The sequence below is a fragment of the Oncorhynchus clarkii genome, chromosome 18 (assembly GCF_045791955.1).
Source record: "Oncorhynchus clarkii lewisi isolate Uvic-CL-2024 chromosome 18, UVic_Ocla_1.0, whole genome shotgun sequence".
Classification (NCBI taxonomy): Eukaryota; Metazoa; Chordata; class Actinopteri; order Salmoniformes; family Salmonidae; genus Oncorhynchus; species Oncorhynchus clarkii.
In genome coordinates this window covers 23,641,815-23,785,993 of record NC_092164.1, presented here as the reverse complement: position 1 = coordinate 23,785,993, position 144,179 = coordinate 23,641,815, and the positions used below count along the sequence as shown (strand labels likewise).

At 42.3% G+C, this 144,179-nt stretch overlaps 1 protein-coding gene and 1 pseudogene across 1 annotated transcript; both read left to right on the top strand.

Moving 5' to 3' along the window:
* Positions 1–10,689, top strand: part of LOC139372537 (pseudouridine-5'-phosphatase-like) — a 15,578-nt pseudogene extending 4,889 nt beyond the window's left edge.
* A 48,317-nt stretch (positions 10,690–59,006) lies between these two features.
* Positions 59,007–125,855, top strand: LOC139373233 (neuroligin-4, X-linked-like). The gene is made up of 5 exons (XM_071113510.1): positions 59,007–59,506; positions 79,542–79,694; positions 113,196–113,381; positions 119,597–120,386; positions 123,477–125,855. Exons 1-5 carry the CDS (start codon positions 59,062–59,064, stop codon positions 124,369–124,371), a joined length of 2,469 nt encoding a protein of 822 aa, XP_070969611.1. The 5' UTR covers positions 59,007–59,061; the 3' UTR covers positions 124,372–125,855.
* Positions 125,856–144,179: the final 18,324 nt, after the last annotated feature.

The following is a 144,179-nucleotide window of genomic DNA, read 5'->3' as shown; positions in this document are numbered from 1 at the left end:
AGTGGAATAACGAATGATGATGCATCACACCCTGGCTCCTCTCTCCGTGACAGTTTTGCCTAAGCACAGAGGGAGAGAGAGAAATAGGGAGGGAGGGGACAAATTGCGGTTCAGGATCGCAAGGAGGAGACAGAAGAAAGACAGAATGCAAGGAAAAGAAAAAGGGGAAGGTGTATTAACATTGTGTTCGCAGCGTCTCTCCTACCCCCAGATTAGTAGAAGCAGTGATGAATTTACAATGAGTTGAATTCATTGTAGTGAGGCATTTCACAGAAACTGCAGCGAAGACGGGCTTAGGTGATACATTTGAGTTGTATTTTTGTCCTTTTTACCTCTAAAATGTAAGCATTATTTTAAGCTTTCCCTACAACTGTACATGTTCAATAACAGTCATGCAGTGAAATTTCAATCCATTTCTCAGGATGCATTTTTCTTCTTGTGCTTTAAAGGTTGCTGTTTATATTAACGTTATTGGGAGGAAGGTTTCCTTGGAATACAGGCATGAAGTGACGTGAGGCATTTTGAGGGCTCTGATGATGCTATGCAACACTGCAGGTAATACGCCTGGCAGACTGCTTAAAACCCTCTCACAAGTGAGTAATGTGCCCAGCCCAGTACTCTGTCTCTATGGTGACCAAAGGCAAGGAAATAGTCCTCCACCTCCTCCATTTTTCACTTTCTCCCCAGCACTAAAAAATACTATGACATAGAGAGAGTGAGGGAGAAAGGGAGGGAGGCCGAGGGAGATAGAGAAAAGGTTTTCACTAAAGGTGTGTGTGCTCAGCCTACCAACTAAGATTAATGAAGTAGGGTTCAATTTGGGACATACATTGAAAGGCAGGGAGAAAAGTAATTCCGCTACCATTAATCATAAATGACCTTACACCAAGGAAAGGTTTATAGCACCAAAAGCGGTACAATTAGGACATGAAATGAACTTGTGTAAAATGAAATAGGCCCATTATAGCATGGATCATCTTAAAGATATTGAAAGAGAGACTTGTTTAACTGTTGTAGGTAGTTGAGTTAGATACTGAATTATGTGCATGGGAAAGAGTCGTGCCTTAAAGGCCAATGTCTTCACACTCCTACTGCGTCTAATAACCCTGTGTAGACTATAGTTAAAGAAACCCAACCAACCTTATTTAAAAACAGTGAGGCGACAATAGGTTTCAGAAAAGACCCACTTACATCCCAAATGACAATATATTCCCTCTTCATGCAGTACTTTTGACCAGGGGCCATAGGGCTCTGGTCAGAAATAGTGCACTGTGTAGGGAATAGGGTGCCATTTGGGTCTAAGTCACAGAGAGGCTCACACAGAGGGTGTAAAGAGTCAGTACAGAGACCGTATTGACTCCAGAGCTTGGATCTGTAGCTAGCCTATATAATGATATTACAACAACAACAACAACACAACGCTGATTTAGGGACAACCAGTCGCCTCGGCTACACCCCCGTATTTTATGGGCGTTTCAACTATCGGGACCCAGTGGGCCTCTCTGCAGTGCAGATGCACCAACCACATCATAAATTGTAACTGCTGCTATAATCCCAAAATAGACACATTGTTCAATATTTCTCAACCACATAGTCCATTTTTAAAAATTGTATTCTTCAATTTAGCTATCACAGTGCGAACTGTGATGCGTTTGTGGTGCCCAGTGTGTTTGGTGCTGGTGGATTGAAATGGTCAGGGACTAAAACAGGCTTGATCTATCTATCTGAATAGTGAAGGCTGTGCTATTCTACAGCCCTAATGATGTTCCTTATGAACAGACAGTCAGCCATGTGCTTTGACGGAGAAGGTAGGGCCTCGCTGTGAGTAAAAATGTTTTTAAAAACAGGAGTGTTTTTTTTTAATATCAGCTCTATGAAATATTCAATACTTGAGCTTTGAAGTTCTCTGCAAAAAATATTATGGACACAGTGGTGCTTTAAGTGGTCAGAAGGTCTGTTCTTAATAGCAGTAGATGTAATTCCGCTTGCCCTATACTCAGCAGTAATGTGCTTGTTTAGGTTTTTATGTCTAGCGCCACATTTTAGTGGCCTAAAACCCTGCGAACTCCCATTCATTTCAGATGCACAATATTATTTGATTTGTTAAAGTCCTTTCTGAACACAGACTTCCGTGTTCGTTTTTCACTGAGCCTGTTGGGTCCTTTTCTGTCCACGCCAAATCAGGAACGGGGAGAATACATTGTCAGCGGGTCTGTCTGAGTTTATGAGGAGATTTAACAGTATTGATTACTCCTTTTATTCTGTTGGAAAGAAATCCCAACACTGGCATGGAGATGTAAGATTTACGGACAGACACTCGGTCAATGGGGATTTTTATGAGCTCCCGGGGAGTGTCACTGTCACAGCCGTTATACAAGTTAAAGGCTATTTCCTGGGGGTCTAGTTCGCTGAAATATCATGGTTTGCTAATGATTTTCTTATCTGGAAGGTAGTTGTGGAAGGATGGTGCGGGAGAGAATTGACTTCACTCAATCATCAATAGGTATGTCTTTACCTTGACCTTCTATTTCCGCCATTTCTAGATAACGTGACCCTTACCTAGGGTTATTTATGAAGTCTACCTATTCCATAGCCTGCATGTAGCCTAAGTCTTTCAAAACCTAATCTCTCTCAACCGATTCCGGGCGCTCAGCAAACACAGTGGCTGTTAGAAAAATACTAGATTTAGAATAGTCTCCTCTGAGTAAAAGATGAAAACGGGTCCTCACTCCTCAGACACCAAATGAAAGCTATTCCGCACCTGTCTGCCATCCGTCCTAAAATGACGAACATCTGACTGACCTCTCCATGTGATTTTTCTCATGGTTGACCAAACCACTCATTAGCCTTGTGAACACAGCACTCTGGAGGCCAATGGATTGCCCTGTTATGCGTTTATACTGTGCCCTCCAGGGTTGCATCCCAAATGACACCCTATTCCCTTTATAGTGCACAACTTTTGAGTGCACCACAGAGCCCTATGGACCCTGGTCAAAAGCTGGGCACCGTAAAGGGAATAGGGTGCCATTTAGGACGCAAACCTCCATGACCTCCAGATTTTTTAAACGATGGCCTGCATTTCCTGTTTCCTGTGTATAACAAAGTACCCCATAACACAGATGATGAAACGTTACACATCCCTGTAGTCAGCCTGCCCTGGGCTTAGATGGTTTAGAAGAGGTAGCAGTCAATCTATCACTGTCTCTTCCCTCACTCAACAACCCACGTTGCCGGCTCGAATATACACACTCGCACAACTCCTCACTGTGTGATGTGTTAGTTTCAGGTATTTTCTTGCTACGGTACCGTTCATCAAGTTTGAGAATGCATCAGTCTGAGACCGACTGTTTGATGTATGAACGCACGCACTACCTCTCTTAATTGCATTAAGCTCAGACCAGATTGGTGTCGGAGCATGACGAGAGGCAGAAGGACTGTTTTATTTACCCGACATAAACAAAACATCAACTGCTCTGGTTAAATATTGAAGGGAAAGAGACTGTACAGGCGCTGTTATTTCAGTGAATGGCTGTGTGACTGTGACAAGCCCCGTCTTAAAGCCGTGCGAAAGTTAACAGACACACAGGCACTCTGGTGTTGACATAGTTGGTTTGCCTTGTCGTGTCAGACGTTGACAAAAGCGACAAGGGAAGTAATATGTTGGAGCAGAGGATCAGCCTCTTTAGGATATGACACCTGAGGAAAAAAGAAAATGATTTGTTGAATGGATCACTGTCAAACAACTGTGTCAAAATTCCATTCAAAATACGTTGTTTTTTTTATCTCCCTTGATGTGTCCTTCCAGGAACATAAAAATGACACAAAATGACATACAAAAAGACACAATAAAATAGAAAATGACACAGTAAAGGTAGTATTTAGTAGTAGTATTTATTGGGAAAAAAAACAACTGAAATACATAATATACATAATCTGCCTCTGTCTCATGCTTCAGGAACAGGAGATGTCTCCTGCCCTATGAGCCATTCTGACTCAGACAAGCCGTGGCTTGTGCAAAGCCACCCACCTACATCATTCAATACACAACAGTGCAAATTACAATACAAAATATATCAAAATGGCTCTCTTCACAGTCCCCGTTGTGCCGTAAGGTGTTCTTTTATCTGTTTTTTTAATGTTTTTTAAATCTGTTTTTATTGCTTTCTTGAGTTACCGGAGGTGGCAGAGAGCTCCATGTTGTCATGGCTCAATTAATACTGTGCGTTATCCCAGCCTCTGTTTTGGACCTGGTGACTGTGAAGAGACCTCCTGGTTGCGTGTCTCGTGTTGTACCGATGAGTGTCCGAACTGTGTGCCGACTGCTTGAACAGACAGTTCAGTAACCTTCAACACATCGATATCTCGCAGAAAGACCGATAGTGATGCAGTCAGTCTCTCCTCTACTCGGAGCTCGGAGAGATTGACATGCATGTCACTGACAATCGCCATCTGTGTACATCTACATGCAATTACGTGCTGCTCTGTTCTGGACCGACTGTCATTGACCTATGTCCCTCTTTGCCGCACACGACCCCACGACTGGGCCATAGTCCCGGTGCGACAAAGGCCTGTAGGACCTGTCTGGTCGACTGAGGTGTCAAGAAAGCAGAGCAACACCTCATCATGTTTTAGTAACCATTGAGTCCATATGATTTTACCATGATATTGTAGCTTGCTATCTAGGGTTACAGCCAGAAGTTTAGTCTCTAAGTTGCTCAATCGCCACATTATTCAATAATAGATCTGGAGGCGCTTTAGGGTTGATTTGTCCCAAAAACAATACTTTTAGTTTTTAAAAGCTCTATGTTAAGCTCTATGTTTTAGAGCTCTATGTTAAGGGTGTCAATTACTTATTTTACTGTCGTAGCCGACCTCCACTGAGTGCACAAAACATTAGGAACACCTGCTCTTTCCATGACAGACTGACCAAGTGAAACCAGGTGATCCCTTATTGATGTCACTTGTTAAATCAACCTTAATCAGTGTAGATGAAGGGGAGGAGACAGGTTAAAGAAGGATTCTTAAGCCTTGAGACAGTTGAGACATGGATTGTGTGTGGGGGGAGAAGTCACCTTAGGAGTGTTTAGGCAAGAGGCCTGTAGTATTTACTCTGTCTATGCACACTAGGTAAGACCTGGGCGAACCACCCCCTGTATTTTGGTTAGTGTGCCAGGTGGTAGGAGAGGGGGAACATTAACTTTCTTTGCTTTGGTTCCTTCCAGCCCCGTTTCCCCACCTTGCCGTGTGAAGGAAGAATAAATTCCCTGTAAACGGTAATATTCTCTCCCTCTGTCATCCTTACCCGCACCTACAATCACATACCTTTTTCACTCCACGGGCAATTGAGTTGTAGCAGGGTGTTGCGTTCCCTCCTCCGAGAGGCGTACGTGACAGTACACTCAGTGTATATTCTGTGAAAGGTCGTTTAATAGAAACGGAAAACAATGGCCCAAGCCGGCTGCCCTGCAGTACACCGCACGCCACTGAATTTGCATTAGAGAGGTTTCGATAAAATAAAACAACTCTGTGTTCTATTAGATGGGTAACTATCTATTCATGATTGAGAGGATGCAAATCCATAAAACTTAAGTGTTTTTTTTTCTTTCAGCAATAGGTTTTGATCAACGATGGTCTAACAAAACCGCTTCTTACTACCAATTGCTTTCATCCAATCATAAGTCATTTGTGTCAGTGCCGAGCATGTTGAGTGCTCTTCTCTACATGAATGCTGAAAGTCTTAATGTGTTTTCTGTGAAATAACTTTTGAGCTCCACTATACCTTCCCTATCCTCATTCATCTGTGTGTAGATTTAGTAAACCCAGCTTTATTTCCTAGTTTCCCTGGTCCATGTCTAGGTTGAGTGCGTATGGCGACTGTGACCTACGGTTCTCTGCTTCTCCATCTGGGCCGAATGGCTCATCTAAGGAGGATTCCCCAGGGACTGACCATGCTGCCAGGTCAAGTCTGACAGATCCAGACCCTGCTCTCTGTTTACAGTAGCATGTGCCTACTGTCTAGCAGCATGCCTACACACTCATCTGCCATAACACACAGTACATATGATTCCATCATATAACATACATACACTACATGACCAAAAGTATGTGGACATACTTGTCGAACATCTCATTCCAAAATCATGGGTGTTAATATGGAGTCGGTGCCCCCCCCCCCTTCCCCAAACTGTTGCCACAAAGTTGGAAGCACATAATCGTCTAAAATGTCATTGAATGCTGTAGCGTTAGGATTTCCCTTCACTGGAACTAAAGGGAAAACAGCCCCAGAGCATTATTCTTCCTCCACCAAATTTTACAGTTGGTACTATGCATTTAAGCAGGTATCGTTCTCCTAACATCCGCCAAACCCAGATTAATCCACCGGACTGCCAGATGGTGAAACATGATTCATCACTCCAGAGAATGCGTTTCCACTGCTCCAGAGTTCAATGGTGCCGAGCTTTACACTATTCCAGCCAACGCTTGGCATTGCGCATGGTGATCTTAGGTTTATGTGTGGCTGCTCGGCCATGGAAACCCATTTCATGGAGCTCTTGACGAACAGTTCTTGTGCTGACGTTGCTTCCACAGGCAGCTTGGAACTCGGTAGTGAGTGTTGCAACCGAGGACAGACAATTTTTTTTTGTACTCAGTGGTCCTGGTTCTGTGAGCTTGTGTGGCCTATCACTTCGCGGCTGAGCCGTTGTTGCTCCTAGACATTACCACTTCGCAATAACAGCACTTGCAGTTGACCGGGACAGCTTTAGCAGGGCAGCACTTTGTCGAACTGACTTGGAAAGGTGGCATCCTATAATAATGCCAAAAAAAGTCACTGAGCTCTTCAGTAAGGCCATTCTACTGCTAATGTTTGTCTGTAGAGATTGCATGGCTGTGTGCTCGATTTTATACACCTGTCAGCAATGGGTGTGGCTGAAATAGCAGAATCCACTCACTTGAAGGGTTGTCCACATACTTTTGTGTGTATATATAGTGTATCTGATTAAATCACCTAACATACACTACCGTTCAAAAGTTTGGGGTCACTTAGAAATGTCCTTGTTTTCCATGAAAACACATGAAATGAGTTGCAAATATAGTCAAGACTTTGACAAGGTTAAAAATAATTCTTAATGGAAATAAAAATTGTGTCCGAAAAGATTTCACCCCATGCTTCCTGAAGCACCTCCCACAAGTTGGATTGGCTTGATGGGCACTTACATACCATACGGTCAAGCTGCTCCCACAACAGCTCAATAGGGTTAAGAACCGGTGACTATCCTGGCCCCTCCATTATAGACATACCAGCTGACTGCTTCTTCCCCAAATAGTTCTTGCATAGTTTGGAGCTGTGCTTTAGGTCATTGTCCTGTTGTAGGAGGAAATTGGCTCCAATTAAGCGGCGTCCACATGGCGTTGCAAAATGGAGTGATAGACCTTCATCAAGATCCCTTTTACCCTGTACAAATCTCCCACTTTACCACCACCACAGCACCCCCAGACCATCACATTGCCTCCACAATGCTTGACAAATGGCATCAAGCCCTCTTCCAGCATCTTTTCATTTTTTCTGCATCTCAAGAATGTTCTTCTTTGTGATCCGAACACCTCAAACTTAGATTTCTGTCCATAACACTTCTTTCCAATCTTCCTCTGTCCAGTGTCTGTGTTCTTTTGCACATCTTAATCTTTACTTTTAATTGGCCAGTCTGAGATATGTCTTTTTATTTGTAAGAAAATATATGGCTTTTTCCAGCATCCCGGAGTGGCATCTTCACTGTTAACGTTGAGACTGGTGTTTTGCGGGTACTATTTAAGTAAGCTGCCAGTTGGACTTGTGAGGCATCTGTTTCTCAAGCTAGACACTAATGTACTTGTCCTCTTGCTCAGTTGTGCACAAGGGCCTCCCACTCCTCTTTCTATTCTGTTTAGAGCCAGTTTGCGCTGTTCTGTGAAGGGAGTAGTACACAGCGTTTTACGAGATCTTCAGTTTCTTGGCAATTTCTCGCATGGAATAACCTTCATTTCTCAGAACAAGAAGTTTCAGAAGAAAGTTCTTTGTTTCTGATCATTTTGAGCCTGTAATCGAACCCAGAAATGCTGATGCTTCTTTAATCAGCACAACAGTTTTCAGCTGTGCTAACATAATTGCAAAGGGGTTTTCTAATGAGCAATTAGCCTTTTAAAATGTCTAACTTTGATTAGCTAACACAATGTGCCATTGGAACACAGGAGTGATAGTTGCTGATAATGGGCCTCTGTACACATATGTAGATATTCCATAAAAGATCTGCTGTTTCCATCTACAATTGTCATTTACAACATTAACAAATGTCTAAACTGCATTTCAGATCAATTTGATGCTATTTTGATGGACGAAAATTGAGCTTTTCTTTCAAAAACGAGGACATTTTTAAGTGGCCCGAAACTTTTAAACAGTAGTGTACATACTTATGACTCAGTCAAATAACATTCTCCAGTCCCAGTCTCTCTGAGGGAAACTTTTCTCTCCTTGTTCTAAGTGTCCCGTGATAGTCCTGTAAACTATTAAACGTCCTGGTCCGTTCTGCTGAAGTAGCTGCTGCTGGCTGCCAAGCAGGCCCTGGATCTGCTCCATAACAACACTACGCTGTGTCCTGTCATCTCCCCGTAATACACCGTTGTAAAGGGAGTGTGTGTGACGTGCTGCTGAGCTGGCTATTCACAGTAGTCTTGGCACCAGCCACTGTAGTCTGATGTGCGTCCCTAATGGCATCCCATTCCCTATGTAGTGCACTACTTTTGAGAAGAGCCTGGTCAAAAGCAGTGCACTATGTAGGGAATAGGGTGTCATTTGGAAAGTATCCACACACACACACACTGAGTCTCCCCCTCTCTTCGTGTTGTGGCATTGACTGCCTTGGGTACACTGTGAATACAGATTAAATTGGTTCTGATGAATGTTGCATGTGTTTGGGTGTATGCCTCGGGACTGGTTGTTAATCTTCCATGGGGCTGGCTGTTGGAGGCCTGCATGGTGAACGACTTTGGGTTCTCTGTCTGTTCTCCGTTCACTGTTCCCAATGCATGGAATAGCAGGCCTGTAGTTCAACAATAAAATATAGATTTTTGAAGCAAACTTCTTAACAATGAGAGGGAGAAAAGACCCTTGACCCTTTATAAGGCAAATCACCACCCCAATCTCTCTTTGCTGCTGTGACTTGTAGCCTGGTCACAGATCTGCTTGTGTCCTTGCAAACTCCATTGCTCATTGTCAAGCCAAACATGTTTGGCATGACAATGAGTGACAAGGAGTTAGTCTGAGTGCCAGTCTGTTTGTGCTATCATGCCATGTGCCTTCCTCCTGAGCCTAATGCAGTGCATTTGAGTCCTGTTTCCCTCTCGTCCATTACAATGCAGCCATTGAACACTGATTTAAGGTTAATTTGCCTGGCTCGTTGCCTAATTCAGAGTCTTAGTTGCTCCCAATTAAGGGGCATTACCTAGCGAGGGCCCCTCGGTTGCCTTGCTGCTCTGTGTTTCCATACTTATTGTCCCTCTCCTAGGCTACTTCTAGGCAAGAGTCAGTTAGTCAAATCTTCTAGAGTCCTCGAGTCGGCTTCTATTGTTCCACCTGGGAACCTTTTAAAGTTATTTTAGTTCCATTTAAGAATTAGAGAAGAGACTGACTGGTAGTCAGGGCATTTAGGGCATTTCCGAAGCTGCTAGGTCAATCTGGTACAATTAAATTACATTGTCTGTCACTATTAGTGTGTGTGGTAAGTCAAAGGCAAATTGGAGGGAAATCATGTAGAAGAAAGAACATTGCAGAAAATAGTGCAACTGTGTGATTCTTTTTGTGCACTCATTCAAATTATAGGGATTGATTGAACCTTGAATTAGGTAGTGGCGGGAGACGTCTTTGGAGGGGGTGTTTTGTTTGAAAAGCCAGGAAGCATAGCTATTGAGGTTCAAAAAGCGCAGGATGTCGGAAGTTCCCAATGAATAAAAAGGAAGCTCTGGTCACTCAGTTCTTTGTCCATTCTTCTCAACACGGCTTCCATATTGGCTTTTAATTCGTATGCTGCCTCTATTCATGCATCTGTGACGCAAAAGTAACAGCCAGAATCATACTGTGGGTCACCTCACCTCAACACGAGTTCTTCAGTATGACAGCCTTCCTCTGCTCTGTTTTCTCCACCAGACACTGAGTTGCAGGTCATAGACATAGGCTTCTCAGTCCAAAACATTGTGCTTTGTGCTGTGTCAATAGACTGTACTGTTGTATGTTGTGGTTGCATAATAAGGCACCATAAATCTTGTCTTACTTCCTCTTTTTTTTTAAATGGATAACTTCTGGTATTTTGCCTTCAACCTCCTGTAGTGGACACACAAGGTTATAATACATAATTGACTGTATAGCAGAATTACATGAACCATTGTTCACTCCATTATGCCCCCATGTGAATTTAAAAATCCTTTTGTCTCCTTTCACTTTTTATTTAACACTGTTTGACATCCAGCACCTGCTTGTCTTGTTTCCTGGTGTTTGAGGATGCTCCTATGGGTGTTAAGGCCGGCCTAGCGGCTGTGATGCAGGTGGTAATGATCCCTGATGACAAACTGGACCGAGGCCTTACCCAGGAGGCCACACTGGTCCTGAGGACCATGGAGGACTTCAAACCAGAGATGTTCAGCCTGCCGGCCTATGACTGAGCTCCATCTGCTTCCTGCTCAGGACTGAGAACCTCCAATTCACCCCTTCTTTTTACCCCCTATTTCCACCATTTAGCCAAATCAGAGCAATGTAATGATGCTAATCACAATGATCACAATGCTGATCCAAATTATGCAATGATGCTGAATTTGATTGTTACTTGGAACTTGTGATCAAGTTGTTGTTAGTCAAATATTTACATTTTTGCTTTGGCCAAGTAATGAGAACGGCTGAGAATAATGGTTGAATTGAACATATTGAGATGTCATTTTTTTTTTTCTCAACCTTTTACATAGGTTGGTATTGTAAGCAACTCGTTGCCGATCAGTTTGAAGGCTTCTATTGTGATACGGTGTGCATCCCAAATGGCACCCTATTATCTACATAGTGCACTACTTTTGACCCGAGTCCAACACAGTCATTCTAGGTAAAGATGTATCAGTCTCTGAGTCTTAATGTCCTTGAACAGCTTTCTTAACCAACTGGAGATGAAGCTGTTGGATTCTCCCTCTTTTCCCCGCGTTCATACCTTTTGCCACTCGTCTTCGAGCGGGGCCTATTGAAATGCCAAAGACACTTTTCCCAGCTTGGATGTGTAATCCAATAAAGATGGCGAGAGAAATCTTCAGCTCTTTCATCTTCACTCATGTTTGCCTCAGCAGTGCTGCTGGAATTCACATGTTTTCTTCTTCCCTGAGAGGACCCCTGAAACGACTGAACACAGGAGTAGAGTTACTGAGCGCTAATGCAGAGCCCTGTTCCCTCACCTCCCTCAGGCTGTTGAAATAGGATTTCACTGCTGTTGTATCCTTCCGTCCGCTAACCTTCTTCCTCCTCCTGGCCTCCATGCATCCCTGGCCTTTCATCCTCAACTTGGGCTAATCTCTGAGGCTTTTCCTCTTCTGCTCCTCATCACTCAGCCATTTTACAAGTAATTTACCCCCTCATGCCCTGAAGTGTGTGTGTGTGTGTGTGTGTGAATATACACTGAGTGTACAATGCATGAGGACCATGACTTAGACAGACCAGGTGAATCCAGGTGAAAGCTATAATCCTTTATTGATGTCACTTGTGAAATCCACTTAAATCAGTGTAGATAAAGGGGAGGAGGCAAATTGAGGCTGTTCTGAGGGCAAAAGGGGGTGCAACTCAATATTAGGAAGGTGTTTTGTACACTGTGTATATGCATGTGTGTGTCTGTACATTATGTGTGTGTACTTAGCAAAAAGTGTGATGGTGTTAGAACATCATGTCTGAAAAAATGTAGGGAGTTCAGGGTATGATTGGTACATAATGGCCATTGCCATTTGCCACAGTCTAAAGGAATTATATATTTTGCGGTTGGAAATGCATTTTCTTTGAATCTAATAATTTACTACAGAGAAATGTTTTATTGTGGTAAATGGTAGTAGCTCAATGCATATACAGTTTTCACCAGTATTGTTGTAAAATGCACATGGAGTTACCAAGTGGGCATTCAACATTCAACATGCATTTTCAATTGTGTTTCTGTGAAATGCACTGAAAAGTCCATCAGTGTACCGTTGCTATTCACAAAGCATATTGTCCTTTTGTTGTGACATAATAGCGCTTTCTCTTCTCTTCTGCTAGCATTCATCCTCCCCCTCAAGGTCTATGACTACGCTGGTGAGCAGACACAGAGAGAGGTGCTTGGTCCGCCCAGGAGCAGCCTATTGGCTATGTCTCATCTGGGCAACCAATCACCACCGGTTTAGCTTCATGATCCAGCCACTGCCTGCCTAGGAAAAGCACTATAGCCAATAACGGTGATATCAGAGCTTACTCTTCCACCTGTAATGCCAGTCCACCTGAGTGCTTGTGACTAGAAGGGCTCCAATGGCTCCTAACTCTCCTAGGAAATTAGCAGTCTCTACATCTACTGCCAATAACTATTATTTTATCCCTCCCTATTGACCTTTCAACTCTCATTCTGCCAGAGACAAAGTGAGGGGGAGAGAAACCGAGAGGGAAGCGAGAGCAAGTGAGGGAGGGGGGGAGAGAGGGTAGCTAACATGTTTCTCAGGTTCGTCTTCACATTGTGCTGGGGAGGGCAGAAGAGGGACCGTGAACCCCCATTCATCTTCAACGTCAGTTGGTTTTCTATACAGGATTTTATCAGACGAGTGTCCCTCAACAGGGGGAGTTTTAAAAACAGACATTGTATGGAATGACCTCATTTTAGAATGTTATAATAAAGCTTTTCTTTTTTTTTCATCCGCTTACTGGCTGACAAGCCCACTGGTTGAAGCTCAATGAGAAAGCTCCTCTGATAATGGCAGACAGTCCTTGTACATTTTCACTGTCATGCATTATCAAGAGATACACAGTATGTGGTGGCTGTCATTAAAAAAAGCATAAATCAGTTATGTCTTTCCTTTTAGGGATTGAGACAGTCATCGTTAATGTGATAAAACACCTGAGAAAATGAAAGCAATGGATTAAATAGACACAGAGACTTGTGCATTATTGCTTTGGGATATACTCCTAAAAGTAATTGATTTTAGTTATTAATAGCAGCAAGGGCCAACAAACTGTTTAGGGTAAACATTTGGGTGCCCATATTCACATCAGAGTAGGAGTGCTGATCTAGGATCAGCTTCCCCCTCATATTTGTTATGATCTTTAAGGCAGAACTGATTCCTTCTCAGTCTCTGAGACTTTGTGATTATGGGCCTTGGTCCTCAAGATATTTCTTATCCGAAAGTTCCAAGTTCGTATTGAACAACATAGAAAACCATTACTATGCAAAGAGCAGTTCAGCGGTTGAGGAAGCCATGTGCCAAGTCACGAGGCTGACTTTGTGAACGGAATTAGTTCATTGGAGTAGCATTCCATGATAGTGACAATAAAGAAAAACCTCTTTGTTTGTTCTTACTGACAAGAATATTCTAAACAAATAACTGCACTGTGTGCAAGGTGGGTCACCCCCAAGACGACTTCAAAACAGATTTGGTGTGCAGCAGTTAAGCAAAAACAGCATCCAAAGTATGCCTATCTTTGGATTGCAGCCTGCATTTGAATCGGGCAAAAGAAGGGAGCACAAAATAATGCTTGATCTGATTGAAAAGCTCTTTATGGATGCAGTTGATCCATTGTCATATTCCCACTCACTAAGTCCACTGCCTTAAAGGACAAATCCACACAAAAAAATGGTATTTATTTCATTAGTCCACTGTTGATGCAGTGCCAAAATGTTTAGCATTTTAGCAGTCAAGTCTTCAACATATTGGACTTTCGGGAAGCAAAGTATCACTTGCGCCGTCACCATGATGATCAGTTTTGCGTTTTACACTTTTCCTTTAAAACGGTAGACTTGGGAATATGAAAATGGAGAAATGTCATTCATCGGGGGTTCTTCAATCAGATCTTGGCATCCAAAGGATCTCGTGGAGCTCAGATTGAGATATGAAAGACTCTGCTGGCCAAGAGGAGCCGGTCTTCTGTAGCAGAGGATATGGAGATGAGTGCTTTGCGATCTCTACAAGACCAAACAATCCTTCAAAGATGCAAATATATGGGGCTACACCTCATGGTTTATGCATTATTGTATGATGTTATTACACGAGCAGGTAGCTTGTTACAAATGACAACGTCGGATACACGTCTGTGCATGCAAGGAAACAAGAAATGCATGTTTTAAATAGAACAATGAAATACTGATTAATCTATTTGATATGATGTGAGCGCAAACCTGGAACATTTGGTTTTTCTTTTGAAATTCATTGCAACATTCAATTGAATCATATCAAATGTTAATACCGTCGTATGCTTGTAATTTCATCCATTCTGCACATACTAATTCATCTTGTGAAGTGATTCATTATTTAGACTTTAATCACACTCGTTTGATCGTTCTTCAGTGTGCCACCAGATCATAACAATAAGATAGGATTTGTCTCAAATGGCACCCTCTGTGTCCTGTATAAGGCTCCGGCCGCAAAACCTGAACCTATAGGGGAGGGTCCGGGTGGGCATCTCTCCGCGGTGGCGGCGCTAGTGCAGGATGTAGACACCGCTCACCCCACTTTGGTGGCGCCCCTGGTGCGGGGATCCTCGTCGTCGACCCCGGACTGAGGACCCTCACTGCCGGCCCCGGACTGGGGACCGTCGCTGAAGGCCGTCGTTGGAGGCTGCGTGCCATGGGTCATCACTGGAGGCCAGTGGTGCTGAGCCGGGCCCATCCGTCCTGGCTGGATGCCCACTCTAGCCCGGCCGATGCGGGGAGCTGGGATATAGCGCACTGGGCTGTGAACGCGCACTGGAGACACCATGCGCTCCACCGCATAACACGGTGCCTGACCAGTACCACACTCCCCACCGTAAGCACGGAGAGTTGGCTCAGGTCTATAACCTGATTCCGCCAATCTCCCCGTGCCCCCCCCCAAAAAATAAAATAAATTGGGGGGCTGCCTCTCGTGCCTTCTTCGTTGCTGTGACTCCTGGTATCGTTGTAGTTCCTCCCTCGCTACTTCTGCCTGTTTCCATGGCAGGGTCTTGTCCCCTGCCATAACCTGCTCCCATGTCCAAGATGTCCTCCAGTCGCTCTTCTCCCGGGCCCAGGATCCCTGCTCCTCCTGGCCACACTGCTTGGTCCTTTGGTGGTGGGAAGTTCTGTCACGACCGTCTGAAGGAGAAGTGGACCAAAGCGCGGCGTGGTGAGCGTACATTTCTCTTTATATGAATGAATGTCGCCAGCAAAACAAGAAACAAAGAAAACGACGTGAAGCTTACGAGGGCTATAGTGCCACTAACAAAGACAACTTCCCACCACCTAAGGTGGCAAAACATGCTGCCTAAGTATGATTCCCAATCAGAGACAACGATAGACAGCTGTCCCTGATTGAGAACCATACCCCGGCCAAAACAAAGAAACACAAAACATAGAAATAAAGAACATAGAATGCTCACCCAAATCACACCCTGACCAAACCAAATAGAGACATAAAAAGGCTCTCTAAGGTCAGGGCGTGACAAGTGCACTATAAAGGAAATAGGGTGTCATTATGGACGCAGGCATAGAAATAGGCTGCACGTGTCAGTAGTCATTTTCACGTGTGGGTTGAAAACAAAGACTAAGGAAGATGAGACAACACGTATAGTCTGCCTTGACAAACAGAACTTCAGATATTATAGTTGGGTAGTCATCACAGCTCACATTTTGCTAAATCTTTGCGTAGGAGGATAGAGTTGAAGGAGGTGCCACATGTTGCACATGGCATTGGAGCCACCTTATATGAATGTATACGATCATATAATACATGGCAACAACACATCTCTTTTTCACAGTTCACCAAATACCAAACGCCCACCCTAAAGCTAAGAGTAAGGATCAGATTTTTGTTTCAGTTACAAATGCAAATAAATCCTTGTCCAGTAGATGCAGTGGTGTAAAGTATTTAAGTAAAAATACTTTATAGTACTACTTAAGTATTTTTTTTTAGGGTATCTGTACTTTTAGTATTTATATATTTAACAACTTTTACTTCACTAGATTCCTAAATACAATAATACACTTTTTACTCCATACATTTTCCCATAATACCCCAAAGTTCTAATTCCATTTCGAATGCTTAGCAGGACAGGAAAATGGTTCAATTCAGGAGAGCATCCCTGGTCATCCCTACTGCCTCTGATCTGGCAGACTCACTGAACACATGCTTTGTTTGTAAATTATGTCTAGTGTTGGAGTATGCCCCTGGCTATCCATAAATGTAAAAACAAGAAAATGGTGCAGTTTGGTTTGCTTAACATAAGGAATTTGAAATGACTTATACTTTTACTTTTGATACTTAAGTATATTTGAGCAATTACATGTACTTTTGATGCTTAAGTATATTTAAAACCAAATACTTTTATACTTTTACTCAAGTAGAATTTTACTGGGTGACTTTCAATTTTACTTGAGTCGTTTTCTATTAAGGTATCTTTACTTTTACTCAAGTATGACAATTGGGTACCTTTTCCACCAGTAGATGTGACTACCGAATAATGCTCTCTCCGATGCCACATGTAGTGTAAGCTATTGAAAAACATGTGCATATCATATTTTGTGTAGTGGAACACTTATACTTATGAGAAGGTGTTAACAGATGTTAACAGATGATTTCTTCTTCAGATGATCGATGCACCTCTCCTCTCTATCCTTAGTTCAGGAACACTAACAGAGAAACACTGACAAGTGGGCTTCATCCGTCACAGTACGAAAGTTCCAAACCAGCACTAGTCTCACCGAGGAGCCCCACAAACAGTCTGCGCGCTGTCTGGTGGTAAGACTAGATCCCCTATCTTTGCATGTAATCAAATACTCACAAACCTTTTTATACCTAACCGCCCCCCGTCTCCATCTCCTCATCCACAGATCTCTCTAAGAAGAAGCCACATTAAAAGATATGTAAGCAACTGAAATGTAAATGCATTTAGGGCTCAAATCCATTTAAGGAGTTTAAGCAGTGCAGTAAAGAGTCAGTAACACCGGGCTGCCGCTTACCCCTGATATACTGCATTATGGATGTGCATCAGTTTGCCTACTGTGTAATGTGTAATGTGTAAATTCCCAATCTGGCCATCAAACCATCACGGTCTCTAATAATCCCCAGCTTCCAATTGGCTCATTCATCCCCCTCCTCTCCCTGTAACTATTCCCCAGGTCGCTGCTGCAAGTGAGAATGTGTTCTCAGTCAACTTACCTGGTAAAATAACGAATAAATAAATGCACATGTTGGTGGGGTGTGTGTGTATGGACACGCGTGCATGTAGACTACACATGAGTATTTATACACATGCGCACGCAAACACAACGACGTAGGTTTCACACACACTCACTATACAGTGGTTCCGAATCGTTTGTGAGTGTTCTACCACAGATCATATGTGCTGTACAGTGTGGAAATATAGCAGGTCGCTAACAGTCTTGTATTCACTCCCTTCCCCTGGTGCCTGGGGTAGACTGTAAGTAATGCCCCCATAGCCTGTCTGTCTGATGGGCATGCTCTGCTGGCTGGACAGAATGAACGGAGACACACACACACACCAGAGATGTGGGAGATAGTCGCTGTCCCTGGTGCTGAAATCCCAGAGGATCTTAGGTGTTTTTGGTCTAATATTGCTATGTTTGTTTCAATAAATCTTCAAAAAGATGTATAATAAAAACACATCTATGAAAGAACAAAATGAGTCTGCTAAACCTTTGAACAAATGTTTTTTTATTAAAAAGAAGAAACTAAACACCAAAAAAATGTAATTGATGTCCAAATAAAGACATAATAGAATACTTGAGTTTCTGAAATAAGGGTTCACATTCTGAACAGATTGAAATACTTTATTAAACCGGGGCCGTGACAGCAAGGAGGCTACAGAATTCAACCGAAATTCATTCAGCTGAAAAAAATCATATTTTCAATATTGCCTTTAATGTTGTGTTGTATTTGTTGGTTCAATACATCAGCGCTTCAAGGATGCATTTCAGCAGCAAACAGCAAACTACCATTTGTACAGGCAAAGGCAAACAAATCCATCTGTGACCGTTTGAAAAACACAAATCATGAATGTGTGTCACGTTCTGACCTTAGTTCCTTTGTTTTGTCTTTGTTTTAGTATGGTCAGGGCGTGAGTTGGGTGGGCAGTCTATGTTCTTTTTTTCTATGATTTGGGATTTCTGTGTTTGGCCTGGTATGGCTCTCAATCAGAGGCAGCTGTCAATCGTTGTCCCTGATTGAGAACCATACATACGTAGCCTGTTTTCATCCTTGAGTGGTGGGTGATTCTTTTCTGTTGTGTGTCTTCACCAGACAGGACTGTTTCATGGTCGTGTCATTCTTTCACTTTGTTGTTTTGTATTTCAGTGTTCAGTTTGATTCATTAAATAATAACATCTTGAACACATACCACGCTGCGCATTGGTCCTCACCTTCTTCCACCACCAACGGCCGTTACAATGTGTGCCTTCCAACTGTCACCGTTTCCCTATATAGTGTTCTAGGTCAAAAGTAGTGCACTATATAGGGAATAGGGTGCCATTTGGGACACGCACAACATGTTTGGTCTGAATACGAAGTGTCTCTCTCGCTTCCCTGGGAGTAAACAAAGCCTCGTCAGTGTCACTGACACAGAATGGAGTGTGAATGGAGTGTCTGTCACTCTGAAAGGGGATTTGACATTGAAACCAGAGAGCTGTATAGGAGCTTTCTGTAGGAGCACTGGATGGTCCTGGCTGCATGTCTGTTGGTTTATTATCTACGTTTATTTGCATTGCGGTCGGTCTGAAAGGAAGGCAAAGGATAGAAAGGACACAGTCCTTTTGTATTGAGATGTCGATGGAGTTTTTGTGATGTAACTCAAGAGTCTCGAGACTGAATGAATGTTCCAAGGTGACAGCTTTTGAATGAAATATGTCACATAACAGGGTTGACAAGCAACCATTCAAGATGTTTTGATATACAGTGTTTGAGTGCACCACTTTCAACATTTATTCATCCTGAAGTTCTGGATAAATATGCTAAATCAGTTCAATTGTATAGATTAGTTATTTAATTTAAAGCAGTAAAATGTCCCCTTGATGTTTTAATATAGCCAGAAATCATTTAAAAAAAGAATAATGAAATCGACGAGAATGAACATGAAACTATGAATCTTTGCCTTCCAACATGGAATGAACAGCCAGCATTATTTTATTTAACTTGGCAAGTCAGTTAAGAACAAATTCTTATTTACAATGACAGCCCAGGAACAGTGGGTTAACTGCCTTGTTCAGGGGCAGAAGAACAGATTTTTACCTTGTCAGCTCAGGGATTCGATCCAGCAACCTTTCCGTTACTGTCCCAATGCTCTAACCACTAGGCTACCTGCCATCCCAAACAGATGTCAGAAGCGGGATTAAATGGGGATGAACTGGTAAATCAGTAGGCCTTAACCCAAAGGTCCTGAAATCATTTTTAAGGGTATATACATCTAAGAGCAATATACATCTAAGAGCATTCAATCAAATAAACAATCTGTCAAGGCCAAATCCGAGTTAATAGGTCCATATAAATACCTGATATGAATATTTTTGCTTTCATGAAACTACCAGGGATTGGTTTGTGCTCTCTGTTTTTACAGTATGCTACATGATGACTGTGTGCACCACAGGCCCTCTGAAGGCCAGGGTCTAAGGAGAGGAAATCATTTTTAGTTGGTTTTAGTACGATTCTATTGCTTTCCAAATAGAAAGCTGCCCTTTGCACAGTGTGAAGCTGTAGAAAAATAGAACTTAAGAAACAGAAGCAATGTCCCAGGTAGTTGCAATTATGTACAATTGATACATTGTGATTTTGTTTCTAGAGAAATAGTCACTGAGGCACAACGTATGGCTGTATAAGGCTACGGGACTGCCTGACTGTGATCCCCCTGTGTCTGTCTGGCCCAGAGCTCGTTCCTCGGTGGTACACCCTGACAAAACGGAATTATCACTGGGATAAATTAGCGGCCGTCCCTGATGGTGTGGCTCACCAGGATTACATTTTTCCTTGGCCTTTTGTTCTCGCCGCAGGGGACTCAACCTCCCGGAGCCTCTACCACCCTGCCAGAAACTAAACACTGTGGGAGTTGGATGTGTGTGTGTGTGTGCGAGCTTATGGGTCTTTCTATGAATAATGGGGCCAATGTGTGACATTGGGATCAACTTTTCAAAAATGGTTTGAAACAAATGTATTTTTACCCTTTAAGCAGCGTTCATACAACCACTGGCAAGTCAAATTCATGGATTTTCAGGGACTTTTTCAAGCACTTAATTGTAATTTACAAGATTCTCAGTGTTAAACAATAGTATAATTTATATAATTATACATAGAGCCTAATTCAGAACCCTCCTCCTACCCCCAAAAGCATGCAAAAAGTGTAAAAAAAAAAAAAAGTAGTGAGAATAATGTGGACTTCCTGACTAAATAGATTGGATGCATGCATGGCGATTTTTCTGTAGCCTAAAGCCATGAATAACGGTAGCATTCATCTCACCATTTTAATCTCACTATCGCTGTTTTTATAATGAGAACGTTACCAAAAACCAGGTTCCTTTTTTTAATGAAAGGATTTGTATGTAAAGCCAAGTTGAAGCCAACAGTAGATGTTGAAATGGCCGGAAACAAACGAAAGTGGCCACGTCTATCACAAAAACAGATCAAACATGTTATCACAGGTAATTATAAGGGTGCAGGAGAACTTCAAAAATTCTCTGCAATAATTATAAGGATTTTTAAAGCAGGAAAGGTATTCCAGTAAGCTTCTTGGATTTCTGAGCTCCAAATTAAAGTACTTCAAGCCCCTTGTATTGCAAGTGTAACATGGAAAACTTGACAAGTACAGTGCGTTATTTCATGACATTTACATTACCAGATCATGTTGTGAATGAGCCCACTAGGCTATGTAATGTGTTGTCATTATATAACACAATTAAAAGGAATAGTGTTGGGTGTTACGCAACAGTCTATCCTACACAATTGCGCACAGTAAACCTCGACTCGGTGTCCAATCCAAGGCACCGAAAACATGAAATCCTTATCTTGATGCTTTCACTGTTAAATCTAACAAGACCCTGCTGTAAATCAAGCAGACAACAGATGATCAACATCAATTCGCTAGGGATATTAGATCCAACATGGATCCAGGCACAACTGCAAAAAGACATTGCTTGCGAACAGCTTTTTTCCAGCACTTGGGCTGTGGTCAAATATGGTGTAATTGCAGACTGCAATTTGGGGAGTTTCTTGATGTGGGTGTTTCCTGCTATTAGGAAACTCCTATTGATACCTGCCATTGGTCAATTCCGGTCTTACGAGATTGATGGTTTCTCAACACATATGATTTGTTTACAAAGCAGGTTAGGATAACAAATGTGGCAGGTTAGGATAATTCACATAGCAGGTTAGGTGAATTAGTGTGGCAGGTTAGGAGACTGAGGTTAAGAAAATGGTTTCGGTTAGGCTTAGTTACAATGCTACAGTTGTCAACAACTGTTGTCTCCGACGTGACGAAAACAGCCATGGACCAATAGCGAACATCAATGGGTTTAACTTGATATCAAGAAAAGCTTACATCAGAAAACACCCCTAATTTCAATGTGCAATTATACCCTTCTCCTGTTGTTGCATTACATGTGCTATCACAACAGCTGTTCGGCACTTGACTGGCATTCAGAAATGGTTATTTGTGTGCCCCGTGAAAACTCTTTTCACCCCATAATGTAAGGAGACACGAAGTGTTACGTAGTTACACTGCACTTCTGATATCTCTATACAAAAAAAACTGTCCAACAGCGTCTGTAGATCCAGGATTCTTATAGGGTTTCAAGTTCAATATCTAATTTAACTGATTCATGCATAATATATGATATAGCGACAAATTCTACTGCCATAAACGCAAGGACAGAAAAGGAATGTCTTATGTCACACGATTTTGGACAAATCCGTCAAAACAACAACCATGATCAAGGGTTAAATCAACTCGTGAATTTTATTGAATATAGTTATCATCCTCTTTATATCTTAATGTAATGACGTGATTTTTTTGTTGTTGCAGATTATTATCGATGACTTACCAACAGTTGTAACAAGTTGTCCAGGAAATCCTCACTGGTACCCTAGTTTATAGAAAGACCCTCATGGCTTCCCCGTTTCCCACATCTCTCTCTGCACACAGAAGGTGCAGGCTATCACATCACAGGGCGCTTACAGAATGGTTTTTAATGAGCCATCAGAAGAATTAAGGCTGATATAAAAAAGCCCCATATCCCCTAATTTCCCCTCATTAATTAGACGGAAATTGCACTCATCAAAGGGATCCTGGGAGCTTCCCTCTCTGTGGGAAACATGGAAGGGGGGAGTTTAGTTCCAGGGCGCTTCGTGTTCCTGCATGGAGCTAGCTAGGGTGCTTAGTGTGCGTCCCAAATGGCACCCTATCCCCTATATATTGCACTACTAGGGCCCATGGGGCTCTGGTCAGAAATATTACACTATAAGGGGATAGGGTGCCATTTGGGATGAAGGCTATGCCTAGTGTTCCAGCTTGAAGCTAGCTAGCCTCCAGACATGGGCCTAGCTCTAGCTGCCAGCCAAAGCAGGCTTTGTTAGCACACAACGCTATGGCCTGTGAACAACAGTACATTATGCACATACACCAAGTTGTTTCACTGGTTGGGTTTAGAAGGGAATTATTTTAATTGATGAATCGACAATGAGACCTCATTGTACACTATGTTAATTACAATGACTTGACTTAGCTACTTGACTTGTTCCTTTTAGCTCCTTGTGGAGCAAAATCCTTCAACAGTGCAACTACAGTGTGTTAATGGTAGTCACACCAGATACCGACTAGTTTTCTGATCCACACCCCTACCTTAACATTTGCATTCCCAGTCATGTGAAATTCATAGATTAGGGCCCAATTAATGAATTTCAATTGACTGATTTCCTTGTATGAACTGTAACTCAGTAAAATCTTTGAAATTACATGTTGCGTTTATATTTTTGTTCAGTATATAGACTGTACGTCTTATCACAATGAGAACATTGAAGTCGTAGTACTGTTCCAGAGTTTCCAGAAATGAAAACTGCCAACCTTACATGTTCAAATGCATCCTACTCAGTTGGGAGAGGCTAGACGGACAAGTCTGGTGACATCTCCTCTGAGTGTACAAAACATGACATACACTGACCAGGTGAATCCCTTATTGATGTCACCTGTGAAATCCACTTCAATCAGTGTAGATGAAGGGGAGGAGACAGGTTAAATAGGGATTTTAAAGTCTTGTACAATTGAGACATGGATTGTGTATGTGTGCCATTCAGAGGGTGAACAGGCAAGACAAGATATTTAAGTTCCTTTGAACAGGATATGGTAGAAAGTGCCAGGCGCACCGGTTTGAGTGTGAAGAACTGCAAAGCTGTTGGATGTTGTTGTGTTGCCGGCTTGTAGCGCAAACTCTCCCCAATGAGCAGTCGACTGTATCACGTGACATCGTGACACGTGATATCATCTAGATTGTTACTATACTACCAAATGCCAATATTACAAGTTGTTTTTCTTGTAGGCAGCTATCCTACTCAAAATATAATTGAGTGGGATGGAAAAAATTGCCCACGTTGCTACCACCAGTGACACATGATACAGCTGCCCGGTGAACAACTGCTGCCCAGTGGAAAGCAACACTAGTGGGAACTGGGAAGCACCTCGATACAACATTGTTGCACTGGTCATTCACACCAGCTTGTCATTACGTTAGCTAATTGGCATGTCACAGTGATACTACAAGTTATTTCTCTCTCACCCATCGAAATAAACATAACTTTATTTTGCAAGCGCCATTATGCTGTTGTTGCCAGCTAGCCAGCATAAACTAGCTAGCTGGGAAGGGCTCATCAGGATGATTGATTGAACTGACTGAACCGAATCATTCGTCTCGACTCAACTCTCAGCTGCGCGACACACGTCATCAATTTGGGCACCAGGCGTGTCTGTATAGCCTCTCCCTACTCAGTTCAGTAATTTCCCACAGTCTATTGGTCAACAACAATTTATCCTTCGCTACTGTCATTTTCCGTGGAAGACCAATTCCCCATTCCTTTACCTTTAAACAGGTCAACATTCACAAGGCCGCAGGGCCAGACGGATTACCAGGACGTATACTCCAAGCATGCTCTGACCAACTGCCAAGTGTCTTCACTGACATTTTCAACCTGTCCCTGCCAGAGTCTGTAATACCAACATATTTCAAGCAGACCACCAAAGTCTCTGTGCCAAAGAACACCAAGGTAACCTCCCTAAATGACTACCGACCCATAGCACTCACATCTGTAGCCATGAAGTGCTTTGAAAGGCTGGTCATGACTCACACAACACCATTATCCCAGAAACCCTAGACCCACTCCAATTTGCATACCGCCCACAGAAAGATGCAATCTCTATTGCACTCCACACTGCCCTTTCCCACCTGGACCAAAGGAACACCTACGTAAGAATGCTATTCATTGACTACAGCTCAGCGTTAAACACCATAGTGTCCTCAAAGATCATCACTAAGCTAAGGACCCTGGGACTAAACACCTCCCTCTGCAACTGGATCCTGGACTTCCTGATGGGCCACCCTCAGGTGGTAAGGGTAGGTAAAAACACATCTGCCACGCTGACCCTCAACACGGGGGCCCCGCAGGGGTCTGTGTTCAGTCCCCTCCTGTACTCCCTGTTCACCCTTGACTGCATGGCCAAGCACGACTCCAACACCATCATTAAGTTTGCAGACGACACAACAGTGTTAGGCCTGATCACCGCCAACGATGGGACAGCATATAGGGAGGAGGTCAGAGACCTGGCAGTGTGGTGCCAGGATAACAACCTCTCCCTCAATGTGATCAAGACAAAGGAGATGATTGTAGACTACAAGAAAAGGAGGACCGAGGACGCCCCCATTCTCATCAACGGGGCTGTAGTGGAGCAGTATGAGCGCTATCACCATTAAACTATCATGGTCCAAACGCACCAAGACAGTCTTGAAGAGGGCACGACAGCGCCTATTCCCCCTCAGGAAACTGAAAAGACTTGGCATGGGTCCTCAGATCTTCAAAAAGTTATACAGCTACACCATCAAGAGCATCCTGATTGGTTGCATCACCGCCTGGTATGGCAACTGCTCGGCCTCTGACCGCAAGGCACTACAGAGGGTAGTGCATACGGCCCAGTACATCACTTGGGCCAATCTTCCTGCTATCTAGGACCTCTATACCAGTCGGTGTCAGAGCAAGGCCCAAAAAAATCACCAAAGACTCCAGCCACCCTAGTCATAGACTATTCTCTCTGTGGTACCGGAGCGCCAAATCTAGGTCCAAAAGGCTTCTTAACGGCTTCTACCCCCAAGCCATAAGACTTCTGAACAGCTAATCAAATGGCTACCCGGACTATTTGTATTGTCTCTGTTTATTATCCATACATAATCACTTTACCTCTACCTACAGTACATGTACATATTACTTCAATTACCTCGACTAACCTGTGCCCCCGCACATTGACTCATTGTACTGGTACCCCCTGTATATAGCCTCGCTACTGTTATGTTATTGTTGCTCCGTAATTATTTGTTATTATTCGATTTTTTTTATTTAAAATGTTTTATTTAATTGATTTTTTTTTTACTTCAGTTTATTTTAGTAAATACTTTTTTTAACCCTTTTTTTTTGTCTTGAAATTTCACTGTAAGGTCGTATTCGGCGCATGTGACAAATTATTTTTTTATTTGATTTAATATACAATGAAATCAAACACAGACTAGCCCTTGCTAATCAGGAAACAACTGTGTTTGTAGTGTGGCTCTGAATTCACTGTCAGCATGCAGTCAATGCTATAACCACTTTTGGAGCCAACTAGTCCTCTCAAATGGTATCCTGATGTCGACAGCAGATGGGAGTTATACTCATAACATTGCCAACTTAGCTAGCTAACATATATGTTGAGAAAACAAGTTATATTAATTAAGTATTGGAACCGGTTCAAGGAACAGAAACAAAAACCAGAAAAAAACAAAATGATTTGAGGAACAGAACCTGAACCTGAAACGAAAGTGATCTATTTCATTTTTATTTTAAAAGCATGGGAACTAGTTAATAAGATTATTTTACGTTCCAGGCATTGTTTTCCAGTCACACAAAAATCACAACAAAGCACCTGTGCAAAGCCCACACTTTCACTAACAAACTTGTTCCAGCATCTGCCAGCTGGAAATCTTTGTGTGTGTGTGTATATGTGTGTGTGTGTGTGTAAGCTATCTGCTCCCCCCTTCTTCACATTGGATTTATTAACTACTAAAAGGTAAGGTGTTTTTAAATGATAGTGCTACCACCAGTGACAAGCTCCCTTGTGTGTAACAGTGATAACGCCAAGTAAAACTGAAATGATAACTTAAAAACACAAAATATAAATATTCATTAACAAACTTATAGCTTATTAGACACAAGCTTGTTAGCTAGCTAGTATTTGCTCAAAAATTCAGGCTCTGCATTTCAGGAATCGCAGTAACAAGTACTCCTGGTACACTATTAAATTATTTAACCATTAAAATGTCATTTTTGAACCAGTTCAGAACTTTATTTTGCTGCTCGAAACAGTGGAACAGAGGGGAAAAAAAACATTCTGTTCAAAACGAAACGATTGGAAAATAATTTTGGTTCCAACCCCTGATATTAAGTGGCTAGGTAGCTAGCTTTAGCAACGTTTGATGGCCAATGAGACTGAGAGCTTGCTAACCAGCTGAGCTAGCAAACAATGTAACAAAATGATAATTTCGGATTCTAAAAAAAATACTCCATTAACAGGCTTTGCATTTCAGGAATCACAGTAGCAAGTACTCCTGCTACACTATTCAATTATTTAACCATTAGAATGTAGCCATGAAAACTCTCTGGTTTTGCCATTGCCCTGACACTGGTTTCCATGCGAAATTTAAACGTGACCTTGTCCGAGGTGTCGGACTCGACGACAGTTACTATCCATTGGAGCGCTGCAATTGGTTGCCCAAAATTCTGTCCGGTGGTTGTGTATTCATGTTTATACATCATTGGTTACAATGGCTCACGTACACTGTGAAATGCATCTACAGTAAATCAAAATGATGACACAATGATTAATACAAATGTGTGCACTCTAATGTATTAATATTTCTAGGTATTTACTATCGCCTATTAGACTGACATCAACATACAGCACCAGTGTGCAGGACAAAGTAATACTAAAATCACTGATAGAACAATAAGCCAGATGTTTTAACCGGATGTATAAATCTAAAGCATCCGGTTGGCATTTCCACTCACCACCAAATATGGTAATGAGAGGAAACCCAGCGGCTGGCAGGGGGAGAATATGGAGTGAGATGGGTTTTGGCCGTCATTTTGCTAATTTTGTAGTCGATTATACATTTGCCAATACAGTTTTCTGTTCGCAAGACTAGAATATGTTAAGAACAGACTGGACTAAATTTAGTAGACTTGACCCTTTCTAAAAATGGTGTTGTTTAGAAGGAGTGCATGGGCAAAATGAGTTATTGCACTTCACAGAATAGGTGTTCCCTAATGGAAATATCCAAATACATGCTAGGATGCCAATAGGCTCGCTAGTTCGTGCTTGGCTCTGCCCACCTCCTTGCTTGTTCTGTCCACTATAAAAAAGCTCTGGTGTAATCTTGGGTTAATTATAAAAAATCTTTGCAACAATACTGCAACTTCAGGTCTATATGTAAATTATATGTTGTATAGGTTTTTGCAGTTGTTGCTCTCTTAAGTTTTTTAATATATTTATGGTTTACCAGACTGCGAATAATGTTATGGTATGTACTATGTGACAGGTGTGAAAAAAGTATTGAAAATGTATCCTTTACTCAAAGCTTTCTTTTCTTATACGAGCTGCTTGTTCAGATCAAAGTCTCCACTATTCAACCTTGTTGCTTAAACCCGGGGCTGTAGCTCTCTCTTTGTCTGTGTGCTTTAATGTTTTAATGGCTCCTACTGCTTTCTTTGATTATTGCAAACAAAATTGATGTTGATAGAACATAATCCTCCACTGGATTCGTCTCACTCTGCCTTACCCAATTGTTTTTGCGCTTCTGCACCTCTTTTCAGTCAGCCATCTCCCAGTGGTGGAATTGTACCTATTTTCTGTTGTTCTCCTTCCTTTCTTTTCAATATCTGTTTCCCTAAGATAGCATAATAGCCACGAGAGAGGCTTGCGACGACAGCCTCTCAACAATTCCTTTTACGGGGAATTGATAGCTAGTCGAGAATAACATTAATGTAAAATTAATATACAGTGGAAGTCGGAATTTTACATAAACCTTAGCCAACAACCTTTAACCTCAAGTTTTTCACGATGACTGACTTTTAATCCTCGTAAAAAGTCCCTGTCTTAGGTTAGTTAGGATCAGCACTTTATTTTAAGAACGTTAAATGTCAAAATAATAGTAGAGAATGATTTATTTCAGCTTTTATTTATTTCATCACATTCCCAGTGGGTCAAATTAGTATTTGGTAGCATTGCTTTTACATTGTTTAACTTGGGTCAAACATTTCGAGTAGCCTTCCACAAGCTTCCCACAATAAGTTGAATTATGGCGCATTCCTCCTGACAGAGCTGGTGTAACTAAGTCAGGTTTGTAGGCCTCCTTGCTCAACACGCTTTTTCAGATCTGCCCACAAATGTTCTATGGGATTGAGGTCAGGGCTTTGTGATGGCCACTCCAATATTTTGACTTTGTTGTCCTTAAGCCATTTTGCCCCAACTTTGTAAGTATACTTGGGGTCATTGTCCATTAGGAAGACCCATTTGCAACCCAGCTTTAACTTCCTGACTGATGTCTTGAGATGTTGCTTCAATATATCCACGTAATTTTCCTCCATCTTAGCAAGGTCTGTTGCTGTTGTTCTGGGATTGATTTTCACTTTTCGCACCAAAGTACGTTTATCTCTAGGAGACAGAACACGTCTCCTTCCTTAGCGGTATGACGGCTGAGTGGTCCCATGGTGTTTATACTTGTGTACTATTGTTTGTACAGATTAAAAATTTACCTTTGGGAGTTTGGAAATTGCTCCCAAGGATGAACCAGACTTGTGGAGGTCTACAATTTTGTTTCTGTGGTCTTGGCTCATTTCTTTTGATTTTTCCATGATGTCAAGCAAAGAGGCACTGAGTTTGAAGGTAGGCCTTGAAATACATCCACAGGTACACCTCCAATTGACTCATTTGTTGTCAATTAGCCTATCAGAAGCTTCTAAAGCCATTGCATCATTTTCTGGAATTTTCCAAGCTGTTTAAAGGCACAGTCAACTTAGTGTATGTAAACTTCCCAACCGACTAGAATTGTGATGCAGTGAATTATAAGTGAAATAATCTGTCTGTAAACAATTGTTGGAAAAATGACTTGTGTCATGCACAAAGTAGATGTCCTAACCGACTTGCCAAAACTATAGTTTCTTAACAAGACATTTGTGGAGTGGTTGAAAAATGAGTTTTAATGACTCCAACCTAAGTGTATGTAAACTTCCGACTTCAACTGTACAATGCCACCATATAGATAGTTATGTATGTCTAGTTACGTCTCAAAAACTAGACTACAGCCTATATGTACCATAAAACTGCTCTGTATAACCTAGAGGTCATTTCATGCTGTGAAAATAGTCACTTTTATATGTATTATGCTATGCTGGGGTACATGCGTCAACCAACATTGTATCTAGTATTCAACTACATTTAACATGTTAGTTCAGAGGTTGTACTAAGTGGCAATATATCAGCTGAATCATCCATGAATCTTTGCTGACACTAGTCAGTACGCCATGACATCAATTTCAGAACATTTTTCACTTCAGAAAAGCCACCGGAGTTTTGCCAGATGTAATATTTAATTTGTCATCAGTATCTTAACGTCGTACCATTTGTTTCCATCTCTAGCTCCATCTATTGTCACGTCCTGAACTGACAAACAGTTGCCCAACAGTCCGGCTCCTTGATGAACGAACAACTTCAAGGAACAACCTGCTAAATGTGGATCCAGGATCCTCTGTCTTGCAGCAGAGAATGTCTATTTGTGGTGCGGTTTAGACATGAATTAATTCACTGATTTAGAATTCATGAGGAATGGCTGCTAACATCTTTCACCAGGCAACACGGTTCGTCTTCTCATCCCTCTCCATCCTCCTGTTGTACCTGGCTGACAAATGAAAGGACTAATTCATATATATATATATATATAAATGAGAGAGAGAGAGACTTAAATGCCCCAAAAAACTTAAGGGTCTCTAAATAATGCTCATTTAACCATTCTCCTATGAAACAACCCCACCACCCCTTTACCCTCCTCATGTCGCTGCACTTGTCACCCCGGGACAGTCCTGTATTGCAGACCCTTTTCACGTGTCCCAACTTTTGTTTTATATAAAAAGGTAATTTTGTCAGCAAGACGCATCAATGAATTCAGCCTTCAAGAGTGTAGACCTGGGGCTCTCCAATCCTGTTCCTGGAGAGTTACCCTCCTGAGGATGTTTGCTCTAACTCCATTTGTAACTAACCTGATTCAGCTTCTCATCCAGCTAATTATTAGAATCAGGTGTGCTAGATTAGGGTTGGAGTGAACTTACGGACGGTGGCTTTCCAAGAACAGGTTAGGAGAGCCCTGGTGTAGATCCATTGACAATCATTCATCAAATGGCCCGAGTGCACAGTGCACTGTTTAGATGCTGGAATTATTTAGGAATGGATGAACATGCGCAGGTAGCCTACTTTTTGAAGTGATTTGTTTGACAATATGATGAAAACATCATGGCTGGTTGTGTTCATGCCAAATGAAAATGTAAAATTGCATCTTTATTATTAGACGCTACAGAGAAAATAAAAAGGTTTGTTTTAAGATGTAGTATTCTGTTCATGTACAGTATCTGAGGAGTGCTATACTGTCTGTTCTGGTGCTGGTTTCCCCTCTTTTTAAATTCAAACTCGCCCTTCTTTACTCTCTTTTCTATTTCAACTCCCTCTAATTGCAACCCATTCCTCTGGCTAGTTTAACTTAATTCCAGTAGACAGTGGCTCTTCTCAAAATTCAGCTGGCAGAGACCTTTGTAAATAAAGGGTTGGCAGAGAGGGGGTGTACACGACCTTGGTTCTGGTGAGTCAGGACATGATGAATTTAAAAAGCTGCTAGAATCCATGGCTGAATGTTTGCCATTGTACATGAAGATGCGCGCAACAATAGCAGAATATGCCGTCTTCACTTGAACTGAACAGTTGCTATGGATGCGTGACTGGAACAGTACTATGACCGTCACCAAACATACTGTTGGCCTGTGTCTGCTTCATTTCAAGTGATCCAATCACAGGAGGTTGGTGGCACCTTAATTGGGGAGGACGGGATCGTGGTAATGGCTGGAGCAGAATAAGTGGAACGGTATCAAACATGGTTTCATGTGTTTGCCGCCATTCCATTAGCGCCGTCCCAGACATTATTATGAGCCGTCCTCCCATCAGCAGCCTCCACTGGATCCAAGCAATGAAGAAATAGGTTGATTTTCTTAACCTCATGCAGTGCGAGGTAAATGCAGCACGAGGCATATATTTCGCATAGAGTTGATCAGGCTGTTGATTGTGGCCTGTGGAATTTTGTTTCACTCCTTTCAATGGCTGTGCAAAGTTGCTGGATATTGGCGGGAACTGGAACAGGCTGTCGTACATGTCGATTTCAGAGCATCCCAAACATGCTCAATGGGTGACATGTCTGGTGAGTATGCAGGCCAGGGAAGAACTGGGAAATTTTCAACTTCCAGGAATTGTGTACAGATCCTTGCGACATGGTCATGTGCACTCTGAAACAGGTATGAATGGCACGACAACGGGCCTCAAGATGTCGTCATGGTATTTCTGTGCATTCAGTTTGCCATGGACAAATGCAAATGTGTTTTTATTTGTCACATACACATGGTTAGCAGATGTTAATGCGAGTGTAGCGAAATGCTTGTGCTTCAGGAGCAATAGTCTGTTTGAGGGCTTCTTGAAGCATCCACAATGCAGTAATAACAAGTAATCTAACTAACAATTCCAAAACTACTGTCTTGTACACAGTGTAAGGGGATAAAGAATATGTACATAAGGATATATGAATGAGTGATGGTACAGAGCAGCATAGGCAAGATACAGTAGATGGTATCGGGTACAGTATGTACAAATGAGATGAGTATGTAAACAAAGTGGCATAGTATTCACATAGTATAAAGTGGCTAGTGATACATGTATTACATAAGTGCATACCGTCGATGATATGTAGAGTACAGTATATACGTATGCGTATTTGAGACCTGAATAATGTAGGGTAAGTAACATTTATATAAGGTAGCATTGTTTAAAGTGGCTAGTGATATATTTACATCATTTCCCTCAATCATGTCTAGTCTCCCAGTCTCTGCCTCTGAAAAACATCCCCACATTATGTTTCTGCCACCGCCATGCTTCACCGTAGGGATGGTGCCAGGTTTCCTCCAGATGTGAAACTTGGCATTCAGGTCAAATAGTTAAATCTTGGCTTCATCAAATCAACTAATCTTGTTTCTCATGGTCTGAGAGCCCTTTAGGTGCCTTTTGGCAAACTGCAAGCAAACTGAACATATTATTTAGTATAAATTAAGAATACTCTGATGGGTGACAATAGTAGCCTATCACTTATGAATTATATATTATCACTTGTGAATAACGCCCAGGTTAAGGCAAGAAACAATGCATACCTTTTTTTTGTGACTTTTTCAAATCATATTTCCGCACCTCATGTAGCCTAGCCCAACTAAAGTGGCCAAATAACTTCTTAAAATTAAGCACGTTAATCTGCTTTACAATGGGTGTAGAGCCTAACTGGCATACATAAGCAGCACGTGAGTTTGTGGAAGATAATTGTCACCATAAAAACGCACCTTTTATAATAAAAGCATTACATGCATATCGCATTTGCTGTCACTTTTGATGGTGTTTTCCACGAATGGAACATTTGCATTTATAGCATACTACCATGTGCGCATTGTTGCTCATTGAGTAAAAAAGTTATGTTAAGTTAAAAGCATTATGCCAGACAAAGGGATGCAGCTGGGAAATTTGAGGCATTATTAAGTGCCTGTCAAATTGTGAATGAGAGACTGATGAAGAGTGTATAGCCTGCGTAAAAAAACAAAGCAGAGCTCATGTCTTTCATGCAACTTTTTTGAAATCATCAATATAAAGAATGCATTAAAAATCTAAACATATAGCCCAACGTTTGCATCACAACTAAAGTTACATAAATACCTCTAAATAAAGCATATAGGAGTACCTGTTTCTTTGTTAACTGCTCAACACAGAATAGTGCACACTACCTCAAATTGTTTGGTGAAAATATCCTTTCTATTTTATTCAGCTTTGTTCAATTGTACTCTTCGTACTATAAAATACTACAAAATAATGCCACGTTATTCTAAGCAAATCTTGTCTGCTAAATTAACTAGGGTAGCCCACAGCCATATGGCATAGCCATTTTCTATTATTTATTTAACCTTAATTTAACCAGGAAAACCCATTGAGAACCAGAGTCTCTTTTTCAAGGGAGACCTGGCCAAGACAGCAACAATCAATACATTACATAATTACATACAAAAATACAATGCAACAACATGATCCAGTCTAAAAAAAAAGCATTTACACTCCTCTGTGAGAGGGAGAGTCTCCTATCAATATTTGAAATTCATTCAGTGGCACGAACATATCTAGATGACGCATGGAATGTAGATTATTCCATGCATCTGGTGCACAAGCAGAGAAGGCAGTCTTGCCTAATACTGTGAATATAGTGGGGACTTTAAGTAGCAACCACCTAGCAGACTGTGTATGGTAACTGCTGGTGGAGAAGGAGAACAGACTACAGAGGTAAAAAGGGAGTTTACCCAAAAGGGTTTTGTAGATGAACACATACAAGTGTATCTTTCTGCACATATAAAGTGAGGTCCAACCTACCATTTGGTACAATGTGCAATGGTGGGTGAGTGACTTGGCATTTGTAATAAAGTGCAAGGATGCATGATAAACAGAGTCCAGTCTCTGTAAGACGGAGGAGGTTTTATGCATATACAACAAGTCACCATAATCAATTACAGCGAGAAAAGTGGCCTGAACAAGTTTCTTTCTAGCCATAAGCGAGCCTTATTACGAAGCTTTATTATGAAAATAAAAACCCAATTTTAATTTAAACTTTGTCACAAGATTATCCACATGAACTTTAAAGGACATCTTGTCATCCAACCAAATACCTAGGTATTTGTAGGATGACACTTTTTCAATGGATACCTGATGTGACAATGCTAACGTTCTCTGGCAGAGTTCTAGCTCTGGTAAAGGTCATGAATTTAGTTTTTTGTACATTCAAGACCAGTTTGAGACCATAAAGGGAGGCCTGCAGTGACTGAAAAACAGTCTGGAGCTCTTCAACAGAATGAACCAGACAAGGAGCACATGAATATATGACTGTATCATCTGCATACAGATGTCTTTGCTGTTTGCATCCCATTTCCCAAATCATTAATAAAAATTGAGAACAAGACAGGAGCTCAAATGGAACCCTGAGGCACACCTCTATTCATCTCAAGAAAGCTAGACTTGTGATTGTCTGTATATACACATTGTGTTCTGTCAGAAAGATAGTTCCTAAACCAATTTACTGCCCCTTCACTGAGTCTAGCTAGCAACAATTCACGGTCAACTGAATCAAAGGCCTTTGACAAATCCACATACAGAGCAGCACAATGCTGCTTTTCATCAAGTGCATTAATGATGTCGTTTGCCACGGCCGTAGCTGCAGTTGTGGTGCTGTTCCCCGATCTAAAGCCAGACTGAACCCGCTCAGTATGTTCTTTCCAATTAAGACGTTTAGAAAAGAAGAAAAAAAACGTAAGGACAACTCAGAGTATGCTACTCTGTTCTTCTGAAATAGACTACTTTCTCTTCATATCATGTTTTTTTTTTATTTATTTTTTTAGACATGGCTAAAATAAATAATGGATTTATTGTGAAGGTCTACATGGATTTATTAGACCGTAGATGTTCCAAAGGTCTGCATCCGCGGCTTGCAGGCTATGTGTGGAAGCCAAGGAGATGCTAAATGTGTTTAAGTTATTTAGCGGGCAATTATCGTGAGACTGGAAGTTATTTGCTTGACAACCGCCGTTTGGCGAAATGACATGACAGCCACAAGCCTACCTGCATATCTGTCAACCATCTAGAGTTTCTACTACTTTGTACAGAATGTGTTGAGAACTGTGCCTTACAGTTAACTTGGCTTTTGGGAACATCTGTATTTCTCTCTCTGCTGCCCACCCAAATGACTATGCTTGAGTCATGTTAAACTGTAAATTGCAGGATATTAGCTCAGAAACAGGCCAAAAAAAAAAAAGTGTATCTCTGCCCTGTGCCCGCCCAGAAATATCATCCTAGAATCAGCCCGGCCTATGACCATTCTGTATGGTCAGTAACAATGCAGAAGAAAAAGTAAGAATGAAATTAAGAGAAGATACTTGAGGGAAATTGTCCCATTTTTAAAACAGAATCACTGAGAGCAATAACACAAAATAGATCTCTGAATAAATAACCCTGCTGTGATGATGTGGAGTAAGGAGGTTAAATCTGGCTGTATATGACACTTTTATAAAGTGGACCATGATGTTCTGAAGTGGATTCTATTGTCCCTTAGTAACGACCACTGATCTCCACCCATGTTCAAGGTAGTTACAGGAATCAATAATAAAAGGACAACCACTATTCTGTTTTGACACCAACAGAGAGCCACTGATATAGAGACTAGATACAATATTGGTTGACGTACCACAGCAGTCTTTTTACAGCACAGAATAATCTGTGCTATAAAATGTGTGGCCTGGATGGATAGCCTTTGAGAACACTAACGCTGAAAGAGCCAAGGACTGTTGATCAAAACTTTAGTCTCTCTTCTCTCCTTCAAACTCCCGACTTCACGTCACTGCTAGGGTTTATTTATTCCATTATTGGTGTATTTTTTTTTTCAATACACAGAAGGAACCGTTGAGTGCGTTTCTGAGGAGACCTATTTTGTGTTTATCACAACCCAATGATGTCTGCCTGAGCCAATGACTCACTTTCTTATTTCCATTGTTCAACACAAAAAGGACCGTGTCTAACAACTGCTGCTCAGGGCACGTCCATGACAACAGTGACTGTATGGGGCTGTAGCTATGGCTTAGTTTACTCTGCAGACAGTGAAAACCCAGTGAAAGAGAAAGGACCGCCACTCTTCAGGTTGTTCCAGCTAGCACAAATGCATAATGTGAAGAACATTATTATTTATTTTTTAAACAGACTTTACATTTATACACTTGAACGGAAACTTGCCATGAGTGAGCCACTATATGTTCAAGCATATCTTTCCATATATTGAGTGACAAACTGCTGTGGATTGAAAAGCATAGTCCTAACAGAGCTGTAACTAACCTCAGCCAACATCACTAAATAATGTTCCCACGGATGCACAGTATGTTATGTTCTCTCTCTGTTGATATAATTGGTGCCAAAAAGAACAAAGTCTCCAACTGCACTGTGGTAGCTCTCTGTCTCTGTCCCTGTCCCTCTGGTTCTCTCTGTCTCTCTCTGTCTCTCTCTTTTCTCTCAGCCTCTCTCTGTCTCTGTTTTCTCTGTCTCTGTCCCTGTCCCTCTGGTTCTCTCTGCCTCTCTCTGTCTCTCTGTTTTCCCTCTGCCTCTCTCTGTCTCTCTGTTTTCCCTCTGCCTCTCTCTGTCTCTCTGTTTTCCCTCTGCCTCTCTCTGTCTCTCTGTTTTCCCTCTGCCTCTCTCTGTCTCTCTGTTTTCCCTCTGCCTCTCTCTGTCTCTCTGTTTTCCCTCTGCCTCTCTCTGCCTCTCTCTGTCCCTCTGTTTTCTCTCTGCCTCTCTCTGTTCTCTGCCTCTCTCTGTCTGTTTTCCCTCTGCCTCTCTCTGTCTCTCTGTTTTCCCTCTGCCTCTCTCTGTTTTCCCTCTGCCTCTCTCTGTCTCTCTGTTTTCCCTCTCCCTCTCTGTCTCTCTGTTTTCCCTCTGCCTCTCTGTCTCTCTGTTTTCTCTCTGCCTCTCTCTGTCTCTGTTCTCTCTGCCTCTCTCTGTCTCTGTTTTCTCTCTGCCTCTCTCTGTCTCTCTGTTTTCTCTCTGCCTCTTTCTGTCTCTCTGTTTTCTCTCTGCCTCGCTCTGTTTTCTCTCTGCCTCTCTCTGTCTCTGTTTTCTCTCTGCCTCGCTCTGTTTTCTCTCAGCCTCTCTCTGTCTCCTCTCGGCCTCTCTCTGTCTCTGTTTTCTCTCGGCCTCTCTCTGTCTCTCTCTCACTCTCCAATTCAATTACATTTGCTTTATTGGCATGACGCAACAATGTACATATTGCCAAAGCTTACTTTGGAGATTTACAATATGAACAAAATTTAAATTTAAATAATCAATATTGTCATCGGGACAACAGTAACAACAATAATCAAGGGTCAAAATAACCATACATTGAACAATAACAATGGCATAGAGGACATATGCAGGTTGGTTGGTCTGCCAACCCACAGCTCTCTGAGTCCTCCCCCAACAGGATGGGTAGTCTAAGGGTTTCAAATTTGTGGAAATGACACTCTAATTGTTTTATATTTTTTTACATTTTGTCAGGAAATGCATCTCCGTCTCGGGTTCTGCTGTGGTGCAATGGGTGAGCAGCCTTTCCTCTACAGGGGACCAGGTTTTCCTGTGTCTACCCTTCCCAATGGCAAGGCTGTGCACACTGAGCCTGTACTTTGTCCAGGATTTTGTTGTTATTTACCCCCTTTTCGTGGTATTCGTGGTATTCAATTGGTAGTTACAGTCTTGTCTCATTGCTACAGGCGAAGCTCGAGAGCCGTGCATCCTCTGAAAAACAACCCAACCAAGCCACACTGCTTTTTGACACAATGCCCACTTAACCCGGGAGCCAGGCGCACCAATGTGTCGGAGGAAACACAATACCCCTGGTGACCATGTCAGCGTGTGGGACAAGTACTTCCCTGCCGGCCTAACCCTCCCCTAACCGGGACAACGCTTGGCCAATTGTGCACCGCCCCATGGGTCTCCCGGTCGCGGCCGGCTGCGACAGATCCTGGAACCCAGAATCTCTAGTGGCACAGCTAGCACTGTGATGCAGTGCCTGAGACCACTGCGCCACTCGGGAGGCCCGTCAAGATCTTTCTAAGGTTTCGATCAGTAACCATGGTCAAATAGTTTGCCAAGGCGTACTGTTGATTTAAGGCCAGATAGCACTGCATTTTGCTTTGTGCTTCCCAGTAAGTGATGTAGTTTTGTTTTGACTGTGTTGTAATTTGGTTTATTCTCTCTCTCTCATTGTTCAGGCAGCAGCAAGAGAGTAGGCAGTTGTTCTGTGCTAATGCTTAAACCATGTATTGTTAATTGAAGTCTTGAAAGGAGTTATTTCCAATGGGCTGTGTTCCTTCACGTCACCCACTGCAAAAGTAGCACACTACATAGGGAATAGGTTGCCATTTGGGATGCAGAGGAAAGAAGCCAACCCAGGAACTTGGGTAGCAGAGAGAGTGCATTCATAAATAATGCAGAAATGATCTTTAATTAAAAGTTCTCCCCGTGTGATCCCAGCTCAAGTAGAGCTTCCTTCCTTCCTTCCTTCCTTCCTCCCTTCCTTCCTTCCTTCCTTCCAATGGCGTGGGTGGGTAATCCAAGGAGAGAGGTTTCATGTTTTAGAAGTGGGGACCAACAAATACTTTTTGCCTTTATCAATGAACAGTTAAGACTGTTTCCCTGGACACAGATTAAGGCGAAAAAAACACTTTCAGTGGAGATTCTCCATTGAGTTCGCTTTCAGTGGAGATTCTCCATTGAGTTCGCTTTCAGTGGAGATTCTCCATTGAGTTTGCTTTCAGTGGAGATTCTCCATTGAGTTTGCTTTCAGTGGAGATTCTCCATTGAGTTCGCTTTCAGTGGAGATTCTCCATTGAGTTCGCTTTCAGTGGAGATTCTCCATTGAGTTCCCTTTCAGTGGAGATTCTCCATTGAGTTCCCTTTCAGTGGAGATTCTCCATTGAGTTCCCTTTCAGTGGAGATTCTCCATTGAGTTTGCAGGACTAGGCCTAATCTGTAACCAGGAAACTGCACCTTTGCTTTTCTTTCTATTAATACGTCTTTTCAAAAAGTGCTTGATATTATGGTGCTTGTTTTTTTATTGTTTGACATGGAGTTATCACTTGTTTCAATGAATCATGGCTACATCTACTTTTCCAAACTCAACCTGCGCGTCAGATCGCATATTTTTCCATTGGCACTTTTGGGTAGCAAATGTTTTCTTCCGTTTTGATAGAGACCTTGAGACTTTGTTGGTGTCTGCAGAAGCCATTGGCTTTTAATGTGCAAAACAGACAATGCATGTTGTATTCATGACCAAGACCGGATATATTTGAAATGGATGGATGTACAAATTGTAAACAAATTGTAAGCAAACTTGATCACTGCAGCCAACAAACACACACAGCCCATCCCCACCTCCTCAAGTTTTAGTCACGTCAATTGCCTTTTACTGTACAGACCGTTCATCAAACATTCAATTGAATCCAGCCTGTCTAAACCTCCTCACCAATGTCACATATGGCATACTCTCCGCCAAATCTTGATCTGCTATGAAAAAGCCAATGTTCCATCATGGCTTACAAATGAGTTTTGTGCCATCGGCCAGAGAGCGAGGCTACTGTTCAGATATCGGCTGTGTACCAAATGGCATCCGTAGTGTTTATAGACACTGTTTGCAGTCGCTGCTTCAGCCTCATGCTCTAACTCGGACTGAATTAGACCGGCTTAATGCCAGAGAGCACTGGATTTGGGGAGGCTTTTCACACTGTTGCAGATCTAGAACAATGCAAAGCGAATGAACAAAATAATGAATCATCTTCTTTCTGAGAGTTTGGAATGGATATTTCAATGAGAATAAAATGGGCCGGCTTAATGAATTATTATTCAGAATAAGAAATACTTCCGTTGGGCTATTCTGTAACTTAATAGTATAATGAAGCAAACGAATATCCTTGTTTTTTTCTCTCATTACAAGCAAAATAAAGTATTGTTGGCTTGTGAGTCATTTGTTGGTCTGAGACTAGGCTAGTTTAGAGACCAGCTGGTGGAACATGGTACCCAAGCCAAATTGAATTATTCTAAAATGTAGACAGCCATAAGATCAATAGCAATTAAATGCCTATTACAATTCACTTTATTCAGGTTGATTAATAATTAGAATACTGCAGGAACGTTTACAAGGTTGAGTCGAGTTTAATGTGATGATGGATGAACTTGATAGTTACTTCAAAATAAAGAATAGAACGCAAAGCACATTAGTCCACACATACTTTTTGCATTGGTGGAAAGAATTGAACCCATGATCCTGGCATTGCAAGTGCTATGCTCTACCAACGTAGCCACACAGGTGTAGGATCTGAAGTTGACTTACACTGAGTACAGTATGCCAACATTAGGAACACCATCCCAATATTGAGTTGCATGCCCGCCATACCCTGTTTCAAGGCACTTCAATATTTTGTCTTGCCCATTTCACACTCTGAATGGCACAAACACAATCTATGTCTCAATGCTTAAAAATCCTTCTTTATCCTGTCTCCTCCCCTCCATCTACACTGATTGAAGTGGATTTAACATGTGACATCAATAAGGGATAGCATAGCTTTCACCAGAGAGAGAGAGAGAGAGAGAGAGAGAGAGAGAGAGAGAGAGAAGCATTCAGACTGTGACAGACTGAGACTTAGACTGAGAGAGAGGCAGCTCAGCTCAACAGAGAGAGAGGGAGAGACCAGCTGCAACACTACTGTCAGCCAACAGTCCAGCTCAGAGATATTATTGTCAACCATTCACTACGACTTAATCATGAGGAAAAGCATGGGATCATTTTCAGCACAATTAAAATAAATATTTGATGATTATAACCTGAAGCATCATAATTTAAATGGACGGTCTCTTGAATTGTGATGACTAATGTGTCTATTCACTGTAACATAACACAAAAAGCATTGAATCATTTTGAGAATAATTCAAAATAAATGATGTGTTGATTATTTAATTGTGTTGTCTGATGTGTCCTTGGCTGTGGAAGACATTTCAGGAAGACGGGGGGAGGCAGCATCTGCCTGTCTGTCTTTTGTAATAACCCTACTTCATGGCTGTCAAATCCAGGACATGTTCTGTAATTGTTGACAAATCCGCCTAGCAACTACTATAGTCCAAGTGAGGATTAGTTTTCCACCTGTGATCCAATTACTTATTTGCCCATAGGGTTCTGAGTGAGTCTCACTGGAACTCCTGAGCATGGGCAGTTCCAGGCACGGTTGAACCGAGTTCATGTAATATCAGACTTTTCACATATTAAACTTACAATTGACACGTTTTAGACACCGAACTATAAAGCTGATGGAACTTACTCAGTGGCACTCAGGCACGCACATGCGCACACACACACACCACACAGAGGTGACTGTTCTAATCTCCACACACAATTTCCACCTTCAAATGAAGACATCATTGGCAGCATCCCCATGGGTTGCACTGCAACCACAGTATTTCTAGATAGATCCAATGACTGACCATTACTGGATTGGAGAGTGTATCTGGGGACACTATGGTCAGCCTCTCCTTACGATCCTGTGGCTAGAGTTGGATAGAGTAATCAGTAATGCCTGTGAAGGATTGGGACACACACACACACACACACACAGAGATTGTGATTTATGCAATCGCCAAATGTCTGAAAAGTCTGTTTAGGCCCAGTTAAATGGTTGCTATTAGCCGGAGGCTAGTTCAATACTTAACTGAACCTCCCAGCCCATGGAGTCTACTATGATTAATCAATCAGAACCCTGTTAAGATGTTTCTGATTGATATTGCATGACTTCCACACTCTCCTGTTAAAGTGATGCCTGTTTCCTGATAAAACATGTCAATGAGTGAAGATTTGTTAGTCTGAAGAGATAACAAGTGGCGGATAATTCAGAAGCTTCATTTGGCATGAATGGTTCAATGAAATGTGTCCTTTCGAGTCTAGAAGTCACCAGAACACCTCCGTCTGAATGGAAGTAATGTGCTGTACTACTGCTTCCCTCAACATAGGCTCCTGTAGCCTATAAAGATAGTTTGGTAGAGTTGATGGACGGTCCAAGCTAAGGCTCCCTTCCTAGCTCAGCAGAATGGAGACGTTGTATTGGCCAGGTTAGCTCAGAGGGCAAGGCCTCCCTCCCATCACATGGTTCACATATCTGACACCCATTCAAAAGTAGTTAAGTATCTTTGTCTATATGTCACATTTTAAAGAAGCTCATTTCAGTAATGGGAGATAAATTATGAAGCATTTTTCTTACTTTATTTCTCCAAGATTGATTATGAACGCACATTTCCAGAACAACAACAACTACAAAACAGGAACCAGCGTCACGAAGACGCAGGGAGTTAGGAAGCAAGTGCAGTTGGTGAGTTTAATAACAAGAACATGAAGATATAGAAAACAAGAGACACGTACTGGACATAAAAACAAAACCAATACCGCCTGTAGACTGAGGCCACTGAGGGCCTGTGGTTAGTGGACCGGCGACGTTGAGAGCCGGAGCAGGCGTGACAACCACGTCCAGAGCCATGACTATATATTAAGGCTATATATGGCTCTGACCCCGCCATTGCCCTCTTAGCAGAGGAAGTTGTAACTGCTTGGACAGTGAGCTTTCTCCAGGAGAAGCTGCAGGGTTAGACAGGCGGCACACAGGTGTTAACGTGAGGGATGGAGCCAGCAACACATTACAGATGGGCAGCAGGTGGTGACTGCATCGACCCGAACCAAAACCCATCAAGTCATTCCAAGAAAATGTCCCATGGATCCAACACCCTGTTCATGGCTCGTTCTGGATGTATCCCAATTGGCAATACAATAATACACTACTTTTGACCAGGGACCATAAGGGGATGAAGGGGCTCTGTTGAAAAGTAGTGCCCTAAGTAGGGAGTAGGGTGTCATTTGGGAAGCAGCCTCTGATCTGTTGTCCCTTACTGATGTGCACTCTGCTGTACATCATAAAAGGACATAAGCCAAGCTATTCTATCCTTCTTTGATGCGTTTGGTTGAATGATTTTTCTCCTACTTTGATCAGCTTCTGTGATCCTAGAGTAATATCCACAAACATACAGAAAACGACTCGTGTACAATATCTAACATCAAGATGTCATATTACTGCAGACGCTACATACAATACACTACATTGAATGTACCCAACAGCAGAAATATTCAATACTCTCATTAAATATAGAAACAAATACAAGCCAAGTCGTAAAAAAACAGTTTTTTTTACACTACAACTCCCAACATGTCCAGCAGCATATCCTTTCCTCTCTTGTTTTATAAGAGGTTTTCTGTGTCAGTGAATTTTCTGCGTCTGTGCCCTCGTCCACACACTAACCTCTGGGGCTCAGATCAGTCTTGTTTTATGCATGTCCTCTCTCGGCGCGGGCGGGCGCCGAGAGAGGACATGCATAATGCTTTCACAACGGGAGGGAGAAGTGGGGCAGTGCTGCGAGCCAGTTACATGGGGTGTGGAGAGCCATTGGTTGTGGAGGGATGCTGCATGTCAGAGTGAGTGTTGCCCAAAGCAGAGCCTCTGAGTCTGAAGTGAGGGGTGGGCATTCTCTGCCTCTCTCTTTCACGGCCTGGATGGCTCGGAGTCAGTCATGGGCCAATCATGGGCCAGTCATGTCCTCACATCATGTCATGCACAGTATGAGAGCACAAGGTTAGAGACAACAACAACCAAAATAACAAGAGAAACGCAATGAATTCCCAGAGCTAGACAACTACAGTTACATTGTCCCAGACACATGGAAGACCTAAGAGGTTTCAGAGAGTTGATGAATAAAAAAAACAGAGAGAGAACCTCAGGGAAAGGTGTATAGGTTGGACCCTGTGCACCTTGGCTGGCCAAGTTCACATTACCAAGCCATGTGGAAGAGCAGTGTACATTGTGTGTGTGTCACGTGAGTTGAATCTGTACTCCATGTTAGCTGGTTGTTATGTTTAATTAAACTGACCGTCATCAATTCACTGGTACACTAGGCTACTATTATGCTTTAGCTTTGCTTTAAAGACCAGAACCCATGAGCCCACTAGGTTCTCTACCTTAAAGATCTTCACAGTTGAAGTCTTAAAGATGAATTGTGGGTGATATAACTGGTTTGGTGATGTCATACATGACCAACTATCTGCTCTTTTATAAAAAAATGCATTTTATAAATAAAAAGTTGGTTCCCTGTGTGTTCGACTGCAGCAAAGAGAGCAGGAAGGGTTGAGGCTGTGCTACAGAGTATTTGACCAGGTCAGAATGTTCTGCGAGATATGAGAAAGCACAGGTTGCGTCACAAAATGGCACCCTATCTCATATGTTGTGCACTACTTTTGAACAGAGCTCTATGGGTTTCCCTAAAGGCTCTGGCCAAAAGTAGTGCACTAAATAGGGAAAATGGTTCCATTTGGGACACAGACACAGTCTATTACACAGGTCTCTGTGACATGTATAAAACATGGGAGTGAGATGGACTCCTACAGGAATAGTATACAGTATGGGAATGCCTCAAACCTTACCATTAACACATTCACTGTAACGACTGTTGGTGGAAGACGGTGAGGACCCAGATGCAGCGTGGTAAGTGTTCGTCATTATTTTAATAAGCTGAACACTAAATACAACAAGGAACAAAAGAAACAACCGAAACAGCTCCGTCAGATGCAAAACACAGTAAACAGAAAATAACTACCCACAAATCATAGTGGGAAAACAGGCTATCTAAGTATGGTTCTCAATCAGAGACAACGATTGACAGCTGCCTCTGATTAGGAACCATACCAGGACAAACATAGAAATACAAAACCTAGAACAAAAACATAGAATGCCCACCCCAACTCACGCCCTGACCAAACTAAAACAGAGACATAAAAAAGGAACTAAGGTCAGGACGTGCCATTGACAATGTGAAATACATGACAAGAAGGGGTTGAGGGGTGATGGTTCTTTTTCAGATAGACTCTTAGTCCCAATGCAAAAAAACACATGCTGGTGAAGGATTTCATGCTTGGTGCCCATATCTAAATATACTGTAGCTTCAGTGCCATATTTCATGGTATTTCACTGTAAATTGATACAGTCATTGATATAGCAGTAATTGTTTTATGTAATATCTGTCTTTCATAATAGGCAATGGATTTCTTCTCAATGAGTGGAATAGTGTTGCCAAAACAGACAATTACGGCAGATGACAAATTGGAACCATGTATTTAACGGTGTTTGGTGATCATACTGTATTTTGGTTTTGCTTGGAAAAAATACAAGGCCTGCAGCTATGTGTTTAGGAACCCCTTTCCCTGATTCACTTTCAGTGGGAATCTCTTTTTATTCCATATATAAACAGTGGGGAGAACAATATTTGATACACTGCCGATTTTGCAGGTTTTCCTACTTACAAAGCATGTAGAGGTCTGTAATTTGTATCATAGGTACACTTCAACAGTGAGAGACAAAATCTAAAACAAAAATCCAGAAAATCACATTGTATGATTTTTAAGTAATTAATTGGCATTTTATTGCATGACATAAGTATTTGATACATCAGTAAAGCAGAACTTAATATTTGGTACAGAAACCTTTGTTTGCAATTACAGAGATCATACGTTTCCTGTAGTTCTTGACCAGGTTTGCACACACTGCAGCAGGGATTTTGGCCCACTCCTCCATACAGACCTTCTCCAGATCCTTCAGGTTTCAGGGCTGTCGCTGGGCAATACGGACTTTCAGCTCCCTCCAAAGATTTTCTATTGGGTTCAGGTCTGGAGACTGGCTAGGCCACTCCGGGACCTTGAGATGCTTCTTATGGAGCCACTCCTTAGTTGCCCTGGATGTGTGTTTCGGGTTGTTGTCATGCTGGAAGACCCAGCCACGACCCATCTTCAATGCTCTTACTGAGGGAAGGAGGTTGTTGGCCAAGATCTCGCGATACATGGCCCCATCCATCCTCCCCTCAATACGGTGCAGTCATCCTGTCCCCTTTGCAGAAAAGCATGCCCAAAGAATGATGTTTCCACCTCCATGCTTCATGGTTGGGATGGTGTTCTTGGGGTTGTACTCATCCTTCTTCTTCCTCCAAACATGGTGAGTGTAGTTTAGACCAAAAAGCTCTATTTTTGTCTCATCAGACCACATGACCTTCTCCCATTCCTCCTCTGGATCATCCAGATGGTCATTGGCAAACTTCAGACGGGCCTGGACATGCGCTGGGTTGAGCAGGGGGACCTTGCGTGCGCTGCAGGATTTTAATCCATGACGGCGTAGTGTGTTACTAATGGTTTTCTTTGAGACTGTGGTCCCAGCTCTCTTCAGGTCATTGACCAGGTCCTGCCATGTAGTTCTGGGCTGATCCCTCACCTTCCTCATGATCATTGATGCCCCACGAGGTGAGATCTTACATGGAGCCCCAGACCGAGGATGATTGGGGTCATCTTGAACATTTTCCATTTTCTAATAATTGCGCCAACAGTTGTTGCCTTATCACCAAGCTGCTTGCCTATTGTCCAGTAGCCCATCCCATCCTTGTGCAGGTCTACAATTTTATCCCTGATGTCCTTACACAGCACTCTGGTCTTGGCCATTGTGGAGAGGTTGGAGTCTGTTTGATTGAGTGTGTGGACAGGTGTCTTTTATACAGGTAACGAGTTCAAACAGGTGCAGTTAATACAGGTAATGAGTGGAGAACAGGAGGGCTTCTTAAAGAAAAACTAGCAGGTCTGTGAGAGCCGGAATTCTTACTGGTTGGTAGGTGATCAAATACTTATGTCATGCAATAAAATGCAAATTAATTACTTAAAAGTCATACAATGTGATTTTCTGGATTTTTGTCTCTCACGGTTGAAGTGTACCTATGATAAAAATTACAGACCTCTACATGCTTTGTATGTTGGAAAACCTGCAAAATCGGCAGTGCATCAAATACTTGTTCTCCTCACTGTGTATATATATGTCTCGCTAGATCTTCTTCCCTGGTGTCCTCTCCCTCGTCTCTCTTTCTGTGACACTTCACGCTGTTTTGAGGAAGAGACATCAACGTGAAGACCATTATAGTCATTAATAACGAACAAACCAGAAAATCACAGCAACAGTAAAAAACATGTACAAAAGGCAAATTTAACTGTTAAGTGCAATTAAAAGCTTTAAAAGCTATATCACATTTCTCTGACGTTTATCTGTCACACCCCAATCTGTTTCACCTGTCTTTCTGATTGTCTCCACCCCCTCCAGGTGTCACCCATCTTCCCCATAATCCCCTGTGTATTTATCCCTGTGTTCTCCGTTTGTCTTTGCCAGTTCGTCTTGTTTGTGAAGTCAACCAGCGTTTTTGTACTCAGCTCTTGCTTTTTCCCAGTCTCTCTTTTCTCATCCTCCTGGTTTTTGACCCTTGCCTATCCTGACACTGTACCTGCCTGCCTGACCACTCTGTCTGCCACTGACCCTGAGCCTGCCTGCCATCCTGTACCTTTGCCCCACCTCTGGATTATCGACCTCTGCCTGACCTGACCCTGAGCCTGCCTGCTGTCCTGTACCTTTGCCCCTGTTAATGTAATAAACATTGTTTCTTCGACACGGTCTGCATCTGGGTCTTACCTTGATCCCTTATATTATCGGTGTTCACAAATGTGAAATGAATGAATAAATGAATAGGTATAGCTGTTTTGCTATTTAATTCAGCACCTGCAGCATTTTGACATCCCTAGATAGACACCACCAATAGGCTTCAACAAATTAGCTATCAGATTGCTTAAGGCAAATAAATACATAAAATATAATTGTTTTTCATGGCAGTGGCAATCATAACATGTTTTGCATAGAGCCGAGGGTAAGTACATGAGCATTTCCATGAACAGTCTGTTTTCCATGGCTACAGTTCGTCAGGAACCACTCCAAGTTGCCATGTTTGTCCCGCTGCCCCTCAATGATCTTGACATCGATGCTACTGATCCAAAATAAACACCCTTAAACAAAAACTCTAGGGCCGGTTTGCCAGATACAGATTAAGCCTAATCGTAGACTAAAAAGCACTTTAAATGGCAGAAATCCATTAAATATGCTTCTTGCTAGGCTTACTCTGGGTCTGAGAAACCGTTTCCTAAAACAGTGAAAGACAGGAACTCTGAGGATAAATGTTGAACGAAGCTGTCATCCACTGAGGCCCACTATGTAAGACCTTCTCAGTTTAGCCTTTTAGATCTTAATGAATAAGACTATATTGACAGAGAAGACCTGATCCTAGTTTTATGTATACAGGCTCAGGTGTTCTGCAGACTCCTCATGCAGGCAACAGAACCTGAGGCCTCCTGTGCATTACACACTCCATAGTCACCTAGGACAAGAGGTGACTTAAGGGCTTAGATAAGAGCATTGCATGTTATATTAGGTAATCACCGACTGAAGTGGAAGGTACAAGGGTATAGCGCGAACATTACTTTTAGAGGTTGGTTTACACTTTACACTACAGTAATGTTCGAAAAACAAAGTATGAAACCATACAATTAAACAAATCATCACAAAAATATGGATATGGGGAAAGATTGACGGCTACCCCTGTGACAACAGAAGTCATTGCTACTAATGATTTTTCAATGTGTTCCCGAGTCTAGTCAATCATCATAAACCCCATTTAGGAGGGGATTTTGAATCCACATGGTCAACATTCCTCGTCATCTCATTCCCTTGATTAACAGAGTCCTTTATTGAGCATCCCAGGCCTTATTCACAGTCCAACCATTGAAGGGGCCTCTCGTTGACAAATTAGCTAGGCTAAAGACTTCCTAATCACCCTCAGAATGGAGGAATTTCACACTCCTCCCCACTGTGTTATAGATCAGGGATCAACATAATCTGGCTGAAAGCCATTTTACCAGACATACAGAGAACTTCATTAATTCACCACACCGTGATCCAGTATGTTACTGTAGGATCCAGATTCAGTCATAGAAGAGGGTGTGACTGGAGATGATTTGTGGTGATCATAGCCAAGTTGATTGGGAAATGGTGAGTCAGTAGAAGTCATATTTGACCAGGATCCAACATGTACACTATAGTCAAGACATCGTAGATGCGGCTGAAGGGGATCAGTGGCGCAATAAATGACGAGAGAGAATCCAGTAAGAAATACCTAACAGCGATAGTCAGAGGACTTTGACCTTTCTTCCTTATTGTGATCGTGGTCCTTTGTTATGTTGGATATCTACCAAACCTATTTCTATCTGAGTGTATAATAAACCATTTGCCTTTCGTGCTCACTTGCTGTGGCAGCTGCCATTTGTGATTTTGATCAAAAGGTCTGGACTTTCCATGGTCAGAGGTGGGGCTGGGGAAACCCTGATGGGCATAAAATCACTCCAAGTTCATGAGGCTCAGAGTCGTCTAGGCAACTCACTCTCCTCATTCAAATACAACGATCACAGTAAGATCAAGGAGGAGCCAAGGCCAGAGTCAGGAGAAAAAGAACACAATTGAAAATCCAGAAATAGCTTTGTATTTTAGAGTAAACAGACCACTGACATGCAGGGGCAGATACCAAGCAGTTTACAAAGCCACTTAGCTCCTTACTGTATGTCTACCGGTGTGACCATGGACCTGTTGTGTTCCTGTTCATTTTAAAAAGGAAAATGACATGAATATTACATCATTACAGTAGCTTTAGCAACTCTTACCTCCAGTAACTGTTTTATTTAATCATTTGCATAACATTAGAATCCGAAAGAAACCTATAACTGTTGAATAATTTCTTGCATTAAAGAATCCCCTTTAATTTATCTAGGCAGAGCAAGTAATTATGAATTCATTCATATTTAACAGACACATTAACATTCATATAGCAGCTCTGCATTTCTATATTTACTAAGCCAAGTAGATACCCAAACTCAAGGCTGTAAGTAATTCCTGTTTCAATATAACTTAGACTGATGTGCGGCCTGGTGTTCAATGCTCAACCCAAATGATACATCTGTTGCAAGTTTTTTCAAACATTATTGTGGAGATAGACTCCAATTCTATGTTTTATGTAAATCACTCCTCCGAAATAGGAAAAAAAGGAAAAAGGAAAAAGTTGTTATAATTTACGCACAATGCCGTTGGCAATGCTGCATTTCTTGGAGAAACTCAAACATCCCAAATATTGTATGAGTGAATCTATGTATGGTGGTAGATGCAGTATACACCAGAGGCTGGTGGGAGAAGCTACAGGACGGGCTCATTGTAATGGCTGGAATGAACTCTAGGGAGTCAAACACACTGTTTCTATTTGTTTGATGTGTTTGGTACCATTCCATTCCAGCCATTACAATGAGCCCGTCCTCCTATAGCTCCTCCCATAGATTCTGCAAGAAGGGGAACATTTTTGTTGAGATAAGAACTGTGCATTCAAAGAGTAAAGAGAGAGAATGGTTGTCATCTACAGACTAGGCAAACTTTCAGTTTGCAGCAGGTAATTGGCTAAAAATGATTATCAGAACACATCGGATTTTGTATTAACAACATTTTTTAAAATTATGTAATTGTTAACAAAATTATGTAATTGTTAACATGTGATGAGAATGATCATGTTTATATTTCTGACTAGAATGTTGGATGGTTCTGCATGACACTTACCTTACGTAGATTGTGCAGGTGTGTGTGTGTGTGTGTGTGTGTGTGTGTGTGTGTGTAAAGGGATAGTTAGGGATTTTGGCAATGAAGCCCTTTATCAACTTCTCCAGAGTCAGATGAACTTTGTGTCCAGTATGAAGGAAATTAGAGCGGTAGAACTATCCCTTTAAGGCTAGCTGTTTCCATAGACTTGGAGTAATTGCGCTAATGCTAGTTGGCAACTTCCTTCAAACTGCACGCAGTGACATTAAAATGATATCCACATATCTGACTCTGAGGAAGTAGATAAAGGACTTCATTGCCAAAATCCCTAACAAAAATAGTGCACTATGTAGAGAATAGTGTGCCATTTGGGACACAAAGTACGTGATTCTGTCCACACTGACCTCTGACTGGGACACCCATGTTGTGTTGAGGTGTTGTAGTGATTATGAGGAATTTGGCAACACAACCCTAGGGGGAAATGGTAAACATGACTTGAAGGCAATTCATTAGCCTACTATAGTGACGTTTCCTTGTTTAGAAAGTTCAGATGTGTAGGCCTGAACATACAAGCAAACAGTGGTGAGAGGTTATTTCAGCACCACGGACAGCGGCAAAATTTGGATCCCGCGATCTAATGTTCAGCTCCAAAGGACGTTGGGCAGCGACCGTAAAGTGCAGTCAGAGGATCCCCGAAGAGAAGTACAGGAAGTATTTACCTTTCATAAACTCATTCAGCACAGGCTACATGCCTTGGTGAATTAGAGACTGACTTACACAAAATTCATTGACATATTGACTACTTTGTAGGCTAATCTCTGCCTTAAATAGACAGAAATGTCAAATGATTAGACATAGGTTCGGTGCGCTAGCTCGCTCAGTGGGACTGAGGGAATTGAGGGTTTCCTTATTTCCTTATTGCCGTCTCAATAAAGCTGGGCGATGGGCACGGAATGGGCACGGAAGAGAGAACCGCGTGGGACCAAAGTTGGGGAAAGCTGAACTTTATACAAATACTCCGTGACATCGCGTTGCTATTGACCAATCGAAGCTCACTATAGTTTCCTGCCCCTACTGGATTGGCTATTGATACCTAGCACTACTTAGCTTGCTTGCTAGCACCAACATGTTGGCAAAGCAAGCTTGGCTGTCCGTATTTACGTTAGTCTGCCCGAGGCGACCGCATTCATCTATGCTGGAAACAAAACTCAGAGGGAGATCTCCTGGTCCCTTTGATCATGTCTTATGTAGTCTGTCTTTCTGTATGTGTGTGATAATCCATACTGTACTTAACTGTGACATGTTTTCTCTGCAATGCAGGATAAAATATGTATAGCGTTGGGCCAGTAACTGAAAGGTTGCTGGTTCGAATCCCCGAGACAACTAGATAAAACATCTGCCGATGCGCCCTTGAACAGGGCACTTAACCCCAATTGCTCTTCTAAATCGTTCTGTGTTTAGAGCGTCTGCTAAATAACTAAAATGTAAATGTGGGTTTCCGTATAATTGTTTCTTGCGTTTTGGCTCTGTTGGCTTCTCTCTGCTTGTTGAAAATCCCAAATTACTTTTCACTTTGTGTTATTATTCAGTTATTGATAGCTATAGGGCACGGTGTCTCAGCCAGTTTAAGGGCAGATTACCTCCATTTAACCTTAATGAAATATATAAGAAAACACTAACAGTTCAAATAAGATATGTTAATGCTTGGCTACTGGATCGAAACTTTGCTTAAGCTGAATTCATGTTGCATATCAGGTGTAATGAATTGGCTCATTGTAAAGCTGAATGGTTGGTTAATAGATTTTTGATACACGTTTCATGACAGGTACCTACATGGGTATAACAGCCAGCCTGGGTGAATATGATCAGCAAAACAAAACTACAGTATGCCCTACTACACCTGCTACCCTCCTGTCCTTTTCCTCACGGATGCCAAAACTGGTCCATACTGGCAGCTGGTTAACAGTGATGGAGAGAATGCGGCAATCCATTGGCTGCAGGCTTTGTACATTTCATTTAGTGTAGTCCAATAGCAACTGGAGCTAGAGAGAGGGAGAAAGTGAGAGAGAGAGAGAGAGAGAGGGGCGCGCGACTGAACAACCCTGGTCTATCTATCCTTAATCTCTCGTCATTGCTGTCCGATCTCTCCGCGCTTTCTCTCTATTACGGCAATTAGATTCTGCACAATTGACCGTGCTACTACAATGACTCACTGAAATTACCGTATAGGCTATGTGTGTCATTAACAAACGGAAAACTACATTTTTCTTTTCTGCATAGAACCTGAAGCGGAGTTTGACTGTTTTTATCTGGACCGCACTATTGCGTTGGGATTTTCAGAGGAACGCACACTGTTGAGATTTATTTTTTTCCTGTGTGGTGGTGTATATTTAATTATGACATCCCTTGAAGTCAGGACTACGAGCTAAATTCATACAGTGGGAATAACGCAAAGGTAAGTATTGTTATTAGCCTACAAATAGTCAGTAAACCCATTTTCTCTTTTACACAGTTTAGTTTAATTTAGACCACCTATAATGTGTTTGTTTTCTGGATGTTTTCTGGCGGCTTTCCAGTTATATGGCTTGTCCGGACTCGCGCTGCAGACATTTTGAGAAGAGCTTGCTACCACTGGGAATTCATTCTGTCATTTGCTTAAAGTGCGTGGCGCGCAACCAGTTTTTCAGAAATGTGTATGATCATCATTCAATGTAATTATGAAAACAAGCCATGTGTTGAACAAAATCGCTTGGCATTGCAAAGACGATTGATCCATGTTCTACGCACTTTATAGACGTGTTGAGGGGTTTCTTTGCTCAAAGCCAGAATGATCAAATTGGGGTTTATTCGCTTGTTATGTAGAGCCACAGCAACATGCGTTGGATTCGATAATGACAAATTGGTTATGGAGACAAACGCGCAAAAACGCATTATAGCCTAAGGGACATGACATTCATAACCCTAATCGCCTGTGGCCACATTATTTCACACAAGCCCTAGGAAAGGGCTATCTGTGTTTGAACAGAGAGCAGCACCCATGATGTCCAGTGCTATTTAATCCCTGCAGATGACAAAGCGGCTCTTGGCAGCACTGCTATGGAGATGCCATAATTAATGCCATTTAAGAAAATAGGCTGCTATGAGTGCAACTGTAACCATACACTCACCATCAGTGTTGAGGGGCCAGGTCCACTGTCTGTCTGTCTGTCTGTCTGTCTGTCTGTCTGTCTGTCTGTCTGTCTGTCTGTCTGTCTGTCTGTCTGTCTGTCTGTCTGTCTGTCTGTCTGTCTGTCTGTCTGTCTGTCTGTCTGTCTGTCTGTCTGTCTGTCTGTCTAGATTCCATACAATAGCAGACTTTTAGAATGGAAGAGGAGCGTCTTGCAGTGAATGTGTGTTTGACCCACCATTCAGCATAATTGGAACTCCTCCGTATACCTATCAAAAGGTGCGAGGTGCATTGTAGACTGCAGATTCCCATCCAGTGAGTTCAGCGGAGAACCACAAGATGGTACTGTGGATATCTGGTGGATATTTGGGGATGAGACAAATTGGGTAAAATGCGCTTTTGCTACTGTTTTGAACATTCACCTTAAAGAATCCTGCTATGTTCTGCTACCTTGCACACTGGAAACCTTTTTATAACATTTGTATCTCAGTTGCATTCTAATGAGCCATTTAAAGATGTTTAATCTTTGGGAAAGCAAGATATCATATTCTCATGTCTACGTAGGCAGCAACCTACAGTATGTAGGTGGGAAAGCATGAGAGAAGGCTGTCACTCTCCTATCAATGATTCGTCAAGCTGTCTTCAAGTCTATTCCACCAACCCCTTGCCTTCCGCCAGACTACAAATCGGCGTGCGCTATTCGAATTGACACTGAGAATAACATTATAGACATGGTTATAAATGTAACAGGGTTGAACAGTATTATTTGTAATGAATGAAATGTCGAAATTCTAATATTACGTCAATATAAAGGCAATCACAACCAATACATTCAATAGGTTACACCTGTTCCCTAGTACTACAGTATTGCATGCATGCATTTTGATTAGATGTGATGGTTGACTGAAAGCTTTGGAGAGGCATCCGGGTCTCAACCCAAATACTTATTGTAAATAATTGGTCTAAATTGTCATAACACATTATAAGTGTATTGATGCACAAAATACGTTACAAAGCATCATGGGTATGTTCTTTATGGAAAGTTTGACCAAATACTCCTACTTTTGACATTATTTGAACATTAGGCCTATTTCAAATACACTTGACATATTTGGAGTGACACACTGTTATCATAGCTCTCCCAGTTGGTGACATCATTATAGGCCTATTTGAGTCAGTCAGTCAGGCCTCCCCATCGGAAAATAAGACATTTCATTCACAATTGGGAGACGTTTTACCTCACTAGTGCAATTCTCATCAGGAATAGGCCTATGGGTGACAGGCCTATGGGTGACAGGCCTATGGGTGACAGGCCTATGGGTGACATCCTGGTTATAATATGGCATAAGTGTCAAAATAGAGCGTAGGCCTGCCTATCCAAATATTCTGTGCAGCATTTCAATTTGGAATCCAATGTTAGGCATAGTCATTCACTGCAAGACTGCATAAAACAACTGTATTATTATAATATACAATTATACATCCTTTAGCTAACATTTTTCTCCAAAGTGACTATTGTGCCTGCATACATTGTTGTATGGGTGGCCACAGTGGGAATCAAACCGACAACTCTGGCAAGTGCCATGCTCTACCAACTGAGCCACACAGGACCTACACAGTGTTACCCTACCGAAGTAAAGTTCAATAGTTCAACAACTTTGTTCCATGTAGCCATGTATATTTGGACGTTACTGGAACACACATTTGACCCGTGTCTGCTGGCATGGTTACACAGAGCAAGGTTATTACAGTATCACAACGTCATGATCTATCCTTATCGAATCGTTCCTGTTTAAAAAAAACAAGTGTCTGCTCTGACCAAGTTCAACATGAATTGTCAACAAAACTATCATTACAAATGGCACACGCACGCACACGCACGCACATACACACACACACACACTTTTTTTGAGTGTGGGCTCAGCGGTTGACAATACCTTTGTGCTCAGTACTGTCACCTTTGATAAATATCATTCCTTTATTGGTTGTCAAGGGGTCTCTGTTGGCCCTCTATCTCGTTTTAGTCAGGGAGGAAGTCTGGCTTCCTTTCTATTGTGCAGTGCTTATCACCATCTTTAAGAGGCCAGTGAAAGATGTCCTGTATGTGCGTCATGAGAAGGTCAAGTAAAGTTCATGTTGAGTTTTGTTTTGGGGCTCATGCCCCAAATGGCACCCTATTCCCAATGTGCCCTGGTCAAAAGTAGTGCACTATATACGGAATAGGGTGCCATTTTGGACGTCGCTTATTGATGTTTTATTTTTTGGTCCGTTCAAGGACATTGGCAACTGAAGAGTGTTACAAGATTTTCTACCGGCTACCTACTTCAGTGAGGAGATACATCTCCCTGAACCACATGTTTTGGAATAATTAAAATGCAAATGATAGATTCAGCCTTTATTGAAATTCAAAAGACTTATCTCTTGTAATCTTACCGAGAGTGCGAATAGTATGCCCCATCTCTCCATCTCTTCATATTCCATCTCTCTCCTCTTCTCCTCACTCTCTCTTTCTTGTGTGTTACTGGCAAGGAGGCAGACTGGAATGTATTGCATTTATACAGGAACTGCTGAAATATATGAACATAGTCCATCCCATCTTATTATTTCCTCAATCAACATTAAACTGGACCATATTCTTGGATCACATTCTTTATCCTGTCTTTGTTAAGATTCTGGTTCTGTTTCTCACGTTAAACTTTTACTTATTTATTGAATTATTCCATTTTTGATGTCAAACAGAATATATGAAGTCATCAATGGCAGTTAGGCAACGGATGTAATCCCCCCTGGCAGTGTGAGTACCATTGTCATGCTGTGTTACGAGAGTGGGAAAGTAATTCATCGACGTCCCTGATTTGACTAGCAGACCACCATCGTCTCAGTCTCAACCCCATCCGAGGGCATGCAGGGGAATGAGGCGAGAGAGGAGAGTCTCTTCTTCCTCCTCCGAAATGAAATTACCTGCTGCATGCATAAGCCATCTGCTTCTGACACAAATGTCTGTGAGAGGCTTCTTAACCGGCCAGCTCTCCTATTCATGAGGCTTCACACATAAGCTCCTTGGTGGACTAAAGTACCCTAAGAGAAATAATCTACTCAGTAGACTGGAGTATATTCCCCCCTTGCTTGGCTATGATACTACTAACATAATACTGATAGGTTGTATTGAAGTGAAGGAGGACCTAGGTTGGCTAGTTTTGTGAATGGGGTGCTCTAGATTTATATGGATAACCACGAGGAAATGTTTCCTACACTATGTAGTGATTAGGCACCTTCTCATATGAAACAAAATAATACTATAGTGTAAGTACTATGGTAGGAATACAATAGTATTCACTGTAGTGTTTTTGCGACTGAAGTCCTCAGTATATGGTATAAATACTGTAGTAAAAAAAGAGTAGTATGTACTATAGTAATTACTATAGTGTTTTTTCGGACTATAGTGCGGTATACTGTAATATTTACTCGAGTGTGTTTGGGGACATTACTGTAGTATTTAGTATAGTGTTTTTGTTTTATTATATTTTACATAGTAGCGGGGGGCTTTTTCCTAGAGGAAACCTACCGGAGAAATGCTAAACACTGTATGCAAATGTTCCATAACCTGCAGGTAGGTAGAATTGGGTTCTGAACAGAGATTTCAGAGCTTATTCTCCTTTCTATAATCATAGGTTACACAATATATGGTTTATACTTGGCATGCAGGTTTGTCACTTACAGATGGCACAATTTGGGATATGGGAGAGGGGAATGGGTAGGGTATATGCCAATTAAATACTGTCATATTTACTATAGTTTTTTTTATAGTGCTTTTGTGGACTGTAGTGTTTTTGTAGACATTTCTGTACTATTTACTACAGTTTTTTTTGTGTGGATAATACTATTACTAGTATTACTAGTAAGTATTAGTATTATAATACTAAGTACTATAGTACACATGATCAAGGGATACTACAGTGTGTAGTAATGTATTCTACAGTATCCTACAGTTAACTACAGAATTCTATAGTAAGTACTGTAGTATTCTATAGTAAACTGTGTCCTTTTTCTGCCCCCTTTTCCAGAAGTGTGTACTTGCAGACTTCCTGTCATGAATTTGCAAGCATTGGATTGCTGTAATCATTGGCTAGAGAGTTTCCACCATTGTTAACTCCATAATGGCAAGTGTGCAAGTGCACACTTTGGGAAATGGGTTGAGAATCATCGGGATGCAGCCTTGGAGTTTTCTTTTATTGAAACTGCTGCTATGTGCAACATTATCCTGACCATAACGATGACGTCACACAACAAAATAAAGCAGTTTGACAATATAGTATCTCTGTTGTTGATTCCACTCGAAACCACACTTTTATGTTGTTGTCTTTTCCAGGCTATTGATTTGTTAGAAAGATACAATTTCATGCCTTGCATCCCTTGCACATTTTGATCATACACAGAGGGGACTTGCAGTGATATATTTGCTATATGCTCAACAAGTGGACATCTATTGGAAGGGATTTGGAAATCATACTGTATGTAGCCTTTGATGTGTCGAGGATTAATTTACATGTCCCATTCTGTCTTCCCTGCAGGGTAACCAACCAAGCTGGAATTGGGTCGACGAGCAAAGGCATCTGGAGACAAATACAGGCACTGCTCCCGACCAACAATCTATAAGTAGACCCACTCTCTTAGGATGGGAGGCACCGAGTTGCACAAAGCTGCTCTGATTGGCTGGAGCTCTGTCTGTCAGTTATTAATCACAGCCTGAGGAGCAGGTTATTGGTCTGGGAGCTGTGGAGGGGTGGGAGAGGAGTTCCAGAATTTCCAGGACCACAATCTGCTTGGCTGACCGCAGCAGGAGCATGTTGAGAGGAAGCAGGCCAGTGGGAAGCAGTACCTCTCCATGGAGCTCTGGAGGAGCCAATATGGCCCATGGAATGGGGATGGTCTACCTATCCAAGGTCTATCTTCTCTTATGGATTGGCTTCCTGTTAGAGTCTGTGTGTATGCCGGTCGTGACTCAGACCCCAGTCCACCCTGTTGTCACCACGAATTACGGGAAGCTGCGGGGGTTAAAGACGACGCTGCCCAATGAGATCCTAGGGCCCGTGGAGCAGTACTTGGGGATCCCGTACGCTTTGGCCCCTACAGGGGAGAGACGCTTCCAGCCCCCCGAGCCTCCCATGTCCTGGCCTGGGATCAGGAATGCTACCCAGTTCGCCCCTGTGTGTCCACAGTACCTGGAGGAAAAGTTACTCAACGACATGCTGCCGGTGTGGTTCACAGCCAACTTGGATACAGTGGTAACCTATATGCAGGATCAGAACGAGGACTGCCTGTATTTAAACATATACGTGCCAACTGAGGATGGTATGTCACACCTTGATTAACACAAATATCTTGTTATCATCTGTTTGCCTCTGTGTTTGCTTTGGCATTTCACTTTGCAGGTCCATTTGTTCTGAAGCAGCTCAAAGTGGCTGGAATAACTACTTGAACCAGAAACGTTGGTGCACTTTTGATCATAGTGCGATACTTTGACCAAAGGGCAAAATGCTTTTTTTGACTGAAGGCTTGAAATGAATGTGGTCTAATAGAGAGAGAGAAAATAGATATTTAGACCTCCCTACTGTCTGAGGGCGTAGGATGTCCCACTCCTGTCTATTCTATTCTGTAGCAGTTAGCCTTCTCTCCTGTTGATAAGGTGCAGTGCAGAGTGAGCACTCCTGACTCGGAGTAGTCCTGACACTTACACCACTGATGTAATGCACTTACCCCCTTCAGGCCCCACTATCAGACACCTACAGCAAGATAAAATGAAACGAAGAGTTGGTTAACTTAGCGCAACTGGAACACAGATGTTGAAGGTCGAACATGAACTGTTGCTGGGCTGTCGCTGTCTCTTCTGAAGAGACAGACTCTTTCTGGTCTATGAAGATCAATGTGAAGAGAATTCTTTAATGTATTCATACAGAACTCTAGACCTCTCTATGCTACATTTAGTCTGAGCTCTTGCTAGACCACAGGAGGGGATAGATAATCTGACAATCCCAGTCCGGATGCACAGCCTGGGTTGTTACTCTGACATACTATTCCACAATCTCCAGAGACTTTTGAAGAAAAGTTACTATAAATCACTGACATGAACTGAAATCCCTGTGTACTTTTTTTTTCATTTACATGTAGGCAATTGGACTCAAATACGTAGGATGTCCAAGTTTATCCATTATATCCAGTCAATTCTGTTGTAGTGTGGCATTAGCAATAATGTGATAGGAAAGCGACGTAGAAGTGGAGTGGATGGACCAAGGGTTAGAATTCTTGTGGACAGACAGTGCTGCTGTCTATCCATTGGTTTAGCAGAGGCATCTGAACTCCTTGGTCTGTGTATTGGTAGTATTAGACCTTCAGGTGATATAACTAGCCTCAGGTATCTTTCATTTGGATACATTATGCCTTTTAACCTGAATTCATAGATGTCAATTACAGAATGAAGGCAGTTTCAGTATCAGTATATTACGATACGTTTGCTGGCATTAAAATGTATGAATGCAGAACATGAATGTTGATGTATTGAAAATGAACAGACCTAAAGCTACAGTTCTTAGCTTAATGTAATTGGCCTGAAGGAAAAACTCAACAGCTCTTCTTCAGGAGTCAAGACGACATCTCTCTCCATATTCTTTTTTTGTTCTGCATCCCAAATGGCACCCTATTCCCTACACAGTGCACTACTTTTGGCCAGGGCCCTATTCCCTACTACATGGCAAACGTAGTGCACCATTTGGGACACATGCTCTGTCTCCTCTTGAGGAGTCAGTCAGTGCTTCATGGAAGACATCTCTCTCTCCCTGTTCTGTTCATCTTCTCCTCCTCCATACTGCCCGGCTGCCCGTCATCCTTACAGACAGTGTTGGCCTTTTCAAATCCCGTGTAACGTGGAGACATCCTGCCAGCCCAGGATCAGAAAAGAGGATTTATAGTTTTATAGTTGTCCTCTTGAAATGGACTGACGGATTAAGAAAAGGCATTCCATTGTGTCGTCTGATTTAAGTACAAAAGACTATGCCATATATGGTTAAGTCTTGTATCACGACACAAGGCGAGACCCAGATGCAGACACAGGAGGCACATGGTTTGAGCTCTGGTATTTATTATAATCCAAGGGATAGACAAAAGGCAGGTCGGGGACAGGCAAGCGCTCATAGCCAGGGCAGAGTCCAAAACGGTACAGGGCGGCAGGCATGCTTGAGGTCAGGGGCAGGCAGAGTGGTCAGGAAGGCGGGATCAGAGTCAGGACAGGCAAGGGTCAAAACCAGGAGGATGAGAAAAAGAGAGACTGGGAAAACCAGGAGCTGAGAGAAAAATGCTGGTTGACTTGGCAAACAAGACAAACTGGCACAGACAGACAGAAAACACAGGTATAAATAGCCAGGGGATAAGTGGGGAAGATGGGTGACACCTGGAGGGGGGTGGAGACAAGGACAGGTGAAACAGATCAGGGTGTGACATATTGATAACCTGCACAAGTTCTGTTCTTTTGTATCCTTTTTGATTGTGCAGTGTGGGTGGTGAATGACATTTTGTCTAGCAGGGGTTGGCTTGTGAAAAGTGGCACATTTGGGATTGTATTTTAATGCCAGAGCTACTTAATTTTGGATGCTATGTTTGTCTGTGCAGACAAAAAGCTGCAGTGTCTCTGTGTGTGTTTGTGTGTGTGTGCGTGCGTGCTAGCTCCTGGAGCTGTTGCTGGAGCTGGCTCTATCTGCATCTGCAGTGGCTGCAGACTGGGTACTACTGCGGAGACCCGCGAGGTGATCCTGTTTTATTGTGAATTAATCAGAGTGAATATGGAGCCTCTTGAGGGCTCTTCTGGGTGAGAAGACAATACCACAGCAGGGCCGCGTCCCAAATGGTACCCTTTTCCCCTATGTAGTGCACTACTTTTGGCCAGGGCCCATAGGGCTCTGGTCAAAAGTAGTGTACTATGCAGAATGCATGCCAGGCCTCATCTCTTTCTCCGTCCATCTTTAATTATGAACACCGTCCTACATTAGTTCTGTTTTAGTATTCAACACTGGAACAGAAATAGAAAGCAGAAATTACAATAAATCTACTGCTTGTTACCTTCATGTGTGCTCCCAGAGATAATGGCCTCTCTACAATTCAATGGCGAGCTGTGATTTATCAGATCTTTGTTGGTTATAGGGGTGTATGGCTGTGGCCCACACCTTTGCTACAGTACATCCAAAATGCCCCCCTGTTCCCTATATACGGTACCGGGCTCTGTTCATGAGGCTCTGGTCAAAGGTAATGCGTTCTATAGGGAATAGGGTGCCGTTTCAGACTCACATCCATCAATAGGATAGTGCAGCAAATAACTTGAATTATTGTATTTCATTATGAATCTAATTCTCCTTTGCATAGAAACAGAGGAGGGAGAAAAGCTACAGTGCATTGAAGAAAGAGAACAAATACATTGACAGGGCTTGAATGACAGCTCAATACAGTATTATAGTAGGTTTACCTTGCTCTAATGCTTTTTCTTGTGTGAGTGGCTTGTGTAAGAGAGAGTCGTGCTCTTTGGGTCCTTCCCAAATGGCACCCTATTCCCTATATAGTGCACTACTTTTACCAGGACCCATAGGGAATGTCCACTAAAAGGGAATGGGGAGCCATTTGGGACGCAGGCCCTTCACTGAGCATAAGTAGCATGCCAATGCCAGTTGGGTTCACAGCACTGGAGCCTGAGCTATTAGCTTCCAGTCTGTCTGTTGTGAGTGTGTGATTCAGACAGCCAGTCATGTGCATGGAGAGGCAGGCAAGACCAGGCAGACAGAGAGGGGACAATATCTCCAGGCTAGGTCATGAGGCAGCACAATTGTGCCACAGAGGGCTCTGGTCAAAAGTTAGTACACTATAAGGACTAGAGGTCGACCGATTAATCGGAATGGCCGATTAATTAGGGCTGATTTCAAGTTTTCATAACAATCGGTAATCGCATTTTTGGACACCGATCATGGCCGATTACATTGCACTCCACGAGGAGACTGCGTGGCAGGCTGACTACCTGTTATGCGAGTGCAGCAAGGAGCCAAGGTAAGGTGCTAGCTAGCATTAAACGTATCTTATAAAAAACGATTAATCTTGACATAATCCCTAGTTAACTACACATGGTTGATGATATTACTAGTTTATCTAGCTTGTCCTGCGTTGCACTTAATCGATGCGGTGCCTGTTAATTTATCATTGAATCATAGCCTACTTCGCCAAATGGGTGATTTAACAAGCACATTCTTGAAAAAAGCACTGTCGTTGCACCAATGTGTACCTAACCACAAATATCTTAAAATTAATACACAAGTATAGATTTTTAAACCTGCATAATTAGTTAATATTGCCTGCTAACATAAATTTATTTTAACTAGGGAAACTGTGTCACTTCTCTTGTGTTCTGTGCAACAGAGGCAGGGTATATGCAGCAGTTTGGGCCGGCTGGCTCGTTGCGAACTGTGTGAAGACTATTTCTGCCTAACAAAGACAGCCAACTTCGCCAAACGGGGGATGATTTAACAAAAACGCATTTGCGAAAAAAGCACAATCGTTGCACGACTGTACCTAACCATAAGCATCAGTGTCTTTCTTAAAATCAATACTCACAATACACAGAAGTATATTTTTTCAAACCTGCATATTTAGTTAAAAGAAATCCAGGTTAGCAGGCAATATTAAACTAGGGAAATTGTGTCGCTTCTCTTGCGTTCATTGCACACAGAGTCAGGGTATATGCAACAGTTTGGGCCGCCTGACTCGTTGCGAACTATTTTGCTAGAATTTTTACGTAATTATGACATTGAAGGTTGTGCAATGTAACAGGAATATTTAGACTTATGGAAGCCACCAGTTAGATAAAATACGGAACGGTTCCGTATTTCACTGAAAGAATAAACGTTTTGTTTTTAAAATGATAGTTTCCGGATTTGACTAAGACTCGTATTTCTGTGTGTTATTATGTTAAAATTAAGTCTAGGATTTGATATTTGATAGAGCAGTCTGACTGAGCGGTGGTAGGCAGCAGCATGCTCGTAAGCATTCATTCAAACAGCACTTTTGTGCGTTTGCCAGAAGCTCTTCGCTGTGCTTCAAGCATTGAGCTGTTTATGACTTCAAGCCTATCATCTCCCAAGATTAGGCTGGTGTAACTGATGTGAAATGGCTAGCTAGTTAGCGAGGTGCGCGATAATATAATTTCAATCGGGGACGTCACTCGCTCTGAGACCTTGAAGTAGTTGTTCACCTTGCAGAGCGATGTCTAACAATGCTTCGAGGGTGGCTGTTGTCGATGTGTTCCTGGTTCGAGCCCAGGTAGGGGTGAGGAGAGGGACGGAAGCTATACTGTTACACTGGCAATACTAAAGTGCCTATAAGAACATCCAATAGTCAAAGGTATATGAAATACAAATGGTATAGAGAGAAATAGTCCTATAATTCATATAATAACTACAACCTAAAACTTCTTACCTGGGAATATTGAAGACTCATGTTAAAAGAGACCACCAGCTTTCATATGCTCTCATGTTCTGAGCAAGGAACTTAAACGTTAGCTTTTTTTACATAGCACATATTGCACTTTTACTTTTTTCTCCAACACTTTGTTTTTGCGTTATTTAAACCAAATTGAACATGTTTCATTATTTATTTGAGGCTAAATTGATTTTATTTATGTATTATATTAAGTTAAAAAAGAAGTGTTCATTCAATATTGTTGTAATTGTCATTATTACAAATATATAAAAAATATATAAAAAAATTGGACGATTAATCGGTAACGGCTTCTTTTGGTCCTCCAATAATCGATATCAGTATCGGGGTTGAAAAATCATAATCGGTCGAGCTCTAATAGGGATTAGGTGCCTATTTAGGAAAGAGGAAGAGGACTCTGGTCAAAAGTAGTGCACTATATGGAATGGGGTGCCATTTGCGATTCAGCCTTCAAAGACGTGCATCACTACAAACCTTGGACAACTCTGCATGCTCTCAGTTTTCCCTTTGACTTTTACAAGGGAAACCAACAAACTAAGACTCAGTCAAACACAGAGACTCAATTCTTCTTTCATCTGTTCTGACAGATGTGCTGGGTGTCTGTCTGATGGTCGTAAAGTGAGTGTGTGCACGAGTGCATGCATGTGTATGTGCACGTGTGTGGGTGTGTGTATGGACATTCTGTACAGGACAGATGTGGGAGTTTATGCTTTGCTGCGTTAAACTGACATGCCACTTGCCTTTGTTTGTACAGCTTGAGATACCGTTAACTGTGAGATTACAGGCCTGTTCAGTTGTGTGTGTGTGTGTGTGTGTGTTGTGTTAAGCCTTAGGCCTCATTATGTACCAACCAGCTAGCGATCTAGCGCCTCAGAGACACCAGACCAACATAGTGTCAAAACAAACAGTTATCATAGCAATATTTGCTGCTTTTTTAAAATGAGATAATATTTTAATTGGTACTAGGATACAATCCAAATGGCATCCGATACCCTGTATAGTTAACTACTTGTCACCAGGGCCTATAGGGCTTTGGTCAAATGTAGTGCACTATATAGAGGATAGACCCTTCTGGAAAGACCACATGAATTTCACATGAACACGTGAAGTGTTCCAAAAACACATGTTTTCATGTGATCACGTGATCTTATGTGAAGTTATTGTGATAACGTGACAACATGTAAAGCAACACTGTGAAACGACATGTGACACTACATGTAAAAACTACACGTGAAAACATGTGATCACATCCCAGATGTCAACTCAACGTCTATTCCACACGGGTTGAAATGACACTGATTCAACCAGTGTGTGCCCAGTGAGATACAAAGTGTTCCAAAAAAGACGTTTTCACATGTCAAATCATGTGGTTTTTTTCTTGAAGGCGGGTGGGATGCAACCGCAGTCTGAGACCAGCAAAGTGGCTACTCAATGTTACAGGATGCTACTCCTGTCTCAGCTGTCTTAATCTTAACGATCATTGTTATTACTCTGATGGGTCTGTCAGTGAGTCAATCTGTAGTGCTTATCTGAGAATTAAGTCTATTATCAACCAGGTACACCACAGCAGGCTAACGGTCCAGTTGAAGATCTAGCAATGGCTAATCACGTCATCTAAATTTAAAAACACGCCCACCTCAACACGCCCACCTGTAGATAAGGGGTCTAACACTACCTGCACATGACAGTACAGAAAATATTACAACCCATTCAATCCCTGTATTCATAAATCGCACAGTGTCTCTAAGGCCATGAGGTCATAACACTACTAAATCAAATCAAATATCATGTGTCACATGTGCAGAATACAACAGGTGTACAACAGGATGTACCAGTGACTAGAACCATTCAACGCTGGTCTGACCAATCAGAATCCATGCTTCAAGATTGTTTTGATCACACTGACTGGGATATGTTAAGGTCAGCAACAGAGTACAACATCAATATATACGCTGACTCAGTGAGTGAATTTATAAGGAAGCGCATTGGAGATGTTGTACCCACTGTGACTATTAAAACCTACCCTAACCAAAAACTGTGGATGGATGGCATCATTCGCACAAAACTGAAAGTGTGAACCACCTCATTTAACCATGGAAAGAGGTCTTGGAAAATGGCTGAATATAAACAGTGTAGTTATTCCCTCCGCAAGGCATTCAAACAAGCGAAATGCCGGTAAAGGGACAAAGTGGAGACGCAATTCAACGGCTCAGACATGAGACGCATATGCCAAGGTCTACAGGAAATCACGGACTACAAAAAGAAAACCAGCCACGTCACGGACACCGACTTGACGCTTCCAGACAAACTAAACACCTTCTTTGCCCGCTTTAAGGATAATACAGTGCCACCGTCACGGCCCGCTAATTAAGGATCGGTGTCCCGCTAGCAGGACAACTTCCAGTGAAACTGGAGGGCGCGTAATTCAAATATATTCTAATAGTTAGTATGGATTTTAAACATTTAGGTACATTTAGGTGTCTTATATAGGCTGAAAGCTAAACTTTTTGTTAATCTAACTGCACTGTCTGATTTACAGTAGCTATTACAGCGAAAACATGCCATTTGATTGTTTGAGGACGGCGCCCAACATAAAAATATTTTTCCACCTCCACAGGTTTCATACATTCACATATAAAGATGAGATATTCACTTACTTTTTGAAAATCTTCCTCTGATTTGTCATCCAAAGCATCCCAGCTATAACATGTAGCGTTGTTTTGTTAGATAAAATCCTTCTTTATATCCCAAAAAGTATGTTTAGTTGGCGCAATCGATTGATTCAAAGGAATCCAAAAATCTACCCCTAAACTGTGTTTCAACAAGTCAAAATATGTTTCTATTTATTCCTCAGATACCCTAAAATGTAATCAAACTATAATATTTTTTTCGGAAAGAAGTATGTTCAATAGGAGCTCATCATCAAGTTGGAGGCCATGGGTCTCAACCACGCCCTGTGCAATTGGGCCCTGGACTTTCTGACGGGCCACCCCCAGGTGGCCTCCACAAGGTTGCGTGCTTTGCCCCCTCCTGTACTCCCTGTTCACCCACGACTGCGTGACCATGCACACCTTCAACTCAATCATCAAGTTTGCAGACGACACAACAGTAGTGGGCTTGATTACCAACAATGACGAGACAGCCTGCAGGGAGGAGGTGAGGGCACTCTGAGTGTGGTGTCCGGAAAACAACCTCTCACTCAACGTCAACAAAACAAAGGAGATGGTTGTGGACTTCAGGAAACAGCAGAGGGAGCACCCCTCTATCCACATCGAAGGGACAGCAGTGGGAAGGTGGAACATTTTAAGTTCCTTGGTGTACACATCACAGACAAACTGAAATGGTCCACCTACACAGACAGTGTGGTGAAGAAGACGCAACAATGCCTCTTCAACCTCAGGAGGCTGAAGAAATGTGTATTGTCACCCAAAACCCTGTCAAATCTTTACAGATGCACAATCGAGAGCATCCTGTCGGGCTGGTAAGGCAACTGCACCGCCCTCAACTGCAAGGCTCTCCAGAGGGTGGTGTGGTCTGCACAACACATCACAGGGGGAAAACTACCTGCCCTCTATGACATCTACAGCATCCTAAGTCACAGCAAGGCCAAAAAGATAATCAAGAACAACAACCACCCGAGCCACTAGCTGTTCACACAACTACCATTCAGAAGGCGAGGTCAGTACAGGTGCATCAAAGCTGGGACCAAGAGACTAGAAAACAGCTTTTATCTATCTCAAGGCCATCAGACTGCTAAACAGCAACTCAGAGAGGCTGCTGCCCACATTGAGACCCAATCACTGGCCACTTGAATAAATTGATCACTAGTCACTTTAAACAATGCCACTTTAAATAATGCAATTTTAATAATGTTTACATATTTTACATTACTCATATATTATGTATACAGTCGTGGCCAAAAGTTTTGAGAATGACACAAACATTAATTTCCACAAAGTTTGCTGCTTCAGTGTCTTTAGATATTTTTGTCAGATGTTACTATGGAATACTGAAGTATAATTACAAGCATTTCATAAGTGTCAAAGGCATTTATTGACAATTACATGAAGTTGATGCAAAGAGTTAATATTTGCAGTGTTGACCCTTCTTTTTCAAGACCTCTGCAATACGCCCTGGCATGCTATCAATTAACTTCTGGGCCACATCCTGACTGATGGCAGCCCATTCTTGCATAATCAATGAATGGTCTCAGGATGCTTTACTGTTGGCATGACACAGGACTGATGGTAGTCCTCACCTTGTCTTCTCCAGACAAGCTTTTTTCCGGATGCCCCAGACAATCGGGAAGGGGATTCATCAGAGAAAAGTCCAATCCCTGTACCTTTTGCAGAATATCAGTCTGTCCCTGATGTTTTTCCTGGAGAGAAGTGGCTTCTTTGCTGCCCTTCTTGACACCTGGCCATCCTCCAAAAATCTTTGCCTCACTGTGCGTGCAGATGCACTCACACCTGCCTGTTGCCATTCCTGATCAAGCTCTGTACTGGTGGTTCCCCGGTCCCGCAGCTGAATCAACTTTAGGAGATGGTCCTGGTGCTTGCTGTACTTTCTTGGGCGCCCTGAAGCCTTTTTCACAACAATTGAACAGCTTTCCTTGAAGTTCTTGATGATCCGACAAATGGTTGATTTAGGTGAAATCTTACTGGCAGCAATATCCTTGCCTGTGAAGCCCTTTTTGTGCAAAGCAATGATGACGGCACGCATTTCCTTGCAGGTAACCATGGTTGACAGAGGAAGAATAATGATTCCAAGCACCACCCTCTTTTTGAAGCTTCCAGTCTGTTATTCGAACTCAATCAGCATGACAGAGTGATCTCCAGCCTTGTCCTCGTCAACATTCACACCTGTGTTAACGAGAGAATCATGATGTCAGCTGGTTCTTTTGTGGCAGGGCTGAAATGCAGTGGAAATGTTTTTGGGGGATTCAGTTCATTTGCATGGCAAAGAGGAACTTTGCAATTAATTGAAATTCATCTGATCACTCTTCATAACATTCTGGAGTATATGGAAATTGCCATCATTCAAACTGAGGCAGTAGACTTTGTGAAAATTAATATTTGTGTCATTCTCAAAGGTTTTGGCCACAACTGTATCCTGTGTTTTATACCATCTATTGCACCTTGTCTATGCTGCTCGGCCATCGCTCACCCATATATTTATATGTACATATTCTCAGTCACCCCGTTAGATTTGTGTGTATTAGGTAGTTGTTCTGGAATTGTTAGATTACTTGTTATACTTGTTGATATTACTGGACTGTCGGTACTAGAAGCACAAGCATTTCGCTACAATCACATTAACATCTGCTTAACCATGTGTATGTGACCAATAAAATATGATTTGATTTGGTGTGGACCTTACCAGTCTACCACGTCTTATATGAAGACAAGGGACAATACTCGCATAGCATATGGTGATTTACATTTTTTAAACATGGAATTTGACCTCGGGATATTTGATGAGTTAGTGATAGAATCTGATTATATTTAATCATTGATCCAATTTAGGAGGAAGATTGGAGTGGACTTGATTAGCCTTGATGCTGTTCTCTACTTATCAGTGTCCTTCGCATGAGTTCTTAGCATGTTGTTGTGATTTCTTCCCTAGTGTGAGGTGTGTAGTCTATACAGTATCGTGTCTCTGACTATGATTAGGCGATACGACATGCTATTTTATCAAATTGATTACCTAACGTTTAATTGATTACATGATTGAATTAAACCATGCAACAATTAAACCATTAATAACCTGGGGCACCACAGAAGCATTCATTTATATAGAGCAGTTATCTTCCGAATCCACTCTCTTAAAGATCTGGAGATCTTTAATATCAATAGCAGTCAATTATTAATCGTCACCTTATTATTCAGTCTCATTCTGATGGTCGTAAAGTACTTGGTACTGCACAAACCCTGACTAACAAGTTGAATCAGCAATACACAAATTGACTTAATTATTTATTTACTAAATACCGAAATAATCACACAGAATTACATATATATACACAGGATAGATCATACATCGATTGCTAATCATGTCATGAAAAGCCCCTAGTGTCATAACCCGATATGAAGGCTGGTTACACAAAGGAAGGGGGCTGGGTTTGAATGAAAGAGCGGGAAGACTGACGGACAAAGGGATTGGGTCTCTATTGGACCTTTAGAAGCTATACTACCGTAAATACAGTATCTTATGCATTCAAATAACCGGCCATTCGGAAAAGAAAAATGCAAGATATATATTTACTCTGAGCTGCGCTTCGATAGATGGGTCGAAGATGAAAGACTGGTTTACCCAGCAGAGATCACCATTGTCTTTTGAAGAATCTTTTTGGTCGTAGTGTTGTAGAGTGGATATGTTGAAGTGCCCTGTCATTCTTAGGAGATTGTCTGTCCTTTCTTAGGCCACATACGTTTACAGCTGAAGCTGATAACTTGACTTCTAGGATGTATCACTTCTTCTTTAGTGAATAATAGTTTAAAGTTCATACCAAGTTGCCATAATCTGCTCGTGCTGTATTCTGGCTGGTCTAGTCAAAGTTCACCATTCCAGCGTGGTGATCGTCACCTCCACGTGATCTGGTCTCATGTACATTTTGTTAGACAGAGTAGTCGTTCGACCATTTGCATCCACAGCTCACACCGGGGTTTGCTTAGTCCAATGTGAATTTAGGTCACGGGGGCTTTTGTACTGGAGAAGAGAAGGGTATGATTCATCCCTCTCCAACCAATTTCTGTTCACTTGGGCGTGACCACTGAAGTTAACTTATGAAAACAATTCTCTCATTTAGGAGCTAAAATCACATTTAATCTTCTCTCAAATAGTGTCATCTTTAAACATTTAAATTACACAAAAATGTCATGTGAATCTGATAACTAGAATGTGTAGACTTTCCAAGATTCAATTTGTCTTCCTATCATCAGATATAATGTCTCAGACAACAACTGATCTGACATCATATTCTTTAAGTACCAACGGACACTTTCAACTGGTTGAGAAAGGGAAATATTGTTCCATTCCCCAACCTTTTGATGTTACCATACTTTCTCTGTGGTAACACAGGGCTTTCCAAGAGTCCATTCTGTAGAGTGGAGAGAAAAGAGGGAAAGGTATTTATGGGGGGGTCATAAATCTCACCCAACAAGGAAACGTCATGACAACAGTGTCCCTAAGGGGCAATTCATTTTAAAAGCTCCTATGCCCTTTAGGGCCACCATATCTATTGTCTAATAGGAAGGAGAGTTGTTCATTAGATATACTTACCTGTACTAAACAGCTGTGTTTTGTGAACAGTTGTTATTAGAATACTGTGTTGGTGCTCCTAATTTTGTGTGTCATGCTATCCAATTGGTTGAACCACTTACTGTTAGAATGAATATGTTTCCACAAAAAAAAAATGTTTGGGTTTTTATAAGCCTGTCTCCCCTCATCCCCTCTACTTTTCTCCCTCCTGTTGTTGACAGTAGGAGCCAACTCAAACAGTCAAGGCGGTGATTTCACCAATAATGATGGTGACGAAGACAAAGGTATTTTTCTGTCTTTTTCTATTTTTGACCCCAAAAAAAGAAAAGCCTGATATTCGTGCATGCACAAAACTATTTATAGATACATTTTTTGTGACTTTTTTTGTTGATTTTTCTTCTTCTTTTTAACCCTTGAAGTGCGTATCAATGGGCACCTCTGGGATCTTCCTTTTTTTTTTAACAACCTCTTTCCTCTTTGGAGATGCAGATCATAATTTACAGCGAATCAGAAGATCGTGTACCAAGGGTAAAAGGTCACCTCTAAACGGGGAATGAGGTGTATGCTCCAATAGTCACCACTTACAAGAATCTCCCGCCTCACTCCCCCTTTGCTGCAAAGTGAAAGATGTTAAATTGAAACTCTGCATGTATTTTCTCTGGCCTCCTCGGAGGTGAAGTTATTAAACAGTCTTGTTTTCCCTTTAGTTTATTTTCTTCTTTCTTTGTCTTCATTGCTCGGTGAAGCATGAGCACGACACTAACCCACGTTTGTTCCGTTTTGACATTTGGAAACCTTGTTCATTTGTAACTCTGTCAAAATCTCTGTCACATGTTTTCTGCTCGCTTTCTTGTGCATGGTACTATTAACCCAAAATGGTGGTTCGATTGTGTTTCTCTAAAGATCTGGGGATGGCTAGGAGATGAGTGAAAGCACTGGGGAAATGTTTCAGGGATGTTAAGGCACAGGTTGTCTTCATGGTTTTAAAATCAAAGGGCAGAGCGCTGACATTTTTCGATCACTGTGCTACGACGGTTGGCATTCTCTTTCTCAAAAGCTGCAACACTAGAAAGTGTCCTTTTTATCTCCTCAGTACATACCAGGCTTTATCTAGGCATTTTCTACCTCTCAATGATGTACTGTAAAACAAATTAATCCAGATTGCCTTCTTATAGCCGCCTTGATGATGTGAAATGGTAATAGGCTTAGATAGGTAGGAGTGAAAGCTGTGAATACGGTTCACCTTAAATCCTTATTAGGGGAGATTACTAAAAGGGCATGTTGTGTGCATTACCTTTTCTTCATAACCTTTTTCTCTTGGCATTATCAGCTACGTTTCTTTCTTCTTTTTGTTCCCCTCAGAAATAGTCAAAGGATTTTTCAGAAAGATCTATTGTAACCTTTAGAATCTACTGATCATTACCACGAATGCATTTATAACTGTTTTCTCAATGTGTATTGTCTGATCAGCTGGGTGAGAATCTATCTTTCGGTGTGTACTTGTGTGTACAGCTACATCATTTTGACTAAACGTTCAGACTAACTAAACGTGCCTGGATTTTAAGAACTACTCCCGTGTCGTGTCAAACCCACGCCTGTGCTTTCAGGAGTGCTACGACCAGTGCAGGCGGAGGATCGATGCTCACTGACTGTTTGAACGTCTGCCCTGGTGATGAATTACACCCCCCCCACCCTCCAGTTCCCCTGAGGTTATAACTCTGCTGCCATAGAGTACAGTGAGACACCTCATGTGAATGCACGCGCGCAAACACACTGGCGCATGGAAAGGACGCACGCGGACAGGCACACTGGCGCACGGAAGGGACACACACATGCACGCATGCACACCTCGCTCACAGCACAGCAATGCAGCTCACTGAGTTCCTCCTTCCTCTACTCTCTACTCCCATCTCCTCTGCTGCAGTTCCCTCACTAAAAAACCTCACCGCAGGCTTAAATGAGGTAGAAGCGTATTCCTATTCTCTTGGAAGTTTTAAATGGCTGCATTTGAAAAACATTGTTTTGCTCTGCCCTCAAGGAAACTTTGAAATGAGCGATCAAATATATCCTTATTATTTCATGACTTAGTTTGGAGTAAGAAAGAAAGGGTATTATTCCAAATGTCTCTGTAATTGAGACCATGTCTAAGTACATTAGAGGTGTGGAGTGTGTACGTACATACTTCAATACTCTATAGTGTGGTAGCTAATATAACGCCTTAAAGACATCTGACACTAAGCTTTCTTTTTGGAATTCCTCTTCTGTTTTCCTTGACAGGTCTCGGTATGGCACATGGAGACGTGTGTAGAGATTGTGTGCAAGATCGTATCCATTAGGCACCAAACTGGAAAAAAACACTAGTTAACGGTTGCGAAACATTTTGCTCCAATGTCCTCTCATGATTACGAACCAGATCTATCAAACAGGAACAGGAAGAGTGACCAGCTACTTCCTGTCTGACTGTGGGGTTGGAGGAGTTCACTGTTCCCCCTGCATGGTCATTAACTGCCATCTTCCAACCCTCCATCCCTTCCTTCCATCTCTCCCTTTCATCCCTCCCTTTCATCCCTCTATCCCATTACTAACACATGGAAAATGCTGAAACCAATGGAAAATTCTGATGACTCCCCCCCCCCCACTCGATCCCTCCCTTCTCCCCCTTTCTCCCACCTCTCCCTCTCTCCCTCCTCTCCCTCTCCCTCCTCTCCCCCACCTCTCCCTTCTTCCCACACCATGTAGAGATGAGTAATGTGTGCGGCGCCGCTGTGCCCGTGGAGGAATATATTATCCCCCTGGCCCGGTGTGGCAGTGATGAATATCTAGGGCATGCTCACTGCAGTCACCCAGCCAGGCAGCTCTCAGCTAGGCAGCTCCATGCAACTCCTCTACAGAGAGAGCACAGAGAGAAGAGAGAGAGAGAGAGAGAGAGGTGTTCTCTTCTCTCTTCTCTCTTTCATGGCGCTCTCTCTCTCTCCCTCATCTGTCTCCACTCTCTTTTTCCTCTCTCTCTCTCTCTATTTATCTGTTTTAAGTGCTCTGCAGTGACCGGATGGGGACACGCTGGGACAAGGAGACCCTAAGACGACCCGAAAAGATCAAAAATAAAAACCATGTTCCTAAAATCTGTCATGGTGTTTTGGAATGGATCAAAGTTGCTTATCTGTCTTAATCTGTTCCAGTTCAACCTCCCCAGAGCAAATCAACATTCGAGATGTAGAGTGACAGCCAATTTGCCTTCTATGTTCGATCGAAGGCCCGCCAAATTCCATCTCAGAACATAGAACTCAGAGCCTAGCTTTAAAGAAGAGCCTGCATCAGATCAGTATCTGTTTTAGACTGGGGCCACTGACCACTTTATGTACTGCCCCTCTTGTTTAATGTGCATCTGGAATTTTCCACTTGGTTTCAGCAGCTCCTATCCTACCAATGAATAGTAGTAAGAACCTCAGCGTGGAATGGAGAAAGTGACCCATTAAATAAGTTAGAAGATATGAGTTAGTTACCCTTCCTCCAACTTGTCTCGTCGACCCAGTCTATCTGTAAAGTGCACTGTATTTGGCCGCCTGCCCAAGAGGAGCGTGGCGGAGGTGAAGAGGGGGGGTCCTTCTCAAGACGGCCTCGGCCACGACAGCAGACTGCAGGCTACACACTGCACAGGCTAGGCTGGTGCTAACATGTGAGGAGTTGTGAAATAGATACATTCACATTGTCGTAGCATTAGGCGCCCACTCAGAACACAGCAGAGATTAATTACCACCGTGGGTTGTTTTTCACCCCTCCTTTCTATATATTGGTGTTTTTTTTTTTGCCGAGGAGGGGAAGCGATATAAACACACGCACGTACACAAGCGTACACATACACACCCACACACACTCAGCTGAGCTCCAATGCAAGGCAGTCGTCTGTCTGCCCATAGGCCCTGCTACTCACTGCCAAGCCTGCGGAGGCAGAAGCAATGTGACCTAGAGGCCAGCCAGGCAGCTGGCCCCCCCCTTGCCGCAGCAGCCAATGGCGGATGCAACAGAAACCAATAATCGGAGTGTACTGAGAGAGCCTTGGTTGAATACCAATTACATAGTTCGGGTCATGGCTGGGTAAACCCTGACTCGTTTAGCCCGCTGCCTGCTTCCATGACCAATAGTTTGGCCCCTGCAACACTAGACCAAGTGGAATCTTATTTATTTGGAATTCTATGATTTGAAATAGCATTGCAGTACACAGACATTTACATTGCTGTACACGCTGACTAACATTATGTCACACATACTCACATTGAGGATCATCACACATCCTCAAAAATACATTGGTGAGTCACACATACGCACACTCACATTGAATGTTATCCAATCCTGTGGAGGGGCCGTGCTATGATTTTCCATCGTTGATGTTCTCATCCTTGGTGACATTTTGAAGAATGACATAGAGCCCTGATGATATGGTCACGGATGATGCATAACCCCACTTGTTCAGCCAGTGTAGTAGATATTTACGAGATACACTACAAGGTCAAAAGTTTGTGGACACCTGCTCGTCGAACATCTCATTCCAAAATCATGGGCATTAATATGGAGTTGGTCTCCCCTTTTCTGCTATAACAGCCTCTACTATTCTGAAAAGGCTTTCCACTAGATGTGGGAACATTGCTGTGGGGACTTGCTTTCATTCAGCCACAAGAGCATTAGTGAGGCCGGTCACTGATGTTAGGTAATTAGGTCTGGTTGGCAGTCGGCGTTCCAATTCATCCCAAATGTGTTCGACGTTCTTGAGGTCAGGGCTCTTTACACCTTCACTGGAACTAAGGGGCCTAGCTCAAACCACAAAAATAGCCCCAGACCATTATTCCTCCTCCACCAAACTTTACAGTTGGCACTATGCATTCGGGCAGGTAGTGTTCTCCTGGCATCCGCCAAACCCAGATTCGTCCGTTGGACTGCCAGATGATGAAGCATGATTAATTATGACAGAGAACACGTTTCCACTGCTCAAGAGTCCAATGGCGGCGAGCTTTACACCCCTCTAGCTGAAGCTTGGCATTGCACGTGGTGATCTTAGGCTTGTGTGAGGCTGCTCGGCCATGGAAACCCATTTCATGAAGCTCCAGACAAACAGATATTGTGCTGAAGTTGCTTCCAGAGCCAGTTTGGAACTCGGTAGGAAGTGTTGCAACCGAGGACACATGATTTTTACTCACTAGGCGATTCAGCACTCGGCGGTCACGTTCTGTGAGCTTGTGTGGCCTACCAATACAAGGTCATTGTTGCTCCTTGACGTTTCCACTTCACAATGGCAGCACTTACAGTTGACCAGCTCTAGCACGGCATAAATGTTTCGAACTGACTTATTGATAGGTGGCCCGGTTGAAAGCCACTGAGCTCTTCAGTAATGCCATTCTACTGGCAATGTTTGTCTATGGAGATTGCATAGCTGTGTGCTCGATTTTATACACCTGTCAGCAATGGGTGTGGCTGATATAGCCGAATCCACTAATTTGAAGGGGTATCCACATACTTTCGCATATACAGTGCATTTGGAAAGCATTCAGACCCCTTTCCCTTTTCCACATTTTGTTACGTTACAACTTTATTCTAAGATGTATTAAATCAAATAAAAAATAATCATCAATCTACACACAATGCCCCATAATGACAAAGTGGAAACAGGTTTTTAGAAATGTTTGAAAATGTATTTAAAATAAACAGAAATACCTTATTTACATAAGCATTCAGACCTTTTGCTATGAGTCTCGAAATTGAGCTCAGGTGCATCCTGTTTCCATTTATCATCCTTGAGATGTTTCTACAAATTGATTGGAGTCCACCTGTGGTAAATTCAATTGATTGGACATGATTTGGAAAGGCACATATAAGCAACTTTTATCCGAGACAGGATTGTGTCAAGGCACAGATCTGGGGAAGGGTTCCAAAACATTTCTGCAGCAATGAAGTTTCCCAAGAACACAGTGGCCATCATTCTTAAATGGAAGAAGTCTGGAACCACCAAGACTCTTCCTAGAGCTGGCTGCCGGGCCAAACTGAGCAATCTGGGGAGATTGGTCTTGGTCAGGGAGGTCACCAAGAACCTGATCGTCACTCTGACAGAGCTCCAGAGTTCCTCTGTGGAGATGAGAGAGCCTTCCAGAAGGACAACCATCTGCAACACTCCACCAATCAGGCCTTTATGGTAGATTGGCCGACGGTCAATGAAAGGCACATGACAGCCCGCTTGGAGTTTGCCAAAAGGCACCTAAAGCACCTATGGTGGTGGCAGCATCATGCTGTGGGGATGTTTTTCAGCGGCAGGGACTGGGAGACTAGTCAGGATCGAGGGAAAGAAGAACAGAGTAAAGTACAGAGAGATCCTTGATGAAAGCGCTCAGGACCTCAAACTAGGGTGAAGGTTCAACTTCCAACAGAACAACGACGCTAAGCACACAGCCAAGACAAAGTAGAAGTGGCTTCGGGGCGTCTTTGAATGTCCTTGAGTGGCCCCCAAAAATTCAAAAAAACTATTTCATCCATTTTAGAATAAGGCTGTAATGTAACAAAATGTGTAAAAAGTCAGGGGGTCTGAGTACTTTCCGAATGCACTGTAAATCGAGGTTTAGATAGTTGGTTTGCACTGTATAGTATTTTTACCCAGAGGCTAGAAGAACACCTTTTATTTTTTGTGTTGAAGTAAGGAAATCCTTGAAAATCCCTCCTTCCCCAAATCATTGATTCTAAACTCATTGCTTCTCCACCATGTCCTAAGGAGGTAGAATGTGAAAAGCAGTGGTAGAATGCTGAGCGATGACTTCTGCGATGCTGGACCCCATAGGAATCAACTATAAGTCATTGAACAACACCTTATTGAGGCCCGTGACTGCTGGCTGAACTGAATTGTGATTTATCCTGCTAGCAGGCTGGTTGTTTGTGGAACATGATATCCCTCTCCAATCTTCTCTCATGCTAAGGCTCTACCCTTTTCATTTATAATCAACTCCTACACATGTACTAATCACCAGCTTTAATCAGAACCAGAGTAGGGACGTTCCGTTAAGTACTCACCCTGCCTAATTGTACTGTAGCAGTCATGTTTGTACGCATCTCAAATTACACCCTATTCCCAATATACAGACTCTGTTCAAAAGTGGTGCACTATATAGGAAACATGGTGCCATTTGGGAAACCGTCCTTGTGTGTTGGTGTAACTCCAAGAACATAGACCCTGATATCTGCAGAATGATGCCGCTATCACATACCAAATATGGCAAGTTTCGCCTCTTACAGTATCTCCAATACCACAGTACTTACAGTGGACCTATCACGTCAAATAGCGTTTACATATGACACCCACTTTGAACTACCGATATTCCATTGGCCTGCTGATTTTTAAAATGTCAAATAAACGTATGCATCCAAAGTAAAGGGTGTGGCTGGCAACCTTCCTAAGCACCCAAATGACACCATATTCCCTGCGTAGGAGCCTACACTACGATGGACAAAGGTCCATAGGGCAATGGTCAAAAGTAGTGCACTATATACGGAACCGGGTGCCATTTGGGACGTACCACCAGACTCAGTGTTATCTACAGGCGCTCATGCTCGTTGCTCTTCTTTCCAGACATCCATGATGAGAACGGGCTGAAGCCGGTCATGGTGTACATTCATGGTGGATCCTACATGGAGGGAACGGGGAACATGATCGATGGGAGTATCCTGGCGAGCTACGGAAACGTCATCGTAATCACCATAAACTACAGGCTTGGGGTGTTAGGTAAGTCACAGCATAACATTTGGGTATTCTTGGCGCTTTGTGTTGTGATTTCTATGGATTGATGGATTCATCCATGTTGTGCGTTTGATGTGTGTTTTGGTTGGCTGTAGTTCTGTAAATGCTGGCGTTTTAAAATTGTGAGGTTTATGTGGTACAATTAGTATTTTTCAAAATGTGTGTTCTTTGTAAAATGATGTTGGATTTCAGTATTTTCTCAACTGATGGCACAGCAGGAAATAAACCCATACAAATTGAATGGGGAGTAAATATGTTTTGTTTTTACTTCTACCTGATTTGGTAGAAGTTGACATCTCATATAAGATTGCTCTAATAGTACAAGAGAGGAGAATGTGATGGCAGGAGATAATATTTATCATAGGAGAGGTTTCTGGTAAAACAACGTTAAATGTTCCGACATGGAATTAAACTATTTTACTCCAGCATATCAAGTCCTGTAACTCCAGTATGAACTCTGGGGATGATGGTGTCGGAGAGGTTATCAAGCTGATAGGCTTTGTCATCCCAGTCCATAGTGATACTGTGCATGTTTTACCAAATTATACCAGACCTACGAATTGGAAGATAACCAAACACTCAAGCTATATTAGTCAGAAGCATCTGCAAAATGTATCCATGTTTATTTTTTAAATCCACTGTACAGTACATTTCGCAGTTCTTTCTGCAGTGTTCGGATAAACTCCTAATCTCGTCCACCAGCCGGCTCTGTCTCTGTCACACCTCTCTGTCTATGACTACTACACCTCACTGTCTATATACGGTAATAATTGAGCCTGGGGACGAGCCGAGACTAAACCTGGTAGTTTCATGGAGGCCAAGATGCTGAAGTGTTGTTAAGCCCATAAGAAAACCAAAGCTACATCCAGGGTGTTCAATTCATATTCACACCCCGGGATCCACTGCTGCTCTGCTTTCCATTTGCTATAAAGCTGAGCTGTCTGCACTGCTCGCTATATTTAGTTTCGCGATTGAGAGCCAGGGGGAAAAGGTGTTCTGGAAAAGTATGCACTGCGGAAGAAAGAAGAAAAAAAATGTGGAGAGAGGAGAAAGAAGGCCCTTGTTAAGTCTGTCTCTCTGCTTCTTTGATAGACTGGGTGAGGAGAGAGATGAGGTGTGTGTGTGTGTGTGTGTGTGTGTGTGTGTGTGTGTGTGTGTGTGTGTGTGTGTGTGTGTGTGTGTGTGTGTGTGTGTGTGTGCGTGTGCGTGTGTGTGTGCGTACATTTTTGTGGGTACCTATAAATGCACGCGTGTTTGTGTGTCTCTCAGAGTAGAGGTTCATGCTAGAGCATCCCTCAGCTACATGGTCTCTATTCTGCCATATAAATAGAAATGTATTCATCCCAGATAAAGGTAAGGACCAGAATGTAAATTCTCCTCAGACACTCACCACCTTCCTCTCCCAGAACATTGGGCAGTCTCTTGATAGATAGTCTGACGTCTGAATAGTGTGTTCAGGTAGTCTGATGTCTGAATAGTGTGTTCAGGTAGTCTGATGTCTGAATAGTGTGTTCAGGTAGTCTGACGTCTGAATAGTGTGTTCAGGTAGTCTGACGTCTGAATAGTGTGTTCAGGTAGTCTGACGTCTGAATCGTGTGTTCAGGTAGTCTGATGTCTGAATAGTGTGTCCAGGTAGTCTGATGTCTGAATAGTGTGTTCATTTATTTCAAACTAACTCTAAGACTCTGCTTGGTTTGAAGAAGCAATTCATTTTATTAACAAGATAAGTGTTGTATTATGTAACCAACCAGTGCTATATTATGTAACCAACTATCATGGTGACGGATGGTATCTTTAGCCTCTTAATCTCACAAACACGCAGCAGGATTGCATGGTGTCCGTGCAGCAGAGTGTGTGTGAGATGGAATTAAGAGCAGTAGGGGGGTCGTGTGTGTGTGTGTGTGTGTGTGTGTGTGTGTGTGTGTGTGTGTGTGTGTGTGTGTGTGTGTGTGTGTGTGTGTGTGTGTGTGTGTAGCATCTCCGGCTCTGTATCCAGTGGCTGGCCCTGGCTGTGACCGCGTTGGTACCATGCCATGCTGCCACGCTGTTTTCGTAACACTGCACCATCTGTGTCCAAGCTCCACATGGGCCGATCTGTTTGACGAGCTCTCCCTGAGCTCCATTACTCTGAGCTGGGATGTGTCAGAGCCACATGGCACTTCGCTCCTCTCCTCCTCTCTCCATCCCATTATGGCGAGACGTGATGGGCCTGCTGATGTCTCCCTGATTCAGACGCATGTGTCTTGGCTGCCTACACTTAACCCTCTCTATCCTTACCTTCCCCCACACCTTCTCTGCCTATCTCTCTCAGTCTCTATTTCTGTCTCTCGTTCTCTCTCTCTATCTGTCTCTCTCTGCCTGGTAAACACAGGTTCTGAGTATTTGGCATCTAGGTCTTAAAATACAATTAAATACTGACTTAATCCAGTCCAGATATAGGTCCAGACGAGGGCTTTTACACCCTTACAAGGTCTGGAAACATAACGGGGGATTTACCAATAGTTTGTTCTACTGGTGAATCTGGAATGGAATGGACATATTGTTTTGGGAACACAATATGTCCAAGATTCTAGGCCTATTCAGTCGGACGAGGAGAACAATTTTAGCACAATATTATTTTAGCTGATTGATCTCGATACAGTGTCCATATTAGGATAGCCTCTGCCTCAGCAGGACTTGTCAGTCTCTGTAGATCTAATACAGCCTGAAGCCTCTTTTCCTCCTTGCCCCTGCTGATTGTGTCAGATGACACATATTTAACTGCAGTTTCCTGCACTGTGAAGAGTGTTACGAGAGAGAGCATTACATTTATTCAATGCTATTATAGCAAAGAAAATGTAATGTAAAATTGTGTGTCTATCGTAGTTTTGTGTTATATATATATATATATATATATATATATATATATATATATATACCGTATGGTATACAGTGCATTCGGAAAGTATTCAGAACCCTTGACTTTTTCCACATTTTGTTACAGCCTTATTCTAAAATTGATTCATTTGTATTTTTTCCTCATCAATCTACACACGATACCCAATGATGACAAAACCAAAACAGGTTTAGACATTTTTGCAAATGTAATAAAATGTACATTTAAAATGTAAAAAATTTCCTTTGGCAGTGATTACAGCCTCAAGTCTTCTTTATGACGCTACAAGTTTGGCACACGTGACTTGACCCGAAGCCACCCCTGCGTTGTCTTGGCTGGGTGCTTAGGGTCATTGTCCTGTTGGAAGATTAACCACTCTGAGGTCCTGAGCGCTCTGGAACAGGTTTTCATCAGGGATCTCTCTATACTTTGCTCCGTTCATCTTTCCCTCGATCCTGACTAGTCTTCCAGTCCCTGTCGCTGAAAACATCCCCACGGCATGATGCTGCCACCACCATGCTCAGGTTTCCTCCAAACGTGATGCTTGGCACACAGGCCAACGAGGTCTAAGAGTCCTTTAGGTAACTTTTGGCAAACTCCAAGCAGGCTGTCATGTGCCTTTCATTGACCGTCTGGCCAATCTACCATAAAAGCCTGATTGGAGGAGTGCTGCAGAGATGGTTGTCCTTCTGGGAGGTTCTTCCATGTCCACAGAGGAATTTTGGAGCATTGTCAGAGTGACCATCGGGTTCTTTGTCACCTCCCTGACCAAGGCCCTTCTCCACAGATTGCTCAGTTTTTCCGGGCAGCCAGCTCTAGGAAGAGTCTTGGTGGTTACAAACTTCTTCCATTTAAGAATGATGGCCACTGTGTTCTTGGGGACCTTCAATGCTGCAGAAATGTTTTGTAACCCTTCCCCAGATCTGTGCCTCGCCATAATCCTGTCTCAGAGCTCTACAGACAATACCTTCGACCTCATGGCTTGGATTTTGCTCTGACATGCACTGTCATCTGTGGGACCTTATATAGACAGGTGTGTGCCTTTCCAAATCATGACCAATCATTTGAATTTACCACAGGTGGACTCTAATCAAGTTGTAGAAACATCTCAAGGATGATCAATGGAAACAGCATACACCTGAGCTCAATTTCGCGTCTCATAGCAAAGGTTCTGAATACTTACGTAGATATTTTTATACACTTGCCAAAATTTCTAAAAACCTGCATTCACTTTTTCATAATGTGGTATTGTGTGTAGATTGATGAAGAACATTTTTTATTTAATCAATTTTAGTATAAGGCTATAATTTAAAAAATGTGGGGTTCTAAATACTTTCCGAAGGCACTGTAAGTCTGTAATGTCTATGTCAACAACTGAGAGAGACAGTGAATGATGTGTCTCACAACAACATCTCATAGTATTTATGTTTCCACTATCTACAGATATACTGCTGTGTTTTTTATGGTTTCTCTATGCTGATGTGATTTATTAGGTCTGTTGTTGGTCTTTGGTTGTGGCCCTAGGGCCCCCCCCCCCCCCAGAGGGCCTAAAGGGGGCCCCCCAGGGGGCCTAAAGGGGTCCCTGCTTGACTTCACTCACACTGGGTCAAGGACAGCTAGTGCCAGGAGAAGATCTGAACCCCCTGTTGATTTCCCCCAGCTAGTGAGGGTTGAAGACATGTCGGCCATATCACCCTTGTTTGGGAAGAGAATATGTGTGTGGCTGGGAGGCTGTTCGTGACATATATTGTACAACACACTAATTCTGAGTCACGGAAAGGAGAGAGGAGAGGCCGCTTTGACGTGACAGAGAAGAGAACAGAGAGGCAGCCCACTGCCCCAGTGTTGATGCCTGGTCAGCTCTCTTTCAGCAGCCACAGCTCATTTAAAAAGGAGAAAACAAACAAACACACATACATTTCCTTTAGGCCTGCACACGCAAGGAATGGGCCGGGGCAGGAAAACAAGGGCAAAGCATTCGTTAGCATGACAAATGGTCCTCACTCACTACACTCCTATTGAAAATGTGCACCGGTCTCATGCCTACTCCTTCAAAAGCTTTTATATCAGATTCAGCTCTGATGTGTCTCAGGGACGATGACGGTGTGTGATAGATAGAAAGAGAAATTGACGTGCTCAGCTCAAAAGTTTGTAGCAACAAGTCTTCGGGTGCCGGGTTCAAAAGGCACATCCTGGAAGAAAGTGAAAACATATTCTTTACTTTGCAATGTATTTTTTTAGCAGCATAGGTCAGAACATTCTGAAACCATTAAAATGTCATATTTCAATGAGTGAGTTTTTCCTTTCTTATGGTGTGTTATGAACCACATTGAGCTACTGTTTGTTTGACTTAGTGCTCCACTAGGCTAGTTCGTTCTTTATTTCACACTAGTTGATTTGGACTTAAACTGTAGTAATGGTAAATAACTGTAAAAGAGAATACATTCTCAGTCAACTTACCTGGTAAAATAAAGTGTATATAAAAATGGCATTGGGGTCATGTTGACTGTTTGTTTGTTATTTAATGGTTCATTCAGATCCATGTATAACAATTAACTATCACTATTTTTTTGGGAACTGTTACCTTTTTAGATAAGAACGAATAAAGCGTATGTGTCACACTCTGACCATTACTTGAGTTGTTTGTTTCAATGTTTTGTTTGGTCAGGGTGTGATATGAGTGGGCATTCTATGTTGCATGTCTAGTTGGTCTGTCTCTATGTGTTTTGGCCTGATATGGTTCTCAATCAGTGGCAGGTGTTTGTTGTTGTCTCTGATTGGGAACCATATTTAGGTAGCCTGTTTTGTATTGTGGTTGGTGGGTTATTGTCTATGTTATGTTGCTTGTTAGCACAGTGTTTATGTAGCAGTCACAGTTAGTTAGTTAGTTAGTTAGTTAGTTAGTTAGTTAGTTAGTTAGTTAGTTAGTTAGTTAGTTAGTTAGTTAGTTAGTTAGTTAGTTGTACTTTGTGTTTTTTTTCCGTCTTTTCATTAAATCATGCTTTCACACCACGCTGCGCTTTGTTCTACTCAATACGACAATCGTGACAATATGACTGCAACAACAAAGGAGTTGTTAAATGACTTTGCAAATCAGAAATGAAACAAGTCAACAGTTACTTCTGAGTAATTGTCAGATCATTATGGATTACGGTTGGCTTTTTATCGTGAATATGAATAGATTGTTTTTGTTCGGAAGACCTTTAGAGGAGGGAGGTGATTGAGCTTTTCACGTCCTGCTTTTTGTAACAATATTTAGCAAAACAAGGCTGATCGCAGACAGGTTCACTTTTAAAGGTCATTACCATCATGATGGTTCGGTAGAAGAGCGCCCATTGTAATTGTAAACAAAACACTGAAATGTATTGATATTGATATCTTCTGTCTCTTCCCTATGGTCTGTAAATATTCTTTTCATGGGGATTTTTTTTTTTACTTGGCCAAAAATAGTGGCCATTATTTTCATGTCCTCATAAAGCACATAAATATAAATAATAGGCAGTAGCTCAACACACAAGCCAGCTATGTTTTTCTGAAAGTGGGCATGCAGGCTCTCTCCAAGACCGCCATACAGAGATACTTTATCACATTCACATTCATTCACCTTTAAGTGTTTTTCTTAGCTTTTGAGCTGACACAGTTGTGTCATGCAAAGCAACAGTACACCAGATGCACTGGAGAGATTTGGGTAGTGCCACACAGGCCCAGATGGAGAGATGGGACATGGACATCATCAGTGTGTGGATCAACACACACACGCACGCACGCACAAACGAACGTATGCACACACACACACACACACACATGACATACACATACAGATACACACATTACACACATTACACACACAAACAGACACACACACACACACACACACACACAAAAAGAGTTGCACTGAGGACAGCAAATACTGAATCTCAGAAGAGTAGAAAGATTGAGGGATAATAAAAAGAAAGAAAGTTGGGTGGTATTTTAAATTGATTTGGTCAGTGGCTCAGTAAATCTCCATGCTCTCTGAGTGCATGGCCGATGCCCTCCTCTCTCACCCTCTCTGTCTTCCTTTCCTCTCCCTAATTCATTGTTTATCCTGTACAGTTTGTTTTAAGTAAGTGGTCTGGTACACAGAGTATAGTGAATGGAATTGCACGCTGCATTGACTTTTGGCAATTACAATCGGTTGATATGACCGGGCATCGCTCGCTCATCTCCCTCCATGGTTTAAAAAAGCCTCAGCCGCCGCTATCCAGTCTGGTGGATAATGAGGCCGGATGGAAAATGCCACGGTAAACATTTTTAAATGAGACTCAGACTGCCGAAAAAATGACTGATTTGCAAATGGCTAAGTGGAATGGCAGGTTGGCCGTAATAGCTGTTAAGTTTTGACAGTCACAACACAATGGGGGAGTTGATTTGGTTCTGCTGGGGGCTAGTAAACGGGTAAGGATGGTGGAAATGTTTACACCTCTGGGTTAACCACTATGGTGGACTGTGCGGCTGAACAACACCAGGTCATCACAGTCCATTTCTCCCTGTGACTCCTTCCGTGTTTGGAGGTCGCACATTTCGCGACCCACACGTTCCAGGTTCAATTGCTATTATACCAGCTGTAATGTGAAGCAGTAGAAGCCTAGGAGAGTGTGGGTGGGTGGGTGTGCCTGCATGTTTCTTGTGGATACTGTTTTCTATAGTTGCAAATATATATCATGTGTCTCTTTTACAGTTTTATGTAGGAAGGTAATTGTCAGAGAGTAACAAAAAGAGCCTAAAACCATAAGACAGGTTTAACATAGCAAACGCGCCATCAGTTGATGAGCACGGTCATTCTGAGATTACAGTAAGTCCGTTGACCCTAGAAGACGTCAAGAGACAGATTAAATCAAAACCCACCCAGCCAAGCAACAATAAACGTATATCGCTCAATGTTATGGTTCCACAGAATGGGACTTCACTGTAGAGTGGCTCTGAATTGCATATGCATACAGATTCAAAATATCTGTGACGTTACAGCTATATTAAGTCGCATGAGTTGCAACCCAAATATGATTTCCTGTTGCAGTTTACTGATATATGGAAGAAGAATAGTGAATAGTGAATAGTGAAGAAAGATTGTCATATTATTGTTATTTTATATTATGATGACGATGATCATCATCATTATTATTAATATTATTATTATTCTGATTTGTATTATTATACTAGTACTGATGCGGTTCATTCCTGGTCAGCTGTGCTGTAGTCTTATTGTAAAAGCTAAGAAATGAGAGAAAATGTTTTGTGTTTGACCTTCTCTTAAGCATTATTCAATTTTTAAAGGTTTTGGGAGCCTCTAAGCATCACAATTTAGCAGTGTAAAATGTTTTGCATATCCATGTTCAGAGTTTATTTATTTGCAAAGCTCAAGGTGTTAAAATTCTTCAGTTCCTGAGGTGGCGATGAAGACTCAATTTAACAGTAACAGACTGGCAATGTCTAACATTGAGGAAAGGAATTGAGCAAGACTAGATAATGTAATTTTACACAAAATTACACTAATTACACTGCATTATGTATACTGTAGGAGGCAATCCTATTCTAGATTTTCTGCTACATTTAGCTATTGACACGACCAACATCTACATATTTTAATTGTTAGATGCCTTTTTATCATCCTCTTCTCTCCCCTACATGATTGACGAACGGGCAGTGTGAAACATCCCATATCTCACTTGGTTGGATACTATTCCTTCAAATAGTCTACTTCGCCCTTAACATCCAGGGGCGCAACTTTCACTGGGGACGGGGGGGAAGATCGAATCCCCGAGCTGACAAGGTACAAATCTGTCGTTCTGCCCCTGAACAAGGCAGTGTTATGGCAAGGCGATCCCCAAGGGGAACTCCACCCCCCCATTCAGCTGAAAAGGTGGTGCAGGGAATTCAAAAATATTCTTTAGAAATATTTAACTTTCACTCATTAACAAGTCCAATACAGCAAATGAAAGATAAACATCTTGTTCATCTACCCATCATGTCCGATTTTTAAAATGTTTTACAGCGAAAACACAACATATATTTATGTTAGACCACCACCAAATCAAAGGAAAAACGCAGCCATTTTTTCCAGCCAAAGATAGAGTCACAAAAGCAGGATTAGAGATAAAATGAATCACTAACCTTTTGAAAATCTTCATCAGATGACACTCATATGACATGTTACACAATACATTTATGTTTTGTTCGATAATATGCATATTTATATCCACAAATCTCAGTTTACATTGACGCCATGTTCAGAAATGCCTCCAAAATATCCGGAGGAATTATAGAAAGCTACGCCAGATAACAGAACTACTCATCATAAACTTTGACTAAAGATACACATTCTACATATAATTAAAGATACACTGGTTCTTAATGTAACTGCTGTGTCAGATTTCTTTTAAACGTTACGGAAAAAGCCTACCATGCAGCGCTCAGACGTAAAAGTATTTCTCCGCCATGTTGGAGTCAACAGAAATACGAAATGACATCATAAATATCCCCTTACCTTTGATGATCTTTCATCAGAATGCAGTGCAAGGAGTCCTAGTTCCACAATAAATCGTTGTTTTGTTCCATAATGTCCAATACTAGGGTCCAATTAGCTGCATTTGCTACCACTTTCAGCTCACGTGCCCAAATGCTGACGCTGGTCCAGGACAACTCGCACGAAAACTTCAAAAATATATATTCCAGGTCGAATAAACTGGTCAAACTAAGTAGAGAATCAATCTTCAGGATGTTATTTTCATATATATCCAATAACGTTCCAACCGGATCATACGTTTTCAGCTGCAGCCAAATGGAACGACGGTGGCACCCACAGAGAAATGCACCACAGGGAAATTGCATTCTGTCGGGACAGTGACTATTTCCCCTCCCATTCGGTCAAAGTTCACACCAGAAGATCCATTCCACATTCTACTGAATGAGGACATCTAGTGGAAGGCGTAGGAAGTGCTACCAGATCCATATCTTATTTGGAAGTGGATAGGCGATGACTTGAAATTAGACATGTATTCAGAATTTCACTTCAGGTTTGGAAGATTGCCTGCCCTATGAGTTCTGTTATACTCACAGACATAATTCAAACAGTTTTAGAAACTTCAGAGTGTTTTCTATCCAATAGTAATAATAATATGCATATATTAGCAATCTAGGACAGATTAGGATGCAGTTCACAATGGGCACGCAATTCATCCAAAGTGAAAATACTGCCCCCTATCCTCAACAAGTTTTAACCCACTGTTCCTAGGCTCTCGTTGAAAATAAGAATTTGTTCTGAACTGACTTGCCTAGTAAAATAAAATGATGAGATGTCATTTTTGTCCCCCATCAGTTGTATAATTGGAATGTGATAGAAAACTAGGAAACGTGTGCTTTAGGACCATGAGGACGCCTTCGATCGGTCGGGTAGGGTGTTTGGAGTGTTTATCCGACTAGATAAGAACAATTTAAATTATGTCCCCCCCCCCCACTTGCGCCCCTGGTAACATCAGAGACACAGCGCTTCATCCAGTGTAGACTTCTTAAGCTTCTTTTAGAGGATATTACAAAAATGCCCTTATCTGTTCACGCTTATTCCTACACTCAGGTGCAAGTGGTATGGAAATAAGAGAAGGGATATTTCCTGCCATAGCCATATAGCCACAGGGATTATTTGATCAGGTTGTGAACTGTACATGTACCTGTGGGGACAGCCAAAGAACCCTTTAAGGTTCTTGATAGCAATGTTTTCATAAAAGTGTTGTCAACATTGCTGTGATGTTCTACACAAGTAAGGGATGAAGACATTTTGAATTATGACAGTACAACAGCACCTAGATGAGCACTTTAATGACAGAAAAGCCACACGCAGTATGGCCTGGCTGTATAACTCTGGAAATGAGGAGAGAATTGATTATTCTTGATATCTGAAACATTATGGCACTTAAGTACCAGGGAGACGCAACAGGTACTTCCCGCTTTGTGTCAAAACAATTCACTGTTTTGCAGATGATGGATTTTTCCAGATCGTGCTTGGTTAAAGATGTGTTTGATTTGTTGATGAGCAATGGTATTCCCATGTCAGGGGATTATAGTTGATGTGCCTTATGTGTTCTCATAACACATGTCGATGTAGGACGTGTATGGTACTCTGATTAAAATGAAGTCTGTAGTGCTATTCGGTTTGTGTAGGATGTTCATGATTAAAGTAAAGTCAATGTTTAAGTATTCAGTTAACAGACATATAAAAGAAAGTTAATAGCTTGACACTAATTACAGCCTGATCCCTGCTGAGTCATTTTAATTTCATGAGCTTGAATCCGATTAGCACTTCTCCTGGATGCGTGCTGGAAAATATTGATCCTGCCGGGCTTTTAAGTATTGTTCAAAGAAGCTACTTGTTGAGAACTTGTTGGAAAAAAAAAAAAAAAAAAACGCAATGAAAAGATTATTTAAAGACAAAGTTTAAGAATGTGGATTTATGCCTGGCTGTTAAAGGGTCGCGTTTCATTGCTAATTAAGGACACTTGAGATATTCTCTTTGCACGCTTTAAAAGTCTTCTAAAATGCTATGTTCTTTACTTCGGGTGACAAGAGTTTACTATAGCAGTTGGGTACTAAGTCAATGCTATACTGCAGACGTTTTAGATATGCCTACTTAATTTTTAAAAAAATCTTATTTTGAAAAATGTTGCTACTGAATATAACGTTTAGCAGTTCTCACTTGGAAACACCAAGCAACAACATTTGAACCCCAGTAAGGAACAAACTGTATTCAGTGTTACAAACTAAATACAGTGTTATCTCTGCTAGTCTGTTCCTTCCTTTCCCACTGTGTTCAATGGGTAAAATGTGATAATGAGCTGGGCACAAACAGTACAAGACGTGTATAACTCTAACGGTCGTCGTGGGAAGAATAAGGTGAGGACCAATGTGCAGCGTGGTGCGTGTTCATCTTTTTAATATAGTAAACTGAACACTGAATAACAAAACAAAGCAACAACTGGAACAGTTCTGTCTGGTGTAGACACACAAAGACTGAAAAAAAAACACCCACCAAACACAATCGAAAACAGGCTACCTAAATATGGTTCTCAATCAGGGAAAACGATTGACAGCTGCCTCTGATTGAGAACCATACCAGGCCAAACACAGAAATAGAAAATCATAGAAGAACTAACATAGACAACCCACCCAATTCACACCCTGACCATACTAAAACAAAATACAAAACAAAGGAACTATGGTCAGAACGTGACAATAACCTGAAAGAAAAGTCTTAAAAAGGTTTAAATACAGCCCCAAAATACATCTTTGAATCCATTTTAAGATGCTATCTAATGGTTCACTCTGTCCTCCGCAGTTAAACAAACATTGGCGACACAATTATCTTTGCCCTCATACTGCTCTGACATTTCAGGGCCATTTTGTTTTATAATATCTTCAGAGAGGATATGATATTGTGTTTCTTCAGGCTCTTCCTATACGGATAGGAACATCTAGGAGGTCATGGCTTTATTCTGTCTGGAGCATTTGCCAGTACATTCTGCTGGGGCTTGCTATTGTTGGCCATCGACACACCACTAAGACTTGATAGACAAGGGGGAGGCACAACAAGCCAATGCAAGCATGCTCACTGACCCAGGTGGCCACCCACACTGTGTGCATGCGTGCATGCGTGTCCACCCGCCTGACACCTCTCTGGAGAGGAGCGTCGGATCACTTTCGCTCCATCCAGCTGGAAGCTCAAACAGGCCACCCCACTATGCCCAGAGCTAAATTGGTGGTTAAGGGGTACATTTCTGTTCCTCTAAGGCTGGGGAATAACAGAGTCTTATTGGTCAAACTTAACCTGTGCAACCAACCTATGATATTATGTCCTCGCACAGCTGGATACAGTATATACAGTATGTATATTTAACAATACTTTCTGACAAAGATATAACGTGAAACTTTGAGTACCAACCAATTAACTACAGTCTTTGCCACAGTGATTCCTCAGATTAAGAAGTCAATGAAGCAAAGAGTTTTGGGTTGGGTTCATTTGCATCAGAATTCTTCAGGGTAGAATTCTCCTCCCCAAATGAAAAGCTTATTAAAATGTAATGTCGTTCAAAAACTGGAGGGAAGATGGGGAGAGAGAGAGAGAGAGAGAGAGAGAGAGAGAGAGAGAGAGAGAGAGAGAGAGAGAGAGAGAGAGAGAGAGAGAGAGAGAGAGAGAGAGAGAGAGAGAGAGAGAGAGAGAGAGAGAGAGAGAGAGAGAGAGAGAGAGAGAGAGAGAGAGAGAGAGAGAGAGAGAGAGAGAGAGAGAGAGACTGAGACTGAGACTGAGAGAGAGAGACTGAGACTGAGAGAGAGAGAGAGAGAGATACTGAGAGAGAGACTGAGACTGAGAGAGAGACTGAGAGAGAGACTGAGAGAGAGACTGAGAGAGAGAGAGAGACTGAGAGAGAGAGAGAGACTGAGACTGAGAGAGACTGAGAGAGAGAGAGAGAGAGAGAGAGAGAGAGAGAGAGAGAGACTGAGAGAGAGAGACTGAGAGAGAGAGAGAGACTGAGAGAGAGACTGAGAGAGAGAGAGAGAGAGAGACTGAGAGAGAGACTGAGAGAGAGACTGAGACTGAGAGAGAGACTGAGAGAGAGAGAGAGACTGAGACAGAGAGAGACTGAGAGAGAGAGAGACTGAGATAGAGAGAGACTGAGAGAGAGAGACTGAGACTGAGAGAGAGACTGAGACTGAGAGAGAGACTGAGAGAGAGACTGAGACTGAGAGAGAGACTGAGAGAGAGACTGAGACTGAGAGAGAGAGAGAGAGAGAGAGAGACTGAGACTGAGAGAGAGACTGAGAGAGAGAGAGAGACTGAGACAGAGAGAGACTGAGACTGAGAGAGAGACTGAGAGAGAGAGACTGAGAGAGAGAGAGAGACTGAGAGAGAGAGAGAGACTGAGAGAGAGAGAGAGACTGAGAGAGAGAGAGAGACTGAGAGAGAGAGAGAGACTGAGAGAGAGACTGAGAGAGATAGGCAGAGAAGGTGTGGGGGAAGGTAAGGATAGGAGAGAGAGAGAGAGAGAGAGAGACCACCTAAAGTAGAGTCTTGGATGTTCAGAGACTGTTTGTACTTTCCCTAATTAACCAGACTGAATCCAAATGAATGCGCATACATACATACAGTACATTCTCACCAGATTGCTTTTCCTCTCTGATAGATATTAATTTGGTTAGGAACTCATGTAAATGTTCTCTTTTACAAATAATGCATATTTGTAAAATCGTATTTATCCTTTCACTGTAGTGGGCTAAATCAGGGTCACACAGAGGGATTATAGTTAGACTTAAACAAATCTACTTTTTAACAAAAGTGTACACCTCACACACATGGTTACACACCATGTCAGATATAGAGTTGAAATGTATTCCATTTTGAATTTGCATGCCAACATTACACTTTATATACATCACAGAAGACTGAAACATAACAAAACCGTTTGATAAAGAAACACCAGATTTTCAGTGTTTAAAAAAAGAGAATGTTTATTAATTATGAAACCCATGAGGACACGAGAGGGTAATTTGATCATGTGACTGCAGGAAAGGCCTATGCTCACTCAAACAGATTTGATCTAGCTTATCTAGCTACTGTTGTAGCATATTTATTTATATTTATCATTAAATTGTCAATTGTTGTTTATGTTGCTTAACAAGCGCTTTGAGATTGTCTGTAATGAAAAAGCGCAATAAAAGTTTAAGAAATTATTATTATTACTCAACGTTATAACATGTTCTCATTCACAGACAGCGACAAGTGAGCCTAGCATTCGTCAGTTGTCATATACAAAGAAAAGGCTGTCAAAAGCAACAGTCTTTGTCAATCACATCAAAACAGTGCAAAGGTTGTGTGGAGGAGAGTATGAGGTGTTCCAAGAAAATGATCTGTGCTTCACCATGACAATGTCACCATGAAAACATAAACTCAGCAAAAAAATAAACATCCTCTCACTGTCAACTGCATTTATTTTCAGCAAACTTAAAATGTGTAAATATTTGTATGAACATAGCAAGATTCAACAACTGAGACATGAACTGAACAAGTTCCACAGACATGTGACTAACAGAAATTGAATAATTTGTCCCTGAACAAATGGGGGGTCAAAATCAAAAGTAACAGTCAGTAGCTGGTGTGGCCACCAGCTGCATTAAGTACTGCAGTGCATCTCCTTTTGCCAGTCCTGTCTGGTCCAGCGACGGTGGGTTTGTGCCCATAGGCGACGTTGTTGCCGGTGATGTCTGGTGAGGACCTGCCTTACAACAGGCCTACAAGCCCTCAGTCCAGCCTCTCTCAGCCTATTACGGACAGTCTGAGCACTGATGGAGGGATTGTGCGTTCCTGGTGTAACTGGGCAGTTGTTGTTACCATCCTGTACCTGTCCCGCAGGTGTGATGTTCAGATGTACCGATCCTGTGCAGGTGTTGTTACATGCGGTCAGCCACTGCGACGATCAGCTGTTTATCCTGTCTCCCTGTAGCGCTGTCTTAGGCATTTCACAGTATGCACATTGCAATTTATTGACCTGGTCACATCTGTAGTTCTCATGCCTCCTTGCAGCATGCCTAAAGCACGTTCACGCAGATGAGCAGGGAACCTGGGCATCTTTCTTTTGGTATTTTTCAGAGTCAGTAGAAAGGCCTCTTTAGTGTCCTAGGTTTTCATAACTGTGACCTTAATTGCCTACGGTCTGTAAGCTGTTAGTGTCTTCACGACCGTTCCACAGGTGTATGTTCATTAATTGTTAATTGAACAAGCATGGGAAACAGTGTTTAAACCCTTTACAATGAAGATCTGTGAAGTTATTTGGATTTTTACGAATTATCTTATAAAGAGTTTATAACTAACAGCAAGAGAAGACAGGGTGTTTTTACAGATTTGTGTTTTTACAAATTACAGTTTGATTATGGAAGGGCAAGTATTTTTTTAACATGTCGAAAGGGGAAACCAAGGACAAACAACAAAATAAACAAATAACCATCTATGCAATTATTGTATGACAGGCTTTTTTATCAATCAATTAGAGCACTGTGGCACATTGATTTTCTAGAGAGGGTTTTTGGAAGCCTCCTCTTCACCTCATTTACACACAGCGCTCGTTCCATTCCAAATGGCACCCTAGTCCCTAGTGCACTACTTATTACTAGGTTCAATAGGGCTCTGGTCAAAAGTAATGCACTTCGTAGGGAATAGGGTGCCATTTGGGATGCAGACAGCCATCAGACAGTGTTGTTGTTGGATTGAGTCACTGTAAGAGCTGTGTCTCTTGTAGACAAAAAGGATTATACACTTCTTGACATGGTTATGTATTTGCTTAGTATCGATTCCTTGTGTAATGTGTTCTCTGCCTCGATCCCAGGCACCTACTTCTGTTGACTAAACATCGGTGGAGAGGATGTGTGGAGTTGCACCCTATGTACTGCCAGGCAAGCCAATTAAAAAAATACTGCAACAACCAATGACACGTGCACACTTCGATCAGTGTCACTTTGGGGTCCTTTAACCCCAACGATTCACATTTTAGATAAAGAGTTTGGTCGTATTCCTTTATGTTTTGCAGACAGTTGCTTGATGTTTTTTATTGTTTAAACTATTTGGGGTAAATCATTCTCAGTGTGGGTCTTGGAGAACCACCCTGAAGGTGCTATAATGGTGCTATAACCCACTATCTGGCAGCATGCTGCTTGGGGCCTCGCATCTACAGTACTTGGGCCAATGCCTGGTTGAGGAAAAACAGATGCATTTCTGTGTTAAGGGTTTGGATGGATGGACCAGTCACAGCTAACTGGTAGTACACCATTGTCAAACAGCATTTTATGTACAGCAAATGTATAATTTGGTTGCAGACAATACTGTGTCGTCTTATAGTCTTGTCTGTATAGAAAAGATAGTGATTACTGCTGTTTCATGTTTTCTAAAAACTCGCTCCCCTCATCCTGACTGGAACAAATAGATGTATAACTGCTGTACCCCAAATACACAATTTCTCGATTCCAAAGGAAGGACATTTGGAGTCCCTTATCTCTCTTTGAGCTGTGGCGGAGGTGACAATCCGTAGGAGTTCCTCTTTCGACGTGTTTATGTGCCGCTAAACCATTAACTATCTTACTCTGCTGGCTGGCTTGCAAACCTGTTTGCTTTGAAGGTGACAGAGACACTGAACTCCCCCATGCGGTTGAGCTTGAGCTGCAAGATAATGAGGCTGTGCTGGTTCTCCTTATTATGCTGGGGGGGAAAAAACATTACGCAAGTTGTACATTTAAGTTAGCTTTTTGCAATGCTTTTTGAGTGTGAACTTACTGTATTTTTGTATTTCTGGATTAAATGGTTTAGCCTAAACCAACTAAGAGAGGTCCTATGTACAAGCCTGGGAGAGTGTGATGGTTTCCACTATGTAGATATTGATCTATTTAGGACTCCAGTTATAAACGAAAAGCAATAGCATGGCTAACAGAGGTGTGGATTATCCTTATGATGCCCTTTCATTTATTTTCTTCAAAAGCCAGTGGGTGTATATTATATATATTATTGAAATGACTATTGTACCGCTATAAATATTGCTAATTGTACCTATAACTGGGAAAGTGGACTATTTTGGCCTTGTATATTGTAGCATGGCTAACAGAGGGGTCACGGTAGTTTTAGCTGTAGCATGGCTAACAGAAGGGTCAGGGTAGTTTTAGCTGTAGCATGGCTAACAGAAGGGTCAGGGTAGTTTTAGCTGTAGCATGGCTAACAGAAGGGTCAGGGTAGTTTTAGCTGTAGCATGGCTAACAGAAGGGTATGGGTAGTTTTAGCTGTAGCATGGCTAACAGAAGGGTCAGGGTAGTTTTAGCTGTAGCATGGCTACCAGAGGGGTCAGGGTAGTTTTAGCTGTAGCATGGCTAACTGGTGGTGTAATGGAGGGTATACGCAGGTATATGACTTATATACACTTTTTTTGCAGGCATTGTGTATACTCACATCCCCCCAATGCGTATCAAAGTAGTGTAGTGGAGGTACAGTGCCTTGCGAAAGTATTCGGCCCCCTTGAACTTTGCGACCTTTTGCCACATTTCAGGCTTCAAACATAAAGATATAAAACTGTATTTTTTTGTGAAGAATCAACAACAAGTGGGACACAATCATGAAGTGGAACGACATTTATTGGATATTTCAAACTTTTTTAACAAATCAAAAACTGAAAAATTGGGCGTGCAAAATTATTCAGCCCCCTTAAGTTAATACTTTGTAGCGCCATCTTTTGCTGCGATTACAGCTGTAAGTCGCTTGGGGTATGTCTCTATCAGTTTTGCACATCGAGAGACTGAAATGTTTTCCCATTCCTCCTTGCAAAACAGCTCGAGCTCAGTGAGGTTGGATGGAGAGCATTTGTGAACAGCAGTTTTCAGTTCTTTCCACAGATTCTCGATTGGATTCAGGTCTGAACTTTGACTTGGCCATTCTAACACCTGGATATGTTTATTTTTGAACCATTCCATTGTAGATTTTGCTTTATGTTTTGGATCATTGTCTTGTTGGAAGACAAATCTCCGTCCCAGTTTCAGGTCTTTTGCAGACTCCATCAGGTTTTCTTCCAGAATGGTCCTGTATTTGGCTCCATCCATCTTCCCATCAATTTGAACCATCTTCCCTGTCCCTGCTGAAGAAAAGCAGGCCCAAACCATGATGCTGCCACCACCATGTTTGACAGTGGGGATGGTGTGTTCAGCTGTGTTGCTTTTACGCCAAACATAACGTTTTGCATTGTTGCCAAAAAGTTCCATTTTGGTTTCATCTGACCAGAGCACCTTCTTCCACATGTTTGGTGTGTCTCCCAGGTGGCTTGTGGCAAACTTTAAACGACACTTTTTATGGATATCTTTAAGAAATGGCTTTCTTCTTGCCACTCTTCCATAAAGGCCAGATTTGTGCAATATACGACTGATTGTTGTCCTATGGACAGAGTCTCCCACCTCAGCTGTAGATCTCTGCAGTTCATCCAGAGTGATCATGGGCCTCTTGGCTGCATCTCTGATCAGTCTTCACCTTGTATGAGCTGAAAGTTTAGAGGGACGGCCAGGTCTTGGTAGATTTGCAGTGGTCTGATACTCCTTCCATTTCAATATTATCGCTTGCACAGTGCTCCTTGGGATGTTTAAAGCTTGGGAAATCTTTTTGTATCCAAATCCGGCTTTAAACTTCTTCACAACAGTATCTCGGACCTGCCTGGTGTGTTCCTTGTTCTTCATGATGCTCTCTGCGCTTTTAACGGACCTCTGAGACTATCACAGTGCAGGTGCATTTATACGGAGACTTGATTACACACAGGTGGATTGTATTTATCATCATTAGTCATTTAGGTCAACATTGGATCATTCAGAGATCCTCACTGAACTTCTGGAGAGAGTTTGCTGCACTGAAAGTAAAGAGGCTGAATAATTTTGCACGGCCAATTTTTCAATTTTTGATTTGTTAAAAAAGTTTGAAATATCCAATAAATGTCGTTCCACTTCATGATTGTGTCCCACTTGTTGTTGATTCTTCACAAAAAAATACAGTTTTATATCTTTATGTTTGAAGCCTGAAATGTGGCAAAAGGTCGCAAAGTTCAAGGGGGCCAAATACTTTCGCAAGGCACTGTATACGCCATATCAATTAATAAAGGCTGATGAAGCAGATCAGAATGTTTAGAATGTTGGTCAACTATTATTTATTCACATTTAGCAATGTGCTAATGGACACATCCAAAATACAATTTGTGGGAAAACACCATTCTAAAATGTACACTGCACATGCGAGCATTTTCATGGACAGCGATGGAAATTAAAAAATAGGGGAGATCTAAAGATGCAACAACTATCATGGGTTGCTAATGTGACTAGGATAATGGCTTTGGCAGCTTGAACAACAATTTTTCTAAAGGCTACTTTGAAGCATGGCAGAATGATATCATGATTATTTGCACCAATCCAGTGGCCATTTGTTTTGCAAACTCCATTTTATGTATGCTACAGAAACACCACTAACCAAACAACAGTGCTAGATGTCTTGGTAGTTGAATTAAAGAGTAACTACAAAGAAATAAGTCAATTTCTTGGATTTTTCCAAGACCTCAAAAGTGGTCCCCTGATGTGGTTTAAGCATTGTTGTGTACTTAGAACATCCATTTGTGTTGTTTTTCTATTAGAAAGTGTGACTTTCTAATCAGAAACCTGGGAATTTCTGACAGACTCATTTATGTTTCGATAGTAGGCCTACTATTAGCCTACTTGCAAAGTACAGCTTGGGTTGGCCTGTCTGTGAAAGACCAATATGTGGGATTTATTTCCAAATTAGAGTATACCCACTTCTCCAGGAACCACTGCACCACTGCGTCTAACAGATAGTTCAGAGTAGTTCTGGCCGCAGCATGGCTACCAGAGAGCCCAGGGTGTCTATCAGATGGCTGGTTCATGAGTTCTGTTCCTGCAGAGGGAGAGAGACCTGTCTGTGATGCCGCATTCACGTCATGTTGGAAACCCTGGACTTCCGAGTTCAAATTAAAGTAGGTAATTTGCATAGAGCTTCCTATTGGTTGATTCTGATACTTCTTAAGTGGGAAACATGGTATCATCTTTCTTTCTACAATGTCCAAGTTTCCGAAATGTCGTGAACGCTGCATGAGGCCCTAATGGATTTTGTAGCCCAGCTTTGGAGGACAGATGGTGTGCATTGAGGTGATGGGCTGTGGCTGTGGTTGTGGTGTGTGTGTGTGTGGAGGAAGGGGATTTAATGCTCCATGACCCAGATCCGCACTGAGCAGTGATGTTTCCCCAGCATATGTGTGTGTGTGTGTGTGTGTGTGTGTGTGTGTGTGTGTGTGTGTGTGTGTGTGTGTGTGGTGACACTCAAATAAAGTGAAGGAAGAGTGACATAGACATTGTGTGTGTGCATGAAATGGTGAAGCTGAAGGGAGGAGTGACTGGGACAGCTGTGAGTGTGTTTGTATGTGTATTTGGGTGTGTGACTTCTGGGACGTGTGGCCTAGTGTGTGTGTGCTTGAGCTGCTCTGTATCCCTCCTCCTCCATCACTGTCACACAGCTGTCCCCTTCCTGGACGACCTGTCACTCCACAGAGTCTGTCATCATATATATATATATATATATACTGTATATATATATATATATATATATATATATATATATATATATATATATATATACAGTATCTCTCTCTCTCTCTCTCTCTCTCAAATCAAAGTTTATTGGTGAAATGCTTACTTACAGGCTCTAAACTAAAAAGTGCAAAAAAGGTATTAGGTGAACAATATGTAGGTAAAGAAATACAACAACAGTAAAAAGACAGGCTATATACAGTAGCGAGGCTATATACAGTAGCGAGGCCATATACAGTAGCGAGGCCATATACAGTAGCGAGGCCATATACAGTAGCGAGGCTATGAAAGTAACAAGGCTACATACAGACACCGGTTAGTCAGGCTGATTGAGGTAGTGTGTACATGTAGATATGGTTAAAGTGACTATGCATATAGGATGAACAGAGAGTAGCAGTAGTGTAAAAGAGGGCTTGGCGGGGGGTGGTTGGGACACAATGCAGATAGCCCGGTTAGCCAATGTGCGGGAGCACTGGTTGGTTGGCCCTACTGAGGTAGTATGTACATGTCATACTACAATACTGTTTTGTCATACAGTACATGCCATCTGTAGTTACAGCCTCAGACCACATGTACTGAGCATGTGGAGAAGCTGTGTTCAGTCACAGAGTGTGTGGATGCAGCGCATCACCTGGCCAGAATGGTTGATAACCTCTCTTTATCGTGTCACAATGACAAGCACAATAAACTAAACAAAACAGAAGCAAATGGAAATTTATTTTGTAAACCCTTTACATTTGTCCTGCATGTCATTAACTATTAATTATCTACCACCATCTACGTATACGATTTTTAAAATGACACTAAGTATTGAGATCTGTTTGGGATTTTTTTTTTACTGAGGGATTTTTAACAGCTAAATAGGGATTATCATTTTATTCGACTTTGGGTCCATTACTCATGCAAAACTCACAGAACAGATATGTATGACACCGTCCAAATCATCACAATCATCTCTGTGTTCTTGTGGAAGGTCCAAAGGGTAATTCTGTCTATATGACTAACCGGCTCGCATCATACCCCCGATGTTATGGAAAAGGAACAGGGCTAGCATGTTAGAGGGCCAGGGCTTCCGAAGCAGGGTAGAGTCAGTCAGACAAGTGGGTGGCTGAAGGAGGCCATTCCTTCCTCTTCAGTGATCGTGTTTGGAAGTATGGAGGTTTGTCAGAGATACAACATACTTCATGTTCTCGGTCTCTTGGCAGAATATCATCAGTCACGTGGAGTTCTGTTCTGAGACTGATGATTCCACAAGACTCGATATCATGTGAGAGTCAAAATTAGAGGAGAGCAAACAGCCCTGCCTCAGGCTAAGGGGTAATGGATGTGTCATAGGTGCCATGCAGGCACAGAATGACAATAAATAAGTAGGAAGTGGCATTGACTCAGGCATGGAGAAGCGGGGTCGTCAATACTTGATTTACATGGCTATTTTTAGTGTAGGGCAACACTTGAGAAGTCATAACTTGTATATATTGATTCATCTTTGGTTATTCTTTTATACATTCACAGTAGGCATACATAAATTAGGCTTACAAGCTGTTGAACACACTATACTTGTGTTGTACCTCATACTGCAGCATTTCTTGTAAAACAGTTGCTATTGTAATGCAGTTCAGAGCTGTGCGGCCTGGGGAATGTTTGTGCAGTTCTGAACTCTGCAAGCAGTGCAAATGTCTCTGGTCTGGTGTCTGATAGATTCTAATTACCTCTGCACAATTTAATGAACATACGCTGGTGGATCGCAGGGGTTGTACCCTAACTCCGTGGATGTAACCAATTGCACTCTTCACGGTTGGGAGAAACATACTTCTCTCTCTCTCTCTCTCTCTCTCTCTCTCTCTCTCTCTCTCTCTCTCTCTCTCTCTGGATGTTATTCATTAAAAAGCATGAATGAATATTATTAAATCTGTCAAAAAGCCAATCAAAATGTTAATTTCCTCTTGAACCTAATGTTGCCAAATCCATATATTTTCATGAAGGTAACAGAAATGCTGCCGTTTTGACCAGTGAGACATTTGGGTTCATACTGTGAGAGAAGTCAGCTCTCATTGAAAGATGTGTCTTCAAAAACCCATATCAGGTATGCATTGTTCAGCAACATCAAATTGCTTCCAGGAAATAACCACATCTACATGTCACAATAATAATGTAACTCTTAGGAAGAGAGTTTTCCAGGTTAATGAATCAGTCATCAATCCCAACTTTCCATCAAAGCAGAACACGATGACAGGATGTTTTTTTTTCTTCATTTATTGTTACTATTATGAATTGTTTACTCTTGATTTGACAACCCAGAGTGACCTGTAATCTTTCCCCTCATCACAAACCTCTAATATGGCGGCTTTAATCCAAATGATTCTGTTTAGCCCCTGGCCTGCCTGCTTGCGCAAACTGAACACACACACACACAAACGCGCAGCAACAGCAGCAACCACATTAGGGCACAGCCTACTGAATGTGTAAACGATGACGGCCGGGGAGGAGAAGAGAAAAAAGAACTGGGAGGAAAATGTCCACATTTGTCTTTTTCACTCATAATTATAATGCCATTTGGAGTGTGAATAATCGCTCTGCTGTTATTTTAAATCCGCCAACACTAATATGGCCAAATTTACCAGCATCAGTGAATGCACTTTGACAGCTGCTATGTTTTGCTTCCCCGGGTCGCTGTCTGTCAATCACTGGGGATTATGGGTAAATACAACCAGCCCACCTGCCTCTGGTGTACTCTAATTCTGTACCATGATTATAGATTCAAACTGAACAAGATAGATAGAAGGACAACGCCTGTTTCCTTTGTATGGATTATCTATTACGTTCCCATTTTGCACATTTCCACATTTTCACACACATTATTCCATTGCTATATTAAACAAACAGATACAGGCTCTAACATAGCCACTTGACAAGATAGACAAATATAGAGTACGCTGGATGCAATGTCTTTCATTGTGATGGGGTTATTTGGTGGCTTGCAGATGTACATCTATAAAGGATTCTAAACCACTATACATACATTTGCGTAATGAGGGTTGATATGACAGACTGGCCAGTGATGGCAATGTTGTGAGAGTTCCCAATTCCCTGGAACTCGCCAGAGAGATTCATTTTTGACAGACATACAGACAGAGGTTGGTTTGTAGATATTCACCTCTTTGTGTCCCTAATGGCACCCTATTGGCACCCTATTCCCTATATTCCCTACTACCTTTCACCAGAGCCCCATGGGATAAAGGGAATAGGGTGCCATTTGGGATGCTAGCCAATCACTGGCTTTCACTGAGCTAGCTATAGCTGTGACCTGACCTCCTTGAGCAGCTAATTCCAAACATTCCCCGTCACATCTCTCCCTTTGATAATTACCACTTCATCTGGGAGCCACGGGGTGGATTATTCTCTGGACAGAGAGCACAATTAGACACAATTTCCACCACAATGAATGTCTGGATAGATGGTTAGACGCCGGTCAGAGCTTTTTTCTTCCTTGCTCCCATGTGTTCTGTTGATACAAAGAAAGTCAGGCTTGTCAATTCAATACCAACTATGTTTTTTTTGTCTTGGTGAAAGACTAGGCTTGTGAAAATGAAAAGACTTGTCTCTCTCTATTAATAAGAGAGGTGTACAATAGGAATGGCCAGTGCTATTAACTGGTCAGATCAAGGTGTAGGTACAGGCTATGAGCACCAGCTGAAGGCTTGGCAAAAGGCTTGAAAAAACACTGTCATGTTTGGAGTCAAATCAAAATATATTGCTCCAGAAATATAGCAACTTCATATTCTCTGTGCATTGACTTCCATGCATTTACAAACGTGATCCAGCAGTGTACTATACATTGAGTGTACAAAACATTAAGAACACCCCTTTTACCCTCAGAACAGCCTCAATTCATCAGGGCATAGACTCTGCAAGGTGTTGAAAGCGTTCCACATGGATGCTGGCCCATGTTGACGCCAATGCTTCCCACAGTTGTGTAAAGTTGGCTGAATGTCCTTTGGGTGAGGGACCATTCTTGATGCACACAGGAAACTGTTGAGCGTGAAAAACCCAGCAGCGTTACAGTTACATCTTTGTTATTGTCCATTCACCCTCTGAATGGCACACATTCAGTGGCTTGTGAAAGTATTCACCCCCTTGGCATTTTTCCTATTTTGTTGCCTTACAACCTGGAATTAAAGTAGATTTTTTGGGAGGTTTGTATCATTTAATTTACACAACAAGCCTACCACCTTGAAGATGCATTTTATTTATTTATTGTGAAACAAACAAGAAATAAGACAAAAAAACTGAAAACCTGAGTGTGCATAACTATTGACCACCCCAAAGTCAATACTTTGTAGAGCCACCTTTTGCAGCAATTACAGCTGCAAGTCTCTTGGGGTATGGCTCAATATGCTTGGCATCTGTAGCCACTGGGATTTTTGCCCATTCTTCAAGGCAAAAACTGCTCCAGCTCCTTCAAGTTGGATGGGTTCCGCTGGTGTATTCCCCTTAAACCACCCAAGTGTTGTTTTAGCAGTATGCTTAGGGTCGTTGTCCTGCTGGAAGGTGAACCTCCGTCCCAGTCGCAAATCTCTGGAAGACTGACACAGGTTTCCCTCAAGAATTTCCCTGTATTTAGCTCCATCCATCATTCCTTCAATTCTGACCAGTTTCCCAGTCCCTGCCGATGAAAAACATCACCACAGCATGATGCTGACCACCATGCTTCACTGTGGGGATGGTGTTCTCAGGGTGATGAGAGGTGTTTGACTTGCGCCAGACATAGCTTTTTCCTTGATGACTAAAAAGCTACATTTTAGTCTTATCTGACCAGAGTACCTTCTTCCATATGTTTGTGGAGTCTCCCACATGCCTTTTGGCAAACACCAAATGTGTTTGCTTATTTTTTTCTTTAAGTCATGGCTTTTTTTCTGGACACTCTTCTGTAAAGCCCAGCTCTGTGAAGTGTACGGCTTAAAGTGGCCCGGCTTAAAGCGGGCCTCTCTTGGCAGGTTTATGGACGGATATTCCAATCTCTGCTGTGGAGCTTTGCAGCTCCTTCATGGTTATCTTTGGTCTCTTTGTTGCCTCTCTGATTAATGCCCTCCTTGCCTGGTCTGTGAGTTTTGGTGGGCGGCCCTCTCTTGGCATGTTTGCAGTGGTGCCATATTCTTTCCATTATTTAATAATGGATTTAATGGTGCTCTGTGGGATGTTAAAAGTTTCAGATATTTTTTTTTATAACCCAAACCTGATCTGTATTTCTCCACAATTTTGTCCCTGACCTGTTTGGAGAGCTCCTTGGTCTTCATGGTGCCCCTTGCTTGGTGGTGTCCCTTGCTTAGTGGTGTTGCAGACTCTGGGGCCTTTCAGAGCAGGTGTATATATACTGAGATTATGTTACAGATCATGTGACAGTTAGATTGCATACTTTATTGAACTAATTATGTGACATCTGAAGGTATTTGGTTGCACCAGATCATATTTAGGAGATTCATAGCAAAGGGGTGAATACATACACACACACCACTTTTCTGTTGTTGTTTTTTCTGAATTATCTGATACAAGTACTTTTTTTTTCCATTTCACTTCACCAATTTGGACTATTTTGTGTATGTCTATTACATGAAATCCAAATAAAAATCCATTTAAATTACAGGTTGTAATTGAACAGAATAGGAAAAATGCCAAGGGGTATGAATAATTTTGCAAGGCACTGTACACAATCGATGTCTCAATTGTCTCAAGGCTTACAAATCCTTCTTTAACCTGTCTCTTTCCGTTCATCTACATCTACACTGATTGAAGTGGATTTAACAAGTGGCATCAATGAGCAATCATAACTTTCACCTGGATTCACCTGGTCACACTAAGCCATTGTTTTTAATGTTCTGTACACTCAGTGTGCTCTTAGCCTACATTGCATCTGGACAATAGGCTAGCACAGTACATGGGAAATATGCAGACCCATGGTGTGTAATCGGTGCAATCGTCCTGTCAATGCACAGCATGGCTCCACAGGATCAATACCATTTAGGTAAAGTGTCCAACACAGGAGGTTGGTGGCATCTTAATTGGAGAGGACTGGCTTGTGGTAATGGCTGGAGCGGAATGAGTGGAATGATATCGAATACATAAAACACATGGTTTGATGCCATTCCATTCGCTCCGTTCCAGCCATTATTGCAAGCCGTTCCCCCCTCAGCAGCTTCCACTGGTGTCTAAACATATCCAATAGACAGCAGCACCAAATGGCCTGAACATGGAAAGGATGTGTGTGTGACTACAGTATCTTGACATTTCAATGAGAGTACATGCATTTGTCATAGTCCTGTATTATACTGTAGGCCTTTGGCACACACAGTATCAAAGAAAAACAACTGCATGAAGATTGTAGCTTGTACTTCATTTTAATGCTTCATTCACCTTCATACTCACAATAATTCTATGTCTACACAAAGCACAGGAAATGCATTCTGGAATAAATACCCCTCCCCCAAAAAACCTCCTTAGGCAATGCATGTGTCACCCAGTATCATGCAGGGGAGAATGAATGCTTTATTGTCCCAAAGAGACATTTGCTTGGTAACATCCCATTTTACCAGTGGCTCTTATCCAGCGCAACTAGGGTAAAGTGCCTTGCTCAAGGGCATATCGACAGATTTCTCAACTAGTTGGCTTGGGGATTCGAACCAGCGATCTTTACCTGCCCAACACTCTTAACCGTTAGGCTACCTGCCGCTACATGCTTGGTAACATGGATGGAGCCCTTTACTTGCCTATCAAAGTGACAGTGTGGCCAAGCAGACCTCTTATGTCACTGCTGCCTTTCAAACCCAGATCTGCGCAGACCAGCTGGCCGGTGTGTTTACGGACATATTCAATCAATCCCTATACCAGTCTGCTGTTCCCACATGCTTCAAGAGGGCCACCATTGTTCCTGTTCCCAAGAAAGCTAAGGTAACTGAGCTAAATGACTACCGCCCCGTAGCACTCACATCCGTCATCATGAAGTGCTTTGAGAGACTAGTCAAGGACCATATCACCTCCACCCTACCTGACACCCTAGACCCACTCCAATTTGCTTACCGCCCAAATAGGTCCACAGACGATGCAATCTCAACCACACTGCACACTGCCCTAACCCATCTGGACAAGAGGAATACCTATGTGAGAATGCTGTTCATCGACTACAGCTCGGCATTCAACACCATAGTACCCTCCAAGCTCGTCATCAAGCTCGAGACCCTGGGTCTCGACCCCGCCCTGTGCAACTGGGTACTGGACTTCCTGACGGGCCGCCCCCAGGTGGTGAGGGTAGGCAACAACATCTCCTCCCCGCTGATCCTCAACACTGGGGCCCCACAAGGTTGCGTTCTGAGCCCTCTCCTGTACTCCCTGTTCACCCACGACTGCGTGGCCACGCACGCCTCCAACTCAATCATCAAGTTTGCGGAAAACACAACAGTGGTAGGCTTGATTACCAACAACGATGAGACGGCCTACAGGGAGGAGGTGAGGGCCCTCGGAGTGTGGTGTCAGGAAAACAACCTCTCACTCAACGTCAACAAAACTAAGGAGATGATTGTGGACTTCAGGAAACAGCAGAGGGAACACCCCCCTATCCACATCGATGGAACAGTAGTGGAGAGGGTAGCAAGTTTTAAGTTCCTCGGCATACACATCACAGACAAACTGAATTGGTCCACTCACACAGACAGCATCGTGAAGAAGGCGCAGCAGCGCCTCTTCAACCTCAGGAGGCTGAAGAAATTCGGCTTGTCACCAAAAGCACTCACAAACTTCTACAGATGCACAATCGAGAGCATCCTGGCGGGCTGTATCACCGCCTGGTATGGCAACTGCACCGCCCTCAACCGTAAGGCTCTCCAGAGGGTAGTGAGGTCTGCACAACGCATCACCGGGGGCAAACTACCTGCCCTCCAGGACACCTACACCACCCGATGTCACAGGAAGGCCATAAAGATCATCAAGGACATCAACCACCCGAGCCACTGCCTGTTCACCCCGCTATCATCCAGAAGGCGAGGTCAGTACAGGTGCATCAAAGCTGGGACCGAGAGACTGAAAAACAGCTTCTATCTCAAGGCCATCAGACTGTTAAACAGCCACCACTAACACTGAGTGGCTGCTGCCAACACACTGACACTGACTCAACTCCAGCCACTTTAATAATGGGAATTGATGGGAAATGATGTAAATATATCACTAGCCACTTTAAACAATGCTACCTTATATAAATGTTACTTACCCTACATTATTCATCTCATACGCATACGTTTATACTGTACTCCATATCATCGACGGTATCCTTATGTAATACATATATCACTAGCCACTTTAAACAATGCTACCTTATATAAATGTTACTTACCCTACATTATTCATCTCATACGCATACGTTTATACTGTACTCTATATCATCGACTGTATCCTTATGTAATACATGTATCACTAGCCACTTTATACTATACTATGCCACTTTGTTTACATACTCATCTCATTTGTACATACTGTACCCGATACCATCTACTGTATCTTGCCTATGCTGCTCTGTACCATCACTCATTCATATATCCTTATGTACATATTCTTTATCCCCTTACACTGTGTACAAGACAGTAGTTTTGGAATTGTTAGTTAGATTACTTGTTATAGATCTGTCCGAGCTGTACTGTGGTGAGGCTGAATGATGGCTGTCCGACTTCCATTAAGCTTGCAGCCCCTTGCCCTGCCGCAGCATCAGCATTAGTACAAGGCTGGCTGAGAGAAAGAGCGAGAGAGAGAGAGATTAGTCTGATGGTGCAATCTCCCTCTAAAGGAGTCGGCATGCTTCAGTTCGGCTGGCAGCTAGCCGAAGTCGGCTAGGCGAACCAAACTAGTGTGCTCGCAAACTCTTTTAAAAGACCTTCGCTTGAAAAAAAAAAAATGTCAATAGTACTGTTTAGCCATTTTTAGACACCGTAGCCAGTATACACTTTCTCAAAGAATGATCATGGACTCCATCCACATCGACGGGACAGTAGTGGAGAAGATGGAACGTTTTAAGTTCCTCGGCGTACACATCACGGACAAACTGAAACGGTCCACCCACACAGACAGTGTGGTGAAGAAGGCACAACAGTGCTTCTTCAACCTCAGGAGGCTGAAGAAATTTGGCTTGTCATCTAAAACACTCACAAGCTTTTACAGATGCACAATCGAGAGCATCCTGTCGGGCTGTATCACCGCCTGGTATGGAAACTGCTCTGCCCACAACCGTAAGGCTCTCCAGAGGGTAGTGAGGTCTGCACAACGCATCACCGGGGGCAAACTACCTGCCCTCCAGGACACCTACACCACCCGATGTCACAGGAAGGCCAAAAAGAACATCAAGGACAACAACCACCCGAGCCACTGCCTGTTCACCCCGATATCATCCAGAAGGCGAGGTCAGTACAGGTGCATCAAAGCTGGGACCGAGAGACTGAAAAATAGCTTCAATCTCAAGGCCATCAGACTGTTATACAGCCATCACTAACATAGAGAGGATGTTGCCAACATACAGACTCAAATCTCTGGCCACTTAAATAAATGGACTTAATAGAGGTAACGCCAGTCACTTTAAATAACGCCACTTTAGTAATGTTTACATATCCTACATTACTCATCTCATATGTATATACTGTATTCTACACCATCTACTGTATCTTGCCTATGCCGCTCTGCCATCACTCATCCATATATTTATATGTACATATTCTTATTCATCCCTTTACATTTGTGTGTATTAGGTAGTTGTTGTGAATTTGTTAGATTACTTGTTAGATATTACTGCATAGTCGGAACTAGAAGCACAAGCATTTCGCTACACTCGCATTAACATCTGCTAACCATGTGTATGTGACCCGATAAAATTTGATTTGATTTGAGACTTCGGTTCCCAAACTTCGTCTGGCCCTCGAGATAAAATGTTGTGTGCCCGAACAGCCGAAAAAACCCCTACCAAAGTTCAAAACTAACAAAAACGTCACAAAATGTCTGGGATGCGTGCGGATGCCTTAAGCCAGAGATGTGAAAAATGCATTGGAAAGACATTGTCGACCCTGTGATATTGTTGTTACAATATTAACATTCTGCACATTGTGAGGCCAACCCTGCAAATAACATTTTACTCAGATGCATTCCCGGGCAGAGTAAGATCAATACTAATATATTATTGCTCAAGGAATATTTTATTTCTGAAGAGCATGTTTGATTAGCTACATTTTTATGGAGGTTTAAGCTGTGTTGTCTGTGACAGTGAATTTAATCAGGCATTGTGTTGCACTTCTTTTGATACAGATGAAGATAGGCTCTTCCATGCAAAACATTGATATTGATGTTAAATATACTAGCATAGCGTATTTTTACAAGCTTTGTAATATCGTTATAGCAGTTATCAATATCAGTTCAAATAGTAGAAAATAGCTTCAAAGCTCATGTCCATAAATACATCTTAATGCAATGTTCTCCGTAATATCCACAGCAACTTCTTGAAATGGAAGCTTTCAGTAATCTTTTCACACACCCTGAGGAGTTACTGGTGGGCTATCCTCTCTGCTCACCTTCTCCCCGGCTCCTCTTCTCAGACAGGGGTGGTGAGTGGAGACTGAGGAGAGAGAGAGAGAGAGAGAGAGAGAGAGTAGGGGAGAGAGAGGACCAAGCTGAGGCCTGGAGGTCATACACCCAGGAGTGTGAGTCCTGCCAGGGGCCTTGTAATCCCACAACACCCTCTGCTGCTTTCCCCTCCACCACCCGTCTGTCCTCTCCCTGTATCCCCCTATCCCTCCTGCATCCCCCTATCAACTCCTCTACCCCCACCTCCATCCCTTCTACTCGCCCCTCCATCTCTCTATCCCCTCCACCTCTCATCCAGCCCCTCCACCCCTCCTCCATCCCTCTATCTCCTCCACCTCTCCTCCATCCCTTCCACCCTTCCTCATCCCTCCATCCCTCTATCCTCTCCACCTCACAGCCAGACCATGACTAACTGGATCTGCTCCCTATCACAGGGCCACAGGACATCTTTCCTCTTCTCCCTTCTCCTCCTTTTCCTCCTTCTCTCCATCCTTTCATCCGATTTGTCCTGTAGCCTGTAGACTGCTCTGTCTAGGCTCTCCCCCCTGGGATGGAGGCCGAGAGCTGAGCCTGAGTCCCAAAGGGAACCCTATTCCCTACATTACCAGTGCTCTGGTCAAAGTAGTGCACTATGTAGGGAATAGGGGACCATTTGGGACACTGCCTGGGGGCTGTCTGTGCCAGGGACTCGGCTAAGACATCCAAGGCCTGGCGCTTGCGAGGACCAGACACCCCGGTGGCCGTCTCTCGCAGACTCTAAAGGCCCACCACCTAATGGGTTTAGACTAATCAGCTAATTTGTCAACAAGTTTCTGATTTCGACAAGCATATCAACAAGCTTGTCTGTCTGGCCTGACACTCGGCTGTATAGAGTCAAATCCAAGTCAAAGCCGTGTGGTTGAATTCAGACTATGAAAAGGGAACTTTCCTTCTCTCTCTGTCTGTCTCTCTATCTGCACATTCGACTGTATAGTCGAAGCCAAACCAAGTGAATGTTGACTATGAAAAGGAGCTTTGCCTCGCTCTGTCTGTCTCTTTGTCTTCTCTTCCGCTACTCTCAGTATAATGGTGGTTCGGTTAGAATCACTCCTGCCAGCTCAGGTTGAATGACTGAGGGAGTACAATCTTACATTATCCTACATTATTCTCTTGATCTAAACAGCAAGGGATGATTCCCAGGTCATTAGGAACCACTGTGACTTACTGAAGAGTTTTGCTATTTGACTGGATAATAAGACTAGAAGCACGCGGGTGTTGCTGACTCGCTGAGTGCTTAAATTATTATAGAACAGTGACAATTGGTTCCATAAGAATGCCAGGTAACTCCCTTTGTGTTGTGTTGTGCAGGCCATTTATCCCCGGGGGGGGGGGGGGGGGGTCATCCATTATTTCACTGATCGTTGGAACTTCAATGTATTCACGTCACATTTACCTCCATTCGTTGTGGTGATAAATTTTGTCTAAGACGGGCTATTACTGTATGTAGTGAGACACCCCCTAGCGATGTAAGTACTGTTCTTTGTGTGTGACTCTAACTGTACTGTGTTTCCTTGTCCCATGTTCCCAAAGACGACAATATCTACATTGAAAAGTGTTAGCAGGTGCAATAATGTATTCATTTAAATTCAATTTCATTGCATTTACACTTTATGCTTTATTTATTTCATTTGCTTTATGATACATTTGTAAATCACCACCAGGTACAGAATATTGTCCAATAGGAATTGTCCCTCTGTCTCCCCTCTGTTTCAATGACAAGCTGTTTTTTAGAGGGAGATCAAGAAGGAGGTGATCAATGAGTTTGTTCCCGTCTCTTGTTGTTCACACAGGCTTCCTAAGCACAGGGGACCAGGCAGCCAAGGGGAACTATGGACTGCTGGACCAGATCCAAGCCCTGAGGTGGATCAAAGAGAACATTCAGGCCTTCAAAGGAGATCCAAAGAGAGTGACAATCTTCGGCTCTGGTGCAGGGGCATCGTGTGTTAGCTTGCTCACGCTCTCTCACTACTCAGAAGGTGCGTATGGTCCCCAAAAATATTCCCTCACCTCCTTGGAAATCATTGAGATGAAATACTATTTTTTATATAAGTCAGTGACTTCTGAATCAGAAACTGAATGATTCTCGGCGTCCACTGTGAGATGTATACACTGGACTGAATGATTATTAATTCAATTCATATGGTCATATGAACTTCAGTAATCATTTTAGATTATGGTAATTAAATAAATACCTGTGCCAACATGTTTTATTATAGGCATTGCTTTATTTGATAGATATCTACAGAGGGATTTTGTTTCAAACAGGAATATCTCTCTCGCTGGGAGGGTATTTGTGTGTCCCAAATGGCACCCTATTCCCTACATGGCGCCTGATCAAACATACTGCATTACATAGGGAAAACAGTTCCATTTGGGACGCAACCTATGCGTTATTTAAACAGTCAGGATGCACCCCCATGACTGTTCAGAGAACGCAGCGTCACATTTGATGGCCACATAGCAGAGATAACAACTAGAGTGTGTTCACAGGTTCTCTCAAGTGTACAATATTGCCTACCTCAGTCACTAGATATTTGTGCGACCAGCCAGAGAAAAGTGGTAGGTGGATATCAAGAATATTAGAATGGCTCACCGCCGTAACATTACAGTACGTTTACATCTCACTGTTTTTTTAAAATTATAATTAGAAAATAGTATCCTAGAAATGTGAGTGTCATTAAGTGTCATTGTTGTTCTCCTCAGCCCAGTGCACAGCACATTGTAGAGAGGCAAACAAAGTTAGCATCCCAAATGGTACCATATTCCCTATAGTGGTCAGAAGTAGTGCACTATTTAGGGAATAGGATGTCATTTGGGACGCAAACGGAGATAGACAATTGAATAGCTAGCTGTACTTTCTCGCTCTCTTTCTCTGCAGCTGAATCTCACCAGGAGCTATTTGAGTAAATGACTGTGAAAACAGCATTACCTACTCAGTCTCCAGATGGATCTTAACCCGGCACATCTCGCAACTTCAGGCTTTATTTCCGTCAATATAAATCAATATCAGTTACGGCAGGAAATGGACATGTTTTGCACTAGTCAATGGACTTTAATTTCTCTCCATGCCCGCTGCTGCTAAAAAAAACATAAATCCTCTGCTTAGGAAAACTGTCTTATTTGATCGCCACAGAGTTATAGCTGAGTTATAGCTGAGTCGGTTCAAACATAGGTTAATGATACTCTTTGCTTACTTTAGACACACACACACCATTCTTCCACAATGGCTATCATTTCCAATTACCCCTAATCCATGCTACATAACCTCTTTCTTAGGAACTAACATTATTATTATTATTAATAACTAACATTATTATTATTATTATTTATTTGTACTTTTTTAGAATTTTACCCCGTTTTCTCCCCAATTTCGTGGTATCCAATTGCTTAGTAGCTACTATCTTGTCCCAGTTACGACAGAGCCTGGGCGCAAACCCAGAGTCTGGTGGCACAGCTGGCTCCAGGAACTAACATTATTAATCAGATATTGTAAAACAGGGTAGAGTTTAATTAGTTATAGTTCTGGCTACATTGAAGACTCTCAAATATAAAATATATTTTGATTGGTTTAACACTTTTTTGGTTACTACATGATTCCATATGTGTTATTTCATAGTTGTTATTATATTCACTGTTATTCTACAATGTAGAAAATAGTCTAAATAAAAACCCTTGAATGAGTAGGTTTTTGGGACTGTATCAAAAGTGGACTAATGAAACAAATGATTCCTTTAAGGAGAGACAACTACTGGGCTAAAAGGGACAAGAGAGTTCTTGAGTTGATTATTTCTTTAACATCCGCCAGCCTGGTTCCATCACTCACACTAGGCCAAACATTTTACCAATGGATTTGCTAGGGCTGTTGTTAGTCAGACAGCTATGTTCCTGCATCGCTCCCTTTAGCCAGACTCAGGTGGCATGGGAGCCGTAGCCCCTCGTCGCTGCTCCCTTTGTCGGACATGATATGTTTCTGTTTCACGGCTCCACCGGCACGCCTCAGCAAGCAGAATGAGGTAAACACAGGAGGCAGATGCAACATATTTAAATTAACTTCTGGTGAGTCAGGCTTTAACTGATATTCTTTAACCAGAGGAAATGGGGGGGGGGGGGGGGCTAAATAAACCTCTGTTGCTAACTAGGCCTTGAGGGAGACTTCATCTTCTGCGGCTCGGAAACATACTTTTCAAGTCGTCCTTGTTGAGTCACCATCAAAAGGATATAAATAGAACTTAGAAAATACTGGGGGAAAAATGTCACATACAAGAAGTGTTCCTAGTGCGTTGTGGCCTATTTGCAGAGTGGCAGTGGTAGACAGATCGTGAAGCTACATGCAGCTCCAACATAATTCAGGATGAATAATTGGCCCGAGGCCTCATTTCAGAATAAACAAATGTGTCTTTTTATTTTCAGTCTGATTCATTTATTATGACCAGGGTTGACAAGATGTGGAGTCCTTATATCATGTCCATGTCCTTAATCATCCTTTTACTGCATATTTTGTCAATACCGGAGGATATGCAGTAAACATGTATCTATGTCTGACCATAACTTCCGTGACGACAGAGATGGCCGCCTCGCTTCGCGTTCCTAGGAAACTACGCAGTATTTTTTTTTTTTTTACGTGTTATTTCTCACATTAGTACCCCAGGTAATCGTAGGTTTCATTACATAGTCGGGAGGAACTACTGAATATAAGAGCAATGTCAACTCACCATCATTACGACCAGCCAGCGAACCTAAACAACGTCGCCGTAAAAGGGGCAAACGAAGCGGTCTTCTGGTCAGGCTCCATAGACGGGCACATCGCGCACCACTCCCTAGCATTCTTCTCGTCCAGTCTCTTGACAACAAGGTTGATGAAATCCGAGCAAGGGTAGCATTCCAGAGAGACATCAGAGACTGTAACGTTCTTTGCTTCACGGAAACAGGACTCACTCGAGAGACGCTATCGGAGTCGGTAAAGCCAGCTAGTTTCTTCACGCATCGCGCCGACAGAAACAACCATCTTTCTGGTAAGAAGAGGGGCGGGGAGGTAAGCCTTATGATTAACGAGATGTGGTGTGATCATAACAACATACAGGAACTTAAGTCCTTCTGTTGACCTGACTTAGAATTGCTCACAATCAAATGTCGACCGCATTATCTACCAAGGGAATTCTCTTTGATTATAATCACAGCCGTATATATTCCCCCCAAACAGACACATCGATGGCCCTGAACAAACTATATTTGTCTCTATGTAAACTGGAAACCACATATACTGAGGCTGCATTCATTGTAGCTGGGGAGATTAACAAGGCTAATCTGAAATCAAGACTCCCTAAAATCTATCAGCATATCAATTATGCAACCAGAGCTGGTAAAACCCTGGATCATTGATAACTTCCACGACGCATATAAGGCCCTCCCCCTCCTCCTTTCAGAAAAGCTGACCACGACTCCATTTTGTTGCTTCCAGCCTACACACAGAAACTAAAACAAGAAGCTCCCATACTCAGGTCTGTTCAACGCTGGTCCGACCAATCTGATTCCACGCTTCAAGACTGCTTCGATCATGTGGACTGGGATATGTTCCGCATTGCTTCCAACAACAACATTGACGAATATGCTGATTTGGTGAGCGAGTTCATTAGAAAGTGCATCGGCGATGTCATACCCACAGCAACTATTAAAACATTCCCAAACCAGAAACCGTGGATTGATGGCAGCATTCGCGCGAAACTGAAAGCGCGAACCACTACTTTTAACCATGGCAAGGTGACCGGAAACATGACCGAATACAAACAGTGTAGCTATTCCCTCCGCAAGGCAATCAAAGCTAAGCAAGCTAAGCGTCAGTATAGAGACAAAGTAGAGTTGCAATTCAACGGCTCAGACACAAGAGGTATGTGGCAGGGTCTTACCATCAATCACGGATTACAAAAAGAAAACCATCCCCGTCGCGGACCAGGATGTCTTGCTCCCAGACAGACTAAATAACTTCTTTGCTCGCTTTGAGGACAATACAGTGCCACTGACACAGCCCACTACCAAAACCTGCAGACTCTTCTTCACTGCATCCGACGTGAGTAAAATATTTAAACGTGTTAACCCTCGCAAGGCTGCAGGCCCAGACGGCATCCCCAGCCGCGTCCTTAGAGCATGCGCAGACCAGCTGGCTGGTGTGTTTACGGACATATTCAATCAATCCTTATCCCAGTCTGCTGTTCCCACATGCTTCAAGAGGGCCACCATTGTACCTGTTCCCAAGAAAGCTAAGGTAACTGAGCTAAACAACTACCACCCCGTAGCACTCACTTCCGTCATCATGAAGTGCTTTGAGAGACTATTCAAGGACTATTTCACCTCCACCCTACCTGACACCCTAGACCCACTCCAATTTGCTTACCGCCCCAATAGGTCCACAGACGACGCAGTCGCAACCACACTGCACACTGTCCTAACCCATCTGGACAAGAGGAATACCTATGTGAGAATGCTGTTCATCGACTACAGCTCAGCATTTAACCGGGGACCCTGGGTCTCGACCCCGCCCTGTGCAACTGAGTACTGGACTTCCTGACGGGCCGCCCCAGGGGGTGAGGGTAGGTAACAACATCTCCACCCCGCTGATCCTCAACACTGGAGCCCCACAAGGGTGCGTTCTGAGCCCTCTCCTGTACTCCCTGTTCACCCACGACTGCGTGGCCATGCACGCCTCCAAAACTTCCTTCCATCAGCAAGGGCATTGAAGATGAAACGTGGCTGGGTCTTTCAGCATGACAATGATCCCAAACGCAACGAAGGAGTGGCTTCGTAAGAAGCATTTCAAGGTCCTGGAGTGGCCTAGCCAGTTTCCAGATCTCAACCCCATAGATAATCTTTGGAGGGAGTTGAAAGTCCGTGTTGCCCAGCAACAGTCCCAAAACATCACTGCTCTAGAGGAGATCTGCATGGAGGAATGGGCCAAAATACCAGCAACAGTGTGTGAAAACCTTGTGAAGACTGTCATTGCCAACAAAGGGTATATAACAAAGTATTGAGATAAACTTTTGTTATTGACCAAATACTTATTTTCCACCATCATTTGCAAATAAATTAATAAAAAATCCTACAATGTGATTTTCTGGATTTTTTTCTCATTTTGTCTGTCGTAGTTGAAGTGTGCCTATGATGAAAATTACAGGCCACCTCATATTTTTAAGTGGGAGAACTTGCACAATTGGTGGCTGACTAAATACTTTTTTGCCCCACTGTATATATATATATACTGTACTCTACTGCATCTTGCCATCTTTATGTAATACATATATCACTAGCCACTTTAAACTATGCCACTTTTATGTTTACATACCCTACATTACTCATCTCATATGTATATACTGTACTCGATACCATCTACTGCATCTTGTCTATGCCGTTCTGTACCATCACTCATTCATATATCTTTATGTACATATTCCTTATCCCTTTACACTTGTGTGTATACGGTAGTAGGTGTGGAATTGTTAGGTTAGATTACTTGTTGGTTATTACTGCATTGTCGGAACTAGAAGGACAAGCATTTCGCTACACTCGCATTAACATCTGCTAACCATGTGAATGTGACAAATACAATTTGATTTGATTCTATGGATATGTGTGGATGTTACAGGAGTAATCATGCAAAACATTTTTTACTGACTATAGCACTCACCGAAGATGTTACATCAGAATTACTTAAATAATACTGAATTAATACTGAATTTAATTACATTTTACTTTTGCGTCAGATCGCCAATTGGCAACCCATCACCTATGGGATTAATTGACACATTAACATACATTACAATAATTCACTATGGTAATTACATGTTAATTCTTCTTGTGGCATTCTCTGCATTGAGCATCACATAGAATGAAAAGAATACAATACATAATAGTCCGTAAAGTTATCCAAACAATATTTACATCCCTAGAGCAGTACAATGATATACACATACACACTGCATACATACATACATACATACATACGGCATATATACACATATCTACCATAAACAGAACAGAAAATACAAATGATTAATATACTGAGTAAATACCAATGTGGCTGTTCCAGGTGTGTGTATTTTCTTTTAGTAGTTTTATTGCAAAAAATGTTTTACATTTGTGAAAAACACCAAACACCATGTGTGAGATTTGTTGTGTCTAACATCAGTTTTCTCCCTTTCAGATCTCTTCCAGAAAGCCATCATCCAGAGTGGTACAGCTCTGTCCAGCTGGGCAGTTAACTACCAGCCTGCCAAGTACACACGGATGCTGGCTGAGAAGGTGGGCTGCAACATGCTGGACACCATTGACCTGGTGGAGTGTCTCCAGAGCAAGAACTACAAGGAGCTGATCGAACAGAACATCTTACCTGCAAAGTACCACATCGCCTTCGGCCCCGTCATCGACGGCGATGTCATCCCGGACGACCCCCAGATCCTCATGGAGCAGGGCGAGTTCCTCAACTACGACATCATGCTGGGGGTCAACCAAGGCGAAGGGTTCAAGTTTGTGGAGGGCAGCGTGGACAGCGAGGACGGCGTCTCGGCCAACGACTTCGACTTTGCCGTGTCGGACTTTGTGGATCACCTCTACGGCTACCCGGAGGGCAAGGACACACTAAGGGAGACCATTAAGTTCATGTACACTGACTGGGCCGACAAGGAGAACCCCGAGACAAGGAGGAAGACGTTAGTCGCACTCTTCACCGACCACCAGTGGGTGGCGCCGGCCGTAGCCACAGCGGACCTCCATGCCCAGTATGGTTCGCCGACGTATTTTTACGCCTTCTACCACCACTGCCAGAGCGACATGAAGCCTAGCTGGGCTGACTCGGCACATGGAGATGAGGTGCCCTATGTGTTCGGGATCCCAATGATCGGACCCACGGACCTGTTCAACTGCAACTTTTCCAAGAACGACGTCATGCTCAGCGCGGTTGTTATGACTTACTGGACTAACTTCGCCAAGACAGGGTAGGTTGTCCAATTCTGTTTTTACTACTGTCTGTCAGTTTATTTATTTGAAGTGGATAATTGTCCGTCGTGGATCGAGAAGACGCGTAGAAAGTTATGGGAGCATAGCTTCAACTAAACGGAACAAATCAGTGCTCCTACAAGTCTTATAGAGGCTTTGGTTTTCATTAAGGCTGTGCCGTTTGCAGATATCACTTGATATTTGGATCACGTCTTTGTTTCCTGAACCCTGGGATTAGCCAGGTAGCAGGATGTTTGCGACCCAGTCACACTGAAAATTAATTTTAAGGTGAATAAATAAATTCTTGAACAGCTTCATAGGCTGTACCATTCCCTCCCCCAGCTCTCCGGCTTGGCTAGCGTCCAACTGATCCCAGTTCAGCAGGGGATAGATTGGCAACGTTATTGACACGGGGAGGCTCTTTTACTCCGAGTGCTTTTTGCTTTCCCATAGTGCTGCTTCAAACAAAGCAGGAACCCAAAGCAAATTCATGTCATTCGAGAGTGTCCGTTTTTCACAAGAGTCTCTCCAACTGCAGGCAAATGCTCCCGTTGCGATCCTCAATTTCCTCGCTCGATTGAGGGTTTTCCAGAAAAACGGCTCCCAACAACAGACAGGGGATTCGGAGGGATGAGAGGCATATCATTAACTACTCATCTCAGTGCTTTGAAATGGGGTGATGTACAAAATAGAAAAGTACAATACACAGGGAAGCCTTCTTCTTATTCGTAGTGGATAGAGGACTGAACAATGAGTGAGGCTTGTGTGTATGTGTATCCGTGCGTGTTTCTTAGTATACACTGCACATGCAGGCTATAGTCAACTAAAAATGAAGACAGCTGGGAACACATGGCAGACTGGAAAAGCAGATGTTTTATTTCACTTGCAAAGAGAGGCTCTGTGTCAAACAGAGGGAGATAGGATTGGATACATTTGTGAGCATCTGAGCTTGCTATACATGTAAGTAGTATGTGCAAGCCATCTCCCCCTGGCGAAAAAGCAGAGGCTGGGTAGACTGACATGCGGTTTATTTATATCTATGACTTTGCTATTTCCATAAACCTGCGACGACGAAGTCTCTTAGGAGGTGTAGACTAGCCCTCCATCTGAATGTACTTCTGTTATCACACAAAACAGACTGACAGCATGGTGAAAGCATATGTTTTATGGACCTTCTGAGATACATGTGAATAGCTTGCTAAGTATTTATCAGTCCGATGGGCATGGGATGCCTGGAGCGTTGTCTTTATTCCAAGTCTTTGGTGTCGGCATATTGTTACAGCAGACGCTTCCATATGCTACTATTAGGGCTTAAGTGATATTGTACTGGGATTCACATGCTAGTTGGAACATATGCACATACACTATGTATGTAGCTATTGCTAGACAGTTACTGAATCCATTTCAGGAAGATTAGCTTAATTTACCAAGAGGTGACATTTCGACAGTGTAAAACATGTCAATGGGAAGATGTTACTAACAAAGACTGTAGTGAAATATTCAGCAAGGCACTAGGGTTTGACACAAAGTACTGCGAGCAATATACCCATTTTGGAAACGTCTTTGCAATTGTGGAATAGTTCATGTGGCCCATGACGTTCAGAGTGATGCAAACAAATATACAAGTTCTCTCGAATAGAATGACATAGCAAAATGTCACAAGATTAGCTTTGTATTGAATAATAGCATATTGAATCAGATCTAATTGAATCCTACTCTCCAGGGATGCACAGACATAATTTCCTATTTTTTCTCTCTCTGTCCATCCTTCCATTTACAAATGAATGACATACTTAGATCCTGCTGTGATTGGTAAGGACAGGATTAAACAGTGATCCATCAGCCGGAGATACTGTCATGCTGGATTAGCCAGTTAAATGTATCCTGATCCCCTGAGACCACTGTTATCTAGTAGGCCACCTGATGGGACGGATGGAGCTGTGATAAAAGCAGCCTTCTCCCAGTCTCCCAGTCTCTCTGTACTCGAAGAGCTCGTTTCGTAAGCAGAGCAGACCTCTGGGTACATACCTATTTTGACGTCTATCAAATGTATTTTAGCATTGGCTCTAGTCTGCCTGGAGTGCCAGGTGGGGGGAGTTGCTGTTTTCCTCCTAATCAATCAGTTTTATTGGATCGGGCAAGCAAAATCAAACCCAGCTAAAGTATTTTAGATGATCTCAAATAGTATTTGAACCCAGGTCTACATCCGAGGTCATCTTGAATGGTCTGATGGGTCCAGTGTCCCCTGGTGCCTGAGTGCAGTGTATGACTCAAGATAAGGCCTTTTTTTCTGTTCAGCATTCAGCTGGACATTCCCCCTTCCCATTCCATTCCTTTTACGCTTCCACTCACTCAACAGTATCAGGCTCCAAGGTTGTCGTCTCGATTGTGCTCCTTACCTCTGCCTCCCTTTGAAAGTTAATGAAATCACAGTCACAATGTCACAGAAAAGTTGCTCGATTCCAACTCTGAGGCAGTCCACTATAATATCTACTTTAAAATGTCAATGGGAGAATAAAAAGGCTATGCTACAGTAAAATGTTAACATGATCTAGGATATTGGGACATTTCATACTATTGCAGATTTGTTCTATGAATAACAGAGGTGTTTGTTATGAACGTTTAACATGGGGGCACAGGATATGCTTTGAATTAATCAATAATATGAGTCTTGTACAGACTGTACAGTAGGATGACTCAGCTCTAAAGTGAATCTAATGGGTAGTTTTAGTGGCCATTTGTGACTTCATCTTCTTTTTACTTTAATGAAGATTCCCTTCAGTGGGCTTAAAGAAAAAAATATATATATATATATTACAGAGGTAATAATGACCACATTGACTCACTTGGGAGGAATATAACATAACATGTCTTTCTAGTATATTTTAATATTTTGGGTCAATAATTTTCAATTTCACGAGCATTGACTTCACAAGCCTAGAGATAAAATAATGCTTAGGTGGCCATTATTCAGAATGCTGTCCTTTTTCTCTACATTTTTAAAAACATTTTGTAGAACACTGTCCTGGAAAGGACAATTGTATAATAATTTCACAATGACTCATGTCTTTTTATCTTCTCTATTTCAGAGATCCAAACCAGCCCGTTCCTCAGGACACCAAGTTCATCCATACAAAACCCAACCGCTTTGAAGAGGTTGCCTGGTCGAAGTACAACCCCAAGGACCAGCTCTACCTGCACATCGGCCTGAAACCCAGGGTCAGGGACCACTACCGGGCCACTAAGGTAGCCTTCTGGCTGGAACTAGTTCCACACCTCCACAACATAAATGAGTTGTTCCAGTATGTATCCACAACAACCAAGATACCGCCGCAGGACACCACCCCGTTTCCTTACACCAAGCGTTTCCCGGGGAATCGGCCTTCTACCACCCGTCACCCTGGGGTTCCCTCCGCTAACACCAAGCAGACCACCGACCAGCGGAAAGGTGAGGACCTCACCGACGAATCAGCCGTGGTTATCGAGACTAAACGGGACTATTCCACGGAGCTGAGCGTCACCATCGCCGTGGGAGCCTCGCTGCTCTTCCTCAACATCCTGGCGTTCGCCGCGCTCTATTACAAGAAGGACAAGCGGCGGCACGAGTCAAACCGGCGTGGGCCAAGCCCACAGCGTATCTCCGCCGGGCCGGCCAACGCGGCGGCCAACACCAATGACATCGCCCACCTGCAGAGCGAGGAGCTGATGTCCCTGCAGATGAAGCAGCAGCAGCAGATGGATCACGAGCACCACCACGAGTGTGAGTCGCTCCAGGCCCACGACACGCTGCGTCTCACCTGCCCGCCCGACTACACCCTCACGCTGCGTAGGTCGCCAGACGACATCCCCCTCATGACGCCCAGCACCATAACCATGATCCCCAACTCGCTGGCCGCCATGCAGCCGCTTCACAACTTCAACACGTTTGGCGGCAGTCAGAACAGTACCAACCTGCCCCATGGACACTCCACCACCAGGGTATAGCTCTTTGTGGAGAAGTCAAACGTCCATGTTGCCTGGCCTATGTTGGACAAACACTAAGGAAAGAGAGCAGAGTGACTGACTGTGTTTCACACAGAACTCGTCTCCGTGGACGAGATGTTATTTTGCTACCATGCCTTCTTGAAAAGTATATATCAAAGTCAAATATGAACTTCTAATGACGTGTTTGAAAAGTGACCGTTACCATAGTAATGCCGTTTTCGGAGTGAAGCTTCTCGAATGAATCGAAAAGAGTTTTACCAAAAGAGCAACACCTGAAGACAAGTGGAATAATCTGCTGTAGAATGCTTGAATAGACAATACAAAACATGGTGGGTTACAGTGATGATAAGGAGTTCTCCAAAAGCTTTTTGTGCCATCAAGTACATCATAGGACAACAACACACAATTGTACAGTGAATTACCACTCTACTGCATTGGTAAAGTGTGACAGACTAGTCATGGGCACTGAATTTAAAACTCCCCCCAGTCTGACATGTATTTATGAAAACTTTGTAAAAAAAAAAACAGTATATAGTTGTGAGTAAAAATAAACAACAAAAAAAATAGACATTTAAAGAGCTTCTATTGTTGTTTGAGTTTAACTATGGCTTTTCCAAGCGTGTTCTTTCTGTTGAGGTGCATGTAAATAAACAGTATCAGTCATTATCCATTGTTTTTGTATTAAAATCTGTGTTTCATTGTTTTCACAGCCAGCAGATAAAAAAGTGCAAACACTATCCATTTTGGGAGCATACTGTGCATCGTCTAGACAACCATGACATTGTCCTGTGTGTCCTTCGTATCCATTTCTGACACAACGCATGTCCGGGAACTGCTTTATAATCTACATTTTCAGACAGCATTCTGATTCTGTCTCAAAATGAGGTTCGATAGCGTGAGTCCATGTTTTGTCACCCAAATTCAACTTGTTCTGCTTTTAATCATTTTGTTTGTAGGCTATTTATGTCTAGAGGCAATCTCACCACTGTCTGAGCTTCAAATGTGACCAGCAATGTATTACTTAGAAAAAAGGCAGTGGATTTTGGTATCAATATTAGTTGGATATGTTTGTAAAGAAGTATATGTTAGATATTTCAAATTGTCATATGCTAGCAATATGTAAAGTATTGTGCCAGGCTTTTGATATGTTGGGTTACTACAACACAAGTGAATGAGTGTAAATAATAATACATGCTATTATTAATAATAACAATTATATGAACAATAAAAAGTCAACATTAACCCAAATTATTTCCGTTCCGCATCCTATTACAGAAAAAAACGAAAGCAAGTCCATATTAAAAGGTTTATAATAATGCTACATTTGTAAATTCAATGAAAGATATATCCTTACCATTGGTCCATCAACTGTCAAGATACCAAGGGTTTTGATGTAGGATTTGAAATGATTTAGTTTGTCTGATATTGTTTGCAGTTTTGCCTTCAGTGATAGATGATATTTCTGGCTGGACACCTGTATAAAGATTTTCTGCAGCATTTTTAATAAAATATCACAGTATTTTCTAAAGAAAAGCTTCATGGACATTTTTGAAACGTGAGTGTGCCAGTCTGTGTAAGAAATGTTGGATGATATGCAGGATTTGGAACACGTGCCTTTGAATAAGACTCCTTCATTTGCTATCTAACACAATGAAGACATGTATTTCCATATAAATGGATATACTGTGTTGTGTTGCAATTCCGTCCTCTACTCCTATTCACTTTGTGCAGATGCACTCTTCATGAACCTCATGAAGTTAACAATTTAGAGTTTATCAACACTGGCAATTTAAATTTAACAACCAAAACTTTAACTTGGAATTTGTAAATAGTTTAGCCAAGAAAAAAACACTGACTTACAGACTTGATAAATTGCCACTTTGCTCAGGAAGGGGAAAGAAAAAACAGACCCACTTATGAGCTGAATAGCCAAGTGTGTAGCTGCATTGGATTTGCAGGCTCTCTAGTGGTATTTGCATTCAAGGGTTTGCATCCTGTATGGTGTAAAATTGCTGTGCAATGCTGTCCCTCCTTCCTACGGGTCAATGTATGATCTCTCTTCAAGCTAACTTGACAGAAGGAAAAATCTACATTTGTAATCTTTTTTTTGTGCAGTTACTGGTGCGAAGTAGATCTCTCTATACAATCTCGTTGACATTTGTAGACCTACAGTATAATATGTTGTCTTCATTATCTACAATATCTGTCTAGTCTGGTTATGTCTCAAACTGCAAGTTAAAATATGTATCTTAAGAAAACCAGTGAAAACACACGACCATGCATGGAGTGTGTCTGGAGAGTAGACCAGGGTTCCGTCCCAAATTGGACCCTATTCCCTTTACAGTGCACTACTTTTGAAGAGCCCTATGGCCCTATAAAGTGAGTAGGGTATCATTTTGGACGCGCAAACAGCTCTTCTTCTTAATTGGTAGGTTGTTTATGCTAGGGGTAATGGGGTGGGGTTCACTGAGCATGAATACTCCAGACTCGACTGGAAGTTAATTAAGCCAGCTACAGCGTTCCATCACTCAGTCAGGCAGCTCAGCCTGGGACATGCTCAGCTCGGTCCCACCACTGTCTGTCATTCAAGTCCCTCAGCTCTTCCAAGGAGCCATTACCGAGTGGTATTGATCGCCACGGTGACAAGGTAGCGAACCAAATAAAGAGTGGGCAGGAATGAGGGAGGAGTCTGACTCAATACCATTGGGGAAGGGCCCATGAAGGCATAAAGTCAAGCCCACTGTGACCAGCCCATAGCTCGCTAGTACACAGCTATTGCTACTACTACACCCCCCCCCCCCCCCCCCCTTCACAATATTGCTGTGTGTGGTGTTTTTCTTCCAACCATGAATTAAGATGCAGGTAAATACCTCTTGCATCGAAGTCAGTTGATTGCATTCCCTCCCTAGGTGGCAGGACCCTAATAGATGAATATGAAATCTTCTGAGCCAATATATATGCTGAACAGTTAAGTGGAGAGGAACACTCATCTGTGTGTGGTGAAGACCTGACCGGCTGCCAAGGTAATGATAATGGCCTAGAGAAAATTCCCTTTAATGGTTTTTATGATTTTTGCTTGGAGAAAAATATTGTCCTCTTTTCACATTCTCAGTACTTGTCAATAGTTTTCAAATCAGTTGTGCAGAGAGAAAGAGAGAGATATGGTGCTGTTTCAGTGCCAACTAAAATTGTATTTGAATTCCATAATGTCGATTTTATATTAGGATGTTAAATAGAATTCCACAATTTACTATTTGTATTAGGATATAGAATTATAATTCCATAATTTTGAATTTGTATTAGGATATTGCATTTGAATTTAAAACCTTTTAATTTGTAATGCCCAAATCTAATCATTGAATTCATAAATCAAGCTTGAATGAACATTGCAATTGGTTTTAAAATTACATGTGTCCCGTTTTAAGAAGCTAGGCGTATGTCGCACGTATTCACAGGAGAGCCATTTGAAAGTACACTACCATTCAAAGGTTTAAGGTCATTTAGAAATGTCCTTGTTTTTGAAAGAAAAGCTATTTTTTGTCCATTAGAATAACATCAAAATGATCATAAATACATTGTAGACATTGTTAATGTTGTAAATGACTATTGTAGCTGGAAACTTTTTCTATTTAATCCATTTTTAATGGAATATCTATGTAGGTGTACAGAGGCCCATTATCAGCAACCATCACTCCTGTGTTCCAATGGCACATTGTGTTAGCTAATCCAATTTTATCATTTTAAAAGGCTAATTGGTCATTAGAAAACCCTTTTGCAATTATGTTAGCACAGCTGAAAACTGTTGTGCTGATTAAAGAAACAATCAAACTGGCCTTCTTTAGACTAGTTGAGTATCTGGAGCGTCAGCATTTGTGGGTTCGATTATAGGCTCAAAATGGCCAGAAACAAATAATTTTCTTCTGAAATGTGTCAGTCTATTCTTGTTCTGATAAATGAAGGCTATTCCATGTGAGAAATTGCCAAGGAACTGAAGATCTCATACAACGCTGTGTACTACTCCCTTCACAGAACAGCGCAAACTGGCTCTAAACAGAATAGAAAGAGGATTGGGAGGCCCCGGTGCACAACTGAGCAAGAGGAGAAGTACATTAGAGTGTCTACTTTGAGAAACAGATGCCTCACAAGTCCTCAACTGGCCAATAAAAATAAAATATTAAGATGGGCAAAAGAACACAGACACTGGACAGAGGAACTCTGCCTAGAAAGCCAGCATCCTGGAGTCACCTCTTCACTGTTGACGATGAGACTAGTGTTTTGTGGGTACTACTTTATGAAGATGCCAGTTTCTCAAACTAGACACTCTAATGTACTTGTCCTAATGCTCAGTGAAAGTTTCAAAACCCACATTTATTTCAATTATTTTTTTCCTGCCAAGAAGTTTCCTTTTCTTTGTTCTGACACTGCCAAGAAGCATTATGACCAACCATCCTGTGTCATTTTACCTGGACTAAGAAAATACACTTCATGACACTGTCAAGAAGCATTATGACCATGTTAATGGCAGATAGGCCCATCACGTGCATGCCCTTATATCAGTCATCAGTCAAAAAGAGGGTGACTTGTCATGCTCCTGAAATCTGCTCCTGCATTCATCCCGGCCATCAGAAATGTAGATAGGCACATGTCTGACATCAATGTGTGAGCAATTACAATTATCATTTAAAACGGTCAATTTACATCCTGTTGACATGTAGGTTATGGTGTAATGGAATGTTTTGCATTGTGTGGTAGGTTTTGTGGGTTTTGACACTCTTTTGTAGGTGTCATAACCAGTCATAAAATAATTACCGTATTAGGTTTTGTGGGTTTTTACACTCTTATGTAGGTGTCATAACCAGCCATATAATAACACAAAATATGTAACAACAGGTCTAAATGCACTACCAGTCAAAAGTTTTAGAACACCTACTCATTTAAGGGTTTCTCTTTATGTTTTACTAGTTTCTACATTATAGAATAATAGTGAAGACATCACAACTACGAAACAACACATATGGAATCATGTAGTAACCAAAAAAGTGTTAAACAAATCAAAATATATTTTGTATTTGAGATTCTTCAAATAGCCACACTTTAACTTGATGACAGCTTTGCACACTCTTGGCATTCTCTAAACCAGCTTCATGAGGTAGTCACCTGGAATGCATTTAAATTAACAGGTGTGCCTTCATAAAAGTTCATTTGCGGAATTTCTTTCCTTCTTATTGCTTTTGAGCCAGTCAGTTGTGTTGTGACAAGCCCAGGTCCATATTATGGCAAGAACAGCTCAAATAAGCAAAGAGAAATGACAGTCCTTCATTACTTTAAGACATGAAGGTCAGTCAATACGGAACATTTCAAGAACTTTGAAAATTTCTTCAAGTGCAGTCGCAAAAACCATCAAGCACTATGATGAAACTGGCTCTCATGAGGACCGCCACAGGAATGGAAGACCCAGAGTTACCTCTGCTGCAGAGGATACATTTATTAGAGTTACCAGCCTCAGAAATTGCAGCCTAAATAAATGCTTCATGGAGTTCAAGTTGCAGACACATCTCAACGTCAACTGTTCAGTGGAGACTGTGTGAATCAGGCCTTCATGGTCGATTTTCTGCAAAGAAACCACTACTAAAGCACACCAATAATAAGAAGAGACTTGCTTGGTCTGGAGTCCAAATTTGAGATTTTTGGTTCCATCCAGCGAGTCTTTGTTAGATGCGGTACCACAGCATTCTGCAGCAAAACGCCATCCCATCTGATTTGGGCTTAGTGGGAGTATCATTGTTTTTCAACAGGACAATAACCCAACACACCTCCAGGCTGTGTAAGGGCTATTTTATCAAGAAGTAGTGATGGAGTGCTGCATCAGATGACCTGGCCTCCACAATCACCCGACCTCAACCAAATGGAGACGGTTAGGGATGAGTCGGACAGCAGAGTGAAGGAAAAGCATGTGCTCAGCATAGTATGTGGGAAATCCTTCAAGACGGTTGGAAAAGCAGTCCAGGTGAAGCTGTTTGAGAGAATGCCAAGAGTGTGCAAAGCTGTCATCAAGACAAAGGGTGGCTATCTGAATAATTTAAAGTATAAACGTATTTTGATTTGTTTAACACTTTTTTGGATACTAGATGATTCCATATGTGTTATTTCATGTTTTGAAGTCTTCACTATTATTCTACAATGTGAATAAAGAAGAAAAAAATAAGACAAACCCTTGAATGAGTAAGTGTGTCCAAAATGTTGACTAGTACTGTATATGTGTCATGACAGTGTTAATACCATTGTTATATTTATTTTTTTATATTTCACCTTTATTTAACCAGGTAGGCTAGTTGAGAACAAGTTATCATTTGCAACTGCGACCTGGCCAAGATAAAGTGTAGAAATTCAACACATACAACAACACAGAGTTACACATGGAATAAACAAAACATACAGTCAATAATACAGTGGAACAAAAGAAAACAAAAAGTCTATAAACAATGAGTGCAAATGAGGTAAGTTAAGGAAATAAATAGGCCATGGTGGCGAAGTAATTACAATATAGCAATTAAACACTGGAATGGTAGATCGGCAGAAGATGAATGTGCAGGTAGAGATACTGGGGTGCAAAGGAGCAAAATAAATAAATAAATACCACTATGGGGACGAGGTAGGTAGATAGATCGGCTGTTTACAGATAGGCTAAGTACAGGTGCAGTGATCTGTAAAATGCTCTGACAGCTGGTGCTTAAAGCTAGTGAGGGAGGTGTGAGTCTCCAGCTTCAGAGATTTTTGCAATTCGTTCCAGTCATGGGCAGCAGAGAACTGGAAGGAAAGATGACCAAAGGAGGAATTGGCTTTGGGGGTGACCAGTGAGATATACCTGCTGGAGCGCGTGCTACGAGTGAGTGCTGCTATGGTGACCAGTGAGCTGAGATAAGGCGGGGCTTTACCTAGCAGAGACTTGGAGATAACCTGTAGCCAGTGGGTTTGGCAACGAGTATGAAGCGAGGGCCAACCAACGAGAGCGTACAGGTCGCAATGGTGGGTAGTGTATGGGGCTTTGGTGACAAAACGGATGGCACTATAATAGACTGCATCCAGTTTGTTGAGTAGAGTGTTGGAGGCTATTTTATAGATGACATCACCGAAGTCGAGGATCGGTAGGATGGTCAGTTTTACGAGGGTATGTTTGGCAGCATGAGTGAAGGATGCTTTTTTGCGACATAGGAAGCCGAATCTAGATTTAATTTTGGATTGGAGATGCTTAATGTGAGTCTGGAAGGAGAGTTTACAGTCTAACCAGACACCCAGGTATTTGTAGTTGTCCACGTATTCTAAGTCAGAGCTGTCCAGAGTAGTGATGCTGGACGGGCGAGCAGGTGCGGGCAGCGATCGATTGAAAAACATGCATTTAGTTTTACTTGCATTTAAGAGCAGTTGGAGGCCACGGAAGGAGAGTTGTATGGCATTGAAGCTCGTTTGGAGGTTAGTTAACACAGTGTCCAAGGAGGGGCCAGAAGTATACAGAATGGTGTCGTCTGCGTAAAGGTGGATCAGAGAATCACCAGCAGCAAGAGCAACATCATTGATGTATACAGAAAAGAGAGTCGGCCCGAGAATTGAACCCGGTGGCACACCCATAGAAGTGTCAGAGGTCCAGACAACAGGATTTGACACACTGAACTCTATCAGAGAAGAGGTTATAACAGGTTATGTATGACAAGTTATGTCAGCTGTTATGACATATTATAACTTGGTTAAGACCATGTCATCACGTGTTATGACACTGGGTGTCAAGTAAATTGTTACCAATTTCTTTCCTTATGTAAATTGATTTTTCTTTATTCTATCAGTGCAGCTTCTGTCATAACAAACACATTCACACCCCCACAGAATAACCATTAGCCGACTGCCTGCTGTTTGATGACTCAGATAGTAATAAATCAGGTGTCTGTGTATATGTGTGTGTGTATGTGTGTGTGTGGGTGTGCTTGTGCATGTGTAAGTGTGTGTATGTGTGTATGCATGCATGTGTGTGGTGGTGGGTGTGCACAATTTTCATTGACATTTGCAAGTGTTTCTGACTGGTATGTTGTCTTAATGAAAGAATCTGCAGCATTGCAAACTAATGACACTCCCTGAAAGCTTTGTCTGTCTCATCGAGGCCTCCCAGCTTGTCTGTTGTTGTCTTCCTAGCTGACAGGCTTCTGAGGAACACAGAAAGCGCTAAAGTGATGTAGATGTTGATGTAACTGGATGTGGTTTCATACCAAGTGATATCGAAGGATCTAAAGGCCTTTCATGTTCTCTCTTTGGTTTGCCGTCATTCACCATTACACAGTGCATTCGGAAAGTATTCAGACCCCTTGACTTTTTTCACATTTTGTTGTCTCATTTACCTTATTCTAAAATGTATTAAATTACATTTTTTTTCCTCATCAATCTACACACAATACCCAATAATGACAAAGTGAAAACAGGTTATTAGACATTTTGAAAATGTATTGTAAAAAAAAACAGGAATACCTTATATACATAAGTATTCAGACCCTTTGCTATGACACTTCAAATTGAGCTGAGGTGCATCCTGTTTCCATTGATCATCCTTGAGATGTTTCTACAACTTGATTGGAGTCCACCTGTGCTAAATTCAATTGATTGGACATGATTTAAAAAGGCACACAACTGCCTATATGTAGTCCCACAGTTGACAGTGCATGGCAGAGCAGAAAAATCAAGGCATGAGGTTGAAGGAATTGTCCGTAGAGCTCAGAGACAGGATTGTGTCGAGGCACAGATCTGGGGAAGGGTACCAAAAAATGTCTGCAGGATTGAAGATCCCCAAGAACACAGTGACCTCCATCATTCTTAAATGGAATAAGTTTGGAACCACCAAGAACCTAAAGCTGTCTGCCAGGCCAAACTGAGCAATCTGGGGAGAAGGACCTTGGTCAGGGAGGTGACCAAGAACCTGATGGTCAGTGTGACAGAGCTCCAGAGTTGCTCTGTGGAGATGAAAAAACCTTTCAGAAGGACAACCATCCCTGCAGCACTCCACCAATCAGGCCTTTGTGGTAGAGTGGTCAGACAGAAGCCACTCCTCAGTAGAAGGCACATGACAGCCCGCTTGGAGTTTGCCAAAAGGCACCTAAAGGACTCTCAGACCATGAGAAACAAGATTCCCTGGTCTGATGAATCCAAGATTCAACTCTTTGGCCTGAATGCCAAGTGTCACGTCTGGAGGAAACCTGGCACCATCCCTACGGTGAAGCATGGTGGTGGCAGCATCATGCTGTGGGGATGTTTTTCAGCGGCAGGGACTGGGAGACTAGTCAGGATCAAGGGAAAGATGAACACAGAGAATGAAAACTTGTTCCTGAGCGCTCAGGACCTTAGACTGGTTGCGAAGGTTCACCTTCCAGCAGGACAACAACCTTAAGCACACAGCCAAGACAACGCAGGAGCGGCTTCAGGACAAGTCTCTGAATGTCCTTGAGTGACCCAGCCATCTGACAAACATGATAGAGGTTGAGAGGATCTCCAGAGAAGAATGGGAGAAACTCCCCAAAGCGTATAGCCTTGCCAAGCACACAGCCAAGATTTCTATGTTCAACGCAGGAGCGGCTTTACAGAATCAGTCAACAGGCAGGAGCAGCGCGAGGAGAAGCGCAATAAGGATTTCTGGACATGGGAGGAAATCCTCGACGGGAGAGGACCCTGACAACTCTGGAAGCTGAACCGGGTGGGGGGGGGCTAACAGGGAGTGTCCTTGAGTGACCATGGCACCAGCCTTGCGCTCGGTGTCTCCGGTTCGCCTGCATAGCCCAGTGCGGGCTATTCCACCTCGCCGCACTGGCAGCCATCTGGAGAGACCTGAAAATAGCTGTGCAGCAATGCTCCCCATCCAACATGATAGAGGTTGAGAGGATCTCAAGGAGCTGCCAGAGAAGAAGAGCTGCCAGTCTGCATGAAACTCCCTGCAAGGAGCCGCCAGAGCTGCCAAATACAGGAGTGCCAAGCGTATAGCGTCATACCCAAGAAGACTCAAGGCTGTAATCACTGCCAAAGGTGTGTTTATACATTTGCAAAAATGTCTAAAAAACTTGTTTTGCTCTGTAATGTGAAAAAAGTCAAGTTGTCTGAATACTTTCGAAATGCAGTAGTGTGACTGTACACTCACAAGTGGATAAAACAAGTCTTGTTTGTGTCTAGTACAGTATTTTCTTTATAAACAATATATTTGAGCCTTGGCTCAGGGATTTCGCTTGTTATTCACAGCATTGTTACTGAAAGGATACTATCATGACTACACAGTAGCTTCTGATTTCCTGTTGTAATGATTTGCTTGGTATTAAGTAGTGAGGCTGAGCAAATACTTTTTGCAGGACATTCTGCTGAAAAATGTTGAGATTGACCATGCATCCCAAACGGTATCCTATTCCCTATATATTGCACTACTTTTGATGAGAGCCTTGTGGGTCCTGTTTAAAAGGAGTGGTAATATGGTACCATTTGGAACGTATAGCTCTGGGCATATGGACAGACAGCAGTGCCTCCTTAATGTAGCTCGCTCCTCTCAATGTTTTACTTTCCCACCGTCTCATCATAGCAACATTCGACTAATACCAGTCAATTAAATAATGTATAGCATACATAGCAAATGCGGAGAGAGAGAGAGAGAGACAGATGGATACAGAGAGAGGGAGAAAATGAATGAGAAACGTTTTTTCAGGGGAGATGAAATATAATTATGTAATTGGAAGGGTGTGACTTCACAGCACAGATGCAGTGCCATCTTGTGTGCTAAGCAGCTCTGTCATGGATCTGATCCAACTTTTTGCTTTAGCGGATGGCAGACATGTGTGAGGCGTTAAAGAGAGATAGACTGTATTATTATGGTTTGCTCTTCCATTTCTATAGTTGTCAGAAGAATTGCATCTGCTTTTGAGGATATCTGTCTGAGCAGCCTGGTCTCATAGACTAGACGTAACATAGTAAACTAAATCCGAGTCGCTTAAATTGTACTGAATAAAACTATAAACGCATATTTTCATGAGCTGAAATAAAAAATCCCACACATTTTCCATACGTACAAAAAGCTTATTTATCAAAAAAATGTGTACACAAATTTGTTTACATCCCTGTTAGTGAGCAGTTCTCCTTTGCCAAGACAATCCAACAACCTGACAAGTTTGGCATGTCAAGAAGCTGATTCAACAGCAAGATCATTACACAGGTGCACCTTGTGCTGGGGACAATAAAAGGCCACCCTAAACTGTGCAATTTTGTCACACAAAACAGTGCCACAGATGTCTCAAGTTTTGAGGGAGTGCGCAATTTGGCATGCTGACTGTAGGAATATCCATCAGAGCTGTTGCCAGAGAATTGAATGTTAATTTCTCTACTATAAGCTGCCTCCAACGTTGTTTTAGAAAATTTGGCAGTGCGTTCAGCGGCCTCACAACCGCAGACCACGTGTAACCACGCCAGCCAAGGACCTCCACATCCGATTCTTCACCTGCGGGATTGTCTGAGACCAGCCACCCGGACAGCTGATGAAACTGTGGGTTTGCACAACCAAAGAGTTTCTGCACAATCTGTCAGAAACCGTCTCATGGAAACTCATCTGCGTGCTTGTCGTCCTCACCAGGGTCACCAGGGTCTTGACCTGACTACAGTCTGGCGTTGTAACCAACTACAGTGGGAAAATGCTCACCTTCGATGGCCACTGGCATGCTGGAGAAGTGTGCTCTTCACAGACAAATCCCAGTTTCAACTGTACCGGGCAGATGGCTTTGTGTGGGCGAGTGGTTTGCTGATGTCAATGTTGTAAATAGAGTGCCCCATGCACAGAGATACCGTGACGAGATCTTGAGGCCCATTGTCATGCCATTCATCCGCTGCCATCACCTCATGGTTTCAGCACGATAATGACCCCTGTCGCAAATGATCTGTACAAAACAAGCTGAAAATGTCAAAGTTCTTCCACGGCCTGCATACTCACCAGACATGTCACCCATTGAGCGTGTTTGGGATGCTCAGGACCGACGTGTATGACAGCGTATTCCATATCTAGCACAGCCGTTGAAGAGGAGTGGGACAACATTCCACTGGCCACAATCAACAGCCTGATCAACTCAATGCGAAGGAGATGTGTCGTGCTGCATGAGGCAAATGGTAATCACAACAGATGCTGACTGGCTATCTGATCCACTCCACAAATTTTTTTGTTAAGGTATATGTGACCAACAGAGGAATATCTACAGTATATTCCCAGTCATGTGAAATTCGTAGATTAGGGCCTAATTAATTTATTTCTATTGACTGATTTCCTTCTATGAACTGCAACTCAGGAAAATCTTTTAAACGACTGCATGTTATGTTTATATTTGTTATGTTATGTTACGTTTGGTATGTTACATAAGACAGAAGGTTACTTAGGGCAAAATTGAAAGTAGGGTGGTTGGTCGGGGTGGATGGGTGGCAGTATAATGAAGACGTTGTTCGAATCTCATCGTGGACAACTTTAGCATTTGAGCTAATTAGCAACTTTTCAATGGCTTACTACTTTTTTAGCTACTTGGTATGTTAGCGAACCCCACCTCTAACCCTACTCCTAACCCTTTTAGATAATTCCTAACCTTAAACCTAACCTTAACCCTAACCCCTAACCCTAACCCCTAGCCTAGCTAACGTTAGCCAGCCAGCTAACGTTGACATTTGCCAGCTAGCTAACGTTAGCCACAACAAATTGGAATTGGTAACATATGTTTACCAACTCATAACATATTGTATGTTTTGCAATTCATAATATATCATACGAATTGTAATTCATAACATATTTTAAATGGATCCACAAATGAATACATGCCATAAGAAACGCAACAAATCATACTAAATTGGGTGTTTCGGATTTACGTGTTGAATAATATGAAATGCTCTGAGACTAAGTTGGTCTGAGACCAAGAATGTCACTCATTAGATAAGCTCTTGTTGTTGTTTTGTGTGTCCCATTTGATTCTTAGACACAGCAGGGTTTTTTTATACAGATTATGCTTAGCCATTTTAAACAATAACCATTTAACGTTACACATCAGTCAAATGTGTCTTAATATAGTTTTAATTGTGATGGAAACATTCAAATGAATTCTGATGTGATCAAAATCAAGTACCTGTATAAGTGCACCTAAAATGCACACACTGAACGACAAAAGGGTCGCCAGGGATTATTTTTGTCCTGTCACTTTCCACAGTGAGATAAAATGGCGGCTATGATTTATGTTGTATCTCAGGATGACAAGAGCACGGCGAACAACTTTGCAGTGGCCTAGCAGATGCAACAGAAAATTGGGTTACTCACAAAATGCAAAGGGTTCTGTCTCAGGCTAACAAATTCAATCAGTCATTCCTTCCCGCGAGGTCATTTTAATATTGCGGGATGACAGGGAGCTCTCTGGCCACACAAAATGTAATCTTTCCTCTGCCTCTTTCGGGAATTCAAAAACATGATTTTTTTTGTTGTTGCCCTAGCTGGTGTGTGATCTGTGGATGTTTGTTGGGTGTTGGTGTGTCTTTCACATATTGTAAAACATATCACCGACAATGACGAGCGTATTAATTCAAATCTTCACTTATAGTATCCTCTCCATACAAATATTAAGTCATAGGTATTTCTTGTACTATTATCTCCATTCATATGTCAGTGTCTGTTCATTTTGCTCAAATGGACATGGAATTGAGCAAATGCAAGGCAGTTAGTGATCATCTGTCTAAGCTTATCTCACAGATCAAACATTCCAAACAGCCCTACGATACTGGTCTTGATGAGCGATCTAATTAATACATTTTTCACTACTTTGCAACTACCTAGCACTAACCTTAACCCTTTAATCTAACTCCAAAAATGAACACTAACCTCTTGTGTAATTTAGAATTCTGGCCACTTCAACATTTGCTTAATGTCGGCTTCCGCAGCAAGGGACAGCTCTTTCACAGAAACTCAGAATCAACCCTGGTAGGTTACTGTTGTAGTCAAATGCCTGTAGTGGATTAACCTCATTGCAGGTATTACAAAATTGCAGGTATTACAATGATATTTGTCATGGTCTTACAGGCTAACAAATATCTCCTCTCTATATGTAAGGCTTGGGTGTGAATGAATATTATGGCACTTATTTTCAATCCATATTTGCTATATTTTTTTTATTAAATCTGATAAACCGTGCTCTCAGTGACTGACTTCAATTTGCAGGATCAGAATACTGTAATTACCTGGCTTTGATCGTCTCAGGGATCGTAAAGATCACCCATACTACACATAGCAGTCTCTCTCTCTCTCTCTCTCTCTCTCCCTCTCTCCCTCTCCATAGAGGGAGTAGTGAGTAGTGTGTTTGTGAGATTAGAATACTTTTCTTTCATTTCAAAGGGCCAATTCTATCGTTATAAAATAGGCTTTTGGAAATAAGAGGCTGTATCATGCAAGTTCCATTCGCTACAGTTGTTCCATTCTATTCTATTATATTTAGGGGATTGGAGTGTTTTCTAGGGCCGGGTGTCAACCTCATTTCATGGAGGGCCTAGTGTCTGCAGGTTTTAGTTTTTTCCTTTCAGTTAATAAGCCCTAAACAACCAGGTGTGGGGAGTTCCTTACTAATTAGTCACCTTAATTCATCAATCAAGTACAAGGGAGGAGTGGAACCCACAGAAACTTGGCCTTCCCGTGGAATGAGTTTGATACCTGTGTTCTAGGGCTTCCATTCAACAGTAGCTTTAGTTCAATGTTCTAAGTTATATCACAGTAATTGAAAGCTACTGTACATGTCAACATGTTTACAGCTATTGCTTGGCTTATGGATAGTCTATGTAAAATGCAATTGGTATTGTAGTCGCAGAGTGCTGAGTAAGGCCTCGGACCCTGTCAATAGACCGACGGCATGGTCACATGTAACAAGTAATAAGGAGAACAACTTTTAAAAAAGGAAGGATTCACATGTGACCAAAAGAGGTCTTATGCGTTCTCGTTTAATTTTTGGGACATTTAAAAAAATATATATTTGGCAGACATACTGTATATTCCATTGAATCTCAAAGAAATTGATATTTTGTATACCCAACTGATATTTCAGCATTCCAATTGCCAGAGTATATGCAGACCGATATATTTTCTGGACACTAAGTTGGTTTTAATATTGATACTGAACAAAGATTAGGATTGAGGGAAACATTTTGCATTGCTATGTCAAAGGTGGAGGAATACATGCATTATTAAATCCCCACAAAATGTTAATTTCTTCTCCTTTTCATTACGAATGAAACTTTAAGAGTTTTAGGATGGATTAATGAGTGCAGTGAAAACCCCTAGAAAGGACATTATCATCTAGAGCTTTTCTTCACTCCCATAGAACTACCCTGTGGTTAATGGGGTCACCCGCAATTATCATACCAATAATGTAACGTCGTGCCCCTTCCTGTATCTCCAGATGAAGAGAGAAGAGGGAAGCAAGCAGCAATCCAACAAAACGATTTGAAAGGTTCTTAACAGAGGACAAAGTTGTTGTCCTTCTCTTTCTCACTTGCTCTCTTTCTTTCTCGCTCTCTCTTCACCTGAGGCCCCTGTTCGCTCTTCGAGATGGACAACATTATCATGCACGCGAGCCTCGCCCTTAGGATGCCAAGGGATCTAATCAGGGCCAGGTAAAGACCTGTCAAAGCGGGAGGAAGACAGGGAGGTAGTGACAGCCGGAGGAGATTGTATTGATTTTCAGTTCACCACCTCCCTCTACGTGTTTAATGTACACAAAGCTCCTGTATATGCAGAAGAAAACAAATGGCAGTGAAGAGGCGCGAGGAGGAAATGAACAACACTGTCTCACAGGTGTACCCAATAAATGAAAAGTGCTAACCCCAACATGAATTGAAAGTAGTTAGATGTGTGGATGTGTGCCACGAATCTATCCCCAGCACCATCTTCACCATCCCCATCAAATGTAACTAAATGCAAAGTTGAATTTTCACACCCCGTGCGAGATACACCTCATGTGTATCTGCGTATAGAAAAATGATAGCACCAGGACGTTTACAATCATGTGGTTTCTCTCCATGGGTAACGTGTAAATATGTATGACCTGGTTTGGATGTAGCCGTACCCAGTTGTTTAAACAAATGGGAGATGCTCCATTGATATGATCACTTATGATCATCTCATTATCTACATTTTTTTAATGAATTTGTTATTGTCTTTTGCAGTTCATCTCCATTATTCCTACATTAATTTGTCAAACGCTCTATTTTATGGCACGGGAAGGATACTTATGGGTTGTATATGCTAGATACTGTATAATTGCACAATATTTTACTGTACTATATTAATATACAGTGGGGAGAACAAGTATTTGATACACTGCCGATTGTGTAGGCTTTCCCACTTACAAAGCATGTAGAGGTCTGTAATTTTTATCATCATCATTTTATTGCATGACATAAGTATTTGATACATCAGAAAAGAATAACCTAATATTTGGTACAGAAACCTTTGTTTGCATTTACAGAGATCATACGTTTCCTGTAGTTCTTGACTAGGTTTGCACACACTGCAGCAGGGATTTTGGCCCACTCCTCCATACAGACCTTCTCCAGATCCTTCAGGTTTCGGGGCTGTCACTGGGCAATATGGACTTTCAGCTCCCTCCAAAGATGTTCTATTGGGTTCAGGTCTGGAGACTGGCTAGGCCACTCCAGGACCTTGAGATGCTTCTTACGGCGCCACTACTTAGTTGCCCTGGCTGTGTGTTTTGGGTCGTTGTCATACTGGAAGACCCAGCCACGACCCATCTTCAATGCTCTTACTGAGGGAAGGAGGTTGTTGGCCACATCCATCCTCCCCTCAATACTGTGCAGTCGTCCTGTCCCCTTTGCAGAAAAGCATCCCCAAAGAATGATGTTTCCACCTCCATGCTTCACAGTTGGGATGGTGTTCTTGGGGTTGTACTCATCCTTCTTCTTCCTCCAAACAAGGCGAGTGGAGTTTAGACCAAAAAGCTCTATTTTTGTCTCATCAGACCACATGACCTTCTCCCATTCCTCCACTGGATCATCCAGATGGTCATTGGCAAACTTCAGACGGGCCTGGACATGCGCTGGGTTGAGCAGGGGGACCTTGCGTGCGCTGCAGGATTTTAATCCATGACGGCGTAGTGTGTTACTGATGGTTTTCTTTGAGACTGTGGTCCCAGCTCTCTTCAGGTCATTGACCAGGTCCTGCCGTGTAGTTCTGGGCTTATCCCTCACCTTCCTCATGATGATTGATGCCCCACAAGGTGGTATTTTGCATGGAGCCCCAGACCGAGGCTGATTGACCGTCATCTTGAACTTCCATTTTCTAATAATTGTGCCAACATTTGTTGCCTTCTCACCAAGCTGCTTGCCTATTGTCCTGTAGCCCATCCCAACCTTGTGCAGGTCTACAATTTTATCCCTGATGTCCTTACACAGCTCCCTGGTCTTGGCCATTGTGGAAAGGTTGGAGTCTGTTTGATTGAGTGTGTGGACAGGTGTCTTTTATACAGGTAACGAGTTCAAACAGGTGCAGTTAATACAGGTAATGAGTGGAGAACAGGAGGGCTTCTTAAAGAAAAACTAACAGGTCTCTGAGAGCCGGAATTCTTACTGGTTGGTAGGTGATCAAATACTTATGTCATGCAATAACATGCAAATTAATTACTTAAAAATCATAGAATGTGATTTTCTGGATTTTTGTTTTAGATTCCGTCTCTAACAGTTGAAGTGTACCTATGATAAAAATTACAGACTCAAATCAAATCAAATGTATTTATATAGCCCTTCGTACATCAGCTGATATCTCAAAGTGCTGTACAGAAACCCAGCCTAAAACCCCAAACAGCAAGCAATGCAGGTGTAGAAGCACAGACCTCTACATGCTTTGTAAGTAGGAACACCTGCAAAATCGGCAGTGTATCAAATACTTGTTCTCCCCACTGTATATGATTTACAACTCTCCTGATTTGGTTGACAAACTGTAATGTCTCTGACTCTAGTAGTAGTATAACTTTTAACCAATCATTGTACAACACACAATTCCCAGGAAGGATCTCTCTTTAGCACAGCGCCTGCCTTTCTCGCAAGAGAACCCATCGAGGAGCAGTGTAGCAGAATAAACGGCTGTTACTCCATCTAATGTCCTTGAGCTGCTCAGAGAGAGACCTCTGGTCTTTAAACATGGGATCCACTGCAGCTCACAAGTAAAGCAAGCCGCAGTACGAAGGAAACCTGTCAACTAAAATCAAGACATTGCATTCCCAGGTCCTGTTCCAGCTGTGTAGCTCCACAGAATGGAAGGCCCTGTACATTTCCACCGAGATTCTGTTGATTGGGAAAGTAAGAAAGGAATATTACATGCTATGATGTCAGGCCATATCAGTGAATATGATTTCAATTTGTTAAATCATGATTTAATAAAATGTTAAATATCAGATATCTTGTTTAGTCGATTTGAAGTTAGTAGTCTTGGTTGAGCATGGCACTTGCAATGCCAGGGTTGTGGGTTCGATTCCCACGAGAACCAGTATGAAAATGTATGCGCTCTGGATAAGAGCGTCTGCTAAACGACGTAAATGTCAAATGTAGTACATGGATGTTACTCTTAGGCCTACGATTGATTGAGAGATAGGTGTGTGAGTACCCTCACCAAGGCTTACATGTATCCATTGGAAATGGCTGTGTGTTCAGACATAAGATAAGGATACGCAGCTTGGGAGCTTTGTTGACATGGCCTACGATTCACATAGAGGAGGCTGGTGGGAGGAGCTATAGGAGGACAGGCTCATTGTAATGGCTGGAATGGAATCAATGGAACGGAGTCATTGCATTCCAGCCATTGCAATGAGCCAGTCCTCCTATAGCTCCTCCCACCAGCCTCCTCTGAATTCACAGTATTTATTGAAAAATCTATGTCCATATTTCCCCGGGCAAAAGTGTTGTCTTAAATGTTCTACAATCATAACCATACAAGGCCTACACGCCTGTATGTAATAACTATAATCACTAATATCCTTCTTTCAGGGCCTTTTATGGTTCAGCATAAACACCACTCACTGATAAAGAGGCATTACCCCTCTCTGAGGGTGTCTTAGGGGGAGTGGGATATGCTAGAAACATATTTCCATTTCACACCACACACTTGTACAGATTAATACTTGTACATGTTGTCGCACCCTAATCTGTTTCACCTGTCTTGTGCTTGTCTCCGCCCCCCACCAGGTGTCTCCCATTTCTCCCCATTATCCCCTGTGTACTTATACCGGCGTTGTCTTGTCAAGTCTTACCAGCGTGTATTCACGTTTTCCAGTATCTCCAGTTTCTGTCTTCTAGTCTTACTGATTCTGAACATTCTGCCTGCCCTGAGACTGCCTGCCGTTCTGCCCATGATTAACGTTGCCTTGGATTACTGACCACTGCCTACCCCTTGACCTGCCGTTTGCCTGCCCTCTGTTTTGTAATAAACATCTGAGATTCTAAATGTCTGCCTCCTGTGGCTGCAACTGGGTCTTATCACCGGTCGTGTTACATGTATGAAACAGGACAAATATAAGCACCCCCTATTTGAGCTTTGATAGAGAACAGTATGTCAAAAACGTCATCACCTCGGCTTTCAAACCTCTCCGGGGGGCTATGATCTTCTGGAAGATGGACCAGAAGAGAGAGACGAGAGGAAGACAGCCTTTAATACACCATTTGGACTGATCAACACTCCTGCAGTGTTCCAGGCCCTTGTTAACTCTGTTCTCTGTGACATTGAACCGGTTCTC

Bases quoted from the DNA above. Each gene is read 5' to 3' on its own strand.
- LOC139373233 (XM_071113510.1), top strand. From the start codon at position 59,062: ATGGCCCATGGAATGGGGATGGTCTACCTATCCAAGGTCTATCTTCTC. The intron at 79,695-113,195 runs GTAAGTCACAGC...TTGTTCACACAG, and splicing joins CTACAGGCTTGGGGTGTTAG to GCTTCCTAAGCACAGGGGAC. The intron at 120,387-123,476 runs GTAGGTTGTCCA...TCTCTATTTCAG, and splicing joins ACTAACTTCGCCAAGACAGG to AGATCCAAACCAGCCCGTTC.